This window comes from Lepidothrix coronata, unplaced genomic scaffold (assembly GCF_001604755.1).
Source record: "Lepidothrix coronata isolate B3197 unplaced genomic scaffold, Lepidothrix_coronata-1.0 Scaffold76, whole genome shotgun sequence".
NCBI lineage: Eukaryota > Metazoa > Chordata > Aves > Passeriformes > Pipridae > Lepidothrix > Lepidothrix coronata.
The window spans coordinates 1,430,591-1,572,179 of record NW_016690256.1 but is presented as its reverse complement, the minus strand read 5'-3'; the positions used below and the strand labels follow the sequence as shown (position 1 = coordinate 1,572,179).

The 141,589-nt window shown below is 38.6% G+C and overlaps 2 protein-coding genes across 3 annotated transcripts in view; one reads left to right on the top strand and one right to left on the bottom strand.

The window, feature by feature from the left end:
- Positions 1–2,403, top strand: part of TYR (tyrosinase) — a 55,713-nt gene extending 53,310 nt beyond the window's left edge. Inside the window, exon 5 of the mRNA XM_017819610.1 lies at positions 1,920–2,403. Coding sequence (XP_017675099.1) covers positions 1,920–2,143 — 224 coding nt within the window. The 3' untranslated portion in view covers positions 2,144–2,403. The remainder of the gene's footprint in view (positions 1–1,919) is intronic.
- A 17,834-nt stretch (positions 2,404–20,237) lies between these two features.
- On the bottom strand, positions 20,238–126,636 carry NOX4 (NADPH oxidase 4). 2 transcript variants are annotated; one of them, XM_017819660.1, is made up of 18 exons: positions 126,540–126,636; positions 125,716–125,811; positions 114,898–115,008; positions 113,815–113,899; positions 113,083–113,180; positions 111,047–111,074; positions 107,782–107,854; positions 103,142–103,222; positions 98,216–98,444; positions 96,040–96,204; positions 95,849–95,911; positions 81,659–81,719; positions 58,429–58,510; positions 35,206–35,325; positions 31,190–31,298; positions 30,566–30,634; positions 28,416–28,516; positions 20,238–23,380 (listed from the first exon to the last, which is right to left on the bottom strand). In XM_017819660.1, the coding sequence occupies exons 1-18, from the start codon at positions 126,594–126,596 to the stop codon at positions 23,260–23,262; spliced, it is 1,749 nt and encodes a 582-aa protein (XP_017675149.1). In that variant the 5' UTR covers positions 126,597–126,636; the 3' UTR covers positions 20,238–23,259. The 2 variants fall into 2 exon arrangements, with proteins under 2 accessions (XP_017675149.1, XP_017675150.1); XM_017819661.1 differs by having other exon boundaries at positions 114,898–115,004.
- Positions 126,637–141,589: the final 14,953 nt, after the last annotated feature.

Below are 141,589 nucleotides of genomic sequence, written 5' to 3'. Positions count from 1 at the left end.
TAGAGCTATCCATTGTAGCACTCCAGTCATGACAGTCATCCCACCATGTTTCCATGCTGGTGACTACATCATGACTTTCCTGCTGAACAATAGCTTCCAGCTCCTCCTGCTTGCTGCCCACACTGCGTGCATTGGTATAGATGCACTTCAGCTGGGCTAGTAGTTTTGTCCCTGTCACAGCCATGCCACACCTAAGCTCATCTCTAGTGATCCTGGTCTTATCCCTTTCCCCCTCTGAGCCTCGTTTAAAGACCTCTCAATCAGCCCTGCTAATTGCTGGGCCGTGATCCTTTACCCCCTCTGAGTTAGGTGCACCCCATCTGACGTGAGCAGGCCTGGTGCCATGTAAGCCACCTTGTGGTCAAAAAAACCCAAATTCCACCTATGGCACCATGTATTGATCGGCTGAATTTTCCTATTCCTTTTAGCAATTCCCCTTAGCACTGAAGGAATTGAGAAGATTGCTATCTGCTCACCTGCTCCTTCAACTAAATGCCCCAGTGTCCTGAAGTCCCATTTTGAACCCTGGGACTTCTTCCTTCAACCTCATCCCTATCCACCTGGAGTACTAATAGAGGATAGTAGTCAGAGGGCTGCGCCAAAACAGGCAGCTTCCTGGTTACATCCCTTACCCAAGCCCCAGGGAGGCACCACCTTTTCAGAACACAGAGCATATAACAGCCTACACTCGGAAGTACCCTACACTCGGAAGTACCATGATCAGAGCAGATATATGGGACTGCTTCTCTGGGCACCAGTGAAAATGCAAGATGACAGGAAGACATTTACAGCTTTTACGGGGGTATACCATACTAAATATGGTCAAGTACATCTAAATCAGTCCAGATGCATAAAGAGCATTCAAAAATAAACCACCATAGTGTTTCCCAGAGAAGGTGCCCATAGAGGTGCTCTTTTTTTTTCTTTTGTTCTCTACTAGCTAGTAATTACAGCTAATAATAGCAATTAGAGATCGCAACTGGGAGATGTAGATTCAAAATCCTCCTTGGTCCAAGGGGACAGCATTCCCAGTTTTCAAATTCAAGCCAGGTTTTTGGGTGTGTTTTGAACCCGTCCCTTTCCAATCTCTATTGAGAAAGGAAAGCCCTCTATGGCAGGATTTTCATGACTCCTTAAGCCTTAGCAAGAAAAACAGAGAGACAGATGCACACATTCATACCACAAAGCAAAAGGGCAGCTGATTATCTAACAGTGAGAATCTGCCCTGGATTCACCAGAGAAAGAGGATTTCTTGTGCAGAGAGTAACCAGAGAATAATTGTCTACTACCACTTCCCACACAAGAACTATCAAATTAAATGAGCAGGGGGCAGGTTCAAAACTAGTGAAAGGAAGCTTTTTCCCCCATTCAATATATAGTTAAGGCAGGGATCTTATTGCTGCAAAAAGTTGTGATAAAAGTTCAAAGAGCATCTTTAAAAGATGATGGAAGGAAAAAAAGTCCTCCAATGACTATTACATACAACAATATCACGTTTGGTTCAGGAAATCCCTGAGCTGTAATTTGTTTGAGGCTGGGTAAGTATTTTGTGAAAGGATTGTAATAGGCTTGACCTTTCCTTAAACTCTCCCTAGTATTGTGCTTCAGTAATTGTTGCCTGCTGAGCTAGCAGGACTTGTGGCCATAGAGTATCAAACTTCTTGTGTCTTATGTTTTGATAAAACCATAAGGAGCACTGGGGACCGTGAATTCTATTCCTGCCTTTAATGTGAAGATTGAGAAATAGACTATAAGGTCTGAAGAGATTTGTTTAAAACAATTTATTACCCTCAAATAATTTCTACCACTGTTCTTCTTTATACTCAGCCTTCCAGTATTATTTATTATACGACTTCCATAAAGTGACTGTACATGGTATCATGTAAAGGGGCCTTTCTTTTTCTATTTGTTTTTTCTAGCCCTTCAGTCTTTCCTAGACTTTTTGACACCTTACCTTCAGCAAGCCCGTCAGATCTGGACTTGGCTGGTTGGAGCAGCTGTGGTTGGAGGCATTGTTACTGCTGTGCTCACAGGTCTCCTTAAGACCTGTCGAAAGAAAAAAAGAGGAACCTCTTCAGAGATACAACCCTTGCTCATAGAAAGTGAAGATTACAACAACATAACTTATCAGTCCAATTTCTAGATGCCTCTGGTAACTCAGTCGTGTTACTAAGGTGCTAATCAAGCATGGAGTGTTTGATGGATGTTTACAAATACCTTGTTGAGATGTGCTGCATGAGCAGGATGGGCAGCCTTGCTCCTCAAGCCTCTTGTAACCTCCAGTGTTGTAATATCTTATCAAATCCACTCCTAAAAAAATCTCTCAGATCCAACATAAGCTACCGCACTACCCAAAGAACACCATGTATTTCCTATGGTTGATTAAATAATGCTCCTATGAAACCAGATCAGCTTGTGTGTTGGTGGCTTTAATGTATAATAATTCCCTTTTATTTGTTCTTTCACCATTGTAGGCTCCAATACCGCAGGCCAATCCATGTGTTTGGCACACGGATCTAGTAAGAGGTGTCTGACTGCACAATCTGTGCTACATTCACTCCGTGTTTGAATGTAAGATCAGAAAGAGCCCTTTAGTTCAGTGAGCAAAATATATGGTGACTCTGAGCAGAGTGAATGTCCCATAGACACATTTTTCTTCTGGGATAGAAGCATTTTCCCTCCAGTTCCCATGTCCTGTTTGCCCTCGATTAAATGTTATCAGCAGAAGAAAGAAGGATCTCAGAAACCACTTCTCACTTGCCTCAAATACTCCAGCTAGTCGCTGTCCTCTATACTATCTTGCCTTTGTTTGGGTAGCTGGGAGATTTTTAAGAGATGAAACCTAGTCTCACCATGCCCACCTCTGTTCCATTTGACTTTACGATTGCTCATATTACGGTCGACTTTTGGGTGCTCAGTATGCATATATTCCATGAGGCAAAAAAAGGGTATGGTGGATGGACTCTGATTGGACAGCAGGTGCCCATCAAAGTTACTCTGTCACTTCGTTCCTCAACCGGGAAGGGGAGAGGAAATATAACAAAAGGCTCATGGGTTGAGGTAAAGAGGTGGAGAGATTACTTACCTAATACTGTCATGGGCAAAACCAACTTGACTTGGGGAAATTAGTTTAATTTCTTGCCAATCAAAAGTCAGAATAGGATAATGAGAAATAAATAATAATTAAAAAAAAAATAATATACTTTCTCCAACCCCTCCCTTCTTCCCAGGCTCAAATCCATATTTCTCTAAATCCTCCATACCAGCAGCACAGGGGGACAGAAAATGGGGGCTGTGTCACCTCATCATATGTTGTCCCTGTGAGGACTCCTTACACTCTTCCCTTGCTCCAGCATGGGGTTCCTTCCACAGGAGATAATCCTCCATGAACTTCTCCAGTGTAAGTCCTTCCCATGGGCTGCAGTTCTTCGTGAACTGCTTCAGCGTGGGTCCCTTCCATGAAGAACGCTAAATGTTGGCCTCCCCATGGGATCACGAGTCCTGTCCGCAAACCTGCTCCAGTGTGGGCTCCTCTCTCCATGGGGCCACAAGGTCTTACCAGGAGCCTGCTCCAGAATGGGCTTCCCACAGGGTCACAGCCTCCTTTGGGCATCCCTCTGCTCTGACATGAGATTCTCCAAGGGCTGCAGGTGGATCTCTGTTCCCTCATGGACCTCCATGAACTTCAGGGACACATCCTGACTCACCATGGTCTGCACCATGGGCAGAGGAATCTCTGCTCCAGAATCTGCTCCTCCTCCTTCTGCACTGACCTTGGTGTCTGCAGGGCTGTTTCTCTTAGATATTCTCACTCCTCTTTCCCAGCTGCAAATGCTTGCACACTGCAAGGAGCCTCAAGCATGTTCAGGAGGACCGTGAGACGGCTGAGGGAGGGAAGGTAAGTAGGAAGGAATGGAGAAAAACCTCATAATTTTCAAATGGGGGAAACATGAACTTTGACAACTGGTCTGAACGCTCTCCTCTAGCCAATAAATGCCATGGAAACTCTCAAATGAGCTATTTTCTCTCACAAATGCCTCTAGTGGACATCCACACGGACTATTATCTTGACTGTTTTCAACTGTCCAACTACATAGACTCACTTCCTTTTCAGGGCAATTGCACTGGAATTGTCCTCTGAACTATAGAAACTTGACAGAGCAGAAGAAGATACATCCAGTAGCAAGGGACTTGTATATCTGTTGAGAAGGGTCCACCTACAGTGGATGCTTCTTTAGGAAGTGTCTTGTGATTTTTCACATAAAAGTGTTAGTATTCCTCTCCTGCTCTGGAAATCCTGCTTTCAAGAAGCATACAAGGACTTTTGCAATCTCTCAACTATCCTTGACTGAACAGTAATGGTCACAAAACCAGGCAAAAATGGAAGGTGGGAATAAAACTACCAGTGTATTATGCAGCAATAGAAGGAATGGTCTACACCCTGACCAATACCTGCTGATCTACTCCACTGCCCTGATTAAGGAAGACACTGGCTAAAATCTCCTCTGACTCAGCAAAGTGCAGGCCTTTTGCTAAATGAAGCTGTTCTACTTGAAAAACTCTGGTCTTAAATCCAAGAGCTGTCTCTTTTTGTATGGCTTCTGATGCTTGATCTGAGTTACTACTAGACAAGTGCTCTCCAGTATCTCAGTTAAATATTAAAAACAAGCACAAACAAATGTTTCTTGGAACTGAGGCATAAGCAGGAGAAAAGGAATTATACTATGATTATATCTCAAGGGGTCAGTTCAATCTTTTAATGTGTATTTTACATAAGCCAAGATATTCTATTGGTAAAAATAAATGATAGCAAGAGAGGGAAAACACTCATATTTAAATTTTGATAATTTTAAATTTTAATAAATGTTGATTGTTTTCAAAGTCAGATAAACACAAATATTTTTATTCAGTCTATTTGAGGACTTCACTCAGATTCCACAACTATTAACTATTTGTTTAGTTCCTCTGGACCACTTCAACTAACAAAATGGGAAAAAAACCCCTCTGATAGGTACACAGTGAAAAGTATACTTTGGCCCTCAGTGATTTTTCTAAAACCTCACTTGTGTTTGATAACAATGGGTTGGCTAAAATATTTAAAATTATTATGTAATTCTTATTCTGAAAAATTCTTTTGCACAAATATGAAAAAAGTTAACAGAAGAGATTTGAAAAGGAAATATTTGGGGACAGAGAAAAAAAATAAAAAGTGCTTTTTATTCAATAACTGTTCACAGAAGCCTAAGTGGCATGATTGCCTGGGAATTCCAGACTCCCTGCTCTCACTCAGCTGCACTGGGCAGATGGAGATCTTTGGATATAAAAATGGCGTCGACTGCAGTGAATTTGAGATATAAAGACCCATTCAATCTATGGAGGGAGAATGAAAATCCCATATGCTCCCAGGGGCTTCCCAGGCAGTCTGCTGTGGGAGCTGGTACACTTCTGGGGTCCCCAGTCCTGAAGTTAGAACATGACAGGAATATGTTGGAATTGTGTACCTTAAAAGTCCCAAATGTCCAGCTTTGAGACAGTCTGAATGGCTGTGGCAGTCTGCGACAGACTGCAGCAGAGCTGTGATCCCTGGTTGGGTGGTTGCCCTGGCAGAAAGGTAACTCCTGTGTTTTATTAGGCATTTGTTGAAAAAAATGCCATTGTGCAAAATATTTCAGTGTTAGTAATGCAATATCATACTTTGAAAAGTTGTTCTGATAGAAAAATCCTAACTGCATTAAGCAAGTTTATTTCAATCTCTGCAGTATTCCAGGGTGACAACATTTCATTTTCACATTGGTCAAGGTAATTTTTACCAGATGTCATCCCCTTGCAAAGGACATGGCCAACAAATAATTTCTGATTCAAATCCTCAGCTGTTGGTGTCATCTTCACAGATTACCAGTGTTCCCTGGGTCTCCCTCTTCTGGCTATGGTAACTCAGCCTGTGTGGAAGGATAAAAGTGGAGACCTCATTAGGTCTCCTAAATCCTACTTTTTGCCAGCTCTTGATCATCTCTTCTTCGTAAAAAGCATGGAATGCATAATTCATACTTGTGACCTTACTTGTGACCTATTAGTGAAAGTCTGTTTATGCTCTACTCAGATCATTTACCAATTCCCAGGCAGGCTTCTTCCTTTCCCTTTTCTTCAGCTGAGGATCTAACAGCCCATTTTCTTTCCCCAAAAGCTTAATCACAGGGAACTCATATAAGCTCTAACTGATGAAAGGGAATTTTTATCACCTTCATACTTGTAGGCACATCCCCAAGCATTTTTCCCATTTACCATATGACCTGGTGACCATGTCTGCTCTGGGAGGGAACAAAGAACATAGCCCTGTTTCCAACAGTCAGCATGGTCTGTGGCCAGGAATAGATAGTACAGTGTATATTAATCTTAGTAACTAGGACAAAATTTATACAAGCAACATGTGCTGGTTCTCTCCAGCATTGTGGTGCTTCTGCTTAGGCCGGAGTTAAACCTCTTCAGAAGTGTATCTGACTGAGCACATGAAACCCCAACTGCTCCTCTTTTCTGAGCAAAGTTGTTTAGATTCCTTCAGCACTGGAAGCAAACGCCACTGCCAGGTGTAGACTGACTGCACCAATCTTAGAGCAACTATTTTGTGACAGGAGAAACTGTCCTGCAGAGATGCCTCCCCATTGGCTTTCTGGGGAAAATAGGTAGCTTAACGACCAGCTACCTAAGTTTTGGATGGGCCAGAAGGAGGGAAAGGACTCTTTCAGCACTATGTCACTGAATGTTTTCTGGGCCACCAGCACTGCCAGGAGATGTTGTGCTTTCTGTCTGCAGGCTATGAATGCAATGGCACATTCTTTTTCTTCTCAGCGTCATGTTCAAGGTTGTGCTTACTTCTGTGTTCAAACAAATGTAAGTGTTGAAGGACCTCTTTTCTTGATAGATGTTTCCCTGAAATGGAAGGTGTAGCTCCTGTATTTTTTTTTTCATTAGGAATAAGGTAATACCTTGAGGCTGTGCTTGCCATGTAATCTCATTGAATCAGAATGGTCAGAGCTTAAACACAACCCTGCCTTAATATTTTCCTCTGTCTGGCCAAGGTATCTTGAAACAATAAACTTCCCATTGCCATTAGGCAGTTGGTTCAGCCTTGGGGAGTGTATTCTGATGAATCAATGACAAAAATGGGAGTTGAAAACCTAGATCTTGTGTATCTAAATCACATAAACCTTGACCCCACGGGTATTGAGATTAGTCTTGTCCGAAAGTACTTGTTAGACAAGGATCCCACCAGTTTAAATTTGCAGGACAGTTTCTGCAGTATCAGCACCATGTTGTTTCACACAATGAAAAAATTTCTCCAATCTAGAAAATACCTGACATCTTCATAACAAAATACTCAGCATTGTATATCCTTGGCCTTTGCAAGAGGCTGTTACCTCTGTCAAGTTTTTAATTTTCTAGCCTGGTCTTTTACTTCCTTGGACTGTTAAGAGTTACAGTTATTCAAGGCAAGACAATGAGCAGCTGTCTGTCTTTTTCATTCTGTTCTCCCTCCCACATTTTACCCAAACGCGTATTTTTAGCACCTGGCCCCTACATTGAGTTAAATCTGTAATTCACCATCTGTGTGCACACACATGTGTAGGGATGCAAGTCATTTTGAATCAGTCTCCATAGTGAGCTGAAAATTGGCAGCAATGAGACCTTGTCACTAAAACCAGCCTTTTACTGTAATTTTTGTAATAAACTCTGAATTAGATATGAAGTAGCTATCATAACTATAGAAAACCAACTTATTTCTGCATATCCATTAGGCTTTCTGATGTCTCATTTTACATATGGACATTTCCCCAGGAGTCTCACCTCCTCTTCAGGGCATCAGTTATGTAGAATTCATAAGATGCCAAAAAAGTTCTAGAAATCTGATTAATAAAATATGTAGAAAAACTAGTATTTTCCCCACATAAAAAAAAAAAAATCCTCTTTGAAATAAGGATTTGGCAATAAACATAAATGCCGGACTCTCACCGTGGCTTGGCACTTCAGATTATCTCCATGCAACTTGATTCCCTCTGCTATCATCCCAGACTGCACTATTTTATCCATCCAGAAAAGGGACCCCCAAGGGGTCAGTGGTGGGATTGTCCCACAGTTTTGAGGCTGGTATAGAGGTGGTAATGACTGGCGTGATACATACACGACTGCTGTCTGAGTGCATCACACAGGTTTTAAAGGAACTTGGATGTATAAAAACACGATCCTGCTTTTCTTCATTCCTTTCTACTAAAGAAAAAATATTCTCAGGCAATAATAAGCAAATCAGGCATTTTCAGGTGGATTACATATTGTTGACAAATTTTCACACATTTTCCTTTAATTGTAACAGTGTTAAAATGCTTCTATTTTGAATCACTCACATTCAATACAATTGCATGTCAGGAAGATCTGCTATTAACAACTTGAAGGCCTGGACTGTCTTCTCATAAATTTATGGGGGGATTGGCAGATGGTCCATTAATGGTGCTCTGCTTAATTTACTGCAGACTGATTTCATTGTCAGACAGCCTGGCTGTATAGAATGAAATATATACATGGCTAGATAGCTGGAAAAATACCAAATTATCAAGCTGACGGTATTTGGATACAGAAATATTTAATAGTGGAATTAGGAGAAAATGTGACTTTTTTTTTTTTAAATTGAAGCACCACATTGCAGAGTAACACAGCTACAACCATTAGCTGATAGAAAAATACATATATTCATGGCAAAAATATAAATAAATAACTGTATACTTACAATAGTAGTAAAAGTTGTACAACATATGTGCATGTGTTTGGACAAACCCTATAAAGATTCTTTTCCCAGCTCCCCTTTCATCTGGATGACATTATAGTAATTTATATCAAGAACAAGTGAACACAAGATTTCTCAAGTCAGAACAGCAGCAATTTGTTTTAACTTTGATCCTGTCACTTAATGCCACAGTGACCATGGAAGATACAGACCACCAGAGAATCCAGACTCCATGTCCTCTTTTACACCATAATGCACTTCAGATGCTACTTTAAAATAAATTTTAGTCTTTTAATTCTATAGTCTGTGGTCCCAGTTATTTAATCCAGAGGGCTGACTTTCAAAGCAACAACCTCCTATTAATATTCAGAGAGAATCAGACTCTTAACAACTCTCATTTAAGAGCCTAAATGAAAATGAGGCTTTTCTGTCTTCCTTACAGCTACAAGAAAAGGTGCTTGTTACTTCAGAAAATTGGATCACTTCTAGTCAGAAATTCTTTCCCCTTTCAGTGGAACAAATACGCTTAAATCCAAAAGTCTAGACACCAAGTCTTAAAAATGACAGCCTTTTGTCTCATCCTAGGAGCCATGGCACTCTACAGCACCAAACAAGGATATCTTCAGGGAGGCTGTCATGTTAGAAATTGGTGTTTAGTGGTCTGGGTACAGATGACAGATTGGGAAATTTCTGCAGTCATCCCAATTAAGGTGACATTCTCCTACAAGCAGACACACTACTGTAAAAGGTTACAGGAAGGCTTGTTTGGAAAATTAATCTGTAGAGAGAAAAGAAACTTTGGAGTAACAAAGTTAATTTTCACAAAAACCAGAAGAATGGTTTTGGGGAGGAAAATAGGACAAGTTGTCCTATCAGACCATCAGTCATCAGTTCACAATGTGCAATTTCAGATTAGAAAGCACAGTTATTAAGCTCAATTTAAAGCTTATGCATATGCTAAACAAGAAACCAGAAAGAGAAATAATAAATCATGGAGCCATTAAATTCGTAAGTATTAAATTTGAGAGGAGTTACAATAAGGGAAATGGACGAGAAATGTAGATGATTTTAAGTCATTTTGCTTACAAAAATGACGATGGGTTTTCAGGAGAAACAATCCAAGTTGCACTGATTACAAATTATTCCAATATGCCACTCTTCAGTCCTCCTGCAATATCCACATGCCTGTAATACTTTTCAGGGCATATTTAAGGCTAAGAATCAGATTGCCTGCAGTGAACAAGGCTCTGACTGGATTGCACAGCTTTCAGGAGGCTAGTGGGACCAGCAATGTGGTACCTGCAATGTGGTACCTATCCTTTTACTCCAGTATTCAGAATCAGGAACAGGTAAAGGATAACCTGTGTGTGCTTCTCAGATGGTCTTAATTTTGTAACTGTTTTTTTGAATGGTTCTTCAGCTGAGATATTGTAGGAGGCAGGGGAGGCCAGGTCATATCTAACTAGCACCCGCATTTACAGCCCATAACATGTTGTGTTCTCCAAATAAATACGTACATTCCCTGTAACACCAATGGAGTGAAAAAGGAGCTTTTAAAACAGTTTATATGCTGAAATGCAAAAATCCAGGTCAGGTGAATCAGATCCCCTTAGAGGTCTTCAAAAGTTTTCACGTGCCCCATTGATGATGTGAGAAAGGTGTTCATTTACTTTAGGAGATTTGGTTCATTACATAACTGAAATTCATGCGAGATTGGTGCATAGGTCAGGGAGACAGCTGCTGCTCAGACCACAGCTGCCAGTTTTCTCTCTAGAAAAGCTCATGTATTAGCATGAGCAGCCTTTGCACACCATTGCCCATCCTTCTGCTCACCTCGTTATCAGGAATTTATCATGATTAATTATGTCCATATAGTGGTGGATTGGGGAGGAGGAAGCAGTTTTTCTCTTAAGAAAACAGCAGACTGCAATACTTTGTTTGCTGCCCACTCTAAAGAGAGTTTCTTATTTGCTTCAGCATTTTCAGCCAGGTTTTGTAAAAAAATACATCCCTCCAATTTTTTATGTTCTCCTTTCCCTAATCTTCTTGCTAAAATGCATTTGTGAAATACATTGTTTCCCATAAAAATCTCAAAAATATCAGACAGAAAATCAAAGCTCAAGAGCCAAAACACATTTTGCCAAACCCCATTACTTGGCCAGGGGAAGGTGAGTGGGAAAGGATATTCCTCTTAATGAAAAAGTCCATCATAATTTTTGAAGTTATAATTTTTTCCTCAGATAGCTCTGCCCAGCCTGCCACTGACCCTGCATTAAGTATAAATAAAAACCTTTTGCAGTTACACAGAACAAGACCTTCTCTGAAGTGGAGATGTTAGCTTTCTCTCTGAGTTTTTAACCTATGAGAAGGTTTAATGTATGAGAAGGAATATACAGGGATTTGTTTTTTTTTTATCTTGTTGCAGTTAAAGCTCCTCATTCTGGAGATGGTACCTTTTGCCATCATTATATCAACACCACTCTGGAATGAGAAAGCAAAAAATACAACCAAATGAAGTTTAATTTTGTATCCTTAGTTATCAAAACTAAATTACCCATAACTTTTGACAACAATTCTGAAAAAGCTCAGACAAGATCGCATACTCGTAATAATCCATGCTTCACATGTAATTTTCCTATAAAACCCCACAGCCCTGCCAAATTCAGAAATGATTCAGTGGACAGCCACCAGAATATTCAACATCGAGTGGGTGCTTTAGTCTCCAGTGTACCAGACAGACCCCTAACCACATTACTGCAAAGTAAACCATTACTGGATCATAAGTTTTAAACCAGTTGTTACAGATTTGGTGTAGAATCAAAAGTGTCTTGAAGATCATAATAAGATACCAGCTCTCCATCAAGATCAATACTTCACCAGACCAAGCCGACTAAAGCAAAAGACCAGATCACATTTCACTGTCAGGCACTCAAATATCAGGCTCATCATAGGTGGGAAGGATTTCTACACACTTCTGGTATGGGAAGGAACTTTGTTCATGACTGATTTTGATGGGTTAGTGTCAGGCATGTGCTGCTTTCTGCTTCCACTGTGCTCTAAACAAAGACATTCAGAGTGCAGAGGAGTGATATTCTTCTAAATTCCAGTGGTGTGATGATGAGAATGAGATAATATATTCTACCTCCAAGATGGTCTCAGTCACAGATATCTATGGAGTAAACATGTTCCTAATGTTGTTCTAAGCCAGAAAACAACTCCAGGTGGTTAACAAGGGTACCCAGGTCAATTTTGGCACTTTGGGTATCCTACCCAACTTCCTGCTGTCATGTCAGAGGATCCTGGGTCTCCTGAAGCATATCTGTCAACCCTGTATGGATGTTTCAGCTAGTTTAGGGCATCACAAAGAGTATTAGAGCCTCTGCTTTAAGGAGCGAAATCCCAGCCTCCCCTAGCAGCACTTACTACATCCATGTACACAATGCTTCCACAATTAAAGTAGTATGTCATTAATCAAAACCAAGTCACAAACAGCAACTCAAACATGTTTTGCTCAGTCTTGGAATGGTTGTTTATTGCAAAGTCATGAAGCTTCCTGTAAAGTAAATACCTTGAGAGTACAGTGCCATAATTACATGATGTATAAATGTATGGTGCTTTGTCAAATACAATGAGACATTAAATCACATTAAAATGTTCTGCTAATATAACAGAATGCAAAAATCACATCTGAACAGCAACAGAACTCAGCAGCCAAATACTTTAGTTATCAGCCTTGCCATTAAGATAAAATGGCTAATTCAGTTGAGTATTTTGGGAACTAGGATCCTTTCCACACTGCAACCAGGATTTGCATTTTAACTAAGCAAACTTGAAGGACTATTTGCCAGGCAAATTTGTAAAACTCTTTTCAGGTGTGACTGTCCCCATTTTACAAGTAGGAAAAAAGAAGATTGGATTTTGGAAAGAAACTTAATGCAGTTGGGCATCAAAACCTCAATAAACCTGAATTCTTTATATTACTCTGCAAATCCTAAGCTGAGTCACTGGTTTTTAGGGGAACTCTCTAAGAATATGGGATAAAGTTTGGAGTTTTACCCTGACTGAGCCCTTTTTTAGTCAAAGTATTGCACATACTCTCACAACACCATATAATTAAGGAAGGGACACTGTGGGAAAAGACTTCTGCACATGACTCATGAAAAAGAGAGGAAGAACACAGAAAAATAGAAAAATGAAAACTCAAATCTTTTTTATGATCAGTTTTCTAGCTCTGCCTTATTATACGCATAACTGGAAAAATCTTTGCCTCATTTTATCGGAACTAACAGAGTCAAAAATCTTATTGCTTACTCTTTGAAGGTTTATGAGGCATGCAGGTACAACAGTGAACTATTTTAAGTCCTTCCAGTCAGTGAAACACAGTTCCTCTGTTCTGCTGGGGGGCAGCAAGCTGAAGCTACAAAATGGGCTGTTTCATAAGACAAGAATATGACTTGTTATAGACACGAACCCACTAAGCACTATTCTTTTTCTTAAAGTCAAGCCTAGATGAAAAAATTAAAAGCGAAAGTTCAGTACCAAATCTTGCTTTCTGTTCCACTTGGAAACTAAGCAGACATTTCTCTTCAAAGAATTGTACCACATCCTGATCTATAAAAACGTAAGAACGGATTGAAACTACATTAATATAAACAGGCATCTCTGAAAAGAACATTGAGTACTCAAAATTGTGGACATTTATGCTAATACTTTCCAAAATGGTTATCTTGCATATTGTACAGAGATATAAAAAGTAAATACCACCTTCATTTTTAATAAATTATTTTTATTTCAGGTCTAGTGGAAAAAAAATAGATAATTACAGAGTTGGAAATTCAGAAAAAAAATTCTGATCTCTTTCTTTTGGGACAGGGAAGAATGCAGTCAAAAGTGAAAAAGTCAAGACCTGCATCTACAGAAAAGAGAGGACATTAATTTTTTCTATTACATTATACATGTTAACTGGAAATAACTACTTCCAAGGCTCATTTCTTAAAAAAAAAAAAAAATGGAGAGTTGACCTTAGTTTGTTGCTTTCTTTAAATTTTAGGGATGGCAAGAGTTTAATCTTCCTTCCTGAGACTGGATTTTGATTACTTTGACTAGCGGGATAACAGGCTAAGGTCTTTTCGCTCATAGCACTGGCTCCAGTTCTCGGTCATTTACCACATCAAACTCTCACATGGCTGTTGAGTGACAAATAATTACTGAAAGTGAGAGGAAAATGGATCATGTCTTCTTTCTGGCAGCAACTCAAGGCTAGACCTGCCCCAGACATTGCCTTGAAGGTTCAGATGACAGTGTAGACATCATCTGAACCCAGGCGTGATCCTAGAGAAATGCCTTGCTTTAAAAGGAAGATATTGAATTTTTGTAGCTCAGACTGTGGCACTATTGCTTAATTTGAACTGTATTTTTTCTCTTATGAAGGTTGGAAGGAAAAAAACCACAAACCCAAAAAATGCCTTGTTGTTAGAAAGTTTTATCCAGATGGTTTCCGCCCTTTTTCTAAGCATCTTGGAAGAATTCTTTTAAAACAGACATGTTTTGGACATGCTAACATTTCCCAAGTAAATCAGGGGACACTGAGCATTCTGGTTTTTTTTTTTGTTTTGTTTAGGTTTTTTGTTTGTTTGTTTTTGTTTGTTTGTTTGGGGTTTTCTGTGGGGTTTTTTTGTTGTTGTTGGTTGGTTGGTTTGTTTTGTTTGGTTCTGAAATGAAATTAGTTTTACATAAGCGATGTAAAATCACAGAACATAAAAAAACAAACCCTTATACACATCATGGAACTAATACAGCTGAGCTACTCAAAATACTTTTTTTGGACATCAGTTTGAGGGAAGATGTCACAATTATGACTTTTCTACTCAACTATCACAGACCAACAGAACTATTTCTTACCAACTGTGCTTCATCAAATTTGTTCTTGTAAATTATTAGAAGGAACACAGGCAGAGAAAAACTCAGTGGGATTAAGGGTTTCACAACCTGGTACATATGGGCTAAGGCTACTTGTTTCAGAAAAACCTAGTTAATAAGCCCAGAGCTTCATTAACGTATGAATCCTGGAAGAGGGTCTCAGTCACATCTGAATCTCAGTGAAAACTCTGTCCTTCTGCACTCTCAGCAGCCTCAGTGTCTCCTTCTCGAAGATGCAGAGCTGAATATATGTGTTGGGAGTTGCCTGCTTAGTAGCACAATACTTCTTTCCCTTTATAAACAATGAGCTCTCAAGTTCCCTGAAGCAAAGAAACCAGGCAAGGAAATATTTAATCAATGAAAGGAGGAATTTATATGCAGTTTATAAACTAAAGGCTGTATGGAAATATCAAATGTAATTGAAAAAAATAAACCCTTTCTATCACTGCCCAATGTCCTGAAATGCCTAAGTGTGAAAGCAGAAACATGACTCAATTTCAGTGGTAGCCACAAATTATCTGACTTTCAAAAAACCAAATCCCTGATTCTCATTCAGAAGATGAAAACACCTTTGCTGTTATGAGTTTTCCCCATTTTCTACATAACACTGCTGCCCTCATAACACTGACTTTCTTCTCATTCTAAAACGCATCTCCATCATTGGGACGCTGCACCCATCAAAGCGAATACAAGAGCCCCATTGGCTTGTGGATTGCACTTTTAAATGCTTCTACACTAGGAGAATTATAAAGGCTGGTGTATTTTGATTAAAATTGAGGACCTCTGCATTTCCCAAAGTGGTATTTTCCTGAGTTAAGGGAAAAGCAGAGAGTGGAAGAGGCCTCTTGATACAATATGTACTATGGAGGGGAGGAAGAGCACAAAAGGAGGACTATGTGACACGTGGACGACAATGCATCCAGTGATACAAAGGTTAGAGCACACCTCTAGGTGAAGGCTGAGGTGATACGCAGAGAGGAAGAGATGGATCTAAAAGCTCAGCTCCCTCTAATCCTCCTATGAAGACAGAAGGAGACCAAGATGCATCCAGCTCCAACAGATGATATTTCACTATCAGGTGGAGACCTCTTGCCAAGTTGCACCTCAGCCACGTTTTTAAGCTTTGGGACATTATGTTTTTGTCAAAAAGTGTGTATCAAACAGTTACTAGAGCTTAAGCAGTCAAAAAAGAATAATGTCATGGGTGAATCTTCACATTGATAGCAAATATTTATTAACAGTTAATTATGTTGTTCTAACACAATAAAAGAAAAACATAGAACTTGTGTCTTCCTGCAAAGGTTTTGCCATTTATTCCTCATGAACACTAGTGCAAACATGGGCAGTTGTTGGTGGAAGCTGGCATTTAACATCCTGATCTGTTTTAGACAGTATATGCTTTCAAGCATCTAACACTCAATGAGGCACAATAACATACTCCACTTCCCTGTCCCTGAACAAAGTGCTTCTACAAAGCTGGAGAAATACAGAGGGTATGCCCATGCCCTCAGCTAACCATACAACTCTGACTGTACTCGTAGGTCAGACCAGCTCATTGTCTACACAATTTACCCTCAGGTATGACAGCTCTGAGCTCCAAGCTGGAAAGTGCACACGGGAGGCTTGCTTAGCTGCGTTTAAACTGCCTTTCCTCTCACAGTGCAGACCCAATCCAAGAGCCCCTCATTTTCCCTGATGCCAAGGGGTACCTAGGGCTGGGTCTGACTCAGCACCATTCAAAGATGTGACAGACGATGTGACACGGCCTGCTTCTGACTATAGATCATGTATCACTACTGTGTTCTCCTTAAAAAAGTTGTTTACCTCTTTGCCTTGAACCTCACCTCTTCCCAGCAGCTTGCAGAGCTTCTGTGCAGCATCCCTAACCAGGCTGCGCCGAGTGTAGCTCGGGACACAGTCCACTATATATGCTCTCTGGCATTTTGCATTTCTCTCAGACTATTAAAGGGAGCAGAAAAAGCTCAGAGGTGTTATTTATTCAGTTCAAAAGCAACCCATTATCACTGTGTTACACTTCTAACATGCGAACACCATGACACAGCACCAGCAGCGAATCCGTTATCCCTGAAAAAATAAATGGCATGTTCTTTTGCAATCAAAATATATGCCCTGCTGTCAATGAATATATTCTTGGTTACAGCACCAGGAGGAAATTTTCGCTTTTCCTCCTCCACCTCTCATCCAAATTTCTTCCTCAGGGTTCCAGAGTATGAGATGAGCAACGTGACCTTGCAGTGACAGAATTTTAATGTGTGACTGGTGCACCAAAAGCAATGCAGCAGCGTCTCCCTGCTTAGTGTTGCTATGTATGCTAGACATTTATGTAACACTGCTTCTCATCCTCAAGGCTGCCCTTTCCTGGGGTCAGCAGCAACAAACACAAAATTTATTTATCGAACTGTCAACATTACTTACAGCTGACACAGAGAACTCTGCACTCAAGTATTTTGGTGAAAAGGAGTTAACGTGTAAAGCTATTCCCAATTCCAAAGCTGCAGAAAAGAAGTAGATTTTTTTTTTAAATGGGTTAATTTGAAAGAGTAAAGGGTTTGTTTCAAACAAATTGCTTATTTCCAAGTTGTTTGCTAAAGTATACTAGTTTTCTTCTGGGCTTTAGCACTGAGTTGTGCATGGAAATGCAAGGCTTTTGCATATATTAGCTCTCAACCCCCAGGAAGAGACTGCATGTACATCTAGAAAATGGGGTTTGCTTTTAATTTCTAAAATTGAGAAGCCAAGAAGAATGTCTCCTCCTTCCCCTTGGCTCTCAGGTTCAAAATATTTTATCTTGTTCATTGTTGCCCTCCTTGATTTGCTCTTTAGTTGACAGCAGTTTACCTGAAGCATCAGGACCAGGCTTCCCTCTTATCCAAGCGCTCTGTCAAGAAGCAATCTGCAATTGGGATGAGTGGCTTTTTCCAGCTTTCTCTCTGTGCCCATGAAATAATGGGACAGATACACTGCTCTTAGTACAGATCCAGCATCTGTTTCTTACAAATAGGATCCTTTTAGAGAATATAACACTTCAGGCACAGCAAACCTTGAGATCTACTGCAAGATTGGAGATATTCATACATCAGAGGAAGTGCACAGCATTTCTTGATATCAAAATGGATCCCATCCTTCTTACAACATGGGTGATATAACTAGTAGGACAGTAAACTTTCACAAATACTCATCCAGCCCTTTAAGGAGAAGCATTTGTTGCTCAAAACCGGTGTGTAAGAGCATTTATTATACATGTCAGTCCAGCAGAGGATTCAGGATTTAACCTTAAAAGATGATGTCTAATTAATCTATTGTACCTACAAAGGAAATTCCAGAGTTTCTAGGATTTACTAAGCTTAGTACAGGCACTAAAATATCAGACTCTTTATGGGAACGAAGAGTCTCATCTCAGCTCCATGCACCTCCCCAGTGCATCACCATAGTGGCCTTAATGAAATACACCAGCAGCAGAGATGATGCAAATCCCAAATCACCATTCACAGTTGAGTCATCAGCTATATTATATATATCCCTGAAAAATGTACATTCATAGCAGAAAATCTCAGTTCTGCACAGGCACCAGCGGCATTTATATTAAACCTTGTTGTTAAATCCTCTTTGCTAAAACAATAAAAACTGGTTTAAACTGTGAGGTGGAAAATCTGCAGACAAATCAGATGTATAATCCAGAGAAGAATAGATCCAGTTTCTCTTATATCGCACTGGCAAGTTTATGAAATGATTGCCAGGCTGAAGTGAAAATTAATCTCCCTAGAAGTCCTTTTTTTAAAAAAAAAGGTAAACATTGCATTTTAATAACTATGTCTGACTTATGAGCCTTGAACTACTATAGGCAATGACTAGTTAGACACGTGCCTGCTTCTCCTAAATCACATCTTGCAGTTTGAAACTAAAATCTGGTGTGTTAATGTTGAGCAGAAGTTTTTCTCTTAGGCTGCTGTTCTACAAGTCTTACCAAACCATTACTTCTCTGCTCTGTTAGGCTGTTACAGCTGAATTACTGTCTCCAATGTGGCTCATCTGCTACTCATATTATCTGCCCCTTCTCAGCCAACTCCAAATCTCCTTCTCACCTATGTGCTAGCAGGATTAGGAGCAAATAGACAGCTTCTGCATTTGCTTGCGCTGGTTGTAAAAAGTGCTCACAGGTTGCTCCATGCTTAGATCAGACTATGCATGGATGCAAATATACGTAGTACTTCCCTTACCTGCAAGACACATCTGCTAACAAGGTGGGTGAATATATGCAACCAAATAAAACAATGGGGATTTAGAGCTGAGAGTGTAAGCCCATGATGAGGATGCAGTGGAAACTGAAATCATAGAATCATAGAATGGACTGGGTTAGAAGAGATCTTCAAGACCATCTAGTTCCAACCCGCCTACCATGGGCAGGTTGACCCCTCAGGTTACTCAAAGCCCCATCCAGTCTGGCCTTGAACATTTGTAGGGATGGGGCAATGACAACTTTTCTGGGCAACCTATGCCAGTGTCTCATCACCCTCACAGAAGAGAATTCCTTCTTAATATCAAATCTAAACCTGCTCTCTTTCAGTTTAAAGCCATTACCCCTTATTCTATCATTACATACCCTTGTAATAACAATGTGCACAGTGCTTTCACACACATCTTCACATCAGGTTTGTGCAGATAGGAGTCTTCAGAGAGAGGATTTATCTGTTTTCCCTTTAAAGCAACTGTTCTTTAGTCTGTTGTGCCAAAACAATCAGCATTTTGCAGAAAAATGGATTTGGCTTAAATTTTCTACCGTAAGCAGTGAAGTCATCAGCTAGGTGTCTGTGGTATGCAGTGGTGTCCTCTCCCAGCCCAGGTTCAAAGTTGTTTGTTGTGATCTCTCATACTGCTTTCACTCCTGTCTTCTAGAAGAGCAGATAAAAGACCCTGGAAGAACTCACATGCTAGTAGTAGTACCACATACTGAAATAGGGAAGTGTTGCTTCAAATACAGGGCTGGAATAATCATTGTGGAGGGACAGGTTGTCTTGCAGACTTCAGAGGTGAAAGTCAGTCTTCATCAGGCCTTCCCACACAACATTAAGGTTCGTCTCTGCACTCCTTTGTTGTGGCAGTGGACATTTACTCACACAAGTAATATCAGTGCTATGGGAATAGGATGTCTTGGGTAAATCTGATTAATCCAGCTGTTAGCTGTGTAAAGCCCTGAGTCCCACACTGCTGCATGAGGGCTGGATTCCCAATGCAAGGAAAGGGCTTGGTTTCCATCATGGCATGGAAACATTCTTGCTTTAAAAAAACAGCCCTGAAACATTTCTGATGAATAAAACACAATGATCCTGCTGAGCAAACACTGATGGGCCTGCAGCTTTGTGACTGAGTCAGAATTAGCAGAATTCATGGTGGGATCCTTCCCTTGCCAGCGGGACACTTATGATGAACTCACAGAACACAGTATAAAGTGCAAAGTGACGCTCAGTTACGTAAATTCAGTCGATCTGCAAATGTGGAATTAAGTGCTGTCAGCCTTCACTTACTTGTCTGGCACTGAGTTATATTTTCACATACACTTGGCTTACAGATAAAAAAGTAACAGAGTTTAAAAGAGGGCCTGACTTTGTTTTGCAAGATGGAGACACACTCAGAAACAGCAATGACAACACAGCCTGTAGAAAGATTGTGTATCATAATATCTGCCACTCCTGAAGCCAAGTCACAGCCACTAACAACTCTGAAGCCTTTTGCCCCTCTAACAGAGCTATAGCTCAAGAAAAAAAAAGCAGTTGAGGCTTTTAGACTTTCTCCAAAGTCAGCCTCATCTTGTCTAGAGATTACTCATATGATCAATAGAAAGGTTTACCCAAAATAAACACAAGTACATTTGCATAACAATTAGACAGATCTTTTTACTGCTTGTGCACTGAAGTGATCCCAAAACATTAATTAAGCCTCACAACACTCTAGAAAGGCAGACAGTCCAGAGCTTGTCTTACAAGTGGATCAAACAAACATCTGAGGCGGACACGGCATGAAGACAGAAAGGGAAGAGCCTGGATCTGCTTAGATCTTGCTATGACAGCACAGCCTAATGTAACAACAGGTGTTTAATATGCCTACACGCAGCCATGACTCCTGTTACAATGTAGAACAAGACCACAGTACTAGCACTACTATTTTAATTATAAAGTGTTACCTATAAAGAAGCTGAGCCAGAAAATATAATCTGCTTTAGCACAGAGCTAACTGCAAAACTAGCTGCTCATTATATGGTAATGGAACCAATATCTATCAGAGAGGAGATGTGAAACCACAAACAACTTTGTGATTAAAAGACTCTAAACTGTAATTCAAAAGCATGAGATACTAGATCCTGAAGCAAGAGGAAAAAATCACTGTCTGGTTGGGGTTAATAGATGTAGGCATGATTTCAACCATGCTCTATGCAGGTAGTATTAGAAACAAATCTTACTGTTTAAAAAGTGTCTAATCCTTTGCTGCATACCTCTAGTTTTACAGTAATGGGTGAATGAGATCCAATAGGAAAATAATGATCCTCCCAACCTCAAAAAGAAAAAAATTAAAATCAGTAGCTGTAATGTAGGTTCCCATCTCACACTGCATTTCTATTTTGACTTCTCTCATCTGGGCTACTTCGAGAATTCTCATCAGTAGGAATTCATCCATCTCTGTTCTTTCCTTCCTCCGTGAATTTCAAATTGGACAGAGCCAGAGGTAAAAACTCCAGTTGCAAGTCCAGACACTGAGGAACACATTCCAATGTGGCTTTACTGATGAAACTCTACCCTGATGCTCACTGAATGCAACTCCTTCGCAGAAGCTGCCAAGGTAAAGACCCAACTCATTCTCACTAGTTACACATACAACATGCCTACACACCACCTACTAGAAAAATGCTTCCCTCTGAACATTGATACTGATACTTGCAAACTCCTGAACAGTGTGCGCATTGTGAGTGAAATTTTAATGTCTTTTCCACTAAAATAAAAAAGGTTGTCAATGGAAAGACGTAAATGAAATCAAATGCACTGTGTTAAATACAGGTGAACCACAGGCACAAGACTTCTTGAGCCATCTGCCACCTGTGTATGCTGGAAACACTACATGGTCCTGCTCCCAAACTTCTGCTGGAGATTAAGGGGAAGGTTTTCAGCATGTTAGTGATGCTGCTCTATTAGGAGGCACTAGAGTGGTGACTATTTACACCAGCTAAGTGTCTAACTCCTGTTTAAATGCCCTCTTCTTGGCAAAATAAGGAAAAGGGAGAAAAGAAGAAATAAAGTTGGATAGGCTATTGGATGGAGGAAAAAAAACATGCTCCTCAGAACCAAAAGGCTATAAAGTGCCTGTTTCAACCTTTAGCCCTTCCATGGCAATTATGAGCAGAAAACAGCTGTGGAAAGGAGAAGGGAAGGATAGTTTAAATTTGGATGTTTCAGATTTTCCCCTTTGGAACATACTGAAAGCATACTGCAGCTCCTGCAAGGTTTCTGTCTGCACACACCATTCAAGGAGCCACAGTGATGAGGACTTCATTCTTACTCTGCTGTATATCTCATCTCATCTCATCTTGCTTTTAGTGACATCAGGGCAAACGAAGGTGGCTCCAGGGAAAGTAATCAAAAGATCATAGTCAAACAAACATACTAGGACCTCTAAAACTGGATTTCAACCTGTTGCCTTGCAAAATAATCAGTAAGAGCATCTTTAGGTATTTGACATTCAGGGCATGTGAATGCAGAGTGAGTGCAACTTCCACATTGTGTGGTATAATAAAAACTTGAGTGCCTATCTGCTCGTGTTCATCACTTTCTTGCTCCATAAATCATACTTACTCTGCAAACCCACTGAATGCTGAATTGATGCAAGATAGAGAGTTCTCCATGTATAGCTGCTGCTTGCCAAAAGGCTGCGACTGACATCACGGTGAAGGCTGCCCACTGGTGCTACACAGTTATGCTCACATTTCCTTAGGTTAACTTCATTATAGAAGTAGACTAGTGAGAGTAACACTCTATATTTTAAATATAGAATCCCAGTTCTGCAATGTATAATAAAATCTTTAATATGGAGTGTTTTCACCCCAAAGCCATGAGATTTTAATACCAACAAAAGCAAGAGTCTTTATAATACACTATGTTTTGTCATTTGGATAAACCTGGGATTTGGTTTACTGATCCAGCTTCAGAGGACTGAAGTGGAAGAAGTTTGAAGTGGAAGAAGTTTAAACGTTCCACAGATTCTTCCTCCCGTCAGCTTTCAAAACAATTATGTCTCTCCCCAGCTTCTGTACTTTTTAATTAACAGAAGCAACTCCAAAGATCACTCCTGCCACAAATATTGCGTGAGCGCATTTGAGTATAAGCACTGATTATTTGTTGGTATACTGCTGCATTCACAGTCTTAAATAATCATAAATAAAAACATCTGTGCTACACTTTGGTACATTTCTATCTGTTTAAACCACAGATGAACTTCTAAGTTGTACAAAATAAAAAATTGCACTTTTATCTTCCGGAGAGTCTTGCTAGTCCAACAGACTTTCAGCTGAAGGATTCTTTATTGTACTCAAACCTTGTCCCATAAGAGTTGCTGCTGTTGCTCAGTTTATGAAGTATCTTAGAGATTTTGTTTGGTCCACAACAGAAAACTCCAATGGTCTTCCTGTTATCAAAAAAAAAAAAAAGAAAAAGAAAAAAGTTATGACATTGTGAATAAACAGTAACATCTAATGATAGATAGAACTGGATTCTGGCCTCACTCATACATAAGTCAGCTACATATAGGTTTTACGGTGAGAACAGCTTATTAGGTCATGCAGTTAGTATTACTGAAGCCACCATATCTCTCTCAAGTATCCCCACAATAAACCCTATTACTTATCTGACTATGACGACTCTTAGGAAGAAGTGCCTCATCTAAATTTCAAGAAAAATTATTATTTTCCACTCTATTTTTATTTTCATAATTAATCACCTTTTTGTGAAAAATGTGTCTCACTGTAATGACTTCATTAGTGTAACTCGTGATTTACACCATCAGGAGATCAAGTCACTAACAGTGATTTGTTACACTCATGAAAACAGAGCACTACTAACCCATGATTGTTTCTGGCAGCAGCAGAATAATTTTACTGCTTTACTTTCACATTAGCATGCAGTTTTTCCTTCAACATCTTCAACATCCTTCATTCCCATCTATATTGGGAAATCTTAGGAAAAGTCAAACACAGAGTATGATCCTTGTTCTTCACCTATAGGTCTCAGTCCAGGTTCATTAGTTAACTTGACTTTTTCATACCACTCTACTGACAGCAGCTCTTTGCTCTCTGGTCACCTTAAAGATGGCCTGTAAATCAGATTGATAGTCATACAATATCTAAGGGCTCAGAACTGTAGTCAGCAACAGAACAGGGCACATCCACCACAGAAGGACTGAGCCATTCACAATACTCATCACCTCCCTTTTTTTGAAAGATGAGAAGGGAAAGGAAGGAGCAGGGAAAGACAATGCAGTGCTGCCTCTTCCACATCATGAAAAAAAAAAATCATTATCTTCCTGCTGAAATTGTGCCACTACAGAAAAAGAACTTAAAGATTTAGTGAAATGAAGAAAAAGCATACAAGAGTGAACGTGGTTCTAACTATAGTGATCTACAGCACTCACCAAGAGGCTGGAGACTTGAATTCTGGACCCTGCCTCCAGGATTGCTTCAGTATTTTATCCAATAACTATTTAATATAAAATATTTTAGCACATGCAGGATAATCAAACACAGTTTAAAGCTCACTGTGTATGTGTTTGCTGAGAGAAGGGAGTTAACACACACAAGAAGAAATCTTTGATGCATACTGTCAAGTATACATGCCTGATGTTAGGCAGCTGCTCGAATAGCATGGAAGTGCACACTGTACCACTGCACAGCAACACTGGCATTGTACAACTGCGGACTCAAACATTAAAAAGCATCACAAAGTTAGGTAGGTAACTGTAGAGGTGTCCTTGTGCAAGCACCTTACAATGCTGATTTTAATTGCCTTCAATTACATCATCTCTCATATTAATCCATGGCAAATATTTATAACCCATTCTTTTCTCACCCTTATATATACCTATTAAGCTTTCCTGTCCTAGCAGTACTCCTTTTAATGGCAAGGGATGTTGTGCTGGTGGCTGAATTTTCAGCAATAATGAGAGTACTATTGCTCATTGCTCTCAAATAAGATTTCTCAGCACCTGTAGACTCTGAACTCCCTCTAATCTGTGCACACTGGAGAAAAAGGATTCATGAGCTGCCAGCAAGAATCTGTTTTCTACTGTGTATTTAATTGAGAGAATTAATGTTGTTGTTGGTTTTTTGTTTTTTTTTTTTCATTAGTCTAATTAGTACAACCAACTGATAAATCCCAAAGAGTTTGTCTGCCCCTCTCCCTTTCATTACATATAAATTGCCACTAAAGTAAAGACATGTCTTAGCAGCACATACTGCTAATATATTCCCATCCCAGCAACATCCTTCCAAGGTACACAGAATTTTTGACTAGTAATCAGAACCACAGAAAGGTTAAATGATTTGCCTAAGTCACAAAAGAGACCTGTGGCTAATAACGTCTCCAAAACCCTGGTGAACCACTGCTCGTGCAGTGAGCCAGAGGCTCTCAGACTTCCTTCACAGGATACCCAACACCAGCATCTATTCTGGACATCTCCCCACATACCACTTACCTCCCACAGTTCATGTCCCACTTTCTCCCTCACCTCTGTCACTGACTTCCCTGCTTGCAGATACCTTCCTCTCTGCCAGCAGCTTGGCTCCTGCCAGGTTGCTGTGACACAAGCAGGTAGGTGGCTGAGAGATGCTACTACATGGAGCAGCACTTTACTACCCTGAGCTGAGGGACTTTAATTGTGTATCAGTTGTCTGGGACAAAGGCTTACTTTGTTGCTAGAAGAAAACAGGTAGCTGTGTAGTGCTATGTCTGAAAATCTTTATAAATACCACTAACATGTTTACAATTAAGGAATCTATATTCTAGGCCATTCTTTGCAATAATTATAAACATCAGTGCAGGATTTTACTCATTCAGAGCATTAAGCAAGTAAGGCTTCAGTGTTCCTATGGGATGAGTAGGTCAGCACATATTCGTACATCCGTTTTATGAACAGCTGGAGGTGAGGGAGAGATGAAATGCTTTGCTACATTGAGAAGATACAGTCAGGACTTAAAAAGATCCTGTTTTAAATCCCACATTCATTTCTAGAGAGATGTTTCTCCTTTACATCACATGAGAAATGTATCATGGTGCTCCATGCCTTTTTCTCCTACAGATATTCATGTCTTTTTCTAGGTCAGTCTCCACCTGGAGGACACACCCATTTGACCTAAGCAAAACTGAGCACAGTGTAAGCTTTTCATACAGAACCCAACTGAACAGGAACAAGACTGCTGCTCCATCCCCCTCAAAAAAGCAGGGAAAAAAAGACCAGTAATTTGTTATATTAACAGTCCCAATGTACATTGCTGGGACTGCAGATGTCATATGAAATATCGACAGTAGATGGCATGCGTCTGCTCCTCTTTTCCAGAAAAAAGGATCAGGAACCTGATGCTGGGTTGCCCTATGTCACGCTTTGAAGGTCTGGCAAAGCGCAGACACTTACAAGTGCACTTTGCTTATTTGGGACTCAAACAGCAACAACAGCAACAATGCACAAAGCACACAGCAATCAAACGGCTACACTGTGAGAGCTTTGCCAGCTGCCTGTTATTTATATGCAGCTTTTCCTAAAATCACAAATAAAAACTGGAAAATATCTCAGCTGCACATAAACAAGCCCAAGGGGATGATTGCAAATCTGAAAGCCTGAACATTGGCACCAGATGTTGGAAACAACTCGATTGACCTGTTTTGTTTTGTTTGGGGTTTTTTTCATCTCTGTGTTGCAGCAGGGACACCTACATGGAAAGTTACTGAGAAATAGGAACTGAAATAAAGCTAATAGCAGACCTAGAAATTGGACTATAGAGAAAAACTGAAGTTCCTGTCTCATCCAAGGAAATATGGAGAATAATCACCTACAAGAGGTAAATTTCTGTGGGACAGCTGAAGTTGTTACAGGTTTCAGTACCATGCATCATGTTTCATGTAACTATGTCTACAGATATAGACCTGTATAAACCCTGATAAAAAGGTGACCAAGGCTGACAAAGAGTACATCTTAGTAAGCTGCAGGTAATCAAAGGAGTCGGAACGTTATTTAGGTACTAAAAGACACCTTGTTTGAAAATCATGGCACAATTTAAAGGTCTCATGTGAAAACGCAGAGAAAATGGTACTTGAAATCTAATTAGGAGTAATGCAATGGAAAGCAAAAAACAAAAAGCAAGTATGACTACTACTAATAGTTTAATCTATATTATGTGCACTTACAGCCTTGCAAGGAAGTGGCAGAAATCATAATTTTCATCTTTTAAAACTGCACTCACACAGTTAAACAAACAAAAAAAAGACATTAGCATGGAGCATAAAAGATCAACAGTCTTCTACGCAGAGGTCTCTGAGTCCAGAGAGTCAGCTTGCTTCCATGACATATTTCCCTTTCTTTCCCATATTTCTTTACTCTAAAACCCTTCTCCAAGTGTGAGAATTCTACCATGGATGTCCCTCTGTAGCAGCCTTTGGAATGTCCTGACAAGGGACCCTGTCCACAACATCCTCTATGATCTGAATCCAAGAAAAATATTGTCAGCAGCTCACACTGCCAACGTGATACATTTGGTACTCAGTATTTCTCAAGAACCAGGGCTCAGTGTCCTCAGTCATATCTGGCCTGAGAAGAGTCAATAAGCCATGGGCAGATTTCACTTTGCAAGTGCAAGAGAAGACAAGAAGTTCTTGAGGAAAAATTTTGCAGATGAACATGCAAGCACTTCTCAACCTGATGCACCCAGATTACTATCAACAGCTACTGTGGTTTGCTTCCACACCACTGACATTGCCAAAAGTAGATTAGGGAAGATTCACACAATCCCTTCTACCAGAATAGCTTTTGAAGCAAAAAACTATCAGTGGGGGGTAAAATACTCAACCAACAAAGCTGGATCTGGACAAAGACATTCCATAGTCTAACTGCATGTCTTCTCTGGTTTACAACCCTCTTGTTTCAGACCATAATATGTTTTCCTAGCACAGTAAAAAGGCATTGCCAGGTCTTAACAAAGAATAAAAAACTGCCCGAAATCTTCAAAGACAATATATCCTCCGAATAAAAACAATACAAGTCAGTCAAGGTCTTCCTTGTGATTTTTTTTTGTAAACTAGCACTACAAATCATGAAAATTATAGGAGAAGTCAAGAATTTAAAAAAGTGCAACCTCATATATAAAACCAGCATATGTTGAAAGCAAGACATTGCCATGGACAAGAACATAGGGAAGCTCTGTGCAGTGAGATGAAAATCTGCTACTTTTGTTTCCTGGGACACTGAACATAGCTGTCTAAAAAGCTGAACTGCTCTGTGTGTGTAAAAAAAAAAAAAGTGTTTCTGTTTGTACAGGCTACCTCTCACAGCAAAATATTAGTGAATTTCAACATTACATTATATGATAAAACTCAGAAATATTTTCATACCAACATAGCTAGACACAGATATCCCCAGCCATCAAACTGTGGCATCCTTCAAGCAGTCTATAACTTACCGTCTGTTACACTTTGCTATGTCATCAAACAGGAGTTTCCACTGGGGTCGTCCAATCAAAAGCCTGGAGTTTAAAGCTTGATATTTTTCACCAATTATTTTCTGCAAGAAACAAAAAAACTCCACTGTGCCTGATTTGCAAATTGCCTCATATCACCCAGGGCTCCCATTTCTGACATTGGCTGACTTGCCATATTTCTGAGATATAAAACCTGAGCACAAGTACCAAAGAGTTGTGATTAAAACTGCAGCTATTTTATGCTCCAGTACCTCTGCTCAGTACCTTTTCAATGGTTCTCCTCGGTGTTCATTATACATTGTTCCTCTGCAGCTGCTCATTAATTTCCACATTTCTTTTAAACCAATTTATTTAAGCCATAAAACAATAACCATACTTCTATTACTCATTCCCTCACTGCCTTTTAATGCTAAGCTGGAAGAAACACTGCTGATGCAAAAATCATATTTCTGTCTGAAGTAAGCCTTTTTTTAACTTTGTACAAGTAACTATTAAGATTACTAGGTCTGAAAAAGTAACAAGGGAAATCTTACTTTTCTCCCTGAGAGTAGTTTGCCAGCTGTTTTGAACTGCTTTGAGAGCAGAAAGCAACTAAAACTGCTCCTCAGATGGAACCAAATCCATTTCAGCAATGCTAACTCACAGCATTTTGATAAGGTGGAATGCCCTCCCATTGCAGGGCATGACCCTTCCTTGCTTTGCTTTCCTAATGGGACAGAAAGGCAGAGAGAGGTTACATCTTATCTAGGCTCCCACATTCCCTCCTCTGCTGAACAACCTGAGACATTGCTCATACCAATGCAAACGCAGAGCTTTGGCCAAGTCATCCTCTGTTGGGCTTTTATAGACAGGAGGTATTTGCTGCAGGGTGGGCTTGGCTCCCTCTTACCACACAGGCACAGGGCTTCTCTGCAAAGGGAGCATGAAATGAAACTGCCCTATTTTTGGTAGCAGTCAGCACTTTGGAGTAACAGCAGTGAACACATCAGCTATATGGCAGTGGAGAGTTGAGTTTAATTCCCCCTTGAGAAATTATGAACAGCATTATGATTTATGTCAGCATTGTTCAACAGCCATAAAAAAAGTGTCTTTAAAGAAAGACTTCAACCAAAAAGCTGATTTAAATAAATTCAGCAGCTGCTTGATCCATAATATCAGAACACTTTCTTTGAATTGACTATTATTTCAATTTTGCTGCATCATTGCATTGAAGTCCTGCTTCTGCTTTTAATTTTAAGCTAACAATTACATACCAGCTTCATAAATTAGGTATTTTCAAGTACCCCATTTCAATCGACATATGTTGTCCAGACAGTACATTTGTCATAGTCATAACTACTGTAGCTATCACATCATTTAGACTAGTCTTCCTACCAAAGCTGTGAATGTTATGCTATCTCCATACTAAGCAGATCAAAATCCTTTGGGTATGGTTTGTCACTGCATTTCTTGTTTAAAAAGTAATTGTTAGGCTTGGTTCTGGGCCCCCTGCAGTCACTTGAAAGCTTCCTGACATAGCAGGGTAAAGACTTGTATCTAGGCTTATGTGCTAAATAATGTAAAATGAAGATTGCTAGCGTAAATAGTTACAGGAGATGCCAAGATTTGGGGAATTAGCCCAGCCTAGGGTTTGGTAATACATGACAATTGACAGTTCAGTATAATTTTCAGGCTCATACATCAAGAAACTTCTACTTTCTGTCTATATTTGAGGCAATGAAATAAAAAGCTTTTTAAAATAGCTAGTTTCTCTCAAAATATATATGAGAAGATTGAGCTTGCAAGTTCCTAGAACTATTCTGTTTTGATTCCTAGCCCAGAAACGATGCAGATTTCCCATCAAACATTTCCAACTGCCTGGTCTGTGGCCTGGCAGGACCTCTTTCCTAGAAAAGGAAAATATGGATTTCTACCCACACCTAAGCAAGTTAAGGGCACCAAACTAGATTGTCTTAATGCTGTAGGGATGGACTGGCTCTCTTTCTCTAGTAATGAATCAGTCATCTGAGTTTATGGCCTCATCTCCTGTTTTTAACATCTGCAGTAATCCCCTTTCTACCTTTGACTGATAGTTTGCATTGCCTATTACTCCAAGGTCTAGTTCAGTTTACAAACAACACTTGGCCACATACCTGTATTCCATCTGTTTGACTGAGGTACAGCTGGATATTAATATAGTCTGGCCGATTCTCCTGCCAAAGCTGGAAGGATGATAAAAAGAGCTAGTGAAATAACATTCTTTCTCTTAATCTAAGTGTGAAGTCACTTGTGCCTTCTATGCTGAGGGATATAGGTTTCAGCATCAGTGAAGTAAGCTTTTTAATGGAGAAGATATGATTGCATAGCACCCCTTTGTGAATGTTGCACATCATGCTGTGTACAAAATATTGGTTTTGGAAGCTACACGGCTCTTACAATCCACCTGAAATTGCAAATCTCCCTCCTTTCTCGATCTGGCTACTGTCCAATGCCTAAAGGCCACTCAGACTTCCCAGCCTGCATGTGCTTCTTCCATCTTGCAAAGCAGGATGGACACAGATAAGTGCAACAGTGTGCAATAAAATATTGGTCATAGATACTCAAACTGTTTCATGCAGCTCCAAGAATAAATGGAGCCTAGGTCAGGCAGCCCAAGCAGAACTACCACTGGAGCTCATTTGTTTTGAGCAAGGTTACCATTCTCTATAGCATGCCAGTTTTGTGGTGTGGACATACCTTGCACTTAAGTTGTCAGTATCCCTCCAAACACCCATTACCTTGTTATGCAACATACAGAGCAGATCTGCAAACCAGCGAAAAGATTCAATGTCCCTGCACACCCAAATAAAGTAGAGTCTTCTGAGCTTGTAGCATTTCCAGCCGTCCCTTGAAAATAAAATGTGTGGGTAATTAAAAATTATCATTTTAAAAGAAACATTAATTAATATGCTTTATATTCATTAACAGAAACATGAATTTCCATTAAAGGCTAACTGCTAAGTTGTTCTTCAAGCTATGATACATTAGACACTGAATTGATCAATGCAGCCTATTCGAATGATTCTGAGAATATTAAATCTCTAATGTAGAGCTAACAGCCATCATAGATACTGTTTCTACACTAGAAGTTGTCAGCAATACAGATGATTTGGGCAGCAAATATGGATTCATGCATCATCATCAAACTTTTATTTTAAAGAAAAGGAGACATTCTAAGTTCAAGTGTATTATGTCAATTCATTACTAGGTTTATAAAGCGACCCATAAGTGGAAAGTGTTGACAAATGCAATAATGTCAAGACTTAATTCTGCCCTTATATGTGAAAGGCTCTGGTTGATTACAACTAATAATAGTAGCAAAATCACAAAGACCAAATCAAATCAGGGCTTCATTGTGTTAGGAGACTGTGTGATATATTACAGACCTTAGGAAATGCTGGTGGGTAAAGTGCAGCCACAGGCAGATTCTGGCATTGCATTTACAAAAACAGGACTCTTGTGTCAGATTTCTAATTCAATTAAACCACAAATAAGCACAAAGGAAGGATTTGAATGAGTTGGTAAATAAAATAGAAATGAAAAATGACCTGATGATTAAGGAGTTCAAATAAAGCACAAATATTCATGTTGGAGTACAAAAATGAGAATTGGAAAGAAAGCATCAAACTCAATAGTCCCCCTGCAGAAGAAAGCATCATCTAAGCAGATATGAACTTTTGCGGATTATGGAAGAATATGTGTTTTGGGTTTTATGTTATGTTTCCTATTTTATTGTATAATTTCCCTTATATTGTACCCCAGGTTTCTGGTAAATTCCCTTATTCCTTGTGGCCCTGAACCCTGTTCTCTCACTGGTTGTTTTTTGCTGCGTTGCAGTGTTTTTCCATATATGGTTGTGCCCTCCTCTTAATTTGCATGCTCTGCCCTTGCTCGTCCCTAGTTACACCCTTTTTCTAGAATGTTCTCTCCCTACCCTATATAAGGTGAGCACCATTTTAATAAAGAAGTCATTTCACCTTGGACCCTTGAAGTGTGCTTCTCCCTTGAAGTGTGACTCTTCTCCCCTTGCGAGCTGTCATATTCAGGAAGTATTTTCTTAGTTGGCCAACACTGTTTTCTGTTGTTCTAATCACTGAAATGGTCAGTGAATAGATTGTTTCCTCCTTTTTCTCTGAAATAATTTTCAGATAGAGAAGACCATAGCCCGCTCACTTCAAATGCTAATCCTAGGAGCCAAACCCAATCAAAAAACTTTCATGATACACCTCACCATACCCATTGTGCATTATTCCAAACTCTAAAGTTGGAATATGTATAATTAGAAGAGTATTAATAGATCTATTTAAGTGATGGTTCCAATCACCTCCAATTGCCTCCTCATACTGCTCCCTGCCCTGAGGAGCAAGGATAGAGACATCAGAGGCACTTCAGCAGCATAGAGAAGCTGAGAACTCACCTTTCATGTAAACTTCCCACAGAGAGTAAAAAAAAAAAAAAAAAAAGACGGGAGTACAGTTTCTTTCAAGTCCTGATTTCAACTTTTTTATTTATAAACTGCTGACCTGTCAAACAAGATTTCCTCCATCTCTTTCTGACTGCCTAGACTAAGACAAGCCCTTAGGAAGGGTCATAATCTGGTCAGATGTAATGAGAACTATAAGCAATAGCAAGCAAAATAAGTGCCTTTCACCATAAAAAGGACAAAAGAAGAAAAAAATGCAAGGCATTTTGTATTGAGATGCTGCAGTTCAGTAACAAAACACCATTCATGGTGATGAAACATTGCAGCTGGACAAAGAGGCTGGACTGCAAGACTTCATGAAACAAGTCAAGCATAGATTTAAAACAGCATCTCAGACACATATGCCTGGTCTACCTCCAGCAAGATATATTATGCAGTAAAGGTGCAATCTCCCATTACAACCCAATCCACATGTATATAATACTTCTTGCATGTTTCTGTGTTACTTCCACTCAAAATAAAAGCCATTATTTACAGACCCTACTGCATGAAAGCCACTAGCTTTCCTTAAAGTACGTTGTATTTTCTTAAAATAGGGCATAGGGTTCAACAGTTAAGTGGAGGGAAGGGCAGGAACAGGAATCAAATTATGTACATACAACAGGAACATAATGGAGCAGGAAACAAAAGACCACCTCAACAGGCTTCTGATCTTCCTCAGACTCGCATGTCCTTGACACAATAGGACTGGCCTCGCTGTTTTGCAGCGCTGGCATTGTAAGGTAGTTAGCATGTTCATACCAATTTCTGCTTCCAAGTCAGGGCAAAGACACAGGTAGACCATCCACTGAAACAGTGCTTTGTTGATGTTTAAATACAGAGGAGGGAAGTAGACTAAGATTGTTACTTTTTCCCAGAATGGTTCCCCTCTATATTGTATGGTGCACAACGGGAAGAGTGGCTACAAGGGTAGGTTATGGAATTGGCTCCTTAGAAGCCAATTTATGGTTTTATGCAGATAAATGGACATTGCCAAATCCTTTGGACACTACAATTCTCTGGCAATGTCTGTGCAAGTTCCTACATCCTCTGATAACTGGTAGAGGCAAACATCTCATTACCTGTTGATGGCCTATCATTGTATGTGACATTTTTGCTAAACACTATCAAGGATAATCTATCACGAGGAAAACAGTAATTTTATTTGCCTGAACTCTAGGCTTTCAGCAAAAATGTACCCTAGTTTTGAGAGGATGATTCAGACACTCTAAAGAAAAGAAAATGAGGAAGCACAAGATGCTCTTTGAGGTCTTTTGCACTATGAGACAGGTGAGGCTAATAACTTGCAGTAGCACTTAGCACTGTCAGGTCCAGCCCGGATTAAGGACATAAGAAGGTTTGCAGCATCTAAATTTACTTCAGCTTCACTTTGGAGTTAGAGCTGATCATTGGCATGTTCATCTTGGAACAAATGCTTTAGTTGTGCATTTTAAAGCCCTTGCAAAGCCAGCTAGCCTCTCAGCACCTCAGGGAAGGTTTGCTCCTTTGGTTGGCTGTTTATACTGGGCCTTTGAAACAGGGATGCTTAACCTGTGACTGGAGCTCTTAGCCAATACTCTAACAAATAAAAAGAAATCAATAGCAAACACAAAAGCAAGCCTATTTCACACAGCAAAAGATGTCATGTTGTCAATGCAACAGAAGAACAAGAGGCAAAAGGTTTGATCTGCATAGAATGTCAAAGGCTTTAAATTAAAATAAAATTTTAAAAAGGAGAGAGAGAGAAACAAGAAACAAAAATAAGAAAAATGGCATACCTAAAATTTAAACTTTTCAAATGTAGTTAAACATCGGAATACTATCTGAATTCAGGTTGATCCCTTTCTTTTAAAACCTTAAACTTACATATTGACAAAAGTCAAATAAGGAGAGCTGGCCCTGCATTTCCAGCACAAAGACTGTCACAACTGCCTGACTTTAAAAAACTCACAATTATAGTCTGCAGCCTCATCTGAGTTGGGACTAGGGGAACAAGCCTAGCTGAAGGACTATGACTACATTAATCACAAGCTAGGCTGGTGGAAGTAAACAAAGGCTAGTGACACTGTCCCAGTCGAGGTGCATTATTGGCAAAACTCTGCCACAACTCTTTGGGTTACACAGTCAGTATGAGATAATTTATGCCCTTCAGGGATATCGCAGTCCTCTAGATCTCTCCAAGAAGTCATTTGCTTATGCCAGTGGAAATTTTTTAAGACTCTCAAAGTTTTTCTGACATGCACTGCTACTGTAAATTGGGGGGAAATGGCTTTGAAAAGCCAGCTCACTTACAGCAGTGTGTTGAGTACTGATGCAAATGGTGTAACTCCAATACCTCCAGCCACGCAGAGACTGACCTCGTAGTTCAGGGCTTCCTCAAAGGGACTTCCAAAAGGTCCATCCACATACAGTCTGCATAAAGAGCAAGAAGAACACTTTTAGAGAAAGCTGCTAAAATCAGAGAGAGGAAAAGAAAAGTGAGCTGGAATTAAAACCCTGGAAAGCTTTATGTGGACAGAAATGAATGTACGGGTGGTATGAAAAACTGCTATATAAAATCTCTTGGTCCATTCCATCATTAGACAAGCTATTTTTTAATCAAACAAGTGGAGGTGACTAAGTTATGGTTGCCTTTTGTGTCTGGCATTAGATGGCAAAGAAAGTGCTGCACTGGAAACAACAACTTGGTGGGTCTACGCAGGATTGAAAAGATTTTGGCTAGGCCTGCCTGTGAGGTTCACCTTATACAGGTTTTCTGAAGAGGGAAAAAAATTACCAAATTGTTCCTCTTTGACTCATGCTTCTCATTATTATAACCATTTTGTTCACTTGTTTTCAAAGATCATTTAGGAGACTGTGCATACTCTACATAATGAAAGGGCATAAGCTTCTCCTTTATAACATCAGACAGAGAAATAAAGGCAGAAGAGACTTCTCTTTTCCCAGACAAAGTCTTCCAACCCTCATCTGATTATTTCCTTTTGCGGGCTGGATTTTAGCCATAATTTTAAGTACTCAGTCTGATCTCGTTTCTTTTAATTTTGTGGTTTGATCCTTGGCATCATCTTACCAGTCAAAACAACATCTTGTTTGGGTGTCTTTGGCCAATATGATCCTTTTTAGGAAATTTTTTCCAGATCTCTGCTATTGCTGACATCTGGATGCCTAATATGTTAGGCTCCTTCTTCAACAATGTCTTAACTGAACACAGATAAGTACCTACTTTCTGAGGGATCTGGAGGGTGATCCTTAACTATGCCCTGTCTTATAAACTCCCTTCTTGGTGTCCTGCCTGAAGAGAAAGGAAGAAGACACTGGCACAGCCACAGACATTATCAGAAGGCATTGGAAATGCTGACAGTAAATTTTTATAAGTAACAAAACTTTATAACTAGGCAATCTGCAACATAAATATGCTTATTCTCATTTCTGTCTTTATTCTCTACAGAATTCTACAAACCTTCTCTTGGAGAATCTCAAAAGTTTTCACAGTCAGGTATGTTAGTTCCAGCATGATGGGAATACTGGAAAAACAAATCCACTCCTTACTTAATACAGATAAATTCTTTTGCAAAATTGGGCCAAGACAAACTTAATTGGCCATGTGTATACAATATAAACAGAACTTTAAGTATCTGCTCATTAAATGTTTCCTGTTACATAATGCTTTATACCACATTTGCTTAACAAGGGTTTATTTTCCACTAATGAATGATACCACTGCTGGTGCAGAGTGCAGCAGCAGCTGCTTCAAGAGATCTAAATGTTGCACTGTCATTTGACTGAGCAGGTGAAGGAGCATCTATTAGTTAAATAAGCAACAGAGGAAATGTTCAGAAGCAGGTCATTACAGTGAAATAAATCTGGTCCACAGGACATTCTGAAAGAAGTCCACAAATGTTACGGGTCTCAGATGTATACGTAACAGACTTAACCGAGATCAAATTTTGGGATATCAGAGTATGTCAAAAAGAAAAAAATCAAAACAACTGGATACCAAAGACAGGCAACTGAGGTCCCATGTCATTCCTGGCATACCTCTTATACATGTTATCCTAAGCAGACCGTGCCTAGCTGGTGAAATCTAGAGAACTGCTTCTAAAGGTATGAAGGGCAAAAACACAGGCCTGAGGGAAATTCCTTGCATTTTGGACAAGAAGCACTAACTTTTCTTTGGATACAGAAAGCCAAGATTTTGAGTGAAAAACACAAGCAAAAAAATATAAAAACAAACTAGCAAAACATATTTTTCGAGAAATTACCACAGTGGATGTGACAATAGTCATATACTGTAGGGGTGCCACTTGGCATAACTGCACTATTTGAGGACTACCTGAAATATGTATGTTTGATCTCAGAAAGGATTAAGCAATTCCTGGGAAGTCTGAGTGCCACTGAATATCACTGACACGATCAGGAGCTGAAATATGCAAAAACTAGATCCGGTCACCAGAAACTAGTCAAGCACAGTGCATGCCAGAAATTTAAGAAATAACCTGCAATTAAATATGTATTTTGGTCGGATTGCTCCAGTTTGTGGTCCATTAGCCCCATCTGGCCTGCAAAATATTTCTATTTGCCCACTGTGTCTTCCTCTGAGGGAGTGAGGAGCAGTTGCTTGGATAGCAAATGCAATCAGAAAGCCAAGAACCTCCTGCTGTGTCTGCATGTGGTCCAGCACAGAACAGCCAGAAGTCACTGCTTCCAAGTGTGAGAAAGAGAAATGGGGAAAAAGGTGGAGAAATATTGCTACTGAGTTAACCCACTCCACAAGACTGCTTGAAAAGACTGATTCCAAGGATAACATTATCTCCCTGAAAGATTTTGTTGGATGTCATAAACATGCACCATTTAATACGGAGATAATTAAAACTAAGATAAATGTGGCCCTGATGCCTTAATGGCAGTGGTCATTTAGGAATTGAACCTTCTTTTATTCAAGTCAGTGAAAGCAAGAAACCTTCTGATGCCATATCAAAAGGCATAGGGTTGAACAGAGTAGTGATTCAGTCATAGACTTCTGCAGAGATTATGCAATTTTTGTTTCTTGTCAACATGTTCCTCTTTTCATTTGGTAGGACTGAAAAGTTTTGCATAAAAGTAGTTCATTATTGCAAATGAAATCTCACAGCACTCAATAAAAAGACAAGTCAAGCCAAGGGGGGTAAGATGACTTTGTTTCCTGAGTTGTGCCCCAGATATATCACACTACTATGCTATGCTCTCCTATTCCCCCAGCTTTAATTTAATTAACATGAAGGCAGGGAATGGAATTTTACTAAAAGTTAAGAAATTGACCCTTCAGGCAAACTTATTCAAATAATGAGTTGTTCTTTCCACATGTATTCATTTCCAGACTTAGGAGTGCTCTCACTTATTCTGGCACAACTTCTTAGCTCAGAAACAGAATGAAAAGCTCTTCAAAACAGATTACATCACAAAAAAATAGCAGAGCACATTATTAAAAAGCATCTTACAGATAGATGGTCAAAATATTTTCTATTTAAAGTACATTTCTGTAGTACAGTGGTACCAAAACGGCCCAGCAAGCACTAAACCAGCTCGTTCCAGTGCTGGGCAATGCAACTGCAGTAACATGGGGCTGTCCCTAAACTGGGCGACATTGTCTCAGAGACAAAGGCAGCTGTACTGGTTTTGAGACCCAAGTTATTATCTTCCATAAGGAATTGCCCAGTGATGTGTGGAGATACCTACTCACTCCTCTTGGACTTGGATCTCCATGCTGTGCTTTACTTCAGGGTGTAGGTGCCCTTAGAAAAGTTTAATGCTTACATTGTACTTCACTACCCACCAGTAAATGATGATAACACCATTTTTTTCCAGGCTCTCTGGGACTTACAGTAAGATATTATCTGGGATATTAGTGGAATAACAGATGGATAGGGGAGTTATTTCAAGAAATTGTAGGAAATTTTAATTAAAGAAGTATCATCGTTTGCAAGCTGAACAAAATGCTTGGATACAAAGTACTGTATAGAGGACAAAAAGTGAAGTCCCAGTCTGGTTGAAACTTGTGGCAAAGCTCTTACCATTGTCAAAAGAGTAAGAATTTCACCCAGTAGCATGAGATTTTATATCTTTGGTATTCAGTTCTTACTAAGACCCACATGTAGGTATCTTTGTGTGAGCATACTAATTTCTTGATACAGTCACAAGACATACTCAATACAGCTAATGGAGCTGAATCCCTCCCAATTCCTTATAAAACTCCTACACCATTGAGTTCAATAGTTAAACAACCCTCCTACCATGCTTGTTCTTCTCTTTTACTTGTCCTACCAAAACAACAGCTAAGTACTGGTGGATACAGCCGGAGAACTCCAAGGAACCGAGCAATGGCTGAAGCAGTTTCCTTATGTTCTTCTGCTGCTGTAACTCTGATGCACTAGAGAGATGCAATCCCCCCTCTCTGATAACCCACAATACCAGCCTCCACCCCCACATGACAAATATTCAAAAAAGTGCCTCCATGTTCCACCCACATTTCCCTTCATGCCTGGGAGGGACTCTCTGTAGACATCTGAAGAGCTATTTCATTATCTCTCTTCAAATTCCTTCTTAAGACTCCTCTTTCCTCTGATAGCTGAAAAAACAGACTACTGATGTGCTCACTGTAGCTCAGTGATATTCTGGCTTGGTACTGTCTCACTGTTTCCTGAATTTTGCCGTCTGACTGTATCCCTCTGTTGTCTCCTGTTTCTCCAGTTTAAGTTGGTTTATCTCTCTGCTGTGTGACTTTGTCTATCACGATGGCTTCCTGATGCATGATTGTTTCTTCAGGGCACTAAGATAATTGACATTAGTGAAGAATTACTGGAAACCACCCAAATCTAAACCTTGTAGCAGAGACAGTCTTTGATCTGGTAGGCCTGCAGACAGCAAAACTAACTACTGCAGTGTCCTAGAACATTTTGGAGTCCAAGGCTCAATTCACAGTTCTCAGTTAAAAACCTAGCTACAACAAATGACGGGATTTTATTTTTCAAAGAAGCTGCAATTATTACCATCAGAGATTTTCAAATATTTTCTGAAACAAAAATCAAGACAGTTACTTCATTTTTTAAGTCAATATATAATACTTCATGTCATTATTTAAGCCTCAATATATGAGTGTAAACTCTGATGCTATTTTTCCAGAGGGGTTGTGATTACTGACAGCATTTCAGTACCAAAAGCCTTTTACAGAAGAAGAACCACCACTAAACAAAGCACACCATCCTTGGTTCATATGGATTTCCAAAACTACAATGGCTTTCAAGGTTTAAAAGTGTCACAAAATGTGACATTTGGCATCTTAGATCAGAGATTCCCATGTGTTCTCCCGAAATTGTGAAGGATGATGTTTCCATTAAAGAAATCCGCAGCCCCTTAGACAAGTAAGACTGCAAAACCCAGTGGGTCCAATTCACTTTACATACTATTTTGTGCAAGATTGAAAAGGGTTGTGATTCTAATTCAGGTTTCATTAGGCATTTTCTTCTGATTTTATTAAGTGCCCGAGTTTAATTTCTGATTAATCATTCACATTTTTTCCCTTCAATTTCAAACATATTCCTACAATATGTACCAGAAATTGTAAAAGTTTCCTTTTCCCTTCTACAGAAGATGATTTCTTGATCAGTTAGTGAAGCATCCAATTATAACAACATAGATGGCTCCAAACTCTACAGAATCAATTAGCATCAGATTTTCTTCCCATAGAAACATGCCAAACTATGATTTTTAAAATCGTGTAAGAGCCATTGGTTTTAGTAATCCTTAATTCTATTTATTTCTCCTTGACTGGGCAAAACAAAACAAAATCACCTGTTCTTTAGCTTATTATACTCTCGAGGGCCCAGAGATGACCAAATAAGAAATTCCAGTTTTACAGCATCTTTAGCAGGAGGAAATAAAGTTGAAGGCATGATGACAAGGGCAAGAAAGTGAAACAGTGGATCAGGTACCTGCATTTTTATGGATAAGGCTCCTCCTGTAAACCCCTAATTGAGCTACATGGTTTTCTGTGAGACACAGTACAGGTTCATAAACAAGATACCATAGGAGTAGGCTAGAACATTACAGCAGCAAAAGTTGTACAACAACCTATTGGGAACCGGACTTGTAACAGAGGAGTGAGGAGGATGGTAGAGAACAAGAAAAGAACCTCCTAACTATGAATAAGACATTCAAAAAAGCATGGAGATTGAACTACCACTGATGGTAACAGAAAACAGACTTGCACAGCTGACATACAATCTTGTAAATGAGGCTCTTCCTTGCTCATGACTCCTAGAGAAATCTGAAGGCAACTTCTCAGACCAAGTTAATTTTCCTCAGAATTGAATAAAATTATCTAAACATTGCCTAGAATATTTATTGAGAACAATATTTCTGATTACTCATTGCTGACTATCACAGGATAAAAGCAACATTTTAGACTATTCATTTACTCCATTGAAAAGGTCTATAAAACCACTGTGAGAACTACAATCAAGTATAATTATGTATTGAGGCAACTTTGTTCTCTTAAAGTACATGTACTTTCTGTTCCATATTCTGGGGTCAATATTCTTAATTAATGTAGTATTAATTCTTCTCCATGGCAGCCTTTTTATGGTCATTTTTTATAAAATGTTTCCAAAATGTATTCACTTGATTAAAGATCACATAATTTAATTTTATTATAACAAGAAATCCAATTTTAGACTTTTTTCCTTACCAATTACAGTTTTTATTTTGTGAAGTGCCTTGTCTCTCTGTAAACTTGTGTCCTACCAATTCTGCTTCAGCTAATAAAGAAAAATAAAGAGTATTTGTGATGACTATTGCAACTAGTGACCTGTTTCAACTTGCCTTTTGAAAATGTAGGTTGTTACATGATTAAGTGATAAAATGCTTTAGACCAGCAACCACAATCAGGTTGAATAAATTGGCTTTATTTCTCCACAACTCATTCACTGACACAGTAGTTATGTGTCTGTCTCACTGCAAGTAGAATTTCTGCTTTAGAGTAATGCACTTCTGTATTTGATCTTTGGCCTCTTTCAACACTTACAGGAAGCTTTTTGTTGCCTATACCATTCCCTTTGGTGATCATCTCAGAGTTGCCATCTAATACATGGCATGGAAGTATTGCCAATATTAGCCCTCTTCCTCACTTGGTAAAGTATACTGACCGGGACAGGATATCCCATGTCTCCACATCAGTGTAAGTACCTGCAGCATCAGTATCTGTAGAAGCCTAGAAGACAAGGGGGCTATTGTGTATGTTTCAAACACCACTAGCTGGATAAATAGCTGTGGAGCCAAACAAGGACTGTTGGCAACTACAGCCAAGTATTGTTGATAATAACACACTGTGAGAAAGAACAGAATGTGGCTGGAGAAGGGACCAGACACAGGTAGGGCAGCACTTTTCCGGGACAAACGTCCCTGTTCTGGTTCCCGGAGAAACACACGACACAATCAACCTCCACTACACCTTTGAGCTGGGAAAACAAAAGTTGGCTTCTGCTGACAAATCTGAAGGATGACAAATGCAGGATTTAAAATCCTAGCTAGGTATCTGCAGAAAAAATAGGGGAGAAGAGAAGCAGCTGACTGGACTGCTGGAAGATAGAGCTGGCAGCAAGCAGATCAATCTGAAGACAAGGCCAGGCACATCATGGTTCCCTCCAAAGTCAGCCTGCTCAGGTTCTTTGGACTAGATCAAGTAGAGATGAAGAATTCAAAATGAAGAGAATATGAAGAAAAAACAAAGAAGGACAAATCTCACAATAAATTCTGCTGGTGGAATGAAGTAGTTAATCCTGCAATAAAATTAGATTGTTAATATATAGTAAACCGAAGCACAAAAATTACTTGAAATGTAATAAAGTCCCAAGAAGAATTTGTCATGTCTCACTGCTGACTCATTTCTGTCTTAGGGCTTACATTGGGTAAGTAAAGTGACTTTGTCCAGTTACAAGCCCATCTTTTTTCTGAAAAACTCTTTTTAGGAAAATGTCTGTCATAGCTACACTTTCTTTATGGAAAGATGTTCTCCATAAGCGTCACATCCTATACAGGCCAGTGAATGTGCCTATAGGAGTAAGTTTCCTTCAGGGCAGTTTCATGAAGCAGGTAATTACTGCTTTGGGTCTATAAAGAATCTATGCTTGAATTTAGATGCTAGAAAGCATAGAAAAGACATTCTCTAAATATTCCTCTGACAAGAGATTTGCAAGATAGTGATAATTCAACTTCAGATGGTTTCCAGATGTTCACTGGTGGTCAGACAAGCTCATTTCCTTAGGCAGACAGTCTCGTATCTGGAAAGGGATACAGAAAACTGGCAAGGCCAAAATGGAAAGAAAGAAAACCTGTTGAACAGTAGAGCAAACCATACACAGTTGTAGTAAAATGACAGAATAAGAGTGAGATCACCCAACTTGGAGAAGGAATTTCTGAAGTCAACAGAAGCCTAGAGATGAGTCTGCATATAGATTCACTGGCAGAAGCTTATCAAGCAACCAGAGAATATACTGCATTACATCACAGAGGAGTTCAATGCAGTTCTGACTATCCTGACCTCTTTGTTTTTCTCTGAACATGCTCCAACTTCTTATTTCAAGTTCTGTTTTTCAGAGTGAATGGCCTATTACTGTCTGCAGTGTTCCAGTTTCAGTCCTGCCAAGGACCTGTATAATGACATTATTATTCATAGGTGGCAGTGTCATTGTTCCTACCATACAAAGATGCCTCTGTGGAGCTCTCTTGGGTTATTGAAAATAAAGAAATTTTTATCCCTTGAATTTTTAAATTCCTTCAAGCTCTTACCTTTCTGTGTGCTGTAAGAGTACTAATAGAAACAGATTTTTAGCATTTCTATGACTTATATACAAGAAGCTTAGAGAGGACAGGTGACCCCAAACAAAACAGATGAGTGACTTGCTGAGAGACAGAGAGGGGACTACTGTTTAAGTACTTTAAATACACAGTTCTTCTCCTAACCTTTCCCACCTCTGCTTTTCATGAATATCCTGAGGGCTACAACCCACTGGGTGAGAAACACTGCTGCAGGGCAAGGTGACTGTAAGGAACTGAAGAGAGCAGAGGCTGGGCATCACAGCATCTGGCATAGAGTCAGGATCTAAGCCAAAGAAAGTTTTCCTGTAGGTTCAATACCCGTTCCTGTTGACCAGGACCCCGAAATTGCTCTGCATATATACACTGTGTATGACTGGTCTTGCCACTCTATAAAGACACAACAAATCATGACACATGAGATTTCTTGCACAAAATCAAGTGTCCTGCAGCTCCACACCAGTAAAGCTGATCCCCATCATGTTTGTTGTCATTGTGAAATGCAGATTACAGGACTGTGCCTCAGGTCTAACCTAAAATGCCAGTTTTGATCAGTCAGAGAGGATGATAAATCCAGACTTTTAATCCCATCTCCCTTATGCTGATCTACTGCCATTTCCAGAATGTCATTTACATCCTCAGATTTACTCTTTGTTTTGGTGAAATCAGGTAACAACACGTTCTCAGAACTCCCCTCCACAAGATAAGGGATACTTAGTTTAAGTTTAATTAGCTTAATGCTTAAATTTACTCAAAGCCACACCTCAAATACTGTGTCCAGTTCTGAGCCCCTCACTTCAAAAAAGACATTGAGGTGCTGGAGCGTGTCCAGAGAAGGGCAACAGAGCTGGGGAAGGGTCTAGAGAGTAAGTCATATGAGGATTGGCTGAGGGAGCTGGGGTTGTTTAGCCTGGAGAAAAGGAGGCACAGGGGGGACCTTATCACTCGCTACAACTACCTGAAAGGAGATTGTAGCTAGTCTATTCTCACAGGCAACTGGTGACAGGATGGGAGGACATGGTTTCAAGCTGTGCCAGGGGAGGTTCATGTTGGCCATCAAGAAGAGTTTCTTCATTGAAAGGGTGGTTAAGTATTGGAACGGACTACTCAGGGAGGCAGTAGAGTCACCATCCCTGGAAGTGTTAAAAAAATGACTGCATGTGGCACTTATTGCTAAGGTTTAGTTTACATAGTGATAATGGATCAAAGGCTGGACTCAATGATCTTTGAGGTCTTTTCCAACATTAATGATTCTATGATTCTAATAGGTTTCATAGTCTGATACACATAGAGAAAAGGCTGTTATAAAGTATGATCCCCACAATTCCCCCACCCCATGTCACTGTTTCTTCTTCAAGGATGACAATTTCTCTTTTGGTGAACAGTCTGACATTTCTGACTATTTCAACTCATAGTCCTTTTCTTCCATCCATCTCCTAAAATTTGCCAGATCATTCAGAAATTTCATTACATTTGCTCTGAACTATATTATCCTCCCTAGTAATTAAATCCAATGATTTAATTAATTTGGTGTTTACATCTCCCTCCTTATAATTCATTATTTGATATATATTGAAAGAACACATCTCAAGATGAATTGCTGCCTATTTGATATTTCACTCCTTTTAAAAGTCTCTGCTTAAGAACTATTTGCTGCTTGCCACCTGTCAGCACTGGTTTTTTCTTTTTTTTTTTTTTTTTATATTTTAAAAAACTGTGCTGTATTCTTATTTAGACAATACTTTGCTGAATTCCCTATGGAAAAAAAATCTGATTCCAGAACAAAAAAAGGGGCAAAAAATGCCACTGAATTACATGATATCAGTATTTAGACCTGTGGGACTAAAAGGTGTATACACTATACAAGTGTATACATATACTGAGTCTGCTTTTTACTATTTATCCTGCTGTGGTACCTGTATTTGCAAGCAAATACACCACGAAATGGACAGTACACAGTGGATGAAATCCCAGTGCTCTAGGTTCAAACAGAGAAGAGAATTTCAACAATGACTCCATTAAAAGTTTGTGAGGCCCATAAATACTCCTGTAATGGTGGTCACAAACCCCATCGATAAATGGATCACAATCCTTAATGAGCAAGTAAAAGGAAAGGAGTACAACATTACACAAAGGAGTATTCCTAGAGATTCCTTGTTTTACAGTTTCCATCTGCCCAACTGATGGCTCTTATCTGACAGTTTTAAACCTGATAGTTTAAAAAAGGGTAAACAATAGCTTCATATCTCATTGGAGAAGCCTTGCCAAGACAAATAAAATAAAGAAAGGGTAAAGTTGACTGTGGACAAAGCCATCATCCTTATTATTTCCTTGTTAATTGTATTTCATCAGTTTTGTTAACCTTAGATGACAATGTTCAAATACTTAAGTGCACAGGGGTTTTTTATAACACCAGTGACCCAATGATAATAAAACCATAAATGTAAAAAGAAGTACTTTTGATATATATTTTTCTGAGAAGAAGTTTTAATGGTATAATGTCCCTTGAACTTTCATCCTCCAAGGGACCTTCAGTACAGAGATAAACAGACCCCAGACTCAGTAGAATCAAGACACTCTTTTTGTTTTTTTAATAGATGCTGAATATTTCAGTCATGAGTCTTCTCCTTGGACATCACAAGAAGAATAGAACAAGGGAATGAGCCAAATTTAATTGGCTCATAATTGCCAAAACATTTCTACATGGTGCAGATGCTATTCACTGGTGCCAGAATGTGAGTGCAGGGCCAAATAAATAACAAAAAAGTTAATTCAGTGAGGGGGGCACATCTGACTACAAACAGCTGGCATAGCCAATACAGAGATAAATGGATTTCTTAAGCTTCAGTGGTACTTTTTAGAGCTGTTTGCAGCCAACCTGTTTTATTTTGCTATCAAATGACTTGAGAGGGACAGGTCAAATTTTGCTAACCACTGTTTGCATTGATTCTATAAAGTGGATTCCTTAATTGTAGTGCAAATATGCACCAAGAAAAAAAAGTTAACCATCAACCACTACACAGCCAGTTACTGTCATCTAACAATATGAAGGCAAAATGTGTATACACATGTGATAACCATGTATACAATGTAGTGACATGTATATATGTCACTACATATACATGTATACATGCACACAATGTGATACACAGCCAAAAATGCTTTCAGACAGCAAAAAACTGCTACAGATGGAGCAGTGAAAGCTAGAAAAGTTCATCATCTCAGCTTGGGCTGACTGTGGAAGGAGGGAAACAGGGGCTGAGCTTCAGGGGACAACCCTTCTGCTGCACTTAGAGCTTTGAATTAGATGTTCAAGTGCTAATGGAACCATGGGTGAAAGAAGATTTGGAGACACTGAACTCAGCCTGTTTTCTCCTGAGGACACAGCAATTCACAAATAAATTCACAAGACATTCCTTAAACTCTTCTCCCCAACACAACGGAAGGAGCACAGGTTGTCCATCAATGCCAACATCACTGGCATGTCACAGAAGAGCAGTGCCCAGAGCCTCTCATTACAGCCAGAGCCCTATGTCACTGAACAAGCTCATTAGATTTTGCTCTGCTGATGCCATAAAGTAAACCTGTTCTTTTGAATTAAGGTATCGTTCTCCATGTAATGTGTGGACTGTGCATAAACCAGAAAGTTACATCTGCCCTCCCTCCCTTCCTTCATTCCTTTCCTTCCTTCCTTCCTCCCTCCCTCCCTCCATTCAGACCACATAATATTCAGCATCACTGCTCCCTTCCAAGTAATTTAGAAAACAAACATTTTAGATTTTTTTTCTTTTTACTTCAGTTCAGCAGCACATTTTACACATGTGAGTTGAAGCAAAATTCCATGTTGTTTCCTTGAAACAAAACAAGGCTAACGGAGAGGCTGGCATGTAACAACTGTCCTTCACAGAAATTCTGTTTTTTCTGGATGGAAAGTGGCACAGCATTTCACTTGGGCATAACTGAAATATGTAACCAATGACTTTTACAATCTTCAGATCAGCTATGATCCTTCAGACCAGAAGTCCCTGCCCTTCTCACTCAGAAAAACTGGCACACACACTACATTGCCCACTGCAGCACCCTAAAAAATGGATTTTGGTACTTTTTAGTTTTTCTTGCAACTTATACTAAAAAATTACAGAAAGCTTGAGTTTAGTTCACAACTCCAGATTTTACCTTACACCAGCTGGAATGAAGTGCCAGTTTCCTAGATTTGAGGAAACTGAGAGGTATTTCTCCACCTTTAAATTCTCACTGATAGACTGATGAGCTGAAATCCTAGAGATACTTCTCTTGAAAACTGCAGGAGACGCTCTTGATGTATTACTAAGATCAGAAAGTTTCATTTTCACAGTGCCCAAATGGCCAGAACAACAGATTTATATCCCTTCACAAGACAACATTACATCTTCATGATTTGCCTTATCCAAGTTGAAGTACAAGAAAATGCATGACACAGTTCTACCACCATTTCTTTGGCCTTGGTTTGGTAAAATAACACCAGGTGATGGAGAAATTGTAAACAACTACTGTCATTGCTGTATTTTCCCCAGCAAGGTAAGAAGTATGGAACAAAAAATAAAGTACAAATAGCTTTCAAAGTCTTTTGAGAAGGGATGCAATACTCTCATTTTGGAGAAAAGACTGGAAATAAATGCTCACATTTCAAATATAGTTTAGGAAACTTCAGTTATCCATGCAAAAAAAAAAAAAATCAATCTACTGTAAGACCTTCAGAATTGGTTCAATATAATAAAGATGTTTAATCTGTTATGGTGATTTGTCTAAAAAAGAAGAAGTAATTAAACCTTAAGAATATTAGAAATCACCAACAGTAATGTACCTAAAAATTCTACTTTAATCTTAAAGACATAGTATAAAGTAAAGGGAAATACAAAGCTATAATATCCTTATGTAACATCATGATGGACCATGCAGAGGCAAACAAGACCCCAGTACCTGGAAATTTGGCTTTCACTAGACATTTTTGAGTACTTTTGAAAGCAGAGAGGATACACAGAATACTTGCACTGATAACTGCATAGGTTGTAGTATAGGTTATAATTGCCATACTGGTCAAGTGGATTTGGGATCCCGCTCCCATGCGGTTTTTTGGAGTATGCAGCAATTTTGTCTTATACAAGCTTCCTGAGGAATGCAGAAGTTTTAAATGTTTGGTTTTAAATGAGAATTTGATTCTAAATGACTTTCAATCATACACAAATTTAATTTAGCCTTGTATTATAAAGATACCTTGACAGCAATGGATAATGAAGTCATAAAGCAAACCGTTACATGAAAGTTATTAGGCTGTAAAGCAAATGATTTTCATATCTTTTCTTTCTGGTTAGTACCTGTAAGACATCTTCTTTCATTGCTTTAAAGGAAGAAAAAATGTCACTACATTCATGATTCCAAAGAAACCCATCACTAATCAGCTCACTCGACACATGCGATACCTCACTCTAGGTGCGGAGGCCTAGACTGGTAATTTTCTGACAAATCTGTAGCTCACAAAATTCTTCCCTTAAAAAACAATAACCAGGAACTCTGAATATCATCCAATTTATCTTCACTATCAAACAAATCAGTGTATATCTTTTATTCAAACAGCTTTTGTGTTCAGATTTATCTACTTTTGTCTCCAATTCTGCTCATGAGCAGCCTTAGCCAGCTAATTAGGCAACACTCAGAAAGGATTTGGCAGCTAATATCATGGGCTGTTGCAGTTCTGCAGCTGCTAACAATGTTTTCCAGCTGCTAGCTGTCTGGTCATTCAAAAGCACTTGTGATTCTTGCAAACCACTTGACAAGGTCATAGAAGTAGTTTCCTTGGGGCTAGGCTTGGCCCAGTGGGCACTATCTCCCAGCAGCCAACTCCCATCCTCATGATTGAGGCTAATTAACATTTACAGTAACGTACTATAGGATGAGATGGCTTTTCTACCACTGCCAATTCTTAAGACTTGCTAGTTCTGAGCTACGCTCTAGCCCAGCTGCTGGGACAACTTCCTCCGTGAAATGGGGCGGATATAAGTGTTTATTTGGGGATGCTCAATTCAGAGTGGTCCAGTTGGCATCCCACAGCCCAGATCCCCCATCCATTTCTCTGAAGAGACAGGGAATGGCTGCTAGATCAACATGGGCCTGTTGCTTTCCCTGATTATCACTAAGAGTATAAAGGCCGTGAAAAAGAAATGTGAAGTGTCTCCCTTACATATATATTAAAGAGCCTGGCTCTCAGAATTGAACCACTCCACCAGTACCACACACCAAGAGGTTGCTAAAACTGAAATCTAGGCTCATGTCCTTAAGAGAACAAATGATCCTTGCCCATTTTATGTAAAACTAGAACACCCTGACAGTCTCCTTTGTCTTGAAGGTTTGTGCTCCCCTCTACTCTGTGGTATTAAACAGTAGGAAGACAGACTTGAGGCATAGATGAGATGCTTATCTAACAGTTTACCTGCTTCTTCAAATCCTGTTTGGGGAAGGGCCAGAACAGCAATGAGTGTTGACAAATTTTCACCATCGTTAAAGATCAGGAAATACATTTATGGCTTACATCGTACATGAAACATAAAGGATGACATGGCAGGTACCTTTTTTTCCCTCCCAGTTTCTTTCATATGTTTAGGTCCATTTCACCCTTTGTTATAACCAGAATCTTTCTCTTCTCCCTTTTTCATCAAGACTTACTAACAAAGAACCAATCAAAGATGCTGCCTCCTTTAACAGCTTCTATGAAAGGAAACAGCCTCCAGAGTCCCTCACTGAAAGGACGGGGCCAAAAATAAAATTGCTAATGTGCACGTAGGCATATAGGAGTGAATGAATGATGCTGTTCCCTTTTATCCATAGAGTTCATATGGAACCACAGAATCACAGAATGATTGGAGCTGGAAGGGACCTCTGGAGGTCATCTACTGCAACCGCCCTTGCTCAAGCAGGTTCACCTAAAGTAGCCTGGATTGTGCCCAGGAGGAAATCACTCCTGTTAACAACCAAAACTCTTTAGCACTTGTTTTTCTTTTTTTCCAGAGCCTGGTGCTTGGATTTCTGTAATATGGTAATCATGAAACTACTTTTTTTTTTTTTTAACTAATATAAGCCATTATTTTTAAAACTAGATAAAACTGGATGTAAGGGCAGAAGGGATCATTATAACTTTCTCTTACATAATGAATCAAAGAACTTCACTAATAATTTCTGCCTCAATATACTATAAATTCTGTTTGAGATATTTAAAAAAAAATCCTCAAGACATCTGGTGGCAGATAATTCCCCACAGTCTCACACTGCTGCTCAGTAATAGGCAGGTATATATCAATTAAATCAACAGGCTTTATCAAGAACCCTGCATATACTCCCAAATAGCCAAATGAAAACCAGCTCTAGTGTTTTGTCTTATCCCATTCACTTTGAACAAAGCAATGATTTCATCTCCAAAATATCTTGAAAGGTTTAGGCATCTTTTATTCTCATTCAGCCCTTTCCCATTCTCAGCTGGGATTATTGCAATGTTTTTCAGAAAACAGTTCATGACTGCTAATGAGCCACAACTATGCTATGATAAACAGATAAATTAAAGCAGCATTCTAAAATGCTTGGTACTTAAAAGACAATATCTATGCACACAGAGCTTCAATTTTGCATGTATGTTGCGGCACAAATCTCTTAGAGGTTCTTTTTTCTACATCTTTCTACGTAGAAAGATTTGTACTTGTGCCTTGGATTTCAGGTCTAAGCCCTCTTGAAGGTAGCAGAGAAATTCCCCTAGACTTTAAGGTGGTTGGTTCACTCTGTGCTGTTGTTACATGAACTTGAGGCTTTTAGAAACAGAACAAAAGTGTCTTTATTTTACAAGTAACTGGAGCATTGTACTGGTACTCTAAACAAATATAGCCTCTGTCTTGAGGAATTTATGACCCACATTTTAGTTTAACATGTAGTCCTAAATATTTTAATGGTCCTGTTTGATATTATCTGGATGTGTCCACATGACTCTTTGTAGGATCTGAGCTCAAAGACATAATGCACAGTATGAATTACTGCCCTCTTTCTTCCCATTTTCATTATGGCTTCAAAAAAATTTAGATCCAATACTTGATTTTCACTCCTATAACATGACTGCTGTTTTTAATGAACAGCTACCAGTTTTTACCCCATTGCTAGTATTGTTCTTCCCATTTGGTAAAATCCCCAAGGGACAGGAAAATGACCTTAACTTAAGAGTGAGTGTTTCATTGTCATGGACGTCAACTTTGCACTGGTCTGCAAATTCTAAAGGATAATCTGATACCACTGCAAGTCACATTAAAAAAAAAATAAAGAAAAAAGAACAAAGAATAAGAGACAAAATCCTAAACCACTAAAACCCCTAATAAATATTCTTCTCCCTAAACAGCTTGAGTTTCTTTTAAAGGTCGTTACAGATTCCTTAAGCAGGTATGTCTTTTTTAATCAAGTCATCAAAATTTTCTGAGACTCAGGTTTCTGAGGAGTTAGGCTCATGATAGTTTGCCTCTAACCTGCATTTTGAAATAAAACTTGGAGCAATTCAAAAATGCTAATTTTCATACTTAACATACAATGCTACACAAAGCATTTAAAGTGTTTGTGTGGGCATTTCTGAAAAACTCCTTCACTTGGAACTTCCCCATCTGACTTCAGCAATATGGTCAGGCCACGTGTTTTTGCAGTGGAAAACAGGATAAATGTTATTTTATATAAGAGACCTAACTGCACACAACCAAAAGGACTGTGGAAGATCTGATTTCTATTTCTAGTCTCATCCCCAGGAGAATTGCTCCTGGGTGATGCTGGTAACTCACATCAGAGTCCCATACCTCAGTTTCTCCTCCATAAGCAGAGAACATCTTTTGTAAAGCACTTCACAGAAAGCCTTTTATAGAAAATCACTCTGTAAAAGTTTTCCACCTCTTTTTCAAATTAAAAATCTCTTTGCCTTTACAGTGAAAACTGAGCTATGAACACATAGGTCATGATTTTCCCCCTTGTTGAACACCAAGGAAAATGTTGCCTTTGTTTCTGATACAAACTGAATTGGGTTTCTAGGCCATGATCCTGTTAGCTGCTCTCGTGCATGCTTCAATCTGTGATTCAAAAGAATCTCAATGGATGCACTGACTGAGAATCATCAGTTCTAGAAGCCACAACTCACTACTTTCTTTAGTTAGATACAAATTTTCCTCTAAAAAAGAAAAATATTCTCAAGACAGTTACAAATAAGATACAAGTTTCATTCCTGGGGTATTATTTATGAAATATTATCAGTTTCTTGGCTCAAATTTCAAGTTGTAGGAAATTGGCACAGATCCATCACAGATCCATTATCATTAAAATGAGCAGCAATTGGGAACCAGAAGGAACAATGGTTTTGGGCACTAACTTTCTGCCGCCTATTTGTCTAGACTACTCCATGATGAGAATTGAATAATGCCATTTGGCTTTGTTTGAGCTGAAATTTTCAGCAGCTTTTTAAAGATGACCTTCAAAACTATGTATTTGAAGAGAAATATATCCATATAAAAATCAAGATCCTCCATTGTCTGGGATTTTTTGTGACATTTTTGTGCATATACAAGACTACCTTAAAATACCATGAATATACACCAAAGAATGGTTTGAAATTTTAGGACTAATAGAAAGCAAATGTATTTCGAATATCTTTTCATTATACCTGCTAGGTTTTAAGTTCATTTTTTTTCTCCTAAGTTAAAGACTTTGGCATCTATTTATTTTTTATAAAGTTAAATATATTAATTTAGATTGTCTCCCTATTTGACTACAAAGAAGTGCTATTATTTCTCTATGTACAAATTATGGAAACAGATATCAAAATACTTTCTTCTTTCCTACTCAGTTTTTTGCTTGTCTGTTTGATTGGCTTTGAGTGAGTTTTTTTGCCTTTTGTTGTTGTTGTTGTTGTTTGTTTGTTTGTTTTATTTGTTTTAGGGGTTTTGGTTTTTTGTTTTTTGGTTTTTTTTTTTAAGTAAAAGGGAAAAGTTTGGGAAGGTTTCAGAAGTTTTAGAGACCTTTTTAGTAAGTCTTACCCTGGAAGAAATTTTTTTTTTTTTTTTCAAGACAAGGGCAAGTTTTTAAGTGATCTCCAACTTTTTATATGGAGGTGTCATTTCAGATGGTACAGGACTTTCTTGTTCATCAGAAGATGGTGCAGTAAGATAGCAGGGACTGGAAACTGAAGTTAAAGAAATTAATGTTATACATAAGTGAAATAATTGACAACTGAAACAAGCTGATCTAAAGGCTTGTGAATTTTCCATTTTTTAACATCTCAATTTAAAGTCTGGATGTCTCAATTTAAAGTCTGGATGTCTTTCTAAATTCCTTCAGAATTTAAGGTTGAACAAGAAACAATGCAGGGATTACTGGGTAACGCTCTGTGGCTTATGTTAAGAAGAGACTCAAATTAGCTGGAACATAACAGCTTTTTCTCTTCTTAAAATTTGCGAATCATCCAAAAATTTTTCTGCCAAATGAAGAGAAGAGAAGAATGAAGACTGCAAATATTTCTGAAGAGGGGAAAAAAAGAAGCAAATAATCCCTCTAGAAAAACCCACATATGTATGTGAGGACTTCAGCAATAACTTGAGACTATAAAGTACTGCTGAACTGTCAAATCACTCATAGACAGAGAAAACTGCTAAATACTTCTAACATCAGTAGCATTTCTGGCACATTCCTCTCCAGTGCTGTTCTGTGCAGTGTAAGACTCTCTCCTGCCTTTTTCATCCACCAACCTAATTTCTCACTGTTGCGCTTCTTTTATCAATTCCTATATCATACTGTTCTCTTGGGTGTGTTTGGTTTTTTTTCTTTTGACATTATCAGGCCCAGCTACAAGAGAAAGGTTCTCCCTGGTGCTTCAGGGCAATTTTGCATCCTTCCCTTGCGCACACAGCACAGGCAGTCAGGAGCAGAGTGGAGTCAGCAGGAAGAGATAAAAGATCCTGATGGGATAGAGCAACCTAAGCCCCCGCTACTAGCACCAACCACCGTTTCATGTGCTGAACCCCATAGACAAATTAATGAGTATAATGTCTTCTTCAAGAAGAATGCTGTGTAGCCTTTACTGCATCTCAGCTGTTCTCGCATTTTACGAGTAAAACCGTGTAAAAAAAATTTTGGAATGTCATCAGTAAAGTGGGCAATCAAGAAAAGCATGAGCTTGATACCATAATGAGAAAAACTCCTGCAGAAATGTGCTAAATGTGAAATTCTGAAAAGTTTTTTATGAGATACAGAAGCCATAATGCTCACAGTCAAAATAAGGAGTTGGGATAAGATTCACTACAATAAGTTTAGTTTGCTGACAGGCCTGACTGCTGGTGTAACTCACCTCAATGACTTCAGCACACTTGTGGAGTGAGGGAGAGAAGGAACAAGATGCAAGTATGTCTGCAATTTGGTTCCCGTGCAGAGGGTCCTCCCAGGCAGTTATGCTTAGAAGCAGCTATGCACCCCAACCCACTTAGTTGCCCACAGCTGCAGATTTATTCTTAGTTTCAGGAATGTGAATCCTCACAGACATGGTAATGGCTTCATGTCAGCTAGGAGACAGGTTTTCTCCTCAAGATATTTCTCTCTGTGGGTGGATGAGGGGGGTTTAGTGACATCTGATTTCTGAACCACATCAGTCACTTGAGGTATCAAAAAGACTTTCCTGGATTACACTGGTCTTGCTAGTTCTGTAACCTCTACCTACATGCAGCTCAGTGTGTTTCATTAAGAAATCCTACTGTAGGCATATGACTGAAGCATAAGACACGGCCAAGCTCCATCTGCTCTGCAGCCTTGAGAAGAAAAATGAGAGATGCATACTGCAGGTTGGGCTGACAGGATGGGTGCTGTACCCCTGTGCTGGCATAGAACTGCATCTCAGCCCACAGGCCACAGTGAGAAATGGTGCTCATGATGCCATGTTACTTCTAGAAACACAGTAGTAGGTCAAGGAAATCAAGGTGATGTGCCATGAGACCTCACAAGCCTCTTTGTAAGTGCAGGCCTCTCTATAGTCTCCTCTACTTGCAATAATAGATATTTGCTCCTTGGCTAAGCCAAGACCAGCAGAATAAACTCAGGCAAGCACAAGGACTGCAAAAGGATCCTGCATTTCTCCATCAACCAGGAGGGAAAAGCAGGTTTCTTTGACACATTTACCCAAGAAAATCCAGAACAATGTCCATGCATATTCTAGAAAACTTCTTCCAGAAATTCCAATGCACAGACATCCTCTCTGAGAACAAACATGAACTCAGAATTATCCTGCTGTTCCCTGGGAAAGAGTTCAGGCCTTAATATAATAAATGTACAAGAACATAATTCAGGCAAGAACATCAAGGTTTCTATTTCTTTCAAAAGTTGATGGATTATAGTTTGCTTATTTAGCCTTTAATATTTATTGCAGTGATTCTGAATATCCTGAGTGGTGCTGAACATTATCCTATCCAATCTCGTTCTTTTGAGCACATCTTAAATACACGAAAAGTTTTGTCCTCTCTATGTACTAAGCCCTGCTTTGTCAAGCCATTCAGCTAAGTCATTACTAAAAATAATCTTCCGTTCTTAACCTTCTATATTCTCAAGATTTCCCTAATCATTACAAACTCCAGCCTGTGCCCCTTGACAATGTCTCATTATAACAACCTTACTGCTCAGATTCTTATGCAGTACAACCAGCCACTGCTCAGCTGAAGTCAATGAAGGGACACTGATTTATGAGATCTGTCTCTTCCCTATCTTCATTTCTGTTAAGTGACCTTTCAATGAATACGAGCGTATAGAAGGGTAAAATCTGACATGGGAATAAGACAAAATATATTATGAAGATAAGCAGGTTTTCTACCTTGGTGAACACAAGCACTTCACTTGAAAGACAATCCCTGGGGAAATTTGGACATGTCAATAGTCTTCAACCTGTTTCTAAATGAACTATAATATATGATAAATTTTTACAACAAGCAAGCAAATTTGCACCAATTAATGATATTATAAACAAAAATCTATTGCTTTTAAGAACAAACATAAACTTTTCTTTCAGTTAGGTGCCAAAATTTGGCTGACTTTGTACATTAGAGGAATCAGGCAATTCTGCCACATTTATCCTTTTGTGATGCAAAGCTACATAGAGCTCTGTACAAGCTATTTGCTGTATGTCTTCAAAGAGCTGAAGCATCCATTCAGCAAAAGACAACAGGTACTCATTCGCACATGAATCTGACAGTGTGTAATACTGTTAGTAGACTGTACTTGCTAAGAATGCTAGCAATAAATTTAATGTAATGAAATGGAAAGTCAGACATGTTAGAAGTTATTTATGTAGAAATAAGTCTGTTCTTTGAGGAAGGACAATGAACTGGGTTCTCAGACCAGTCTGACAGTGTCCATATAAAAAATGAAATCATCTAAGCCAAGCAAAGCATTCTACTGCTAGGGTTCCAAAGGATGAGAAGAAAAGTAATAAGTCATGGAAGTCCTAGTGAAACAGGTAGACCAGGCCATCCACACTGTTTCATATATTGTACCTCCACAGTATTCCAGTAAAATAGTGTCAACAGGTAACATTAACAACAAATTTAGGGGATAAAATCCTGTCTCCATTGAAATCAAAGCAAAATTTCACCATTTTCAGAATCAGGATTTCATCTTTGAGTACTTTTATTTTCAAGTATTCACAGCGAAGAGATGTCTGGAGAGGTGTCCGTCTTTCAGCGCTCAGCCCCTCTAATTGTTTCCTGCTCTTAAAAAAATTTGTATTATTAGATTTTGAGAGACATATTAACACTTAGCTCCACTGGCTTCTTATCTATTTCAGGAACATCCAAACAATAATAACTAAAATAAATAACTTTGCTTGTTTCCATCATCATCGGGGGACTGGCATCATACATTTTTTCTTCCTTCTCCTCCCTCTATCCATCCTGCACTAGCCTTCTTTTATTGCTCGCTCCGGTCATGGTTAATATGAGAACTATTTCTTCTTTCACCTTCACTGCCTCTTTTCAAGGCTTAGCTGAAAGTGACTGCTTCTTCTAGCCAACATAATAACAAGGAGCTTTTATTTTTTCATTCAGGTATGTCATTTGGAAGAAGGAGAGGTATTTTCCAGGATACTCAATACATTCAAGACCTCCTAAACATACAACACGACTCTTTTGATTTGTCTCTATCCATAAAAGGATATAGGCAAACATATATCCCTAAAAAGGGGCCGAAAGAATGTTTTCTAGTGTTTACAGCCTTTCAGAGGAAAGCCTGTTAAAATACAAGGGAATCTGTCACTATAAATGATGGAATCCCACAAGACAAGAGTGAGGATTAGCCTAACAAAACATCTGCCTATGTCAACAGTGAAACAAAGCTCCATCAGACACTGATCCAGGCAACTTAACATCTTCCTCCACCACCACCACCTCCCCACTGACAGCTGGCCATGCATACAAAGCATGTCTGCCTCTCCCTGACACCACTCCAAAGACTGCAAAGATAGCGCAAGTGTGGCTTCCTGACAGTTCTGTCTAAGGACTTCACACCAAAAGCATGTACAATGCTATAAATGTTTCACTCTCCCTCACAGCAAAGAGGTAAAGGTTTTATTTCTCCCAAGAAGACAATCTTACTTACTTGGGATAGCGTCTCTGCTGAAAGATGGGCAGAATCTCTGTATCTTGATTTGAATGTAGAAGCAGTAAATCCCGAAATCTTTCTGTCAGGACAAAGAAAAAAAAAAGGAAAAGAAAAGGAAAAAAAAAAAAAAAAAAAACAAACCCAGACTGTGACTCTGCACTGTAAGTTCAGGCCATAAGTAAGCAAGCAGTAATATCAGTGAATTCTCTTCTCCAGAAATATTTAGCAGAGGACAAGACTAAGTGTACAGGGACTAAAGATCACCTGTAAAACATTTTAATGTTTTAAAATGTAATTTTTTTCATTCAATATTGAATTCTAGTAGTCCTTATAAGTTTCTGAGGTCTGCATAGAGGTCTTTGGGGTATCATACTCAGACAGCCATAAACAGTCCCTCCCTTGAAGAGCTTAGTCTAAACAGAAAGGAGAAGGCACTAAGAATTCACCAGCCACTGAAGGATCACAGTAGTTTAAACAAACATAGATTAATTAATTAATCTAAATTAAACTGCAGTACAAATCCTTCAGTAACCAATTCACAGGTATTTGCAAGGATTGTTGGAAGACTGGATTGCTTTTTCACCACTATTACGTATTTTAAAAACTGCAGGATAGGATCATCTGAAGGAGGTAAACTTTTGTAACTTATCTTCACTGAGCACCAAATGAAGGGGTGGTTGTGGTTTGCATAGCTGCCTTTGATGCTTTTCTTTCTCTAGAGGTGGTTAGACACAATATGTCAAATGGGATCTGTAGGAGCTTCTAGTGGTACTGATTTCTCAGTTCCTTGAAGATGGAAACCTCCTCAAAATTCACTTGATACCCAGATTCAGGGATAGAATTTCCCCCACAGATCAAATCCCTCTGGCACACCTGTAGCTCTCCATAGCATGGGACATGCTCTGTTTGCTTCTTTCCTTCCGTCACCTGCAAATTTTAATCAGTCCTACAGTGGCACAGAACCTAGGACATAGGTGATACCCTTCCTATCTCCTACTCTTCCTGCAATACCTAATAACTGTGGATTTAAGTCTTCAGCAACAGGTGTTACCCTTCATTTCCTAAACCATAGTTTGCAACCTGTGTTGTGTATAGCAGCTGTACCATGGATTTCTCTAACCTATTCTTCCACAGCAGTTCTTCATTCTGGGAACTGAACCTGAGGGTAAATGTAGTCCTCCTCCTTTTAGATCCCTATGTATCTCAAAATATCCTCTAACGTCAAATATATAGATAAGGAAATCAAGGGACAGAAAAGCATTTAGTTTTATATAATGCTACATCATCATAACTAAACTCCATTAATTTGGATATAATTCTGCCATGTAGCCTCTAAAATGGAAAAAATCCCCACCCAAACCCATACTTCATAAAGTTGCAATACCTTGAAGAAAGCACAATAAATTCAGAAAGAAAACTCTCTTGTTAAGGGCTTAGTTTTAAAGGTCAATTGTCTCACATCTCTCTAGTCTTTCACCGGATGGCTAAGACATATTACAAACATCTTGGACAAGATACCAGGATCTGCCAGTGAAGAAACAAGAGCTTATCTTTGTTCCTTTATTTCTATACCTCTTCAGATTCAATTTTGAAGAAAATAAGCACTCCTACCTCCAAAAATCTTACCATATCCTCAAAATGTAGCTTAGCTTTCCTGCACCTAACTAGAGCAGGGACTGGACGTGGCCAACAAAAATAAATGCAATGCTGTAAAGATGAAAGTGAAAGCCAATGAGTGCCTGTCATGGAACAGCCTGCTCACTGTCTTGACAAAAAGCTTACCATTAAAGCTACCTGCCTAAACATGATACACTATGATCTTGAAAGGCACTGGACAAGAACTGAAAGGCTTAAGAAAGCTTTCACTGATGCAAAATGTCCCACTGCGTATCTTCAGAGCTAGAACATTAGCTTCTACCTCTACCTCAGGAATCTTCCAATGTAATTCAAGCTACTGGTGCATTTCCAGGAATCCAGGAAAGTCTTCATACGAACAACAGCCTTTATGTGCGCATAGTGAATGTGTGTGCCTGAATGAGGAAGTTTATAACGGTAAACACCAAATGACAGCACTTCTTTCCATAACTTGAAGATTTTGACCTCCAGAATCAGGTCAGTGATTCAGTGAGACACTATGGTTAAGGATCTGCCTTTGTGGTGGCATGACTGATTTATTTTTGAGGGCCTGTACCGAGGTTTGACAGAAATGCAAAACATGGACAGACATGCTCTTATTCAGTTCAATGCTGCACAACACCACATTACAGGTAGGTGAGCAAAGCTGTTTTGTCAGACCTTGCAAAAGGCCTGTGACTCTGGGAGAGACAAAACATCTTGGTGAGTGAGCAGATATGTCCTGCTCCATTGTTCTCTCTCAGATGGATATCACCTAGGCGGAGAGTCGTATTCCATCTCTATCCCCTACCCTGTGACTTTTTCTTGTACTGCTGCCCTTTCCCATTGATCAAGGCTATCTGGCTGCACTCCAGGACTCAATTCAACAAGCTGAGATCTTGAAAATATTTTGAATAGTAATGTGACAGGGCAGGCCAGTACTGGAGCAAAACCAGCCAAGTTATGGCATCTGAAATTGGCCTAAACAGTTTTCCTACTGGATCTTGTTTTAGTTAAAATCAGCTTTTATTTTTTTCCCCATGTTATGGCAAATTTCCCAGGCAGATTTATTTTCTTTTCACCATATGACTTTACTCATTTTTCCATGTGGCGTGGCTTAAGCTCAGCCAGCGACTAAGCCCCACACAGCTGCTCACTCACTCCCCTCACAGTGGGATGAGGGAGAGAATCAGAGGAGTAAAAGTAAGAAAACACATGGGTTGAGATAAAGACTGTTTATTAGGACAGAAAAGTAAAGAAATAATAATCATAGTGGTAATAATAATAATAATAATAGGAGTAAAATAATTAGAAGATACAAAACAAGTGATGCACAATACAATTGCTCACACTTGCCAACTAACACCCAGCCAGTTCCTGGGCAGTGGCCCCTGGCCAACCTTCCTCAACGTTTATATACTGAACATGATGCCATATGGTATAGAATATCCCTATGGCCAGTTGGGGTCGGCTGTCCTGGCTGTGTTCCCTTCCAGCATCTTGTGTCTCCCCAGCCTTCTCACTGGCAGGGCATGTAAAGCTGAAAAGTCCTCGTCTTAGTATAGACACTACTTGGCAACAGCTAAAGATATCAATGCTATCCATGTTATTCTCATTCAAAACACAGCACTGTACCAGCTATTAGTAAGAAAATTGACTCGATTCCAGCTCAAACCAGCACACCAGAGAAACACACTCTGTGGTAGCGTTCCATCCCATCTCAAGTCCATACTACAACTTCCTCTGGCACGTGTAACCTTCATGTCCTGTAAATCCTCTTAACAGAAATGGCACACAGAACAGAAGCCTTTAGGACTAATTTGTCCCATGGGATCATTATCTACAATGTGTTACTCTTCAGGTCTATGCTATGTTTGTGCAGTATAAAAATCACTCTACTACTGCCTTTAAGGACTATCCAGCGAGGTGATGAGGGAGATGATGAGGGTTTTGGTAGCTATGGACAAAACATAGGTAATTTTGGTGCTCTTACAGAACTAAATATGAGAAGACTAATGCTTGACAAGAGAAGGCCTTTCAATTTGCAAGAAAAAAATATCACAATGATACCTTCCCAAAGAGGGTGGGAATCTTTTCAAAAACCTAAGACTTTCTTCTAATTCTTGCTACAACAACAAATGAAAGATTTGGGAACTACTTAAGCTAATAATAAGAGTATTTTTATATTATTTTGATTTGCAATCTCTAGTTGATCAATAGACCTAATGTCATAGACAATCTTTTTATTGCTTGGATAATTTTAGAGAGACATCTTCCAAAATTGCGTTCCTACTATAGTTTAGTATCTAAAATGTGATGCTTTTGTCTAGGTGTTTCTCTGTTTAAAAAAAAAAAAAAAATACTTAACCAAGGCTGCTTTCTTACTAAAGCTGGCAATTATCTTCTGTGTTCCTCATTCTATCCATGCAATTTACATTAGTTTAAGTCTGTACTAGCTAGTCTCCTAATGATTTTTCACATTGTTCTGAGATCAACAACACCAGTGATTGTTTTGTCGCTCTGTTGATTGTGACACTGCAGCCTGTCTCACTGATGCTCCCATGAGTCTACCCACAGGACATAGTTCTCACAGACATCAAGAACAGTCATGACTTATGCTCAAACTTATCTTTCCAATATGCTGTGTTGCAACTTCTTCCTGGCTTTCATTTTGAGTGTACAGTTCCTTTCAAATCCTTTATTACGAGCCAGTGAGAAGTCCTCAGTTAAATTTAGACAGTCTCATTGAGACCATATATGTTTAGCTAAACATGTAACATAGTTACCTGTGATGACTAGAGGCTGGATGTAATAACACAGTGTTATCCCCTGTCCTCCCAAATCAGGAAGGTTGTAGACTATAAAGAAGAGAAAGTTTGCCATTGCAAGCTTTACAGATTTAACCTGTCCTATACATATACGTTTCTTCCCCGTCTCTCATCTAATTCTTCTTCTCTCTATTCTACCTTTTGTTCCTCCACCCCTCCAAGCATAACATATTCACAAGTCAGCTGCTGGAATCTCAGTATTAAATGCTTTTAACATCTTTATAATACCTGTTATAGCAGTTAACAATTTACAAGGACAGAAGGATGCATTTCAAGGGAAATTTTCCCTTTGAAATATTTAAATGGATTTCATATTTGTTCTCAAGCAGAATGCAGTTGTGCTCAGCATGGTTACACTAATGCCAGAAAAATGTAAGCAAGAATGGGCATATAGTCTGAAGCTCATTCAAACTGGTTACACAGGCAAGCTTCCTTCTTCCAGGATACACTATTAGAAAAGTGGAAAGAGAGACAAAGGGATTTTTTGCAATATTTTAATATATGAGGCTTGCAAAGCAAAGAAAATCAACTTATATAGAAGGTCCTTGTGAGTTAAAACACATTATTATTCACATTCTGTAGACATCTGTAGGCAGAGACACACTGTGGTGCACAAAGAGCACTGGCCTTGTTTTTCAAAGCTGTCACATCCCTGAACCTCTTACTGCTTTTGCACTTCAAAAATGATGCCAAAGGTCACACACTGCAGTTGAAGAAGATTTGACTTTAAAAGTCAGATCTTGTGGTTGTCTTTTCTTGCTCCTTCTTATCACAAAATACCTTACAGAAAATAACAGCAAAGTCCCTCTGCTTCCACTCTGCTGTGATTTTGCTCCTCTGAATTCTGAGGGTCTTGAAAAAACAAATCCCTGCTGTTTCAGAGTTTGATGGGTCAAACTGAGGTCACAGCAGTATATAACTCAGGTTTGCAACATTACTTATTTGTTTATCCCAATCACCTTTTACCCAGCAGCCTCCCATTCTGAATCTCTAACAAAAAATGGTTGAATTGCATGCAGTCAACTCAATTAAGAACACTGTAAAACTGATGGCAACTTCTTTTTACAGGATAAGGATTTTTTTAATATCAGTTTTATGGATTAGTTTTTAAATCAAAGTTCATAAGAATAAATAGAAGTGTGATTAGAAAGCAACCAGAGAATGGGAGAACAGAATAGCCTTATCAATTTTAAAGTACAGAAATTGTGATCCAGCAGCCAGCATAGCTGTCTACCAAAAGGTATATCCATAGTGACACTCATGTACATTTGGATATTTTGTAGTCATGTTTCTGAATTCAGCTGTTCTGCATTCACTGAGAAATAAATATCAGTTCCACCTTTTGCTCATGGACACTTGCAAGTCCTGTAGTTTCAAACTAAAAAGTCTGCCTAGTTTTATGCAAAATATAGAGTGGTCTGGAACACCTTTCACATAGCTACTTTCACAATAGCTACTCAGAAACTTGTGATAATTAAAACGATGAATTTAAAAATGTCAGATTTCTTAAAATAGCTGACAGCATTTAAAAGGATTTGAGATCCACTAATCTGATTTGTTTTTAAGCTCTGTAAATTTGGAAATGTTGTCATAAGTAGTTCCTCAGTGCCTTGTAAAAATAAAAGGCATTTAGGAAGAAGTCTTTGACAGTTAAGGGCTTTAAAACTATGATGAGCAACAAGATCACATAAAACTGAAATGTCCAATATTTTAATTTGACCTGTGGTTTATTAATGGTCAAAGTCTTGAAGTTAAGGAACTGTCATTTCTTTCCTCTTGAAGAATCAGTGATACAAATATTCTTCATCAAATTAAAAGGAGACGAAAGAAAAAGATGATGAATTTATGTTGATGAGCAAAAAGTTTCAAAATGATTACATCATCAGCCTTGGAAATTCCCTGAAACATATATATTTTGCTGATAGACAGGCTTTTTGACCAGCTTGAATTTTCATGTTTCTCAGTCCATTAAGCCTTACAGAGTTTAATTCTCTTGTTTTTTCACCACTATTTCCTTCCCTCTTGATCAGTCCTCTGAAAGACTAATTAGAGCCCATCATTTACAGAGCTACTTAAAACACCTGAAAACTAGTGAAAGCCTAGAAAGTTGAAAACTATATAAAAACCCCTTGCTGTTTCCATTTCTTTACAGAAATGCAACTGGACTCTTCATTTTCTAAGCTAGGTGAATAAACAATGATCATCCTTCTGTTCAACATTTTCTTTTGCAGGACTTTATTTAAGCAGAGGGAAAAAAAAAAGGAATTCATCTTCTCATTACACAGGTCAGCAGTGAACCTCCAGTCACTCTAGACCTGCATTATAGTCCTCCTTTCTTTGAAGAAAGCTTTTGTAAGCCTTGCTTTCCCTCCTAACCTATCTTTGCTTCCTAAAGAGTAGGAAGCTCCTTCTCTTTCCCTAGCTGTATGTTTACTAGTTGGAAGTCATTCCCTCTCCCTGATTCTGGCATTAGCAAATCCTTTCCCTACTGGAATTCTAGGTGCCTTCTTGTGTCTTTAAATTCTCCAAACTATTATGTCAAAATTAGCTTGGATGGATTTATTTCTAACTAGACCTCCCTTATTTACACTATAAACACACATTGCATGATTTAAGTATGTATACCCATATATCAGCAAATGAAGAAACTCAGTAAAAGGTAGTTCTTGTCCCAGGAGACTTTAAAAGATTGGAAGATGAATGACAAGAAGGAAAAAGCATCACATGTTTTGTTTCAAAACCATGAGGAGAGTTGCTGAGGACCATATTTAGACTGCATTTTGTATGACTAACCTCACAAGACACCACCAAGTGACCCAGACTGCCCTTTAGCTATGCTGCCAGTACTGTGCTCCTCAGACAGCCAGTGAAGAGAAGTGGACACAACACCAAAGTCAAGCAGTCTTGATGCTCAATACTGAGTTAGAAATCCTTCTGTACGTTACACAGCAACTCCCTAGAGGAGTTGGGAATTAGCTGACTGCTGGAGTTCAAAACCAATGTCATAGTCAGGAAACTTTTTTCCTTAAAGGTACTCATTATACTTGAAGACTATTTCTGTCACGACAGTAAAGCTCAACCCACAACTCAGCCCCTACAACGTGCAACAGAAAAACAATGTTTCTAAATAACACAAGACTTCAACTTTAAAAAATATCTTTATAAATGCACGCCCTGAAGGAAATGTTATTTATGCAGATTTTTTTTTAGCACACATTCAACAATTGCTGCCTTTGGCCAAGAAGAGCTGTACTTTGCTGTTTGAAATTCCCCATGAGTGAATGCAGAGAGGCTCAACTACCATTTCCCTCACTAGTGGTGTACTTTCCTCTTTCTGAACATGCCAGAATAAATGATGAGGGATCAGTATATCCCTTTTGGCTTTAAGGTAATGTTGTGACATTTGATCTAAAAATCCTTGTATTCACAGAAAAAAAGAAAAAGAAAGATTCAAACTACGTAAGGTGGGGGGGATTCAACTGGTTCTCTCTTTGTAACTTGGAATCTGATACAGAAACTGGAGAAAGCCCAACCTTTCAAAAGCTACACTGAAACGGAGCTCCTATCCAGCTGTGCAATTACTGGAATACTACCCAGCACTGCACAGCTCCAGAGGGTTTGCCTCTAAAAGGCTGAGCAAAGGCACAATTTGTCAGGATGTACTGACAAATATTTGGCTTCACTTGCAGACACACCTATGGAAAAATGATCACAGGGTAAGACCCTCCCGCTGTCACCTCCCCAGCCTCCAACCATTTCTATGTCAGTGGATCTCATGAATCTAAGACAGTTTGTCTATTAAGAAGTGAGTTTACTTCTCTAAAGTACTTGTCCAATCCCCAGGTAAACATCCTAATCCATCCCACATTCTTTGACAAAGAGTTCCATGTGTTTCTCATCTACTACATGATCCATCACCTCATGTTTGCTGTGAAATAGTGTCTTACTGACTGTATTTGATGGCCAAAAGTTCTGATACTAGCAGAAATTGTGAGTAGTCAGGCCCTACCCAACTAGTCTTCCAGTGTTATGCACAATTTTTTAGACCATGGCTATATTCCCCTAAATTATATATTTTCAAGGCTAAAGAGTCCCTGAATAGTCAGTAACCCATGTTTGGAAGCCTTTCCATGCTTTTGATCATCTTTCTCATTCCTTCCTAAACCCTGTCCAGTGTTGTAGTCCAAAATTTGGATATCAGCAGAAAAGGAACTGCTGTGTTTAAACAGCAAGCCTTGGGCCACAGGGGCTGGGGAAAAACCCACCATCTAAAAGACCAGACAAGATCCATTGACATTCATTCCTGTGGACTGTCCTGTCTCCCCCAGCAGGATATGGAGAGACTTTGCATGATGCTACCATCCCTTTGTTTTCTCCCCTCCCTGTGTAATTTTTGCTTCAGGAAAAGCTGACCATCCTCCCCCAGTGTAATACTTCTTACTGGAAATATCCATCCTTTTTCCCCCAAATGTAAATAGGATCCAAGAAATGTAAATCCTTTTTGCCCCTTATGTCATCCCTGCTACTGGAAATGCTAATGGGTTGTGGATTCCCCTACTTGGCATAAACTGGCCTCCTTATTAGCATGTTAAGCCCCCAAGACCCTTAAATAGCATTTGCGTGTTCAATAAGCCATTCCAGTTTCTACCTCCATATCTGGGATCGTTTTAGTTTCTGGGCCTTTACAGTCCAGTATCATGTCTGAGTGATGAGGATCAGACCTGCACACAGGATCCAAGTCCTGGTAGCACCACAGAAACACTGACCAGCTGCAGTCATCTCCTTGGCTTTATTCTCTGCTCTGCTCCTAATAATTTTTCTCTTTATTGCTGCTGAGCACTAAGCTGATGTCCTCATGGAAATAGTTATCATGACTCCAAAATGTTATTCTTGGGCTGTCATGGTCTCATCATTGCCAGCCATGTGTATTAGCTTGTCACCAAATATGTTAAACACCAATAAATACCCACGTGTATAAATGCACCGGTATTTTTAGTCAGGTCTATAAATAGGTTTGCAAGTGTAATATATTTTATACATTTGAACAAGCTACAAGAATTTTTCATTGAACATATCTATGCGGCAGTCACAAAATAATGGAATTAATCCTATCCAAGGCTAAAATTTTGCACTATAACAAAACCACCAACAACCACTGTGAACTTGTTCTTGTGCTTTTGTCTATTCATATTCAGTCTCAGTTTAAGCTGTAAGCATGGGATCATTTCACCCTCTTACTAATAAAGACACAGATTCATTATTATTCTCAAATATACAAATAAATTACTGTATAATAACTTCACAGAATCATAGAACAGTTGAGGGCAGAAGAAATCTCTGGAGATTATCTAGTCCAATTCCCCTGCTATAAAAAGGGTCAGAGAGAGCAGGTTGCTCATTGACATGTTCACTTGGGTTTTATGTATCTCCAAGGATGTAAACTGCACAAGCTCTCTAAGCAATCTGCTCCTATGCCTGATCACTCTCACAATGGAAACATATTTTTTTTGCATTTAAAAAGAATGTTCTGTATTTGAATTTGTGCCCATTAGCTCTTGTTCTGTCACTGGGCACCACTGAGAAGGGCCTAGTTTACTTCCCTACAGGTTAAAGTAGGTAGGACAAAAGGTCTTGGAGGAAACAATTACATGCCATGAGACTTGAATTCAAGACCTAATGAATCTTTTCTTGTGCAACATAAGGGTTCAATTAAGGCTGAAAAGATTATATTTTGCCTTTGGCCACTGTTGCTGAGGTGGGTTTGCACAACGTGTTTCGCATACCCAAAACACACAACAGACCAGTCTCTCACAAAGCATTTCTACTCCATTACAATAGAACAGGTGGGACATACCAGCAGATTTTGGCCTAGCAAAGGATGCCACTACAGACACATTACTGCTAAGTACATCTCAGTTCTTTGTGCCAACTACTTTCTGAAACATCACCCTAAATTTCAGTAATTCAAGTATTCAAGGCCAGGTTGGATGGGGCTTTGAGCAACCTGGTCTAGTGAAAGGTTACCTGCCCGTGGTAGGGGGGCTTGGAACTAGATGATCTTTAAGGTCCCTTCCAACCAAAGCCATTCCATGATTCTATGATATAATTAGCAAGTCTGTTTATGAAAAAAAAATATAAATAGCAATATTTTGGGCTGTTTCCATTGATTGCCACCTTTGGATAAAAGTGAAAACGCAGGTCTGTTTGAGGAGAAGGGCACAGTTGGCTTAGGAGACAACTGTCCCCAGAGCATGCAGTCAAGACACTCCTGTAGAATAAGCTTCAGACATGTTGGGAAAGTTAGATGCTGGCTTCCCTTAGTTGGGGCGAGGATGGAAAGAGAAAGGGAAACGCTAAGGAAATAGGAATTTGCAAAAAAAGATGGGAGCTTCCTTGTTAATGGACCCTCACCCAAAGCCTTGGACTATATTGTAAGAGATTGCCCAGTCCTCACCAGTCCAACTGTAACCATGAACGATGCTGCTTATCACTGAGGCTTTACCAAGGTTAGTAAGCATAACTTGGACTTGCTCACAGCCGAGTTGTGTGAATACCTACATGGTAGGAGCTAAACTGTTCTCAGGGTCTGTGCTAATGGCCAGAGGGAAACCTGAAATACGCTGAATACTGTGCTTGGAGTGAACAGTGCTGATAGACACCCTGTGCGGGAAATGCCTGTCCAGCCAATGACTTAGCTGAAATAAAATGCTAGGAATAACAGTAAGGCTTCAAATAAGAAACAAAAGAAGAAACAGGGTACTAAAGGACTCAACTGATATCTAAAAACAATTTCCCCTGTGTTTTCAGCTGCCTGTCTCTTTCAGAGAACACACACAAATTCTTTAAAAGCACTCCTAGTGCTAGTTACACTAAACCATAACACAGGATAATGTGATCAGAGCTCAGCTGGATCCTATTTTCCATATAAATTTTGCTAGTCAGCTGGGGATGATCCATCGGGAAGAAATGTACATTTTTTCCAAGGATCTAATCACATCTGAGGTTCCATTTCTCATAACATCTCTCAAAGGGCAATATCAAAACCTTAGCAGGAAATAATTTGAATAACTGACAAATTAAATGAGCCATTAGATACTGGTTGCTTAGTTGTTGTTTTTTTTGGTTTTGTGGGGTTTTTTTGTTTTATTTTGGGGGGGGTTTTTTTTTTTTTTTTTTTTGGGTGTTTTTTGGGGTTTTTTTGTTTCTTTGTAGGCGATAAAGTGTACTGCACACGAGTTATCAGGAAATGTATCTAAAGTTTGGTTTAATTTCACCTGATTGAGTAATTCTGTTATTTCTTCTTACATCTGAATTAGACAAGTCATTTTTGAGAACTTAAGTCAGACAACTTCATGAATATAAACTGCTACATATAACCTAGTCTGGGTAGTTTTCATTTATTCTTAATTAATAATTTCTTAAAAATATCTGTATTTGTTCACTTAGCACTAGCTTTTGTGTAGATTTCCATCTTTCAACTCATCATCATGGCTAGGCTTCGCGAACAAAGATTTGGGGAGGGCTCTATAACGCTATAAACATAACGAAATACTAAATGGACATTTTTACATGACAGAAAGTCTCTTACTACTCAAGTCAATAGAAAAGGTATTTCCAGCCTTGAATGGGAGAGAAAAGCTGAAAAATATTACTGTGCAATACTACATTGATAATTATTTTCTAGAACAAAGAACCAGTGGTTTAACATGATTTAGATCAAACTGTAAGGAAATGGTTTGGCATATACTTTTCTGAAAAAGTGATTTTGCCAACTGTGTAACTATACACTGTCATTAGATATCTATCTTTTGATTCTTTAGTTACCAGTCATGACCTAGCATATAACAATACATCAATGCACCATCACAAATTCATCAATACATAACGGCACAGAAATGATAAAATTGTCTGCATAGAGAAATGGTACATTCTGGTACATATATGCTGAGAAGCATGGGAGATTTTTAAAGAAAAATTAATTCTTAACAAATTTTTGGATTAATGAATTGCTGCTTTATTTGGAAACTACAAAAATGATATTTTCCATGCTTGTTAATAATCGGGCACAATTAGCATAATCTCCTCAACTAATTAAAAAAAATGAAAACATGAAATAACAGAAATTATAAAAATGTCTTCCTTTAATTATAAATTTCAAACCAGTCACAGCTAAGCTTGAGAGACACTCAACTAACACAGTGTAAGTGAAATCCCTGAGGGAAAGCCCTGTGCCGTCAGGCTGGCACCAGTCACTTGGTAAAGCACTGCAAAGCACCACAGCTTCAACTTTGAAAATGTGCATGGGTGTCTGTGGCATTTTCCCTGAGGAAATGGCACTTACAGTGTGCTTAATGAATAAGGGAATATGCTAAATTTATGACAAAAGATAGTCCTTAAAACTGCTTGTCAGAGTGAAGAGCACAAACTGCCCACTGATTTATTTTAATTTCATATATTATGAGGAGGCTTCTCAGAAGCTGTAGGTGTGCTAATTACCATTGACAGTACAGTAAAATCATCACAGCAGCCACTTCAGCAACACTCAAAATAGCCAATAATCTCTGAAACTCCTCCTCTCTCCAAAATTCCCCTTCCACACTAAAAAATGTGTCAACAGCACTCAGTAAATACCACCTCCATTAAGTCCGTCTTTGTTCAATACATATAAAAAACCTAATGTGCCTATCTGGATCCAAAGACTTTCCAGGGTCTTTCCCCAGCAGGAAAGTATTTTCTCATTCATGATCATGGTATTTACTAGAGTATTTTTAGTTTTACTAACATTTTAAGTGATCTTAAAATTTTCTGATTCCAGGTAAGTCACAAATCTAAGCAGTCATCCACTGGTTATCAGCTTCTATGTGCAGAACAGGGTCCTGTCAAATTACTAAAAACACAGTGGTGCTTTCTGTAAAGCATTATCCAAATTTTACTCTCTGTAGATGGTCAAACATTTTCAATCAAACCATTGTTTATCTAGGATAGTGAGATTTTAAGAAAAAAAAGTTATTAAAATGTAAAAAACACATCCAAATGCTGAAAGTATAGGGATATATGTGGGCACGTATATATAAATAAAATGCAGCACTTCTTGAAAGTCATAGTGAAGTTTTCTCACAAGCCCATCTCTTTTCCCAGCCAGAAACTGCATTCTGTCTGCCAAAGATGCAAGTGTTTCTCTCTCCAGGAGTGAGACCATGGCATATTACAGTAAATATATCCTAAACTGGGAACCCAGCCAAGAGAAGATAAAGAAAGCTGGAGACATACAAATCCTAGGAGGCAGCAAGGAGAGCATTTACAAGTGATATTTTTGGCTTTCAGACACCATTTTTGACTATATGAATTTTTTGAGAAAAAAGTAATATTTCCCTATGAAAAACTTAAATTAACTTTTTTTAAAAAGTGGAGGTATCTTCCATTCATTTACTAGGCAATTTTATTGCTCATACTTGTCATGGAAAAACTTGCTTTCAAAAAGTAGCTGAGACTGTTATTTCATTCCCTGTTAATTGCTTTGACTTCACTGCCTCTTCGTCAAACCTGCTGAAGGCATTGGATGCCTGAAAGACAACCTGTTTTTTCCAGCTGCTTCACCTGATCTAATCAAAGATATTACTTTTCCCTGCAAAACTTGCCTCTCATGGAATATTATGTCATTATAAGGTACTTTGGTTTAATCTGCTACAAATGTCACAAGCTACATAAATAAGAAGTGTCATATTATCCTTTTTGAAACAAGCTCTGGCACTTCATCCCCATTTTGAGCAAGAAGAGCTTAAAATTAAAAAAAAGGAGGAAGAACAGAAGCATACCAGAGCTGCAGATATGTTTCACTGTCAGTGAAACAAAACACATACTGCACACTGCCCATCAGCTGCTGCACTTCATACCAAACGGCCATTTATTGCTGTCACAGCACAGTCTACTCCATGTACCACAACGGGCATATTTGCATTTTGAGAAGTAATTTCCAGACTAGGAATTCCCTCTAACAGTTTCTCCTCACAGCACTTTAGTTAATACTGAAATAAGTGAATCCTTTGTCTCACTAAGAAATGCCACATGCAGCACATACTTCAAGTTTCCCTCAAAATTGGGATGCACTAGCAATTAATTTACCTTGCAGCATCTTAAACCTTATAGAGTTTCTGCCTTGCTGCCTTTTGAAATTTCAAGACCTGATAAAAAGAAAAAATTTGGGGAGTAATTATAAATTAATTTAGTAGACTGACACTCATAAAAGGATGCCTTTATTTTAAAACATGGATTGCACTGGCAGTCTGGCTCCATTCCCATTAGGAACTTGCCTCCATGTTTGTGTTCTGCCTTCGAATATCCACATTTTGATGCATTACAGTCTAGCACAGAGCTGTGATTAGTGCATAGTTTCGTATGTAGTTTAAGTTTGTATAAAACACATAGCCACAAATACTTTAAGATAAACTCTTTTGTTCTGAGCAGATATCAAGATATCTATTTGGAAAAGTTGTGGAAACTTGCTGTTGCTCCTTTATCTTGACATGGAACTTTCAGTGCAAGTTCTAAGGTTTGGTTTGATTTGTTCTTTAAAGGAAGAGTTTAACCATTTTGCAGCTACCACATACACTGGAATCCTATTTTTGCAGTTGATAACTATACAGGTGGTTGGTGATAGATTTTTATTAATAATATTTATGACTTAATGGGATCAATCTCCAGGGAAGGACTGGGGCAGAAAAGAGCTATGGCTGCAATTTGCCCCTTAAAAATTCTTGGATCACAGACTGGCTCTATTTCCTCATAGTGAAACCCAAATTCTCCAGCTAGTACTTGATGCATCTGAGAAACAATGCATTTACAAAAGTCAAAGGACAGGATGGAGCAACAGGAAGGGGTGTGTGTGGCACATGAATGCAAAGCTGGGTTGCAAGGGACTGTAGGGAACTGATTCTGAAATTTGTGGTGTTGGATTTGTTTCCCATGAACAAGGCCAGCACTGATTTTAATGCACCTTGGAATGGAAAGCCATTTTGTAACTAACAATTGCTGTTTCAAGGATGACTGAAGCTTAGGGTGAGGACATGCAGCTGGCAAAAAGTGGAGTAAATATACTTATAGAAAGACGGAGAAAAAATAATGCAACAAAGGAGATGGGATATCCTAACTAGAACTTCAATGCTAATATCATGTCAACAAGGAGCTATATAAGGTTTATTGTGAAAATAGGGTGAAAACCTAATTTGACCATGTTATTTGATCATGATGACATTTGCAATGTTGTGAGAGTTTTAATTAACTCCCACAGAATTAACTGCTGTGCACAGAACAAATTCTGAGCAAGTGATGGCCCCTCTCCCTTCTGATCCAAGCTTAGTCAGAGAACCTGTAGAAATAAGCAGACAGGTAGGAGAGACCAAGGAATAAGGAGCAGTGCAAGGTAACATGGCAAGTCAACAACCATGATTACTGGTGGTCTTCATGGCAAGAGAGAGTTACACTTTAATTTGAACCACAGCCCAAATCAACAGTGAGACAGCTACTGAAAGGCAAGCCCACTTCTGCATTTCAAAGGAATGTTAGAAGAGGAGAGCGTGCAGAAAGCAGAGCCAAACAAATACAAGGTCTCAAAAGCTGAATTTAGTACAACAGATAACCAAATGGAAAGTTCAGAAGTGCCATGCTCATTTTCTGTATTTGCACACAAAGAGGCAACCACTAAAATGTACACACATTTCTGAGAGGGGGTTCTTGCCCTGAAACAAGGAAAGGAGGAAAAATAAAAAAGAGGAAAAAAAACCCCAAACCAAAAAAACCCGCAAACAACCAAAAAAAAAACCAAAACCCAATAAACCCCCCAAACCACCACCAACAAAAAACAAACAAACAAACAAAAAACCACAACAGAAGAAAACCAGTAAATTTTGTGATCATCATAAAGCTGAGCTTCATTTTCACGAATAGCACAAAAAGAGCCCATGAACATCCCAAGGTTGAAGCTGAAAAATCTGCAGACTATTTCAACCCCAAATTCTGGGTTTCATTTATGTTAACTTCAGTACAGAAATTATTCTAAGAAGTTATCAAGCATCATGCAGGAGCTGGGATCATATAATGATAACTGTCCCTTCTGATCATAAAGATCATAAATATCAACAGTTCCTACAGAAGTTTTTCCTATTTTATGTTATAAATCTGAAATAAATTTTTCCTCATTAACTACATCAGGTTTTACAATCTGTTAGAAAAGGATCTCAAATATTTCAAATCTACTTTTAAGATATTTTAATCAGCAATTTTTATTTAAACTGTGATAAGTGATAATTCCAAGTCTGAAGTGCCTTTGCATTTTTCTTCTGTCCTGAAGGGAGAAATCTCAATAAACTTGGAACAAAACTAGACATTTGGTAAGGATTCTTCAGCAAAATTTGGATGGCATCTAAGGGAATCTATTGTCCCCTGAGAAATGCCAGCTCTTCATGCATGTGAGCCCTCCTATTTCTCTAGAAACCATTACACACTGGAGCTCACACAAAGGAACCTGAAAATCTAGTCAGACTTGTATATTTAGTGCTTGAAGCAGCTGTGTACCTCTGCACAGAAACTATATAAGAATGGGACTTCCCTAAGCAAAGATTAACAGAAAAAGGGTGAAACACAGGCAACTCCAGAAGACCAACTTTGCCTTCTTAAATAAGCAAACACATAAATAGTGATTGCAAAACCAGAAATCTTCCTGGCAGTCCACTAAAATACGTTTCCTAAAGATCTTCTATCTTGTAATTCAAAGTGGAAAGCAGTTTTTTGCTTTTTTTCACTACATTCGTTCTGATCCTATCAGATGTTACATGTTAATGTGCTCTACAGCTTTCACTCATGCAGTTCATGAAAGTAATGAAAACATCTGAAGCTTGACAAGAAATCCTGCAACTGTGTGTTCTTGTATCAGTTCTTAACTACAGCAACATCCACACATCCTTTGCATATTATATCAAAGGATAAAAATAAATTTACTTCACTGAGCCATGTCATTTTCTATAATCATTACATGATTAAAAAGAACCTGAGATATGCAAAAAGGTGGACGTTTACAAATAATAGGATACATGAAGAAAGGACTTCCATGTAGGAGAAAATTTCCTTCAAGGTAACTTTCTCACCAAAAAATCTTTTTCCCCTCTAAGGATAAAATTCATTAACTGTTCAAATTGGATTTGACTCAAGTTACACTGTTTTTGGTACTAAGTCAGCTGGAGTTCAACTAATGTAAAACAATCCAGGTCTGTAGCCAAAAATTCAGATGTGTTCACCTTTAGCATTAGTTCTTTAATCAGAGGAAACATTGAGTCAGTAAACTAAATCTGTTCTTCTTTTTCTCCAGTCTCTTAGTCTTGTTTTTTATGGAGCTTTTTTCAGGGTTTTTTTATTCTTGGTAATGAAGAATAAAATTAGTATTCTTTACAGCACACTATGGCTAATGATATTTTTAAGCCATATTAACTTCCCAGAAATGTAACTATTATTTTATTACTAATGTCAAATTATATTAAAAAGAAACACAATTAAACCTTTTTAGCACTCAATTCTGATATCTTCCTCAGAAGTGTAAGTAGGATTCCCTGGCAATATAAGAATTGTTAGTCATAAAATCTAACAGGAGAAAATAACATCTATCTCATCTTTGTCCTCTTCCAAAGCCACGCACTGATTTTGCTGGACCACTGGACAGCATCACATCATTAACACCTTTACACCCTGCCAGGAACCTCATGGGAAAACTAAACACAACTAAATACATGTTACTATGGAATGAAAAAGGCCCAAATCAGAGCCTTGAGATAATAGCAAGAGTTGACCAACTGTTCATCACCAGTGAGCGGATATTTTTAAAGAAACTCAGTAGCAGTTACAGTGAACCTGGGACAACCTTGTCACATCCTGCAGGCCGACTTTGTCATCTTACCATTCCTTCTTGTCATCTTCTACTCCACACATTCCTCCAATCTGAATCAAGATCTACTAACAATACAGTAGATACTGAGTGATCCACTACTTCAGTACATCTCAAACTGTCCTCAGGGTTACTGGAAATGAAATATCACCTCTTTGCTAGATCCTATACTTGCTGATAAATTCCAGGTAAGTGCAGCAATGCACAACAAGCCTTGGGATGATTCAGGCATCCTCCAAATCAGGAGCTGCAAGGGCTTAACAAGGTCATGCAGATACTCCCAACAAGGCCTCCCAGACTAGAAAGTTTAAATCATTCTTCCTTCAGAGCCACTTAAAAAGTATGTTTATTTTCTTCTAGTGAACATGAAAAAAAAATCCTTAGCCTCCAAAATTGCAAACAACCGCCTTCTTTTTTTTTCTGTTTAAAAATAAGAAAATTGGGGTGTGTACTGTTTGCTGTCTCAGGTCTTAATCCATAGGGAGTTAAACAAGGTCCATACTTTCATACATTTGCCATGTTCTGGAAAATTGTTGTTTTTAACTGAAAAATGGTTTGTTTGTTTTTTCTCCCTGAAACTTCCAGGTCTAAATATAGACCTTCCAGAAAAAAGAACTGTGACAATATCTGACAAAAATTTCCATCATACCACGTCAGGATTCAAAATAAGGTAGTCTGTACCTAAATGACCTAGTGACCATGCATATCCTCATTTGTAGCACAAAGAATTAAGCAAAGATACATCTTTTCTGATGAGACCTGGAGTTTATTAGGGTGATGCAGATCGGTGCCCCATAATCTGTCTGTTCTCCCTGTAGCTGGACAGTTTCAGCACACATCACCACCTCTCACTGCCATGACATTTAGTAACCTATAGGACACAACTATCAGATTCAATGGGTGCTATTAAAGTGCTCATACGGCATTCCCACAATAAACATCATGCTGCTCAGGACAGGCCTTGTGAACGTCTCCAGGATCATGCACAGCTACATAGCAGGATGATGTCACTACTACAAGATAAAATTACTGTAGAGCATAGAACAGCATCAGTGCTCTAAACACGGTCTCACATCAATTTGTACCAGCAACACACTGCAACATAACAGCAATGTTTTACTGCCCTGAGGCATGCAGCTCACCTCAACACCTCTGAGTGCTCTGTATTTGTTTTCCATAAAAACATGCTGCATGGCTTCTGAAGCCTGTTACTTCTGCATCATCAATATCACTTTATGTCTCACACCCTGAAGCTTATCTAGTGAACGAGATACATTGTCTTGATACACTGCTGTGTTTTTTTTCATTGCTGTCAAGTTGTTGAATGCAAGGCATGGCCCCTGGCCTCCCTTTTTCCCTCCAGAGATGCCAGATGAAACGTCAGCTTTAAAACTAAGCAAGCAGTAGTACTTGAGGCAGCAGCAAGGACAGAGGAGGCATAAGGCTGATTAGATGACAGCTCTGAGGACAAACTAAACAGTGAGACAAAAGAAACCTAAAAAAATCCTTTTGTAAATACCAAACCAAGAATTGTCTCAAAGCTGAAGGAAAAATAGGTGATCACAGAGATACAAGAGAAGCAAAACAAAACAATTATTTAGAGGAGAGGCCAGGAACAAGATCAGCTTATTAGCTCAGCCATGAATCTCACAGCTCTGACCTGTGTATGAGTCATTGTAGGGCCCTCAATTTAACTGTAGGATTTGAAGCTCCCATCCACCAGCTCAGCTGGGACAACTGCCAAGCAGTCACAGAGGAAGACAGGCTGACTTAGCTCTGAGCCATGGGGCTAACCCAACCTGCAAGTGTGCAAACACCACAGGTCAGATGATGTAAACACACTGTAACTCAGGTGTCTAAGTACTGACAGAAAATTAAGCTGTGTTCTACAGCCATGGGTTTCACAGTGCCACAGAATATTTTGCTAATACAATAGGTTCTGACTTAAGCAGTCACATGTCAGTACAAGGACAGTAATTATATGATCAAAAAATTATATGATCCTCTCTTTAGGGAGATCTATAATAGCTGTTCCAATAGTCACAATACCCATGGCATATGGCAAAAGACAGAAGGAAAAATCAAGTTAGGAACCTTTACATGGGAAAAATCACAACCAGTTGTCAGTTAATTAAACTAACTACCTCTGAGGCAGTGATGTATATACCTAGACTCTTAACAATGATTGAAGAGAAAAAGGCATGCTTGAGGCCTGGCTTGTCTCATCCAAAACTAGACACATAAACAGGTCAGAGGTCTAGAAAGGGAGCTATGGGAAGTATTTCAGGTGAAACTGTCTGCTACGGGCATCTGAGGGCACGTTACAGCAATACCAGTGCTTGTGTGTCTGTTTTCTGTGATGAACATGAAAGTTAAGCACTATACAGTTACCAATACCACCACAAAACAGGTGAGAAATAGATCTCAGATTTGTATTGAAAAAGGAATGGGAGGAAAATTTTTGCCTTTATCCAAATATGCTTCTGAAAAGGGCAGATTCTGAGCTCTTCTAAGCTCAGATAGCACCATTTCATTTGAGTGGTGAACGAAAAAGGGGATCTGAGTTACCATTTTGTTTGCAAAGGTCTCAGAACTATCGCTTCTGAGGTTTCTTCCTCTTTACCCTACTTTTTCTGTCCTACATTTTTCATTATTCAAATAATTTATTTTAAAAAGCAAATAACACTATTGCCTGAAAATCTGCTAAATGTGTGCTCCTATGCAAAGCGTTATTTCTAGAGTGACTAACGTTTCCAAAAGTCACTTCTTTCAGCTTATTCAATTGGAAATTAAAATGATATGTACTGGGATTTGGGCAATAAATGACTTCCCATCAACAGCACCTTCTCATCAGTAGCTGAAAATACTATTACACCCCTTATCTTTTCTCTTGACATACAGTTGCTTTCCCAACCTACAAAACAAAGACATTAAGGCTACAAGATATTCTAATTAATTTTCAAAACATAAGACTTTGTGTTAAGAGACTTGACCTGAAACAACTTGCAGAATTGGTTTGCCAGCAATCTGTATCCCCACTCCTATCCTTACAGCTCATGGCAGGAAATTGCTACTTCACCACATCTCCCAGGTGCAGACAGCAGAAGCTAAAGCCATCCAGAGGAGAAACTAAACAGTTCTTCTCTGCATTTCAGGACAGGTCTGTGCTCCTCTTGCATCCTTTTAATTTAGGCTTGTAATTGAGTTCTCTGAAATAAATCGCTAAGTGGTTTTGGTGTCAGGTATAAACTGTCAGGAATGTGAAAATGTGATACAAAGGAGAATTTTAATAAATAGGATAAAGGCTGAGAGAATAGGTCAGGAGAAGAGCTCAAATGACAGTACGTCTCATAAAAACTCCTCCAATCTAATATCCTGTCTGCAGAAGCGGCCTTTAGAGCACGCTTAAGAAGGATAATAAGGAATGTGGAAAAATATAATAATCCTTCCTCAAACAGTCAGCAGATTAGAGATCACTAATTGTCACAGGGTTTAAGGGAGCGAGTGACAACACGGCTCCATGGTACCAATGCAGCATAAAGAGTTGGGTAAACCATTTGCTTCTCAACAGCACATTTCACTGTGGGAGAGATCTCTCTCTTTAGCAACTACTACAATAAATGGTCTCTGTAATGTGACAGTGTCCTGAATCTCATACAGTCCAACATAGGCAGACCTTTCTCTCAGTGGAGACCATAAATACTGAGTTGGTTGAATAATATTTAAATGCTAATAGAGAGCAGTTCATACCGCAGAGGTAATCAGAAAACTTTAAAGATGCCACTTATTTTGGAGAGCTCATTTAGCCATTACTTCTCCATTACACTCTCCCAAATAGCCTACTGCCCTCTCCCATCTAGAAATGCTGCTTAACAACAAGAGCCATCATTCTGAGGCAAAACAGAGGCTAATTGCGCCCATAATCTGCCCCTGTCTAGCCAACATCCTATACTTCAAGCAAGAACAGAAAATCAGGGTGATTATGAAACATATGCACATATGGCATTGCCCTCACAACTTTTGCCTACTGAAGTCTTCCACAAGCAAGTACGTAGCCAGACCAGAAAGTTCAACAAATATTCACGGACTTATTATCCCTGCATTGGTCTAATCCTTTTTAGGGCTACAAGCTCATTTGACTCAATTCCACAAACACACAAGCTGATACAAATTAACACAGAAAATATTTCTTCATAAGAAATGAAGCAGACAGTGCTGTGTATTTGTCTTCCTTACAAGGAAATGCTATGCTAAGCAGGAAGAAAGTCAGTCCCAAGGAATAATGACAACTATCACTTGAGCATACAACTGTTACAGGGAGCACCAAATTACCATTCTCCTCTGTGGGGAATCCTGGCTTACACCCCTGATCTGGAAGACATTCAAAGAGCAGTAGAAGAGCATGGAAGAACATGAAAGCAAACCTGTAATCTCAGTGTACCATAGGCATTAATTAACCTGGCTGCCATCCAAACTGCTGGCATCAAAATCTGCTTATCTGGAAGCTGCACATTTCAGCATTTCTGCAGACGCTACTACACACAGAGGCACTGCACTGCACAGGGGCAGTGGGCTACCCAAAAATAAGAAAAAAAGGCAGAAATGGAGGAACACTGAAAATTATTACAGTGCAATCAGAAGATCTGTTAGTAGTTGGAAAAACGTTATATGAAGAAATGGCACATCTGAATAAAGCAGAGGTTGCATCAAGAATGTAATAAAAACAACTTTGGAAAAACAAGCATGAACAATCTCTAGAGAGAATACACCACAGTCAAGGAGCAATTGTGCTGGAGCCAGAAAGGGAGAACAGTTCAAGTATTTGTCTCTGAAAAGGAATTGTTTTTCTACATACCTGTCCAGTCTCCTACTATTTTTACGTGGACCCCAAACGTTGCTTTGGTATCTGTAGGGCACTAAAAATATTAAATATATTAAGGACCACTTCTGGTTAATAAAAAAACAAAAAATTGCATTCAAAGTACAGTTGTTAAGACAGAATGTGGTGTAAATAGGTCATTCCTGAGCAGCCACACCAGCAGCCATACCATTTAAAAAGCAAGTCTATCATCAGTACAGTTAGGGATGTCAAGCACGTCTAGTCTCCAATCAGACTTAACCCTTTCTTCTGGTCACAGAGGAGTTTTGACGTTTGCTTGGGGGTGTGATTTGGAACAGTCCCTTCACTAAGCGTTACTCAGAAATTATACGAACTGTAGGTACAAAAGCATGGAAATACTCACTCTACTATCAACACTTATCACTCATAATCAGGAACCACCCCATCACTCCTATTTCAAGGCTTTTAAGAGATTTCTGGTTCTTGAACGTCAGAGTCCATGTTTTCAAACTGATCATTCTCACACAACTGATGCTTTCCTCTAAATGGAAACTGAGATTTTGCTGCACTCCACAAGAGCTTACAGTTTGCAAAGGAAAAGCACCATATTGTGCGGCACACCATAAAAATCACTGTCTAGCCACCATTCTCTCACTCTGCACGTACACCCTCACCTCAGGGTTATTTGCTTGCGACTATTAACACAGGAATGCTATTATTTATAGTCTCATCCACATCATGGTATCTAAAAACCTCCAGACAAAGGTCTAAGGTGCCCCCCAAGTTTTGTTTCTTGTTAGCTACAGGGGCATTTCAAATGCACTGCCTGGACAGCTTTTGCGGGTATACTAAATAATTGCACACATAAACAGGGCAAGTAACTATTACTCAAGAAAAGATTCAGTGCTTTTCTTCTACAAACCAACACCTTTGATTTTTTTTTTTTGATAACAGATAGTACTACTGAATTTTGATGCCTTTCTTAGAACCTGTTAATGATTGATTCAAGCTCCATCATGAAACCAGTACTTAACAGGTGATGCTCCTGGCTCTCTTTTTTTTTTTTCCTACTGCTAAAGACAAATTATGAGTTCTGAGGAAAGGGCTTAAATTCAAGAAACACATCTATATTATAAATAAAAGAGGTCCAGGTAGCAAATCCAACCACCAAATACTCAATCAAGCACTATGCTTATGAAGACACTTGGCTCCGATGGTGTTCCCAAGATAATCTGTTGTGGAGTGCAAAACAACTGGCCTCAGGACTGAGCGTCGGTTCCTTATTTAACAGCAAACAGATAAAAGGTTAGTACTATCTACACCTTGGCAAACCTAAACAGGGAATACAAAGTCCCAGCTAGTCACTCCATTTTCCTGAAGGGGAAGAGCACTCTTGTTAAGATTGCTGATTACTAAACATACTCACATTTAACTTCTTGTCATCTTCCAAGTTTTCCTATAAAAATGGGGTAAAGAAGCCTAGAGTCCCAATTATTTCAGCAAGTTTCAGACTTCAAAAGCAAAACGGCATTAAAGGAGGGATGCTGGCAAACTTCACAAAATGAGGCCATGATTTGATATGCCTAGTTGCAACGTCTTCCTACAAAAATATCAAAGACCAATTCTCCATATAAAAGCAGGTAAGCAGCCTCTCAGGTAGAAAGTTGTGTACTGGCAGTAAAAAAGGTCTGTTCTCCTGGAGGTTTCTGTAAGAGCCTTCAGCAGGCTTTATTTTTCACTCTGGGCTATTGCACAGCTCTCTGTTTCACAGGAGGTTGACTGATTGTCTTCTTTTAACTATCCACAGTTCCAGTTCAGTACATCTTCTATAAAATTGTCTGTCATTTCCTCCTTCCATGAAGTTAATGGCAGAATACCCCTTGTCTCCAGCAAGAATAGGTTCAAACCTTTTATACTTTACATTACCCTTGTGACTAACTCCTTTCTGCACTACTCTAAAAAATTATCCAATAAAAGTGAGATTTATTTCTCTTTAAACTGTAGGAAATCTATTTTGATACTTATAACTGGATAGGAGAGATCCTTGGGGAGTTCTGAAAAAATCTTGTTGTACTGCTAAGTCTTACCAGAAGAAACATGCCCATATGGGCTACATAGAGTGAAATGCTCCCACTTCAAGAGACAGAAAGCATATAGATGGTCCAGTGAAGGGCCACCAAAACAATGAGAGGATTGGACAACCTGACACACAAAGAGAGGTCAAAAAGGGAACGTGCTTGTGCAACCCACACAGGAAAAGTCTTGAGGAGATCACTGTCTTCAAAGAAATCAAAAATAGCTATAGAGAAAAGGAAAGTGCTCTCCTGTCTTCAGCACCATGCATGGAAACAGGACAACAGACCAGGAACACAAGTTGTTTCAGGGGAAATTTCAGAAAAATATTCTTCCTTGTGGAATAGGCAGAGAAATAGTACAATTTCTCCTGCTAATTCAGCTTCACATGACTCTGAATAACCTAATCTAAAGCCCTTGCACCAGAAGGTCAAGCCAAATGATCTCAGAAGCCTCTTCCAACTTTAAACTTTCCTATATACTTGCAATTATAACTTTGAAATTTGTATTTACATTTTTTCCTGAATGGATCACTTTACCTCCCTCATCTCCATGAAGACAATTAAGTTTCCAAACTGTGGCTTTCTCAAGACTGTTAGAGAATATATTGCAGCAGCTTAAGAAATATTCAAAGACAGTTTTTTAAAAGTTGATTCATGGAAGTGGATAAACTTTCCCATGTTATTAACAGACCACTTGGCATGCGTAATGAAGTGCAGTGAAAATATTGTCTTATATATTTAACCTTCTTCATGAAATCACGGAATCATATCACAGCTGAGACTAGAAAGCATCTCTAGTGACCGGCTACTTCAATCCTCCTTCAAGAGCAGGGTCTTCAAGAACAGGTGGCCCAGGACAGTGTCCAACTGTGCTTTGAATATCTCCAAGGATGGCGACTCTATAGCCTCTCTGGGCAATCTGTGCTACTCTCACAGAAAAAGTGGCGTTTTTCTTAGGTCTTGATGAAACTTCCTGTATATTAGTTTGTGTTGTCCTGTCACTGGGTGAGCATCTAGCTCTGTTTTCTTCACTCATCCCTGAGTTCCCACTCTCTCAGCCTCTCTTCATATTTAGAGATGTTCCATTTCCTTAGTCATCTTCATGGCTCTTTGTGCTCTAATACGTCCATGTCTCTCTTATACCAGCGAGCCCAGAACTGGACACAGAGATTCAGATATATCTCACCAGTGTTGATCAGAGAAGGGTCACCTCCCTAGACCTGCTGGCAACAGCCAGCCTAGTACAGCCAAGGAAGCTGTTGGCTTTTTTTGCTGGTTCATGGTCAACTTAGTGTCCACCAGGACCCCCTGGTCATTCTCTGCTGATCTGCTTTCCAGCCAGGCAGGTCAGAGTTATTGCCTTGGTCAAATAAAGGTGTATCAGTGGCCTCAGCAATGCATCATGCCCTCTCTGCAGCTGTGAACAAAACCACCTAATTGTTTTTAAAATGTCTTTTGGCAAATAACATTTGGACTTCCTCATGTTGCTTTTAATGTGGAAGCCCTAAGAAACAATTCACTGTATTGTGTTGAGAGCTACATGCAGCCCCTTACTTTTTCTTTATTGCCCAGTAGGAAACTGTAAAGATTAGTCATTCTTAAAATAAAAAAATAATTTCTCTTAGTTCCTTTTCCTTAAATAAACCATGTTTTCCAGACAGGTAAATCACTAACTTGAATAGTCTGTAATGAGAAGGGACAGTAGACATCATTAAACTAAGGGTTACAAGTGCTTTTCAGTAGTCCTTTCCAGATTCTGAAGAGTTAAATGAACCTTGTTTGCTGCATTCATTTGATTAAAATGCTATGATTTGCAAATTAACAGTTGCAGATAGTGTAACTACTTCAAGTTATGTTAATTTTATTCTAACTTTAAGCAATATATACCTTTTAAAAGTGAAAGATTTTACAGGTATGAACGTCTACACTAATCAGGTTACCTGTCAACATTTGGCCCTCCTCCAAAAGTAATTGAAAGCCAAAGGAATTCTGTTAAATTTACACTCCAAGAGAAACTGTGCAGAGTTGTGCAGATTTACACCCCAAGAGAAACTAAACTATGTTCTTAGCATCAGTAAACTGGTAGATTTCCCCAGAGTTGGTAATCCCATGTGAGCAAGTTTAAAATGCCTAATTTTATTTTATTTTTGTATATATTTTCATATTCAACAGAATTAGAGTATCTTCATCATCATCATGGCTAGGCTTCGTGAACGAAGATTTGGGAAGGGCTCTACCCATGTTTGTAGAGTATCTTACATGTAGATAAAACCTATGGAATATAGTTTATTCTATATCTTCATAAAACACCCACTTTTCCATATATTTTTTCCTTTTTTTTTCAAGTTAACTTAGAATACAAATGCAAGTTATCACATAAGAATTTTGCAACAATACCTGGAGAACTTTATGCTTATAAACCACCAAATTAATTACACTTGCCAGTAACTACAGCTCTACTATCTATTTCTATGCTGAGATAAAATTTAGATGATAATTTCAATAAACTTAATTGCAATAAACTTAATATAACGCACAAGATTAATACATACTTGAAATGTATTTTTTTAATCAGTTTTACATTGTAATCATGGTTCTAAGTTGCCCACTGCCTTGCTTTTATATGAATATAAAATGAGCAAACTAATTACTGTTAGATCATAGTGATAATACCTTATACCCACTATAGTGGCCTCGCATTGCACCAGCGGGGGTTTAGACTGGATATTAGGAAAAATTTCTTCACCAAAACAGTGGTCCAGCAGTGGAACAGGCTGCCTAAGGAAGCGGTGGAGCCACCATACCTGGAAGTGTTCAAAAGACATGTAGATGGGGACATGGTGTAGCAGTGGACTTAGTGCTGGATTAATGGTTGTACTTAATCTTAGAGGTCTTTTCCAATCTAAGTGATTCCACGATTCTATATGGGTACAAAAATCTGCTCTAGGTGATGAGCAATGGAGAAATCTGCATATGAGAGCACAACATAAAGCAAATGAAAACTATGTTATAAGCATCTGTGCCTCCAGCTTAGAATACCCCAAATATTTAACATCACTGGTATCTACTCCCAGTCAAAAATCAAGTCCAGAACAAGAAACAGGACAAACCTTACTAAAATTATTTTAATGGTATTAAATAATATTCAGTATTTTAAAACACTCTCTTTAGGCCTTGGAGTGCATGGAGTGTGGTGAGACAACAGAAAACAGAAACTTAATTCCTGAATGTATCCAGTTCTTCTGTACTACTCTTCCATGAGAATTGTGAAGCCTCTTTGGAGAGATGTTAGGTTTTGATTACAGGCTGTCATGGAAATGCTAATGCATGCACCAAGATAGCACTGCAGAATATCTGTTATCAGAAGAAAGGAGATGAAAGAGATGCCCAAGTTACATATCCCCATGTGGCTCTGCAAATAAACCTCCTTACAAGTTCCTGTGGAGATACTGCTCTCAAGTATACTGCACCACAGTAAACACCATCTTCTGAATTTGGTGCTGTAGTAGGTGGTCTGAATAGTGCCCAAAGCTACAAAGAAGATCTGTGGCACAGCTGGAAGAACAAAGTGTCTGATTTGGGAAATTAAAAAGCTCATTGTGGGGTTTGTTTAAATAAAAAGAAACTCTTTCAAAGAAGGCTTTCACTTTGAGGAAAAAGCCATGATATGATCCTATTATGGTTCTGCAGATATCCTGGCCAGGACTGGAAACACTACAGAGACCCCGTTTCCATGCTACTGCCTGCCAGGGTGGACCAGTTGCACTGCAAACCCCAGTTCATTGGCCCATCTTTACTCCAGACTCAGATGAACTTTTACCCAGAACAAGAAAACACATTAAAGACTTGGCATGTTCGGAAAAGAGGCAGAAATGAGGGGGGGGGGGAAAGAGGAACAAGACACAACCAATGTATTTTCCCTCCTGTAAAGGGGGAAAAAAAAAAAAGTAAAAGAAATAAAAGGCTTTCAACTTCGTCAACTGACAAGAAAATGTGAACCTCAGAAGCTCACTAAGCTGTAGCTTGTCTGGTTTCATACAGAACTGATATAAATATTCCTAAAATGATTCACTCTGGCATCAGAAAATTAACAGGAGTGATGACAAACACAGGCATACTATATAAAGGTAGCCAAAAAATAGTAGCTAGGCTTCAGTCTGACTCATAGGAGGTGACCTCTGCTACACTGACTATCCTTGTTTTAACTAATTAATCCCATAAGAAGCAAATTTCAGAGGAAATTTCAGAGGAAAAACAGTTACTATGTGGAGTTATTCTTTTAAACACATTTCCCCCTCAAAGGCTTGGAGATTTACTAAAACATCTCTGTTTATTTTTCTGTTTCATGTTATTTTACAGATTGGATTTTGCTTAAAAGTTTTCCCTGTTAGAGACTTGGCCTTAAAGCTATCCTAATTTAACTGGCAGACATCAGCAGACATTATAACATCTCTGAATGTGGGGAAATCCTAACCAGGGAACATGATTTAAGTATCAAGGGTGTTTGGAAGATCAAGGCAAGACCACCATGTCTTCCGTACTCATTGCTTAAGCCAGAGCCCTCCCAGCTCTACAGCCAACTCCTTGCAAGCAGCCCAGCTGCAGAAACATATCCCAAACACTTTTCCTTTTCACTTTCCATTCCCATATACTCCTTGTTGTACAACCTCAAACACCTCCAGTCTAGCTAGTGGAAAAAACACACCACAACACTGCAGATGCATCACTGGGCAGCTGCAGTTCCAAGAAGGATCATTCTGGTCATCTGGGGTCTAACTTGCTCTGTAACACAAGCCACAAACCCACACCCACTAATTCCCATGAGTCTGTAGTTCAGCATTTGCTACTTCAGTCCCTGAAGTCTCAGTTGTTAAATTTCTCTCAGTGTTCAAAATTATCTTTGTTTTCCTTAGGTCTGAATCTATGACCATTTGTTCCTTGATTTCACTCTTGCACCACAGGAAAACAGATATCTTTAATGTAACAAATACCTTAGAATTGTAAATAGAACAATACTTGTAAAATACATATAATGTTGCATAAAACACAAAAATCGTTGAATATATAACATGAAATTTCTTTTTTTGTTTTCTAGTACATCTGTAGTAGCCCAACTGCTATTCTATTGCTGTTATGGATGCACTAGAAAAATACAATTTGACAGACTAATCAGTATTTCTTTGCCTCTGCAGCTCAACCAAAGCAAAAAACTTGCTGCTGCCCTTTCACCCCAGCAGACACATTACACTTCACAGAATCACAGAACGCATGAGTTGGAAGAAACCCATAGGGATCGTTGAGTCCAGCTCCCTATAACATAGTAAAATGTTTCAATCCTAGCAATATTCAGCCTATATAAATTATGGATTTCAAGCTGCTAGCTCAGGAAAGAAACCTTTCGAGATGCTCAGGATGCAAGCCTTCATCCCTGAACAATGCTCCTGCCCAAGGTGCCTCTCCACGTCCTCCAAAGGTATGTGGACATATCGCCAAGAAACACTGTGCTGAGCTGACAACAGATGAACAAGGAAACTGAACGGCACAAGAGATTCATTCTCTATTATCCCTGAGTAAAACTATGGGTCAACCCCAGACTCATGCTAACTGGTTCCCAGTGGTGTGAGGCACTAATGGAAAAACCATCAAAGGATCAATAGGTTTTCCAGTCAGATCACCAACACCCTAAGGAATCCTCTGTCCCTCCAAACTCCCCTGCCAGCACATACAGTATTTTTCCAGGCTTAAGCAGACATCTCTACCCATCAGATGGTCTTAATTTTAGGACAGCAAGAGGCAAGGGACTTCATTTCTTCTGATATTTTGTCCACATATTAATAGTATTCATGTTAAAGGTTGTTTGGGGTTTTTTTTCATTTTGTTATTTTCCTGCAGTTCCTAGACCTTTCTCTAACCTGACCTAGCAGCTAAACTAAAAGCACCACCTCTCGATGGGAGAAAACATATTTCTTTGTTAAACTCAGTAGATGCTTACTATATACTGTAAATTTAGTTTCATAGTATTAAAAAAAAACAACAAAACAAACAAATAAAACAACAACAAAAAAACCTGCTTATAAGAGGAATCTGCCACCTTCTGTTTAAAGTGTCTGCTGAAGGAGAACTTGGGATTTAGTGAACTTGAATGTAACAATTTCTGTGTTCCCGTCATCCAGGATTTTAAAGTTTAAATAAAAGTCAGGGTTTACATAGTGTTTTTATACAGACCCCAAAACTATTAATCCCCAAACCAAACAAAAAAGTCTAAGGAAGTACTAAAGACATCTGTGATATTAATCTATTCTATTTTTGTTTTACTTAAATTCTTCATCAAACAGCTGCTAGATAGCCTACTTCTACGAAGAGCAGACAAACTCTAGGGATTTCTTTAGTTTGCCAGCAAGATACTTCATAATTTCCCTAAATGCTCTGCAAATCATCTCACAAAGACAAGTTTTATAACTATTTGCACAAGATATTTAACAAATCTTATTAGAATGTCATCATGTTAGATTTTGTTTTTATTGTATTTATCTGACAGTATGAACTTAGCTCTTGATGTCCTTACATACTTTTTACTCAGGCAAACTTCCAACAACTTTTCCATTTTTTTATGAAGTATTTCAGAATTTGGCCCCTAGGCTTTTCCTGTTTTGGATAGTTTATTTCTTAAGTTTACAGTGCAGGACACATGTTTCTCCATCATTTCCTTGTGCAATACAAAATTTCTTACTTAAAGAAGCTTAGCGCTAAAACTTCACTTCTAGACTGTTAATATCTTCACTGATTTCAAATGAACCCTGGATTATACATTAATAAAGACAACTCTGGTCTACAAAACACTGTTTTTTTCTTCCAAAAGCAAATGTATTACTTGCAACGTTGTTTATACTCATATATTATTTGCTAAGATTTTCTGACAAGGAATCAAGCCCAAAAAACATAAATGTACAGATCAGGGCCACCACCTTGTAATCCCATAGTGCCCAAATCCAGATACCAAATGAACTTAAACAGAGGTGCAGAGGTAACAAGGAAAACTCAATCTACCAAAAACAAAAAAAAATCAAATCAAACCAAGAACTTTAAAGGTAGAAAATCTATGAATAAGTAATAGTTCTCAGTCACTTACATACAGTATATAACTTGTAATGTACATTCAGAAATCTCTTCCAGGTAATTCTTCTACTTATTCTGAGATGATTAATGGATTTAAGAGTTTTTCTGCCCGAGATTCAGTAATAATTATTTTATGAAATTTTAACTTGGATACTAATCAGGCAAAGTATTCTTCCTCAATAATATATACCTGGATTTGAGTGGATCTGAATATCTGCATATGCAAACTTATCCTCTCCTAAAAACTCAGCTTTGACATGTTAAAAAATGCACATATACCATCCCCCTAACTTGGTACATGCCATAAGTGACATAGCAAGGATTTTATCATACATTTCTATGACAATAGAATTCAAGATCCTCTGGAGTTTTTCTTCTCTTCCTCATACAGAACTGTATGTGGAAGGAAAGGAAGAAAGATGTGGTACTACAAATCCTCCTGATGTGATCTGCTTCAAATTAACCATCTGCACAAAAAGATGGAGAACCAGAAAAATGACATAACTTCTTGGATTTTTTTTTTTTACCAGACTCTTCCAGGTTCTACTTCAGTGGGATTTAAAAGCAGATTTGTTATGCAGTACTGAAGCAGGGGAGGTCGGAGTACATTGTAACACAGGATAAAATTTCTACTTTCAAAAAATATTTCAAACCTCTTGTTGCAGGTTGATCATTGCTTACCTGTTGCCAGAACTGGGATCTAGACACTGAATGAAGATCCAACACTCTTTGGAGGATCCGAAGACACAGTCACTGGAGTCTCAAGACTGAGATCTTTGCTGTGGCTTCTTTATTTTGATTTTTTGCTTTATATGTGCAACTTCCAAGTCATCTGCCTGTTATAACTCTATCTCATGAAGCTACTAATCAGCTGGCATGCAGAGTATGTCTTATACAGACACAAAGCTCAAGTGTCTAAGTGTTTATGCAAGTTACCTGTGTCTAAGTATCAATAGGAGTAACTTGAGATATGTGTCAATTAAAAAAAAAAGTCTTTAAAGGAAACTTCAGAATATTCAGATTTCAGGTCCAAGGGGAAACAAGGGCATGACAGCAGCTAGCAACACCTAAAACCATCAAAACTTTGGAATAACAGATTATTGATCCAGCATTTATAGATTGCTGGCGCAAAGCAAAAGTTTCACCAAACCTCAGATCTTAGCCAACTCCAAATTTAGAAGAATTCACCTCTTAGTTTTGTCCTTATTTCAACGTCTGTTACAGTCTAAGTCCTACATGAGGTGATGTAATTATTTCCTACCTTCCTTTGCCACAAAAAAATCAACACTACTGAAATAACAAGGTCACCAAGCTTTATGAGCTGCTGGGAGTAGACAGCAGTCTACTCTAAACTGCAGCTTGTGAGAGTTTGTGCATTGACTCTGTAGTAGATTCAGCAGAGGCTGCACAAGAGAACCCAGGACATCTTCTGAAGCACTTAATATCTGCAAAACACTAGGCTATTTCCACGAGGCTTCCAATCACTGCATGCTAATGCAAGAAATTCCAAAAACACAGCAGAAAAAGTGACTCCTGTTGTAAGACACTAATATATATTCTAAATAGAAATCTACTTCTGAAGCTACTCATTGGCAAAAAAAAAAAAAAAAATAAGAGAGGGAACTCAATACCGGGGGAAAATGTAAGATGGAGAAAAACTCAATGCTACTGTAAACTGCAAGCCTTAGTCTCTTCTTGTTCATACAGGTTAAAATGAAGAGCAACCAGAATGGAGTCAAACACTTTATAAAATGAAAAAAAAAAAAAAAAAGGGAAGAATAAACTAACTTTTTTCTTAGTTTTGGTAAGAAGGACCATCCTAACTACTGGAAATTCTTACTATTGATAATGTTTGTTTTCTTTTTCAAGGTCTTTAAAGATTGTCTTAAAAAAATTACATCTGAACTGTGTTCCACAGCAGATGAGTTCCACATTTTCTTCCAGAAAAGTGTAAAGAAATGTCAATCTCGGGAAACAGAGCACTAGAGAGATTTCTGATGTTTCTTTGGATGGTCTGATCTCCAGACTATATCTTTTGGTTGCTTTGAAAGACATCTCCTCAAAAGTGTTCATCAAGTGGAAACACACAAAAATAATTTGTCCATTTACAAACACTCAACTATTTATATACAGAAAGTATTTCTCTCAACTATAGAAGAAAACACTTTCAAGTTGCCTGTGTTCTGCTCAGATTCAACTGTAAGATGCAATAGTGTCCTATCTAAAACAAGTAAACTGGACATGAGGGCATACAGGACTGTAAATGTTACTCACACTGTCTTACACAGCACAGTAACAGCTGTGTACAGTGTACAGCTGTGCATAGAAATCGGTAAAAAAAGCATCATAAAACATGATAAAAAGAAAACTTTTTGTTAAAGTGAAATCAAAGACAGTGGAGCAATGAAGACACTATCAAGTGAGTAACCCACTATGCACTACCTAGAACTGTCCAGCAGGTCACCTACAGGAATCTCAGATGCTAGACCATCTCTTCATTAGCTTTCTCACGCTTTCCAACAGGTGACAAAGACCAGCAGTCATACTGGTAAGTACAAAGTCACTAGTGAGTAAAGACCAGCAGAAGCACACTTCAAAACTGAAGTTAAAAAAAAGCCAGCTTCCACACTGATCGTGAGAGAAAACTGAGATCTCCAAGTGTCTGAACTTCAGAATGTACAAGGGACACTACCAAAGGGTTGAGGGAGGTTATTCTTCTTTAGTCAGCACTGGTGAAACCACGCTTTGAGACCCATGTCCGGTGCTGGTTTCCTCACTACAACAGATATGAACATAGTGGATAGCATCCAATCAAGAAGACGATGAAGGGACTGGAACATGTCTCCTATGAGGATAGACTTAGAGAGCTGAGACTGTTCAGACTGGAGAACAGAAGGCTCAAGGAGATCTTATCAAAGTATATAAATACCTGAAGGAAGGGTGCAAAGAGAATAAAGTCTCCTAATGTGCCCTTGGTCACAATTAAGAGCTCCCTCTGGCTCAAAGTGAAACATGTGGGAGCTTTGCCAGACTGCAACTGGAGTGGGTTCAGGGCCTTTACACAGCCTCCCTGTGTGTTCCTCCACCCTGGTGTTATGTAAGAAACTGAGCTAAATTGTAAATATTACACAACCTTGAAAAGGGAAGGGACTAGTAAAATATCTGCATGACTCTTTCACAGTGACTCACCCCTTCATTTCTACTTTTGCTTATCATTCTCACTTAAAAGTATAAAGATATGCCTGAACTGGTCTTTTCTGCTTGAACTTTTTGTCTTTCAAGCATGCTCCAGGCACAGTGAGATATTTCATCAGCATAAACAGGACATCACATAGTGCCTAGGGACAGACATTTTAGCATGGACTGTTGCAATAGGACATGGGGTAATGGTTTTAAACTAAAAGAGATTTAGACCAGAGATAAGGAAGAAATGTTGCCCAGAGAAGTGGTAGTGGTAGATGTCCCATCCCTGGAAACATTCAAAGGCCGAGTTGGATGGGGCTCTGAGCAACTTGATCTAGTTGAAGATGTCCCTGCTTATTGCAGAGGGGATTGAACTAGACGGCCTTTGAAGGTCCTTTCCAACCCAAAGTACTCTATGATTCTAAGCAGGACAACAGTGCCAGGAAGAACACCACAGTCTTCCCCCAACTGTGCTACAGTAATTCCTGCACTGCACTTCCAGTACCCAAAGCCTCACACACCCCTCATGCTGTTCTTGCTGTGGATCAAAGTCCCATATTCCTAAACCAAGGTAGAAAAATTACCCAGGGGTTATCATTATCCAACAAAAGAAGCAGCAGTAGTGTTCCAGCTTGATTGGTAACTACAGGTAGGTCAGATGGGAGTAGAAAAACAACTGAGTTAAGCTTTTGCCTACACATTCTATAAGCATTAAAGCCTTTGAAAAACTCAGGCTATGCAAGTGCCATTAATGATTCACCAAGCTATACAGAGGCAGCTTCCCTTAAGTGAGATTAATTCCCAGATTTACAGCACAAAATTTACCCTGGGTGAAATTTTGTGGGGGTTCTCCTGTGATTCCTGGCTCAGCATATAGATAAATAAGTTAACAAAACAAAATAAAACACCCTACAAACCCAAAGAACTGGACCTGGTTGTGCCCTCTGAATTTTGGGTAGCAGTAAAACCTCCCGGTTTTTCCACAGCACTAGGTATAACTCAGTGGGGACAAAGTATCAGTTATCAGTCCAAAGAAAAGAATCAAACATGAATGTTTATCTCAATGATCTTATTGAAGAAGAACATCCAATTCAGGCAATCTGAAAGCCTTTATTCCCCTTGGAAGGAAAAGGCTGTCAGTAATATTCTGTTCTAAAAACTCTGCTTTTGAACAACACAGTCAGTCAGTTCAGTAGCACATCCCAGGTCTCTGTACTGTGTACTCTTGAAGAACTTCAGGTACATTTATATAAAATTTAATTTTATTTCTGTCTATCCCCAGAGGCCTCAGTTCCCATTCTAGACCAACTGAGCAGAGTAGGTAATAATCTAAATGCTGTATGACTTTATTGGTGTACCACAATACAAAAATACAGTAGGAAATAATTTTAGAAACTTCTTTTTTAAACTTGATGTTTACCTAATTTTGGAAAAGGCAGTCATAGAAAGAGCTTCTCATTGAAGAGGAAAGATGACAAAGTTCATTACAATTTGTGCTCATTCTTCATTAAGGTCTACAAATACACCTAAAACTTCTTTTATGAAACAATTATCGACATCACATGGATTTTATTCATTTATTTATTATTGGTATTCACTTATAGAAGACTTCAAAAAAAGTTCCTATTATCACTTTCTCAACAGTGGAGAAAATTAAATATGTATCAGGTACTGTCATACATAATAATCATGCCATTTCACATTCATTAGTACCCTCATAAATGAAACATAAGCTCTTCTAGAGAGAATTTTCACCTTGAAAGAAATAAAGACCATTTGCTTACCAAATACAAATAAAAGGGAAAGTACAGAAAAGAACAGTATTTCTTACCATTGTAAGGGTGAATGGATGGCTTTCCAGGGCAGACACTCTTGGACAGTGTAGAATGACATACTGAAATAAAATAACAGAAAAGATACTTTCAGAACATCCAATGATGGGCTAGTGTTTATAAATCAATAGTCATCCCCATAGACAACGCTACAGGAAAACAGTGCTTTTTTAGGGGCACATTAACTCACCTGACCAGGCCTTGCTTCAAAGTCGTCTTTCATCATCCTCACTTCAAGGACATTGGAGGGATGGTTTATTACCGAAGTTATTGTGACTGGTTTATTGCTGCGGATGTAGCGGTACAGCCTTTCCACACAGTACAAGCACAGGGGTCCAGAAATCCAAAACCAGGTCTATGGGAGAACAAAAATAGGTCACCTCAAGGACTTTTAACTACATGAGTACTTGCAGGACCTCATTTCACATCTAGCCTTCAAATCTCTCTACATGCAAAAATTCAAGTATGTTCTGAAGCCTTAATCAGTCTAACCAGCAGCATCATCCACAAGCACAAGGAATTTCAATCATAAAACTAATCAAGAATAAAATGTTAATGACCTCAATTGCTACCATGTTATTTTGGTTTTATGTAGTTAGATTGCAACTGGTTTCAGCAGCCAAAGACACAATACATACATGGTTTCAAAATGTAACAGACCAGAGTACTGTATAATCGTTTAACCTTTAAGGAAAAACACTGTTTGTCTTGTAATATTACTTGACTATTATCTTACAATAATCTCAGGTTCAAGTAAAAACCAAAGAAAGATTCATTCTTGTTCCATAGAATTTATGTTTATATTAAACTAGCATAAAATCATAGATAACAGAGAGGAATGGGCACTTCTGAATCACAAGTCATTTGCCCTCATGGAATATATGTATGCTAGACAAAAGATGTCCTGGAAATGCCCATTTCTCTGCAGTGATTATTCAGGGAGCCCAGGGAGCCCTGGGTGACTACTCCAGATGGAAACATTTGCAGCTGCTCAGCTAAATCTCATCCTAAGAGTCAATTACCAATAGCTTATGGCAGACTTAACTACTAATTCTACATCTGCTCAGTCACTCAAGCTATGGCATTGAAGTGCCCTTGATCCTCACCCATCTTTCTTTCCCAATTTTTGAAGTTACGTATCAGCCTCTCTTGCAACTAGTGGAGATTGATTAATTTCCACAAAAAAGCCTTAAAAGTTTCAGTAGCTCACAGAACCTTTTTTTTTTTTTTAATCTTGATATCACAATACTTCCAAACCCAAAAAAGCCCTAAATAGTGTTACAAAGCTGCCAGGAGAACACTGAGTGGCCATCTCTTTCCATGACTCTTCTCCCATAATTGGCTCTAAAGCAGGCATCTTAAGTCCCTAAGACTCTTTACTGTCCTCTGGGTCATATGGAGCCAGCTATACACTGATGCTTGTAATTCAGGAGTATCACCACAACAAAATACCAATCCAAAGAACTTTGTTGGAGGAATTCAATGTAGAATTAACTGTTTCTTATTATGACTTCATGCTCCATAGAAAAATGGGTTCCCACTACAGCTCGTAAGGGATATACATGTTCAAGAGAAAACAAGGATAATAACAAAGAGAAACTCCTGTGAGGTCTGTTATGGGACCATCTTGAATGGTGGGCCTTGGACTTGTGAACTCCATATTCGCAAGCTTCCTCAGGCTACTTACCAATACAGCCCAACTCATCTTTTCTCAAAAGAAAAGAGAAAATTTGGATGAAGAAAAAGCTGCTTCCACAAAACATAAAGAAACAAAAGGAAAATAGAAAACAGAAAAGGCTTTTCTATCCCTGCTGTCATCATACTCATTTACCCATGCTACACATAAAACAAGCCTTTCTGCAAACAACAGGCCATAAAAGCCAAACCACAACCAACTGCAAACCAGAAATGAGTATTAGGACTTGCATCTGCATGGTAAAAAAAGAGAACAAATGGAGCTTGATTATTTCAACTAACTACTGTCACACAGTGCTTACAAAGGGACCTTATGAAATGTTATATAAATGTTTGCTCTGAAGTGCTACGCTGTAATTTAAAGTCACATTTATAGCAGGACCAATACTTCTCTTTTGTCTTATCTCTTAACATCTTATGTTGTACAAAAAATATTACAGCTGACCTCTTGACATTTTTCCACTCTCCCTATTCTATGCATCACATTGTAATGCAGCTCAGGGTTTAATATAGATTGATTTTTCCACACCAAATCTTTGAATGCCTCTAAAGGTTTTAATAATATTTTCCATTATTAAAACATCTGGTCTGGAAAAGCAATAATTAGTGGTTATGGCTGACTGAAAGACTTGGCAAGGCTTATAATACCTGAAATGTCGGATCATACAGACCTCTGGGAAGTGTGACTGGAACTTGGGTTCCTCGGAACAAATTCTCATAAAGTGATTTTGTACAAAGGGTTCTGGTACTGGGAAGTCCTCTGGGAAAGGCTCAGTAGCATAATCAGGAAACAGCTCTTCAAAAGCCTTTGGCACAGTCAGATTCTGTCGGAGCGTTTTGTTAGGATTAAAGCAACCAGGAGGGTGTTCCTCTAAGTTCGTCTGGTACTTGAGCACTCCCCTACATGAAAGTAAGAATAGTAAAGACACTGAAGTAAGAAACAAACAACTTATCTTAATTCAGAGAGGGCTTTAGAGAGTAGTCACAAGCCTCATCTTCTGTTAGAATTTTTATTCCATTTGTTTGCAGGACTTTCAATGAGATTGAAGATTTGCAACAATAGAGCCTCCTGTCACTAGAGGCAAGGTTTAACTTTTCCAGCTCGCTTGGCACTCCCACACTGAACAGCCTCAAGCTTATTGCTGCTTGAAAGAGGGAAAACATTGTGGGAACTTTGCAAAAAAAGTAAGTAATCACATTTCCAATTCAATCTCACACTGTCAGGCTGTTTTCACTCATCCTCCCTACAGTCACCAAGCCCTGTTTTTAAGGGAGTCTTGTAGCAGAAGGGGCCTAAGTTGCCAAATCATAAATGGCAGGAATGTTCCTACTACTTGGTGTTTATCAGGTTTGCACACAATTCTATAGTTTCCTCCTTTGGATATAATCTTGTCAGATAAAAGGAAAAAAGAAAGTCCTGCATGATAGCCAAGGAATCTTCCAACCTTCCTTGCAAATTGTTTTGTGGTTTTGATGGTTTTGTTTTTTTTTTTTTAAAGCTAAGCTAAATTTGTAGTAAAATGAAGTAAGAACTTTGCAGCTAGAGCTAGAAATTGAAGAAAGAACTGGAAACCTGAGACACTCTGGGATATCTCAGCACATGAATGAATCATTGGAAACAGGGAAGAAAAGATAACAGTAGTAGTAAAATTTCTCAGAAGCACTACTTGTCTCTGAATCTGTATTTGATGACAGTAAATCCACAAGCAGGAATATTTAAAAAAACCCAAAAAAAACCCAACAAAAACCAACAACAACAACAAAAAAAAAGAAAAAATAAAAGAAAAACCAACCACTAACCAAATGAAAGGCTGAATGACACCTCTATAGGATGGTGCTGGGTGGGAAATGAGGCATATTGAGGCAACGTCTGGTGAGACATGCCTGCTGAGTACTAGACCATGTTGTGAAGGCTCATCTTAAGTATACAATCAAACATAAGGACATAGACTCCCTCCTCCTCTCCTTAACACACAGCAGCGGTAGAAATAGAATTTAGTTCACAAGAAGAGAGAGAACTAGGACATCTGCAATACTCCCAACTTAAGTGGGCTCTGACAAGCTACTGGCAATCTTCCCTACAAAAATGCAATCCTGACAGTCAGTAACAAGCTTCCCACGTGGTCCAGTGAACAATGTCAGCTTGGACGTTAAACCTCCTCACTCTAAATGCCACATCTGACCCTGGGAGAATCATTTGGAAAGTGTCCTTGCACCTGCCTGCATTTACTGCTTGATCATGCCTATCGCTTGCATCTGGCATCACTGCTGATCATCACATATTTGCAAAGTGGCAGATACCACTGGCATTACGTTAGTTCCCTGCTTCATAAATATTATAGTGCCTCATGGATTCAGCTGGAAGTCAAAGCCCATGCAATATTTTTCCAGTCAACCTTGTGTGCAAGCCTGTCAGCAGCTCCCACAGCTTCTCTGTTCTCAGAACATCCAAAAGAGTATTTCCTTGACACATGAATAGCTGTAAACATGAGAATACCTTCCAATGATCTCTAGTTTGGTCAAACTATTACAAACATGCTGAGTGGCAAACAGTGATGACAAAGCTGTCTGTTAACAGCAGCTGCAACTACTCCCATTTCTGAAGTTGTCAAGGAAAGGCAGGTCTTACACACCCAAGATCACTTCCCAGAAAGATTGAGTTCTGCACAATTCTTAAGAAATCCAAGATATATCCTCATGTATTTATTAGACACAACACTCGAATATATAAAAACTCAGTATGGATGTCAAGAAGTAGGAGATAGACACCTTTAGCAAACAAAAATGGGTGAGACAAAATGAGAAAGTAATGTAAAAGTGTGGTAGAGGCTGACCAGCACAGTATGGAGAATCTGCAAGACTCTCAAGCTCTGCTCCAATTTTCCATGCCCAAAATAGAGACAAAATTCACTTCTGGCTAGAGCTGGAAAATAGAAATATCACTATTTCTTAAGATTTTAAAGCTTATAAACTAGACATCAATGATTCCAAATGTTTTTATAGGGAATTGCACTGCTCCTATCTCCTCATCCATCTTCTGCTGCTTAGCTCAAGGTAAGTTGCTTGAGGGGTCTGCTAAAGGTCAGTGTGTGGGTGGACTCATAAGAATTTTCACCCTTTGGAAGAAAAATCTTTGAATAACTCTAGTGAGAGCACAAAGGCCTTATTCTCAGCCTCTGTAGACCACAGTAATACCACAGTAACACCAAATTTGGATCAGCTGGGAATCTGGCTCCAAAGATTTTGTATGTTTTATAGCTCCTTACACTGGTACTAGAAACATCAAGCATCTGTTTTACATAAACTAATTTTTGTTGCTGCTACTACTGACCTAAAATATAGATAAATGATTGTAGATATGCACCAAGTCTTAAGCCACTAAAACCTTTAAAAGTCATATTGCAAGAAGTATCCACAACAGTTTAAACAAGACAAGAATCCAGCAATATCATGGAAATACAGGCAAAAGCTCACTCAAACTGTCTGCACAGTTCAGCCACAGAAGATGCCTTGTTCTGTAGAGTAACTGGCCATGAGTTCACAACTCTCCAAGACATGCCACACAGGAGTAATTTGAGTGCAGATATCTAAGTTTCCTTCATTCTTAGAAGAGATGATCAAATTATTTAGGTTGGAAAAGACCTTTAAGATCATTGAGTCCAACCATTAACCCAGCACTGCTGTGTTCACCACTAAACCATGTCCCTAAGCACCACATCTACAAGTCTTTTAAATACCTCCAGGAGAGGTGACTCCACTACTTCCCTGAGCAGCCTGTTTTAAAGCATCTTCTCTTGGTGAAGAAAGTTTTCCTAATATCCAATCTAAATCAGCCCTCATAAAACCTGTGGCCACTTTCTCTTGATCTTACTGCTATCACTAATAGAGCCTATAAATCAATCCAGGTCACTTGAATCTTTGTAACAGCAAGTTAGTTGAAGTATCCTTCGGGCTTCATTGACTGTATTTATCAGAACTCATTAAACCATAATGGGAGAAAGACACTTAGAAAACATAGGGAGACCTACATTTAGGCATCTTAAACTTGAACTGACTCCCACTCTCCATGACTCATTCCCCTCCCATTTTTAACTGACACTCAGCTCTTTTAGATTTGCACTGAATGCCTCTGTAATTCAGTACTAAGGAGGCTGTGTACCAGAAGATGTCTGTTCAATGTTTGGTGTATTACTACAGCCTTGGTTTGCAAACTTGGTAAATGGAACATGGTTAGGAATACAGTGGGCAAAGGATAATGCAGTGAAGGAGATTAATTAAATGGGACATGAAAAATATCCCAAAGGCAATAACTGGAACAGATTACCTAGGGAGATTAGAGGATCTCAGTCACCAGATGTTCTAAAGAAGTTAGAAAAACACCTGTCAATAATAATTTAGAAAAAGTCCATCCTGCCCCAGGATGAGGAGAACACATTATATCCGTCTTCCCCCAGCTATGAAAAGAGCTATGCCCCAGAAAAAAGAAACAGAAAAGCCCCCAAACAAACAGAAACAAACAAAACACACACACACACACACACACACAAAAACAAAAACAAACAAAAAAAACCAACCCACAAACAAAAAAAAAAAACCACAAAAAAACCCAAAAAAAAAAAAAAAAAAAAAAAAAAAAAACAAAAAAACCCTCACAGAGTACAGGAATTGTGTCCAGGAGTTTCAATTGTTTTGAACTCATTATTTCAATTCACCAGATCTCAAGCTGCATGTTTCTGTTCAACAACATATTCCTCCCATGATCTTGCTAGGCCTTTCCACATTTACTTTAAGCAGCAGTGCTCAGTGTCACACAGTAAAGCACTCTGTGTTTCAGTAGATATTTGATGACATGGAGAAATACACCTCATTCAAATACACCTTCCCCTCTTTATACCAATCTCTGCATCTACATCCACAGAGGAAATATCACGGACATTAATGGCCCAGATTTTCATAGAATCATAGAATAGTTAGGGTTGGAAAGGACCTCTAAGGGTCATCTAGTTCAATCCCCAACCCATGCAGACATATGTCGTAACTTGTGGAAGCTGCTTTACCTCGCAATAGAGATGGGTTTGTTTGTGCCTGATACAGTCCTGATTTTCAGCACATTAACACTGGTCTGATGTTTGTGAAAACAAGAAGAAAAACTTGCAAATGTTGTATCACACCAGTGAGAAAGAGGTAATTAGGGAGAAGTCATTCCTTCCCTCTCCTTAGGAGTCAAAATGAAAGGTAGAGAGGAAAATGCAAGAGATGAGCAACTTTACTTCACATTCTTCTCTCACTAAACAGGTAGGAGGGGGTAGAGAAAGAAACTATGTTCTCTTGATTTCTCACTAGACACTGGTAAAATGGACAAGGACTAATATTGAAAGTGAAAAAATTTGCTCTAGTTGGCTGTAGCACATACAATACTTCAAGCTACAATCTGATATTTATTTAAACAAACATCTGTTGAAAAACCATATAGGACAGCAAAGTTGGCCCAAAGTTGGCCTGCTGTGCACAAGTAAGCTCAGGAAACGGAGCAATCAAGAAAACTTCTCTTTCTGGTTGTGCTTCAGGAAAAGGGACAGTGTTTTCCATTTACTTACCCAGAAACGTGCAGCATCAGCAGCATATAGAAGACAAAGAAAAGGTTGTGTGTATACCAGAAGATGTCATAGTTTGAAACCCTGAAAAGAACAAACCACGGGTCAATGCTGTTTCAACTTAGATGGAATCACTGCAAATTAAAAACAGACCTGTGCACACAGGACATCATTATATGCTACATAGTCATGTAGAAGAGTCAAAGCCCAGCATGTTTTCCTACAGGCACACCGTACTTGCACGCAATTAAGTGTTGAGAAGAACAAGTGACTGGCACAGAAGTAACAAGCTGACAAAGAGAGATACGGATGTAGAACTACAGAGACAGCTGAAGAACTCTTCTGAAATTAGGAGACTTCACTGCTTTCATAGGTCCTAGTTAGTATCTATGAGACTCTCATAGCTAGAGTAGTTCCTCCATCTGCAGTTTCAAAACTCAACCCCTTTACAGTGAGCATCACCTTGCATTCTGCCTGCCCCAATACAATCTAATGTTTCACTAAGGTTACAACACATAAACAGGTAGCATGGACAGCAGCAGAAGGGCTAGTGGAAAGGGTAAAAAACTTGTGAGGGTATAGAGTGTAAGGAGATACAGGAGGAACAGGAACTAGAGCAAGAATGCAACAAGAGCACAGGTAGGAGAATTTTCAGGACAGGAAGCCACATACAGTATGGCTCTAGGACTGATGGTCTTGGGAGGGACAAGAAGAACATTACACTGTGAGAGCAGGAGAGGTGAAGGGAAAAGAACACTTCCTTTCATTAGTAATTTGTTAGGCGAAATGAAAAGAACCAAGACCAAAGAAAATATCCACCCAGAACTGTTTTCTGTTAAGCTTGTTTGATTTTTGCTCAAGTAAATTAGTTACCAACAAACAACAACAACCAAATGGTTAAGAAAATACACTACCTCACAGCACACAAACACACCTTTCACACTACACAGCATGGTAGGAGAATCCCTTCCAAAACCAAAACCTACTCCCATTCATAAGCCAAACCAATTATTAAATAAAAAAACAACTTTAACACTGAGAACATGATTTGAGAAGCTATTCCTTTGGCACAGCTAAATTATTTTTTTTTTCAGAATTTTTCCTCTCCTATGGTCTTCTACATAACTAGCTAACTGCCCTTGCTTCAATACAATTGACACATATATTGCATCTGTGCCTGTCAATACAGGACTTATTTGTTTTCTTTTTCAAGAAAAAAAATAATTTTGATAATCTGAGGGCTACCAAAATAAAACCCAAGCAAGTGAAGGAACAAGGAAGGAAGCAAAGGAGGAACAAAGGAAGCAAAGTAAGGTACCTAGCAACAGCAAGGGGCTCTGAAACCTCCCTTCCACCCTGACATCCTTCCCCTAGTCAGCACTATGTTAACACTTTTTCCTCCTTGAAGCTGCTCAAACCATTTCTAACTCCTCATACCCTGGCAGGCATTTCCATGTAGTCACTCATCATATCTCTTAAGACGTTATGGGAGTCAACATCAGTAAGATGAAAATAAATGATGGTATAGGGAGTGGAAACACAACTGGAAGGCACAAAGAGCAAAATTTACCCTCACTCCTGAAACAGGTCATAGAATCCTAGAATGGCTTGGGTTAGAAGGCACCTTAAAGATCACCTAGTTCCTTGCCCCATGCTATGGGCAGGGACGACGATAGATCTTGAAGCTCTGGTTTAAATTCATATTTTGCTATAATACCAAAAGCTGCACACTGAAAGAATTTTTATTGCATCTTGAGTACCTTTTTCAGAATGCACCAATTTTTCAAAAAGTCAATTCCTGGACTGCTTCTGACGTATTGCTTTCAACAGCTAATTATTGTTACTGATTAAAGTTACCATACACTTCTTGTGCATGTCTTGAATACACCTAAATGTCAGCTTCTAGCCACTTAAGTATTTTATTTTTCTTTCAGCACTCCTACAGATAACTGTACTATAAAATACTGTTCCTCACATGTATAAAATTCCCCTAAATATAAGCAAGCCCTGTGAACTTCACTTCCTTAAATTAAGGGGATGTGAATCCTTGAACCTCCTACCATGAAACATATTTTCCAACATTACGATAATTATATATTTCTTGTATCTTTAAACTGTGTATCCTATGGATATATGCAATATTCTAACATATTCAATAATCTTCCTATTGATACACATATATTTTTATAGTTCTTCAGAACATTTATTATTTTTTTCCTTCTAAGGCTTAAAATAGACATTATTCACAGAACTAATGCATTTCTTAGGACTACAAAGTACTGAAAATTTGAGGTAAGTTGAATATTTAGTTTTACTTTTGGTTAACCTACTTTAGAATTTTGCAGGTGAAGACCTGCAATAGTTAACTCACTGAGAAACGTACGGGGAGTTTGGCATGCTTTAAGGGGACACAGTAAGTAGTACAGTTTTGGAAAAATATTTTTAACCCTGTTACAGATAGTTTTGAGAAGGAAGATTTATGTGCTACTTTAGAAGATTAAATTGAAGATTGGAATATTTGGTTACAAAAATAGATGGCATTTGAGTACCTTATTTTTTAATGTTCTTTTAAATACATGACTTCCAAATCGTGAACAACATTAATTTGAAAGTTAGCAGAATTGTCAAAATTTATGACAGAATTTATTGTGTTTTCTGATAACTTCATAACCCTTCTGATAAACAACTACTGAACCAAAAATATTGGCCTAATTCTCATGTGTGACAAGGCAAAAATTTAGAAAATTTTTCAATCAGTACGCACTTTCCCCTTTTAAAACATTAGCAGCTAATTCAATCCCAATACTTATTCACGCACTTTACTAAACAAGTAAAGGCAGGAAAATAGAGGGATAATCATCCATATAAAAATTTCAGGAGGAATATACAAAGGAAGAAATTATTAAGCAGGTCAGTGTGCAAGAGCAGATTAGGGCTGGAATCCAAGAGAATAATAGTCTCTGAAATACTTTTTGAAAAGCCCAGCTTCTGAGAGGCAGTGAATATTTGCAAATAATTTTCCTAAGACTATACAGTATGCTCACCCATCATAGGGCACATGAGAATATACAGGGAAAGAGATTAAACAGGGACAATGACATGCACTCAGAAGCTTGTTTCCTTAGGAAAACATACTATAAAGACAAGCTTGAGGTCTATGCCTGAGAGAGAAGCCAGGATAACATTTCTAAATAAGAACTATTGCTAAAGTAACTGGAAATGCAGATGATCTTTTCAGGGCTTTGATTCTTCTGGCTAGACAGCAGAGAGCTGGGAATGTATTTGCACTTACAGTAACTGTGGAAGGAAATAAAAAGCATGTAACTTCAAAAGATGTTGCATGAACCCCAAAATTATTTCCAATAATATGTTTACAACCACCTATATTTTTCTAAGTTTCCCAATCATTAATACATTATGTTCTCTCTTTTTTTTTTTCTAATTTATTATGGCCTTGAAGAAAACAGGACTTTGTTCTGGCTCATTGCTGCAGAGTGAAGTAATTGTGTTATTTTTCCATCTTCCCCAAACTGCTTTTCTTTAACAAGTAGAGCCATTTGTATGGACTATGTAGTGTGCAGCCATCCTGACATCTCATGCAGCAGCCTAATCTTGCACTTCTGTAGCCTGCAGTGCCTCACAGAGGTCTCAACCCTGGAAGTAGTCTTGTCTACTGAAAATGCACAAAAATGCTGAACTAATGTCCCAAATCACAGGATAATGTTGCCAGATAACATTTCCACTCAGGAAAGACAGATTAGTTCAACAAAGTTCAAAACCACACGTGTAACTCACATCAATGGAGCACCATTAATGTTTGAAGATACATAATTAATATATCCTACCATGTTGGCTGAAGTGAGATGATGCATTTACATGAGCAGTCTTTGAATTCAACCACTATAAAAATGACGGGGTAATTTTTATATGTTCGCTTGCAGAATCCAAGCCTTAAGAAGACTGCAGCATTGTGCTAAATCCTCCAAGGTACCAGTCACTCACAGTTACTATCATATGTGTTCAATAATGTTGGTACAGAATGTGAACCTACTGGAGGACTAAACCTTCAGAAATCCCATCAGCTGCTCTGAGCCAACACTGCATTGCTGTTTGGAATTGTAATTCACACTAAAGAGAATATATCTAACAACCAGAAGCAGAACTTTAAAAAGCAACATTCTACTTAAGTAGCATAATTTTGTGACAGTTTGTTTCATTGCAGGGGGGTTTTCTTGTTACTGTTTTTCTTACAGTTTGTTGTTACAATTAATTGGTGAAAATAATTAGGATAAGGATATAATCTTATTTTACTTCCAGTGGACTTAATGTATGCATTGGATAAAACTTTCCATATGCTTAGTTTACTGCCTCCCTGTACAAACAGAAAAAAAATAAAAAAAGTACTATTTGATAATTTGAAAGATCTATATTTTTAACTGAGCACATTCATCAAATAGTATTTTTCTCAGAAGGTAATTCAATCAAGTTTTGTAATTGTTTTAATGCGAAATTCACTGTGCTAATTTTACTGCAAGCTAGGGAAAAATAGGGCAAGAAAATTGGTATTTTTAACACTCTAATCAGTAGGAAAATATGATTACTGAAATGGCATTTTTCAGTATAATGATCAGATTATGTCTTACCTGATGGCAAACGTGGAAGCTGTACACATTAGGAATAATACTAACACCATAATGACTCCAGTCAGACCTGGAACTAAAAGGGACATAAGATAACTTACATTTGAACTGTGAAAAGGTATACTTGTCTACTGTGATTTTCTAAGGAAGTGGAATTAGATATACAAATCATGATTTAATCAAACTCTTGCAAATACTTATCTCTTGAGCACAATTCATGTATCAAACTAGATAATAAAGAGTTGTTGTGTAATTTCCCACCTTCTCAGAGAAAACTACCTTCTCCCTTGTATTTCACCATGCATCAATAATTTTGTATTAGTCTTTGCTGCTGCAATCTTTTGCTCATGACATCTGTCTCTAAGTAGGTAACTAAGAACAAACACTGTTTATTTGTAAGACTGACTGTACAAATTTCTTTATCTCTTTCTTATTCCAGAACCTAAACTCTGTTGATCATGACAATTAACAACCTGGTCAGGGACAGAATTTCAAGCAAATCAATTTCTATGCAAGCTGTCACTACAATTGTTTGCCAACCCATTTCATTCTGGAATGAGGAAGAACCCAAAATTAATCTCCATGGCAAAGTATAATGCTTGAAATTGTTGACCACGGAGCAAGGTCTGTGAGAGTGATCTGCAGCCAGTATTTGAGAAGGGAAGGTTAAAAATATTAACAATTGGACTCATTTGTTCAAATGCAGACTCTTATCAGAACTAGTTTATCCTCAGCCCTTTTAAGCCAAAGGAGAGAAACAAGTATTTCTACAGCATGGTATGTTGGACAAAGCTCTCAGGCACATGGTGTGATTCTTGAGGTGTCCTGCACAGGGCCAAGAGTTGGACTCAATGATCCTGATGGGTGCCTTCCAACTCAACATATTCTATGACCCCATCCTAAAGCAGAATCCTGCCCATAAAGTACAGTAAATCATCAACCTAAAGACAGATTAGAAAATAACAGTTAGCACATTTTCTGAGCATCTTATCTTCAAAATTGCCATCCCAGTAATTAAGAATATGAATTAAGAATTAGGATCCTAAAATCTGTGAAAGATTACATCAATACCTTTTAATCCTCAAAGAATGTTAGTATTTATGTGTAATTTCTAGTCACCTTAAAAGCCACATATTTGGGTTTAAACAAAGTCAGTCAGGTCAATCATCAAGCAGAAATCTAAATAAATGCTGACTTACTGTCAAAATACAAATGTCTCAACCAGCTTTTATGGATGTAAATGGCAAAACCACAGACTGTAATGGTACATGATCTTTTACAGGATCACATCCTAATGACAAGAGCAAGCTTATTTTTTAATAATTGATTGCGATTTTAGACTCTTTAGCAATAAAGAGACAATCTCAAATCTTATCTTTTTATAAACTTCTCAATATCCACTCATTAAAAAGTCTTATACCCAAAATCTGATACATTCCAAATCACTCCTCAATTTTACAAACTTTAGGAAAAATCTCATCCCTACAACCAATGGAAGTTTCCTCATGGACTGCATAAAAAACTTAATTTCACTCCTTCATGGAAAGATTATAATTAAAAGCAGTTGTAATAAAAAGAAAAATACATTCTATCCACTGCTGCCTTCTTCATTTCTTCTTTCTTAACCTAATTTGATGTGTAGCATGCAATGAATCTCCCCTCTGACACAAATACTTCCAATGCAATTGCAGTACAGCACTTAATCCAGCTTTCTACGCTGTCACTTAAGCTACAGGTCACCTATTACATTGAGTTTTTAATTCTCTTTCCTTCAAACTGAAATCGCTCACAATCTTGCCCCCCCTTATCAGTGCATTTTTAGTGTTTCCTCTCTGCCCTGTTCCAATCTCTCTTTTCCTTCACTATGTTATTGAATACTTGTTACTCCCACAGTTTACCTCCCACCCTTATACAAGGAGGCTCTTTCCTAAACTGATCTGAAAAGCCATCACAATATAAATCTTCTGTTTCCTTATTCCTTCTGTTTGCTGTTCTGAACTGCCTGGGAAGAAACCAGAGTTTTTTCCATATTTGCACATTTCCAATAGCAGCAAAATCTTGGTCCCTGTCTGGGTATTCCTTCAGCACAAATAATAAGTGATAATTACTAGTTGTTGGGATGTGGAGTGATCTGAGTAATTTTAAACTTAAAGATGATTTAGAATCACTGCTTTTGCAACTATGTGCTCAAATTTTTAAAAATGCACTATTTTCCTGGCTGACCGAGAGTAAAAGGAGTTCCACTTCTCAGCTAGAGAGGTCTCAAAGTATCCCCACAAGCCAGGACAAAATATGATTGGGCCTCTCACTGCTTCTTTATACCAAGTCCTTCTCCCTTATACACGATATTGAATATAATCCTCAGTTGCTTGGTTTGTTTCTCCCCCCTCTCATCTTTAACGCCCTCCTGCCAGTTACCCTCGTTCAAGCCTCCACAACTGATTCACTAACTACACCATTTACCTGACCTGCTTCCAGTTAGCAGTTAACTTTTACCTCAATTTCTATTATTTCACTTTGTCACTCCCTCTGCTCTCAACTGATCTAAACCTTCCTTAGGGTTTTTGGAAAGCACTGTTGTGCAAGTTGCTAATTCTAGTACATCTGTTGGGATTGACAAATCTAGAACCCCATCCATTGCTGTCTATTCAGATTCCTTTGGACCGTGCCCTAAAAGCTACAAAGTTGGGGTTTTATTGTTTGATCTAAATAAGGGTGGAAGTGTGATGGCATCAGGAAGGACGTTTACCTGCTTGTGAAGCACAACAGCTCAGACTTGTGTCTGCCCCTCCATACTCAAACATTGCTCCTTTCTAAATTCCTGCACCAAAAATGTCTTTTTATTCTTTATGAGCGCTGAAGTCTGATTCCCATGTAACAGTTTAGACTGCTCTGAAGCCAAACCAACCCTTAAATAAAACAGCTGAAGCAAGAAGACTGCTCTACTGTTATGTTTTTTTTTCTTGAAATTGGATCATTTAGGAATTTGGTTTTAATATTATGCAGAATCTCTGTTTGAAACTAATGATTATCTGCTGACTCATCTGTACAATAACAGCTTTGAAGATGCTGCTCAAGCTACTATGGGGCTTATGTAACTCCTCCCTCCTGACTATTGGATAAGCAAACCCAGGTTATATTAACACAAATAAATCAAGCTAGCTGAAATACAACAAATGCAGTACGTGAACAGAGGATCAAAAATTTTGTCTGGAAAGTAATAATGAGAAGCAGCAAACTTTCTCATTCAGTTTTGCAACAGACTTACCAGTTGCAAAAAGTAGTTTCCTTGGGTCCTGAAAAACAGACAAGCAGAAAAAAAAAATCAACATATGGGATTTTATACCTATATGAATAACATGGCAATAATAAGTAGTTCATAAAGCTCATGCACATTAAGACACAAGTAATTCCTAAACCTGGATGCAGGAATGAATTTGGTAGTAGTTTACATTGACTGTAATTCAACATAAACTAAATCTTTAGCCTTTGCATTTCCCCAGTGAAGAAAATTCTTATCTGTTATTAAAAACTGGGATTCAGATAATTTTACAGACAATTATTTTTGAAAGCTTTACTCAATTACCTCATCCCTTTGGGGGGACAAAGGGAAGTAGAAGAGGAAGAGAATTTGAATTTAAATGTAAGACAAGAGGCAAGCATTTTACTGCCAGCTACATCACCAAGAGATTTGCAGGGGACTCTAGTGAAGCAAGACTGAACACAAAGGACACAGATGTTCCTGTGTCCTTCACAACATGTGAAAGCAAGAGGGGATATGTCAGCCTCACAGGAAACTGCCTCACTCCCCCTGAGTCCTATATTTCAGAGGTTTTGTCTTCATTGTGGAGAAAACTTTATTATTATTATTATTATTGTTGTTGTTGTTACTGTTATTGTTATTATTATTAAACTAGCGGTAAAATGCAGTGAGGGGAGGTTAGCTATTATTATTATTATCATTATCATTATTACTATTATTATTATTGAACTTGCAGTAAAATGCAGTGAGGGGAGGCTAGCAGTTTTCATACAGGTCAGGAAAAATGAAGTATCCTCTCTCTGACCTCGTCCTTGTCTCTGATCAGATGCGCATACACATGTAGAGAACATGACAGTAGCATCCAGACTGCCCACCACAGTTAAAAAATGGGTTTAAGTGGAATTCAAGTACAAAGGTTCAAAAGCTACTAAAGTACCTAGAATCCAGAAAGTTTGATCCTAGAGTTCCTAAAAACTTGCTATAATCTCCATTTTCTGTTGCGAAATTCCTAAAACGGCTTAGTAGAGGCTGCCATGCACACCCTGGCATGTTCTTGCCCGAGGCAGGCTCCTGATAATGTTCCTGATGAGGCTAAGCCTGTAAGACCACTCCTAACACAAGCAGACATGCAGTTCAACTCAGAAGCTCAGCACAATAGTTGGTGTTGGCATGTCTGTCTGCCATAGAATAGCTCCATGATTAGATCATTCACCCTGGGATTGCAAGACCTTGGTTGTTGGTCCTTATGAGCCTGGGTTGAGTCAAGCTCTCTTTTTCTGGGAAAGGATGCAGCTGGGATAGGGTCATTGAAAATATTTCCTAATGAAGCTGGTAGAAAAGAAATGCAGACTTGAGACTAGAATGGATATAAACAAGAGGAAACTTGATTGTAGCCCAAAGAAGAAAGAGTCCTGGACTCTGGTCTTCCTTCTTAAATCTGCAAATACCTTTCCAGTGCCAAATACAGAAGCAAGCACCTGGACTAGGAATCTGATATGGCTGCAAGAAATCTGCACCAAAGTCAAAGAAAGTAAACAAATCAAGTATTTTGCAACTAGAAATCAGCTTCCATCCCAGTTCATGTAGACAACTAATTCTACTCTTAGCATATATACTCACTGCAGCTCAAATATGCAAAATCCTTTTCAAATCTCACTGCATTCTAAATAGTGGAAATGAGGAATGTATTTTCCCAAAAATACAGTAGAAATGTCTCAATCTGGCTCACTCAAGGAACAGAGAGAAGTAGAAAAGAAGCAGGAGAACAAGGTGCAAGGTGAAAGAACTTGATGACTGCATTCTCCATCTCATAATCAAATAGGAATGAACCCTGCTGCATTAAACAAAAAGTGCTTAATACATGCTTTGTCCAGAGAAAGAAGTAAAATCCACAGCAACCCACATGATGCGAGTTTTCAGTGCACGAAACAGAAGCACTATATAGATCATAGGATGGATCATATAATGGAACTGAATATGAAAATAATCATATATTTAAATTATATGCTTAAAAGAGAAATATGAAAGGACAGCTGGCTCACCTCACCACGATAGTTTGCTGCATTTAGGGCCAGAAATTCTTCATTGTAGTTCTCAGAGAAGTTAAGAGCATTCACCAGATGAGCAGCAACATGTAAGACTAAGAAAAAAAACCTGAGTAAAGGTGAGGTCTGTAAACAAAATATGGATGTTCCCCTGAAGTGGCCACCCAGATGCCAAGCTGTAATCACATCACCTGCATGAGGTACATCAGGGACTAAGGGATTCTTTTTCTAAATCAGTTTATAAATATTCATGACAGAAAGATGTATGTATTTTAAGGGTTTTTTTTTAACTCTGTAGCAATGATTTCCATGGTACAATGCTTCAGCTGAGAGGCAACATTCAAAAGTGTCCAGCCAAGAATATTTCTTCTTCACCAAATTGGGTAGTTGTCTCCACTGTTGCCTTCCCTGCAGTTAAGCCTGTAGTACCCTGTTTCTTCACCCTAATCCCTTAGGCACAAAGGGATAATGGCATATTTTGACCTGATCTCATATACCTATCCTTCTAGAAATTGGAATTTTATGGAAAGGCTCAGCATTAGAATGTATGGCCATGTGTTTAAAGCAAAAATGAACCAAAACCCTCACACATCCAAGAAAGCATTTACAATTTAAGACAGGTAAGCACAGAGCAAGACTATCCCCAAACGTACTGTAGAAGAAAAACCACGAAGTACTGCTTCAATGTGCTTCCCAATCACGCTGCTACTCAGCACAAAAAGATCTCACCTGAAAAGATGCATATTGTAACACCACATGTCACATGGAAAGTTTTACTTTTGTCTAGCAGCCTTCTGGTTTTCTTGCTGGCAACCTAGTAAGAGAAGAATTCAAGCAATCTCTTCTAAAACAAAGCAAAGAAAAAGAATACTAACAGCAACTGCTGTGATATAATAGCAACTTCAGCTTTTACTAGGTTTAACAGTCTTGCAAGCATAGTACCTAAATTTAAAAACTACTGGATTATGACAAAGAGATGATTTTGAGGACTTAATGAAGAAATTACACTCAGATCTGTATTACATAGATATCAAGAGCACATAATCTACCTTCTGGCCTTAAAATTTAGGAATTCCACTAACTGTGTAGCATCACTGACTCTTTTATAAAGAAGATCAAAAGGAATGGCATATTTGCATACACATATGCATCTACAGGCATCAAATTTTATAGGTATTGTCACATGATGCACAGAGGTCACAGGTTCAATTTGCAACCATTCAGAAAACTGTCCCTCAAAAGCATTACTTACATTTTCATAAAAGCAACCTGTGAATCACAAAGAAGCTAAACTACTGTTTACTGAATAATGGTACAGAAAACAAACCCTCTTAGATTTGACAGAAGTTTTTTTCTTTTAATTTCCCATGATAATGAATGTATCAGGTTGGGTATTCTTATTTAAAGTTCTATCATCTCCAGTAGGACACTTATGGTCACGCAGAGATAAAGTTGGTTTTGTTCTGTTGAATTCTACCAGGAAGCAGTAGAGAGGACACGGATGCCTCTAATATAACAATTCAGAAAGACAAAGGATACTTCATCTGGCTACAGTTCGACAGCAGCTCTCCATCCTTCAAAAATGCACTGAAGAAATCATCCTCACAACAGGCCAAATCAAACCAGACACTGTCAGCCATGGCATTGTCTTCAAAGGAGTCATGGATCTAGGTTGAATGTCTGATACTTGCACCATGCAAGCACATACTGTATAATAATCAGGGATATAACAGATTCTTTTTCTATTATTTTTCAACTAAACAGAGACCAGGGCCCTCTTCTCAATTGCAGCATCCTGAGGACATTACTTACCTTCTGAGATCCTCGCAGGAAGGCCAAGATAACGCGGCACATTGGTAGAAGGACCAGGCAGCAGTTGAGATTGAGGACAGATGCTGAAGCTCTGCTAACACACAATCCTAGCTGAACAAATATTGCAAGAGTTAGATTACAGGAAGAAAGGAATAGCACATGTCAGTATTCAATCTCTTTTTCTTTGCAGTGAAACCAAACAGTTCCCATGCTCTCTGACTCATCGGAATAGTGGAGTTTCATTATGTTTTATTGTACTGGAAAAACCACCATACATACAACATGCTATCCTGTTCTCAAAGAAGAGAAAATAGCTCTCATCAAAAAGCTACTAAAAAATAATTTTGTCAACAATAAAGTCATCAAATGACAACTTTCTAATGAAAAAGCCAATATCCCCATCAGTGCTCAAAGTCACAGGTAACAAAAATATCTGAAACAACAATAAGCATCCACTGAGAAATCATCTGAAAGCTTCAACAAACATAATTAAATAAAAAAGATCAATAAATACTATGAAGACACTAGAGAACCACTTAAGTTTAATGATTTTTCTGGTAAACAAGCCACAAAAATATGTAAAAAAATATCACTTTGGTCAAATCAAAATGATCATATTGTTTCAAGGACTGTTACGGAATTGTCACAGAACTCCTCATCCATTCACATTATGCAATGCCATATTTGGACCTAAAGAAAGTGAGTTTTCTTCAGTTAGCTACTCAATAGCTGGTAACTGTAATGAAATCTAATTTCACTAATGCTTTCACTGATATATTTGGAACTTACATAATTAGAACAAAACCGCTTGTCAAATAAATGAACAAAGCACACATTCATGTCATAACCCTGTATTTTTAATCTTATTATATTATCTCATTCATTTATGATTTAAAAAGTTAGTAAAATGCCATTGTTCTAGTTATTAGGTTGAATTACCATTTTACTAGCTTATATAAAAGATGTTTTTAGACTGTCAACAGATTTCTGGAAGGATATTTCTTACAATGTTCTCAAAACCCCAAGTTTTTTAACTGCTGAAGAAATTAATAAATTAAAGTATTATAATATTAAAGATAACTCAAATGCTGCAGTAGTATGTGAATGAATTGAACAGGTATAAATTAGCTAATAAAAATTACTAAAGATTAACTATTTTTTCAAAATGAAACTTTATGTCAAAAAATGAGCATTTGTTATTTTCTTAGTCAAAAAAAATTAATCCATGAAACATCTATTATGTTCAGATCTTTGTTATTGAGAAGAAACAAAATTGGAAAGAAACAAAGAGGTTTTATTTATTTGGAAATACATTTTTTAAAAACATTATTAGAAAAGTCTTGTAATTTCAAAATTTGTAATTATTGTTTTGTTTTTTACAGACTTACATATATGTCACAGAAATGGATCAATATATAAGCTAGTAAAAGTAAACAAGATAACTGCACTTCAGAATACCTTCCACAGAACAAATCAGTCATAAGGGCACCTTCTCTCACAGCTGCCTGTGAGAAGTAGAAGCAATTACCCCACAAAATGTGCTCCACTTTGTTCTCTCCCATGTAAATGTGGGACCCCCAGCAAAAAAATTCAAGGAACATATTCTCTCTAACCTACAGAATGACAGCAAATAAGACTAAAATGAGTCATGTCACTTAAAGTTTTTCCCACTCTCCAGATGTCCTCCACTATTTCTTCTAATGTATTGTTAGTCCTTTTTTTTCCTTACATAAGACTTCCCTTGCTTCTATTTCATCTTTTACTTCACTCTCTGTTCACATGCACAATGAGAAATTATTCTTGCTACATTTCCCTCACAAGCTATGTTCTTCCGATTTTTGATCATCCTCTTCTCCCTGCTCTGGACTTTCCCAAGTGGTCCAGATCCCAAGTGTATTGACTAAAACTGAACACCAGCTACAATGGCCACAACCTCAGTAACTGAGCTGAGGTTTTACCAAGTGCTGATGTCACTTTCCACTTCAAAGTGTGATAAAAAAAAAAAGAATAACCACAAAAAATATATTTGTCTATCCTTGCCCACTAAAGTAGCTTCAAGTGACTTATAAATATTTTTATTTATATATATAAATTATATAAATTGTATATTTTCATATTTTTTTATTTATATATATTTATATTTCTGCGAGATAAAATGGCAGTACCCTTGAAATGACTGGAGTTAATGGCAAGTAAAATGTCTCTATAATGTGTTGTTTGAATATACAAGACTGTCTCTATCTTCATTAAATCCTCTAAAGGGAAGCTAAAAATGAGCTATAGATTTCATGAAAGCAATAACTTTAAAAACATGGTCATTAAAAACTTAAACATTTTTATTAGAGCTTGCCTATTTGCTACAGTATCTCAGTGATTACAAGAGCATGATTTGAAAAACACAAGAATTATGTAGAACTAATGTTGTGCAAATGGAAGCAATAAACGGAATAATTTTTGTAGCTCTTGACTAACACCCAAAAGCTGAAAAAAGGTAAAATAGTTAAAAAATTTTAATAATTTCTCTTGTATGACCTATGTGATACATCATTTGTTTCTCAGGAATTTATGTTGTCTGAGTTTAAACAAACTAGGCATGACATCAGTTATCCAAGATTCCTTTTATCAGGCACCACAATTCTTCTTACAAAACCTCAACAAAACAGTCTAGTTTGGAATAGTCTAGAATCGAGACTGTATAATGTTTAATAAATAATTCCTGTGTGAGTTCAAGAAGCTCTTGGACAACACTCTCAGGCACATGGTCCGATTCTTGGGGTATCTTGTGCAAGGCCAAGAGTTGAACTCGAACTTGATGAGTCCCTTCCAACTCAGTATTCTAGGATTCTATGATTCTAAGTAAAATACCAAACAATTTAACTGGTACAAAAAAATATGAATCAGCAATGATGTGTACAAAAAGCTACCCTATTAACATTTCTTTTTTTTTTTCCCCACTATTTAACAAATAGCAAATATTCATTCACAGTGCAATTACTATGGAAAAATGCCCTCACATTAATCCTAATTCACTGCTATCGGCACCTGTACAAAGGAGAAAAAACAAAAAAGAGCAAGAACAGCAAACGACTTCAAACATGCAGTGCACTTTTAGGAAAGTGTGATTCAATAGTTGTTACCAATGAATAATGTAAGGTTTTATTCTGAACAAATAAAGTTGGGCAATGTTTGCTGCAACAAGCCCATGACCAATTTGAAAACAATAGTAAATACATTTAGCAATGCTTAGAACCAAAATTCACGCAAGACCAAGAAGAAAAACAGAGTACTAAATTTGCTCTTAATATATATATGTAAAAGCTGAAAATATCACCATGAAACTAATGCTTTCCAAATGGTTTCCAAGTGATCACTTTCTTAACTTCCTTTGCATTGCCTGGGTGGCATAGTAACAAATTAACATAGTACATTGTTGGATTTTTAAACAATAGTAGAATAAAGGATGATTTTTGCTCTGAGGCAACTGACTGGCCTAGAAGAGAATATATATCTTAATTAAGTAGTTTAGAAATGAGAGAAATATAATTCTCTTTTCTTCCTAAAGTTTTTATTGGTTAAAGAAAAAGAAGAAAAAAAATTATTTCATGTTACTAGCATATGAAATTTCTGTAAGATCAAAAAGACAAAGAAACACCCCCAAAAATCTGCTGGACACTGTTTTATCCAGCTTTATGGATACTGAATTTAAGCATTTGATCACCTCCTTTTCTACTCTGACTACCCAGTACCACGTACAGTTATCCCATTTCACAGAGGGGCAAGGAGGCATAGAAAAACTGAAAGATTACTCGAATTCACAGAGGCAAGAATAGTAGGGAACTGGACCATCCACAAACTCAAATCCTAAAAGCTAGGCTAGACTTTTCCTCCAGACAACTATAAAGCAATCACCACCTTCTCCAAAGTAGCAGAACAGGGCTACAGCATGTAAGTTCTCCAGCTATCCCTGTCTGACATACAGTCCCATAGAAATCCAGATGCATTCCTGGCTACGTTCGCACAACATACAAAATAGGACGAAGAAGCAGTCAGATCTCTTTGGATTTTCTGTATGCTGCTGCCATCAAAGTAGGGGAAATGAGCTTTTCCTCTTAGTTAGGCAAATTATTTCAGTATTAGGCTGAGGGGTACAGTAACTTACTGTGTACCACAGAATACCCCGAAATTTGTCAGTTACAAACACAGAGTTGAACCTGACCTGCAACTGTTGTGCACAGAAATCTAATGTACAATACATAGTTGCAAAACATACAGGGCAGCAGAACACAGGAAGACTTCAACGAATCTGTCCTATCTCACTTCTCAAGCCAATCTTGTATCAAAAAAATGGTAGAATGGTACTGCAAATCCTTCCACACCTAAAAGTGATGTGATTCTGTTTTTCAAGATTTCACTACCTACAAGCAACAACCCTAAACAGGTCATGGTGCAGTAGAGACACCACACTTGGTGGTCTCTCTGGAAGCCTTTCTTTGAAATGTTTAAATCTTTTATGGTTCAGGGCAACTTGAAAGGTTCTGGGAAGACTCTTAAGCCACATGCTGGTCTCTAGACACAGGTCACAGACCATCTCCCCAGATGGAGCAGCTAAAAATAGTTATTGTCTTCAGTGGGACAAACTGTGCTATACAACGTCCCTCCTTTTGACCCAACTTCCTTTTCTTCATAAAGTACTCCTTGTCTTAAAGTAACAGAGCACTGATAATCTAAGATGAAGGACAGAACTCAATTGCATGCATAGCAATTATTCCCCTTAGGCCTGTCAAATCTGGCTGGAGATCTAGCAACAAAACCACGAAGCAGCTGAAAGGAAGGAAAATGTAAAGGTAGTGAAAACCTACTAGAACATGTGAAAACTTCTACAAAGTTTGACTTCGTTTTGTTCCTGAAGATGGAAGGTTTCAAGGAAGGACTCTAAATCACAATCTCATGTACTGCAACCCTCTAAAAATTATTTTAAGACTAAGTGGTGCAATATTTTTTAATCACATCTGAAAAAAGAATTAAAAAAAAACCCACCTGCAATTCTCTACACAAAGAATTTAACAGCAGCCCAATTCTCTATGCTAATTCAACCTTTCAACTTCAGACTTCTGCTTCCATATAGGAATCAAAAGTCGGATATATTATAGGAAGAGAGAAGTACCAGGAGTGGACAATGGCAATATTTTTAGCTCCTTTTTAAGGCATGGGATATCTTTCCTGCACTACTGAGAATCAATATTCTCACTGCTCACTTGTAACTCACCACACACATTCTTTGAAGGTTTTCCTTCTCCTTCTGTCTACATGTTTAGGTCATGTTCCCATTTTACATGCAGTGCCTTTATGAAGGATGTACTCCTTCTGCTTAAATCAATCATTCAAATTGAAGGAAGCAACTAACTTAATCTTGAATTCAGTAATAGATTCCAACTCCTCTGATAATCTCCAAGCAAAGTATATTCACTTACAGGATTTTAGACCAAATGTTCATCTTTATTAATCTATTAATCAGTTAATTTAATGCTAGAATCCTCACCTCAGGATTGACAATTTAAAAAAATACTCGTCAGTGTTGCTGAGTTACAGGGGTTTTTTTGTGCCAGGCAGAATGAGGCCCAAAGACTGGAAGGGATCTCAAGCTATCTTCGCAATTTGAGTGTTCCAGATCATCTTTCTCCTATAGCAACACCACAAAGCGTGACAGTGTTTTATATATAATTAGTAACAAGAGCTTAGACATTGATCCTGCTAGATTCAGCATTACCTAAACTTCACAAATTTGGCCATGAAACAAGGGATTAAGGGGACCTAAGTACCTCCAAGAGATTCACACACTGCAAGTCACGGCCAGAGCAGAAAGTTGCTTCCTGTCCTATCTGAGTCATAGTCACACCAAAGTAATGCAATGTCTGCTACTAAGGGCTTCCTTTATGTTTAATTATTTTCCCTTATCATAACACAGTAGGTAATACCATCTGTGAAACCAGTCTTCTGGAGTGTAATGCAGGTATTTTATTTCAAGACCTACCATTGTTGGACTAGCATGGAAAATCTGCAGTAATACATAATATAATGAACAATCAAGCAAAGAAACATTTTGACCATAATTCAGCTCTGTTCTACATAGAGTGTGATGCCATGATCATCTTAGAATGAGGAGCAATGATGAAAACAAGACTATTTTTAACATGTCTAGATGATACAGTAGTAAAAATTTCAGTTAATCATTTGAGATATACCTCTACTAATTCAACCTGCAATACTGACAGTTTTCAGAAGAAGTGCTGCAAACGTGAAAGTTTTCTCATAAAACTTAATAATATATGTGACCTTCACTGGGTAATTGTCATTTGAACTTAAAAAAAAATAAAAAAGCAAGCAAACAGAAGAGATATGGTGCAAAACCCAAGTTCATCCCTGGTTACAGCTGAGAACAAATCCCAGCAATGATGCTGAAATGTGGGCTGTGGAGGACGAAGGGTTGAAGGAAAAATGTTTTGGAAAACAAAAAAAATCTACAATGATGCAAAGAGAATACAGGAAGAGATTTACTTGCACGTTCAAGGGGACTATCGAGATAAAGTCTTGTAACACCCTCAGTCTTCACTAGGGAACTCTGTATATGTATATATATCTATATATATAGCTTCCATAGCAACACAAATCTATTATTAGACATTTTTGCTACATGTAACACTCTAAATAGCCTGATTAAAAGACAACTAAATCACAAAAGCACACTGCATTGGGGAAAATAAGCAATCAAGATATACAACTCTCTCCAATGCTTAAATGTGGAGGGTAAGCAGGCTGCAGTGAGGTTGCATAACGATCAATGAAAACAGAATTTGGCCTCAATTAAGAAAATCTCTATTGTCACGATAAACTAGCAAGGAAAGACATGAAACATTACTGAACATCTGGAATATATTCCAAGAAGTGAATAAAGATGACAAATTCTATGTACAATACTGCACAGTAAGAAGGCAGCAACCATACAGAAAAAAAAGTGAGGCACCACTTTTCCTTTTCAATCCCATTTTCAGTTATTCAATCTTTTCTCAAAGAGATCTTTCCGACAATGTATTTTCTTCACTTTGGTCCGAAACCCAGAAGGTTATCTCTTGCATTAACATTTGACAACATTACAGTTATTTGAGCAGGGACAAGAGAGGGAATAGGGAAAGAGAGACCTTTTGTGCCATTACAAAGTGAGCCCAAAGCTCTTCCTGTTCATGGGGAACACAAGCAACAAGGAAAAGTTATTTTATTCAATGCTGTTAAAAGCAAGACTCGAGTTCTATAAGGCCAGTACCAAATTTAGGACTGAAGTTTTTGGTCAGGTGCAAGCCAAGCTAATCTGAAGGGAGAAATCCTCAAGTCTGTAAATAAATTAACCATCTGGACAATCTCTCTGACTGAGCAGACACACAGCCTCCAACAATGAAGATTTTGGAGACATGTCAAGTCATTTACGACTCTCCCTTTCTTGTAACTCCTGCCGACTACATGTTGTAGTATCTGTCATGAACATGAAGATGAGAATATTCCTTTCCTCTTTGCCACACTCTTTTATAAGAAATCTATGTCTGTTGGGTGTTTCTTCAAAGGCTTCTCTTCTTTAAGCAATAGAAGACCACAAGTTAATATTTATCAAATTATAAAAAATTGAGATTCTTTATCTCAATAATGTTCCTGAACCAGTGGCAATGAATGCATTAATACAGTAAGACTATGGCCAGAAGCATTAAAAGCAATTCAGTATCCAAAAGGATAGTTCATCAAAGCAAAAGTATCAGAAAGGGGTTTATATCCACTAGGTTCTGATGAACTTTCACTGCAAGCATTATATAATCATGGAATTATTCTGGCTGTAAGGGACCTTGGGACGTCTCTATTCAAACCTGCTGCTCTAAGTATGTTCAACACTAAACTCAGATTAAGTTTGCTCAGGGTTTTTTTGCTCAATTTGGTTTTAAAAACACCCAGGTATGGAGATTTCACAATGAAGAGTTAATGGTCTCATCAACAGGACTCAAACTGAGCAAAGCAGAGATATCTGACACAACAAATTTACGCACTAAGTTTTGTAGTATATAATAGTCTAAATAACTTCCTTCTAGCACATTAGCGCCTTTGACTTAATTGTTCACTTTGCACTTACAGGACACCATCATCCTTCTAGTGCCTTTTTACAGGTATAGAATTAAGGATCAGAACAATTGTCATTGAAGGACTGAAAGCGAGTTAGGTACCTAAACAATTTTAAAATCCTCTCATTAGTATTTTGTTCAACATCGCAGAGAATGCAATTGGAAAAGAATAAAACTGAGCCTCGTTCTTCTGCAGACAGAAGAAGTAAATCACTCCGGTGACCATTGAATGAAAGACTAACCTCATTCTTTCTCCTTCTTCACATCAGAAAGACATGGCATGAAAACATGTCAGAGTTGAATATATTCAGGATATTCAGTCCAATGTCTCATTTCACATCACAATCTGATTTCCTACAGCAACTCTTCTTGTTCTACATTCTGTTACTTGGTAAACGAAGTTACCTGTGGTAAATCTTTCAGTACTGCAAGTGCAAAAGATCCTAAGGAAATTTTAGGCTATTGTAGCATACAAAGTAAGAGGAAAAAAATTCCTTAGCCGACCTCACTGAAAAACAAGAGCAACTTTTTTTTATTCAAAAATCACCACATCTTTTTGGCATTTTTTGTTTACTGGCTGTAAAAAGGACTCAGTTGTCATGAAAGTATCTAAAAAAGAATTTGTTCTGTTAAGAAAAGAAATATCAGTTGTTGAATTATAAATGAAGACTTTAATCTAAATCTCAAAATTTTCAGACACCAAGAAATGGCACAGAGGCAAAACACTCACACATATACAGAACAGAGAGAAGACTGGTTAAGCAGATGGGCCACAGGCCAGTGGCTACACAAACCAACAGAGAAGAAGAAAAGGGGCAAAAATCACTCTGGAAGGTAATGGAAGCTGTAGTATAGATATGCATATGCCATTTCCTAAGAAATTAAATTGAGTTCAGTTGTCCCAACCCCTGCAAAATAATCTGTATGATTAATACACATATACAAATACACTGAAGAGAAGGGAGAAAGATAACTTCAGGGTCTACTGATGATATTTAGACAAACTGTCAAAAGTGAATTGCAAGAACATTTTACAGTCTTTAATATTTTCAAAATTTTAAAATTAGTTTCAGAATTTTGACCAAAGCTCTTCCCTTTCCATTTCATTTTAGAATGTCTCCAAATTTCTGTGGTTCTTTTTCCCACAGCTGCAGACACAGTTAGACAAACTCAAAAGCATAACCTCCCGGCCCTCATCTCCTGACCAAAACAAGGAATCTGTTGCCTGAATCATCTCAAAGGTTCTGAACACAGATTAAATTACTTTGTATGTGTCTTTCATTTTGAAGTATAAGAAAATAAACAAACAAACAAAAGAGCAGACCATGAGTTGGTACAAGGCAGTCAAGTCATCTGAATTGAGAAAAACTTGCTGATTGATACCAGCTGACAATCTGTCCCAACATGTTACCCAAGAAGATTTGCTTTACAAACAACCCACTTGCTCTGCCAGGAATAAACACAGTTTCAAATGGATACACTGGGCTGGAAAGCCATTAGAGATTAAGGTAAAATTAAACACATTCTCACACTTTTTCTGACAAGAAAGCCATCACTGTGAAGGATTTAAGTATTTTCATTCCCTTCTTTTTTGCACTACTTTTTCTAAGATTCATTTTTGAATGCATCTGAATCAACCATAAGGAAAAAGAAAGAAAAGAGAATTTTATCAAGTCAACTTACTTTCAAGCAAGTTTACAAAACCTTATGGAACTGGATAGCTATGACAACGATATCAACCATGTGAAAATATATAACCTGGGTCTACTAAAAATAAAACCCAGAGACTCTGCAGCAGATTAGAATGCACATTATCTGTGCTTTAATCCCATGTCAACTTTCCATTGAAATCCATTCCTGAGTATGACATAGTGTTACAAAACATTGTGTTATGCAGTCACTTTTTCTTGGACTCTCAAGTTCTGAGAAGCTTTTGAGCATTTTTCAGAAAACTTTTAATCATAAGTCTATCCCTTTGGATAGAAGTGTTTTTCAAACAATTGAAATGGTGTACCTGTGGATAACTTCCCAAGAGAGACCAGTATCCAATTTCTCCAAGTTCTCTTTTTGGGTTTATCTGTTGGCGGTGGATATTGCCCTTGCTAGATCAAACTACTCAAATCCTCATTCAACCATTCAGAATCCAAGAATTTATTATTAGAAAACAAAACTAAAATTCTATAGATTACAGTGATTTACACAGAACAGAGGATCTATGAGAATGACAAAGACTGAAAAGAACTAACACTTATTAAAGAAGTCCTTCAGCAAATATATATAATACAATGGATTAGAAAGAATTTGCCATCATGAGCCCATAGCTTGGCTAATGTTTTGATGACGAAAAGTGAAGCTCCGGTCATCTGTTGGGCATGTTTGTGTTCCTGTGAGCCTGTCTGCAGCTGGGAACACCAGGAAGGAGGAGAAGAGGGGGAAGAATAGCTGTCCCACACTTGACTGGTTCTTTTTCTTCTCAACAGTGTTCACTTTCTACTCCTAAACAACTGTCAGAAGTATCCCAGTAACTTCTTACTTGATCTTTTCCCACTTTGAAGAGTTAACAGACAGTTTGTGTCATCCTTATTAGCAAATGCATTCTGCCCCTTTCCCATCTCCCAGCATCCCAATTTTCAGGGCAAAAAGTAATGTCCGGGTCACTCACCCCTAACATCTGATACAAATAATAATACTGTAGCCCTTGATAATAGAGCAGGAAGGTTTTCCAGAAGAGCCATACATTGAGGGAGAGCCAGAAAAACTGAAAAGAAACAGAAACAAGAGATAGTAAGTGAAAGTTACATATGCGAACTTCCGTGTTAATTTCATTCATAAAACTCATAAGTCTGTAGTTTCATAAATACATGTAAATGGATTGGGAAAACAAGCTTCAAGCACTTAGTATAAAGATACTTTAAAATATTAAAAGGAATAGCCTCTCTGTGTGAAATTCTCACTTTCCTCGAACTTCACAAAACTTTGTGTCTTAAGACAACCGAGAGCTGGCGAGGCCCCCCCAAATCTTCAGCTGGATATTGCAGCTAAAATACTTAAGGAATAAAAACCAGCAACAAAGAGACAAAGGAAGGAAGAACTTGACCTCCAAGAAGCTGCATCCTCTCCCTCAAACTTTCCCAAAGAGAGCCTAACAAAGAGCAAACAAACACAACGTGTGCCGATCCCAGCCGGTCACGGACTCCCGCGCTGTCCCGGGCCGTGGCACCCGCGTGCACCCCTGCCAGCCGCGCACCGGGACAAGCACGGAGCACATCTCACCGCCCGCCCGAGCACCGGCATCCCGCAGGCGCCCTGCCCCAGCCGTGCCTCACGGCGGGCACGGCAGCACCTCCTGCAGCCCCGGACCCGCGGTGCCCGCCGAGCCAGTTGCAACCCGGGCCGGCCCCGCCGCCTGCAGCTCCCCCGCGGCCCCTCCTGAGCCTCCTCCGCGGGGCAGCCCCTCTGAGGGGACCCCCTCGGGGCCGCCCTTACCAGAAAGAGGTGCTTGCTCCCCTCGTTGGCCAGCCAGCTCCTCCAGGACAGCGCCATGGTGCGGGACGCCCGTGGGGCAGCACCGAGGGCTGGGGGGGCGCCGGGCGGGCGGGCGATCCCTCCTTTTCAGCCGGGCCGGGCCGCCCTCCCCTCTCCCCACCCCTCACCCCCCGCCCTGTCTTCCGGCCGCCGGGGCGTTGTGCTCCGGCCCCGCCGCGCCTCCCTCCAGCCCCCCGGCCCCGGCCCGGCCCGGCCGTGCTGCCCCTTTGTCCGCCCCGGGCCCCCCGCGGGCGCGGCGCTGCCCCGGCACCGCAGCGCAGCCGGGCGGGAAGAGGGTGCTCGGAGGGGGCCACCCCCGAAGGGACAGCCTGTCCTGCCAAGGAACGGTGTGGCCGCATCCTCGCATCCCCCCCAACCTTGGAAAGCGGGTTTTCCCCACCGAGAATCCTGTCCGTGGGGATCCCCCTTGCCTCAACCCCCCCCGACATCCCCGCCCCGGCTGAAATGTGATACAGAAAACAGGAGGGAGCGGGGAAGCAGCCGTGCATGCAACTGCTCTGCAGTTCTGGTAAAACAAAGAGATTGTCCAAGAAACTACTGTTCGGTCAGTACATGAGGCCCTCTAAAGCTGGGAAGAGACGAGAGTCTGATCCTGCTCCATCAGGTGTCCCTGGAGCACACTGGAAGTGGCCGGCTCCTGTGTGCAGGCACAACGGGTGTGCAATCGAGCCGCAGCTAGGAAAAAGCAGCTATGGGCACCTCCACACTGACAGTGTCCTGAGTTCAGATTGATACACGTCGCAATCAGTCTGCACTTAGTGGTTGTCTTCATGTTTGGTTTGGGTTTGGGGTGGCTTTTTTTGGTTTTTTTTTTTTTGAGGGAAGTTGAGCCAGATACTGATTTTTATATTAAGAAAAAGCTTTAAAAAAATTGCTTGTTGCTAGCAGCTTTCAAACACAACACCCTGATGAGTCACAGGGGAGCTCCACTTTAAATCAGGCATTGTGGTGCACATGCTGCTCCTTGAGATAGCGGCAGCAGTGACAGCTGGCAGCAGAGCAAGGCTGGTTTTCTGGGAAATGCCGGGTCCAGGCACCAGCAGTGAGAAGCCTCATCCAGTCCAGCTTGAGCTGGCTATCTTTCTCTTATGACTCGGAAAATTGACACTTTTTGTGCTCCTCGTGAGCCACAAGGGTCCAGAGAAAAAACGGAAGAAAACAAAGTATCATCTTTCTCAGGTTCCGTATAAAGCAGAGGGAGTGTCTGACCCATATGTGGCCCTGACAGTAAAGAGTACAAGTAGGGCATGGCTCCTGTGAAACTCAGTTGAGAGTATTTTGGCTGCAGCAGGACCCCTGTCTCAAACGAAGTGGCAGGATTTCTGTAGCTGTATGAAGTGCTAGGTGAAGTTTTGAAGCAGCAGAGTAGAAGATTACAGCTATTTTATGTCATTAAATAACACTAAAAGGAGAACCAGTGAAGGGGTAAATACATATTTTGGATTTAAGATTCAACAGAACCACACTTTGGTGCTAAAGCAGCCCTAACAGCAAAAGCAATAGTACAGTTTATTTATCTTGTTTGCTATTTCCATTCATATCCTTGTTTCAGATGTAGTGCAAAGAAAATGGAAACTCCTTACAGAGAAACAGATGATAAAACTTCTGTAGACAAGCGTGTCAAAGCTGGAATGACAGAAAATAAAACTCATAGGATATGTCAGGTCTAATAACATGAGGTCTCAGCCAAAGCTGAAGCTGCAACAAGCACAAACAAAACAAAAAATAATTTGCCCATAGTATGTTTGGCCATTAGAAATGTCTCTGAAAAATCAGCTTATGCAGGATTTGACTGCCCACTCATATGCAGCTGATGACTCATGAACCAGCACTTCACTGCCCACTTACAAAGTGCTATAAGGCCTGTGGAGTACATGACTCATGCTCCAGTCGACATTGGATCCTACATCATATCTAGGTACAGAGCAAAGAATGTGTTTTGGTAGAAAACATTCTTATTTTCTTTTTCCCTGGAAACAGCCAAGGGCTTTGAATCATGATCCCAAGAAGAGTCTGGCAGAGACCACTGCCATGCTAATACACCTACATTCTTCTCCATAGAAAAGGCTGAGTTTGCAACTGCCTAAATCATGCCTTCCCAGGTATCTCTGGAAGTTCTCTGTCTTCGTTCTCTGTTTTAAACCATCCCAGATGTATATGAGCATGTGTTTCAAACTTATTGGTAAGAGCACTCAGAAATGGCCATACGTGCTAATTATAATCCAAATAATTAAAAAGGTTATAATTTGAGCACCAGCTCATCTCTTCTCTGCTTCGTTAACATCCCTCCTCTGGTTATGTCCTACTGACTGGACAGAGCACTGTGAAGGTAGGCAGCCCCTCAGAAACTGAGCATATAGTTTCTCTGATAATGTTACTTCTGCATCAGCAAAGTCACCCTGACTGCACAGTCACCTTCCAGGTCTACTTGCCATCAACGTCCACTACACTGAAATGTATTCTCACAGAGCTTATTTGGGTACTCTACAGTACTTTGCTGAGTGATGTAGTTAAAGTTATAGACATGGCTTAAAAGTTTTCTAGTGCTGGAATTCTACTGGAGTCAAATCATGTCTCCATCTGTCAGCATATCATGACCATCCTGCAAGTTCTTGCAGTGACTGCAATAGTTGTGAGCACAACACCGTGTCCTTCCAGTCTGGGGATTGGTCCAGGCGCATCATCTTCTGCTCTGTTGCAATCTAGATTTAGGCAGACAGGCCCTTAAATTCTACACACATCCCTAAGGGGGTTGATCCAGTATGCCTTCTCAGAATATTTACCCTCAACACTGAGATCATGGGAGGAGAAGAAGGAAATGTTGACTCTGATTTCATTACGGAGAACAGGAAAAGTGCAGATTCTGCATAATAGCTCAGTGATTAGAGCACTTGACCAGTAGTGGGAGAGCTGGACTTTTCTCAAAGAGCTGAAACCATTGCATTCACATCCCAGGAAAATTTCCTAACCACTGCCTTTCACTGGGCTCAAAGAAGGAAACAATCTCCAAGTAAGCCCCTGTGCAGCCAGGAATGCAAGAGAGAGAGGTCAAAGAAAATCAGAAAGTGATGCTGGCCAAGTGGTAACAGCACACATCTAAGGGAGAGGATCATCTAGGAAAAGATTTGGGATGCTAGTTCATTTTTTGTTTCCATTGGAAGAAAAAATATGGAACGAATTTCAAAATTCAACATTTTTAAGAGAAAGCTGCAATCACAGGAGAAATCAGAAACAGAAAAGTTTCCCCACAAATGAACTTGTATTTCTTGGAAACTTTCTCATTAAACTTAAGCTAAATGCTGTTTACCTTTATCACTTTTTCTATAACTCTACCATGTAGTCACAATATAAGGGTAAAATAACAATCAAAGTATATGTCACTCTGAAGATCTGTGCCATATGAGTAATATCCTGTGTGATGGCATATGGCTTTTATGGCATTACATGTTGTATCATTTCTTTCCCTTTTTGAAATTGGATCTTTACATTTGCTGCATACCAGAAGATCAGCTTGCTTTCTTGTATGCTCCCTGATGGAGTCAGAGGCCTCCCTAGGGTGACATGCTTCCACAGACTTGGGTGGCAGCCAAGTTTATTAATTTTGATGGAGCTGCAGTGATTCATGGTAATGCTTTATTTACTGCTGCTGTGGTATCTAGGAGCACTAGGAATGGCCCAGACCCACAATTTACCTTATCAGAAAGGTAAAATTTATATCCAAAGACTTCAAATGAAGAATCAGACAACAACAGATGGAGTTCTTGTAGACACAGCAAAATGGACAGCAAGGCATGGGGCCACTGGTAACATTAACAGGCTGTCTTCTGCTTCCATTGAACTCTCCTAAATCAAGGCATGTAGCCATTGCTCAGCTCCATATTACAAGTTCAAAAACAATGACAAAAGATCCTACAGTATTTTGTCCTCAAATAGCCTCCTACACATTCCTGATTCAAAGAAAGATAGCATGAAAACTCCAACACACGGCAACATCGTTCATCACAAAAGAATGCAAGCACATAGCACATGGGGAAAATGTNAGCTGGAGTGCATTCCATGACAATTTGAGAGAAATGTCAGTTATATTTATTTTTCCAACTGTTTGCAAGATTTTCTTGAACACTTATTACAGAATCGAACCACAGATCTACAGATCATTAACAGGCAGCATCCTGTACCCTTGAAAAATGTTAAAGTCCAGTCCACTTTTCACTGAATTTATGGGCCTTTCCTTGATTTTACTGTGAGTGGGGGCCAGGTCTGAGAATAGTAGAGGGGTTAAAATATATACTGAATTTATTTTAGAGGTTAAAGGAACTATTATACTCCCCCAAACTGGAATTCCAGAGCTTCTCAACAAATTGTTCCTGTATTTGGCCAATCAACTCTGTTTGAGCAGTTTTTTGAAAGAAAAATTAAAATTACTAGTCTTATTTTAAAACACTTGAAGACAGAAATAACATAAGCTACCGAGCTAAATGATCCCTTAATTCATTGCTCTTTGCTAAAACCATTTTGGAAGCACTGGCATTATCATGTATTTTGCCATTCCACAGAACTGAATCTACCCTCAGAAATACCTATTCCCTTCAGTTTCTTATCACCTATTGTCAAGTCACCTTTTTGCCCTTTTCCTGGTTAACAGAATAGTGCATTTAGTTCTTAATTCTTCCCTCCAAGACAAGGTTTCTAGAGCTGGAGGGATTTTAGAAGATATTTTGTACTCTTTTCCGAAGAGGAGCCCCCTACTTTTATACAACAATTCCAAACCAGTCTCATTAATACTGTAGGTAGGAGTACAAGTATCTTCATACTTTACAGGATACTCCTTTCCTTACATTCATAGAATCACAGAGTCATAGAATAGTCTAATATTAGACTATTCTATTCTACTCTAATAGTCTACTTCCTAATATCTAGTCTAAACCTGCCCTCTTTCAGTTCAAATCCATTGTCCCTTGTCCTATCACTACATGCCCTTGTCAAAAGTTGCCCTCTAGCTTTCTTGTTGGAGGTCTCTTTAGGTGTTGGAAGGTGCTCGTCTCCTTGGAGCCTTTTCTTCTCCAGGCTGAACAACCCCAGCTCTCTCTGCCTGTCTTCATAGGGAGAGGTGCTTCAGCCCTCTGATCATCTTTGTGACCTCCTCTGGACTCCAACAAGTCAATGTCCTTTTTATGTTTGGGACCCCAGACCTTGACACAGTATTTCAGGTGGGGTCTCACAAGAGCAAAGTAGAGGGGCAAAATCACCTCCCTCGACCTGCTGGCCATGCTGCTTTCAATGCAGCCCAGGATAAGGTTGGATTTCTGGGCTGTGAGTGTGCATTGCCAAGTCACCTTGAGCTTCTCATCAACCAACACTCCCAAATCCTTCTCCTCAGGGTTAGTCTCAATCAATTCTCCTCCCAGCCTCTATTTGGCTTGGGATTGACCCAATCTGTGTGCAGGACCTTGCACTTGGCCTTGTTGAACTTCATGAGGTTCACACAGGCCCACCCCTCAAGTCTGTCCGTATCCCTCTGGATGACATCCCTTCCCTCCAGCGTGTCAAATGCACCATACAGATTGGTGCCCTCAATCCTGCTGTCCATGTTGCTGACAAAACGTTAATGTCGGTCCCAATACCAACCCCTGAACAGTGCCACTCATCACTAGTCTCCACTTGGATATCAAGCTGTTAACCACAACATTTTGAATGGGACCATCCAGCCAATTCCTTATCCACAGAGTGGTTCATCCATCAAATCCATGTCTCTCCAGTTTAGAGAGAAGGATATTATGTGGGACAGTGGCAAATGCTCTGCATAAGTCCAGTTAGATGACATCAATTGCTCTTCCCTTATCCACCACTGCTGTAAGCCCATCATAGAAGGTCACCAGATTTTTCAGGCACAATTTGGCCTTAGTGAAGCCATGTTTGCTGTCAGCAATCACTTCCTTGTTTTCCATGTACCATAGTTTCCAGGAGGAGCTGCTCCATGATCTTGCTTGGTGACACTGACTGGCCTGTAGTTCCCAGGGTCTTCCTTATTTCCCTTTTTAAAAGTGGGGTTTATGTATCCTCTTTTCCAGTCAGTAAGAACTTCGCAAGACTGACACAGCTTCTCAAATATGATGGATGGTGGCTTAGCCACTTAATCTTTCAGTTCCCTCTGGACCTGTGGATGCATCTCATCAGATCCTGTGGACTTGTGCACCTTTAGGTTCCTTAGATGGTCTCGAACTTGATCTCCTCCTATAGTGGGTGGTTCTTCATTCTTCCAGTCCCTGCCTTTGCCTTCCATGATTTGGAACACTTGCTGGTGAAGACTGAGGCGAAGTTATTGTATTTTCCAGTTTAACTAGGCTGAAAATTATTAATGCTTCCAGACCATGAATAAAAGCTGTTGAACAGAGCTGGTGTGGAAAAGAAAGTTACTGAACAATCACACTAACTCACTACCACCAAATATCAATCCCTTTTAAGAACTTAATAAAAAGGTGATAACCTTTAAAGAGAGACCAGAGCATTAGTGTAATCATTAATAGTCTTTTAGTCTTTGAACACGAGTCTTTGAACAATCCATGAAATAAGAAAAAAGCTGATCAAGAAAGGCTTCATATCAGCACAGTCACTGCTCAGGTAAAAAGGGAAAGCTGGTTAAGAGTGTGCAGCAATAATTTAAAACAAGAAATAAAACATTCTTTTACATGTCTTGTAGCTTGCATTCCAAGGTGACATAGTGCATACTAACACTGTGCCAGGGTGGAATCATTCAGTGACAAGACACAAAGGTCAGTGGCAAATAATCTGCAGTATCCAAGTTTCCCAAGGGGCTCGTAAAGAAAACATCAATCTCAATTAACTGAAAAAATTTAAACAATTATAGTACAAACTACAGTTCTTAGAGTTTACAGAGCATAGTTTACAGAAACTCTTAAAGACTAAAATACAACATCCAAAAACATGTTTATGCAAACGTCATAAATATCAACATTAAATAAACATTCATAATTCCCCAACTCTTGGAAAAACATTTTTCCTTGGAAGAGTATAAAGCTAAAAGCATCAAGACTTCAGATCTGAGAGGCTGGCATGTTCTTCTGCATTAACTCTGCCAAACTAGTGTTTGCACTTTTACTACAAGGTTAGCAAGGCAGGAAAAAAAAAAGGAAAATCAGGGGCAAAGGTGGGCATAAATCTAACAAAGGACCTCTGAGAAATAGAGTTGACTTCTATCTATGATCACAAAAAAAGTAAAATCAGGAAAGCAGTTTTGATAAAACTTGGATAAAAGCAAGATAAAAAGGCACAAAATTTTAGTCAGATATTACAGATATTACAAATTCACACCTGAGGAAGAGTTCATTCTTTGTCTATGCACATTGTTACATACCATAATCCTCTATAAAAGTTCCACAGCTTGCTTTATTAGTCTTATTTACTTTGGACTTACATATGTCTTTGCAAAACTTCCTTGGATGACTCAGGTAGCCTACTTTTATGGCAGTTCACTGTTGTCTTCAAATTTGAGAAAGAAATTCACATGGGGATGCAGAGAAGAGATATTCAGATATATCTTCCCTAATTACTCTGTGTTTAAAAGTTTACTTTCTGAAAGATGCCTTCAGGTTGCCTTCAACAAGATGTGTTTTGCTGCCCGTAAAGTTTGACTATCTGAAATGAAATACATGCTACTTCCAGAGATACTAATATCACCAGAAGTCCACATGCAGGTAAAAGGTTGTAACAGCACCAGAAAAAAATCAACCAACCAACCAAAACCCCCCCACAAACAAACAAACCAAGAAAAAAACAACAACAACCCTCTCTCCCCCCAAAAAACCAACACAAAAGCACATAAGCAATGACTGGAACATGGTATGACAGTAGTACAACCTTAAGGTAAAAAAGTTGACTGTGCCATAGAGTTACACTTGCTGGGGAGACAAGAAATAATGCAAATCCAGTGAAAGAGCAAGATCTGCTTGGCTTAGAGGCATGGTGTTATGGGATTCAGACAAAGCAACTACAACTGGAAGTTAAACTGTAAACACTAGTGAGGTAAAATACTCTACCAACCTTTAAATCAAGAGGAACGCTGGTACATGAATACATATTTACGCTCTGGTCATGATTAAATTGAGCCCGGAACTTGGACTGGAAGGCCCAGAACAGCTTTCTAGTTAGAGTAGTGAGAAAAAAAAGAACTTATTAAGTGTTAGAACTCTATTGTTTTATGAAAAGGACTGTATAATATCTCTCAGAGTAAGTGAAAGACTGTTAAATGATCCAATTTCACACCTTCCAGCAATCGTCACAGCAACTGGGGACTGCCACCCTCAGGACTCCCATCAGCCAGGTATGGTCCTGACTTCACCTCTCCTTCCAGTTGTTGTAGCAGGTTTTTGGGTCAGAATTGCTAAGTGAGTTCTGATGTTTCATTTTCAATTTAAAATAGAAACAACATTTCTCTCTCTTTCTTTAAATTAAAATCCTCTTGAACTTTCTTGAGAATGTGCTTCTTATTGTCTGCATTATGGGGTCTTACTCCAGAATTCAGCTATTTTTGTAGAAACAATACTTAATGTTCTCACTTAGCAATTAATTGCACTGCAAATTTCACTCATATTTCTTGCTTAGTATGACCTACAGAGGCAATCTGACAATGTCAGAAGATCCCCACCCAATGTTCAGTTTTATGGAGCCCAGTGACATGTGAAACTTTCAGGGGATAATGTTGCATTTAGTGCTAAGACAAGGTAAACAGTATCAGGAAAGACAGTTTAGAGAAGAAAGATTGTGAACATTATGGAAAAGATTATAGGGGATAGACTTGAATCCCCTATTTTATTCAATTAGGCTCTCATCCAGTAAAGGTCTTAGGCACACATTTAACTTTAAAAAAAACAAGCACTGAGATCCAGCCTTACTCTGCTTACAGTTAAGTAAAGGGATTTCTTTGCTCAGTGAGGGTTTTCAGCACATATGTAATTGCTTTGTTGAATCAAAGTCTTGTACAGAAGTAAATGGGAAGCACCATTGCTGAGGTGCATGGAATTATGTCAGTCAGATTGGGAACAAAATGTGGCTTGTATTTCTCCTTGTTCTCCTCTCAGCATTCTGAGTAACAGCCAATTTTATTAGAGAAAGCCATCATGAAAAACCTTGACACAAAATGCTGCTGGCTTAAGAACCTTTATTTTAAATGCGTTTCAAGTTTAATAACACATTTAATCATTATTGAATATCTAGAGGCTTATGATTTGTTTATAACCAATTATGTGTTTGGGGTTTTTTTTTAGACTGTGCCATCTTTTGAGAACTATCTAGGTAGAAAGTCAGGACAAGTCTTACTTGTCTGAAACTTTTTTGAGCTTTTGTACTAGACAGTCTTCTGGGAGAAGCTGAAAGTCTCCTCACTGTAGAATAAGGACTAACGTTAGAGTTAATGTTCTTTATTCCTCTGGAGTCACAGGCGTTATACAAACCATTGCAAATAAATGAACCATGGTTTCTGGTGAGGCTACTTAAACTGAACCAACCAACAGCATCATGAAAAGTGTGTCTGGAGTTTGTGTGAGAAATAAAAACTCTTGCATGGTGGTTGCACCCATCAGCTATGCAGTAAGTGAACTATTTCCACAACCATTTAGTATCCAACCATGCTATATGACAGGATATGTTCTCTTTTTCCCTAATTATGTGGTGCCTCTGAAAACTTTGCTGCAGTCACCTTTCTGTATTGCAGGTCCAAAATGTGTTGGCCAAAGACTTCGCCCTGTGAACACTGCCATTTTGGATTGTGTTACGCCTCACTGAAACCAAGGGCTGTAACCAAGCTCACTTTCATTCTCTCGATTGAGAGAAGCATAAGAAGTCACTGAGATCCATCAGTGAAAAAGGATATTGAAAAGAAATATCCCCAGATATGAGGCACATTATTGCTCCTAAAGGCAAGTTTGCTAAAGTTGAATTTATTATAGGGTGGAGTTTGCTACATATTGATTAAGAAGAGAAAAAATTACATTTGCATGTGAATGTGTTTTAGGCTAAAACCAAAAGAGACAAATGGAAGAAATAGAAAAGCTGGGACACCTCGAATAAGAGTGTCAAGATTTGTAGCTGATGAAAAAAGCGTGGAGTACATATGAAGATATTTTTTTTTCTACTGGATGCCTTGCAAGGAAAACATAAATGCCTGTTCTTTATGAACAAACACTATTTGCAGATACTCCACCAGGAAGTACTTGGTTTCTTTGTGCATATTTTCTTCAAACATTTTTTTTTCTGGAAGTCTAGCTCCACTGATTAAAAAAAACAAGGAATATTCTAGGCAACAATGACAGGGTTTCTTCAATTCACACATATTCAAAACAATTTGTTCAGTAATTACAATTTTCATCTTCAGAAAAATATATGACTTTGGAAAAAAAAGCTCTTGTTCCCCCTCAAAAATTATTCGTCCTTTTTTGTATTTTGAACACTTCATAAACAAGAATAGATGAATAACGTTTATTTTCAGTTATGCTGGGCTTTTGGAATTACAGCAGCAATTATTCCTTACTTGGTCATTTGTTGCATGAAAGCAGTTTCACTCTTTAAATGTTACTAAAAAGCAAATGTTACTAAAAAGCAAAATGTTTTTTTCTCTCACATACAAAATCTGAAATCTGAAGTACATAAGATCATTTAAATCACAAATTATATTCTTGAGTGTTCTTGAGCAGATTTTTTGGATGTTCTTTTATTGCCCTGTACCCCCAGTGGAATTTTATCTATCATCGCCTGCTTAGGAAGCCAAAAATGTGAATTACGCTATCAACTAAACAATTAATATTAATTATTTTTCAAGAATTTAGAGTGGAAAGGTCAATAAACAGAATCATTTTTCATTAATTTAGTACAAAGATAATTCTGCTGTTTGATTAAGAGACACTAGGGGAAGCTGAAATGTGCTGGCCAGGAATAAAATGAATTTACATTTTCCTGCCAGTAAAGGTAATGGACTGACATCAGAGACAAAAAGAAATAAGCAAACAAGATATAGTCAATTCTCTGTGAAAATAAAAACATTTTTCTGTAATTAAATTGCTTCCCAAAGGAAATAATTTTTTCTGTTCTTCAGATAACATTCCCCAGCATCTACAAGGTGAGTACTGGAACACTAAGGTACTGGCATTTTAAAGTATGTAAATCTATAAAATTTAATTTGACAAGAATTAGTGCTCTTAGTAGGAAAAATCTAGTTCAGCAGAAAAGTGTTTTTATGAGCTGGTTGCTGTTCAGTTTGTTTCTCAATGTTTCTCTCCTTTTCTTGTCTTGCTACACATTGGTGAAGGAAATCACAAATATGTTCTCATCAGGTTTCTCTGCAAGATTGTCATGTCATCTAGATTGTAGATGATTGTCTTCTTCTGCCAAGACAGGCTTTTTTGAGGGAGTCTGAGGACTTATCAATCAGCTAAAATTTCCAGAAGTACAGCAACCTGATCAATTTATATAGTGACTGATCTTGGTAAGTTTTAAACTTGGTAGTGGAGCAAGTAAGAAAACAATTGAGTGAATCATAAATAAATGAGGATGACCACTAGATCTAGAACTTATAATTGAATGGCACCTAATATTGAACCTGTGTGTTCTGTCCTCAGCCAAGGAGATTTAGTCCTCTATTTAACTACCATCAATTTCCAGGGTGGGCTGGAGTGTGGATATGCTACTGAAACTGTTATTCAGTGCACTAAATGATGCAAAATCCAGGCACCAAAAAGGGAGAAGAGTACAAGTCATATTTTGACTCTGCCACACAGGAAAAGCACAAATAAAAAGTATGAATTTGCACATTTATCAGGAACTTTTGTCTACCATGCTGTCACCAGTGCCACTTTCTGTTAGGAAAAATTGTTCTTCCTCAGTGTTCAACTTTGGCTTTGATGAGTCAGGCTGGTCTCAGTATTCTCCAGCACCAAAAGCAGCATGACTCCCATTCTCCATCCCCCAGTGATAACTTTTGCAAATAGAGTATTGTTCGAGCTGTTTTACCTCCACGTAGGCAGAGCATCCTGCTACAGTAGAAGATGCTCTACCAAGATAGCTATGTTTCATGTCTACTGCAGAATCCATGACTTCCAGCTGATGTTCTACTTCTGTACCAACTGCTCTTGCTACATCTTCGTCTCCTCACCATCCTCTCTGATATCTGCTCACACTTCCTTATCCTGCAGCTGGAAAGAGATGACAATAGGAGCAAAGTACACAACGCTTCTCTGCTTCATGAGGGGTAACATTCCTTAGAATGGTGCTGCTAGGCATCTAGGATTAGCAATTTCAGGTGAGTGAAGAAGCTAGAGGCTTGGAGAGTGAGGACAGTCTTGTATATTAAAAGACTGGATGAGAAACTGGGAGTCCAGCAACATCCCTTACCCTGAGCTAATGTTCTCAAGGAACACTGGTATTTCAGCAACACTGGGCAGCGAATGAAGAAAGAAGAGGAATGGCATCCACAGCTGGAGTCACTCTAAAACCTATTGAACTGTTTCTAGGAAGTTTAGTGGGATTTGAAATACAAAAATATATGGGTATTTTACAGGAGTTTGAACAGTGTCCTCTGTTGCACTAATAGAAATATCTACTCTTTTAGCTGAGAGCAATTGCACTAGAATGTTGCAATTGTCATCTTCTATGCACCTATCAGACAGGTGTTAGGTAAAATGCACTTCAAGGGCAACATGTCTGGATAGGAGTGCTTAGCACCTGGGTGGTCACCACATTCCCCAGGACACAAAAATAGACATCACTCACTGAGCAGTGCTAGTACAGCAGTGCTAGTACAGCAGTGCTACAACAGTTAAAATCATCTTCTAGGCAAACCTGTGCATCATATGAGTGCTCTTTGTCTAAAGCCACAAACCTAAACTTCAATCTCTTCTAGCAAAAATCCACAGTACATGTGTTTATGTATGTATAAAGACAAATATATATTTTCTGAAAATAAAGTCTCTTTGTTGTAGACACAACCAAAGCAAACATGCTACAAAGGAAAATCCATCTTAAAGATCCTGATAGCATTTTATATTTCTATTCATTTATGTCTCACAGTATTTCAAAGTGTAATTATTTTCAATTTTTAATGCCTAGTAGGAAGACTTTTTACATCCATTTCCTTTTTTATGATTGCTGAAACTATAAAAATTTATACAGTTTATCCTTTTAAATAAAGAATTCCCAGTGGCTTGGCATGAAATTGCTCTCACTGAACAAAGAATCTGAACCTTCCACAGAGAGACTGATGTTTTTGCTGGGGAATATTTTGATTGTTTACCTGTTATTTCATGTAATTTCTAAATTATAGAATTCACATTTGTCTACTGAATGCCAAGACAACCCTTGACTTCAGATTTTCCATTGAGCTTTATTCTTTATCTTTGCTATAAAAGTTAAGAATTGGTATTTATAAACCCTACTGTTCAAAGAAAGTAAATAACCATGTATTTTAAGGAACAGTGGTTGCTCACATAACCTTCCTGCAGCAGGAACAAAGGCAGCAAGAATGACTTACACGAACAGAGTTGCAGACATTAAATAAAACCAAACCAACGTAAGCCAAAACACTTGGAGATTTTCAGCATTGCTCCACATTAGTTTACACAATTCACAGAGCACATCTACTTTCTGAAAGCAAGAACAATTGACAAAGTATTGGCATTATTTTTCTAATCACAGCTATTACCCTTCTATCACTTGCATTATTTTGAGCTGGGACAGGCAGTGATAGCTCAAAGGAGTGTCAGGTATGTACTGAAGTGTGATCAGTGCAATTCTAATTGAGCTAGACTTTTCTCATGCTTTGATTATCAAACCATACAAATTAAAGAAACAAAAGAGAATCATGAACGAATGTGTAACAAGGTCCTTTATCATACCATATGAAAAAAAAGAAAGAAAACCAAAATCATTTTGCCATATAACTTTTAGAGTTATTACATCAAACATTCTCTACTTGTTATTTCAATGAACTAGAATGAAGCAACACTGAAAAGTACAACAGACTTGTTAGAAATGTCAGTTCCTTGGGGAAGCCTAGCCTGTGGGCTGGAAAATTTGCTTTTGCATTGGTTTCATTCCAGAAATAATAAAACTAACCCAATACAAAAAAGGTATGGCAATACTGTATCTAAAATGCATCACTAGTTTACACCAAGGTTCCTGTGCTTTAGCTTAACAAACACACTTAAAAGAAACATTCTCAATCAGTGAATACATGAGGAGAACGGCAGAAGTGGTTTTTATTTATCAAAGTAACTACTCATGTTAAGAAATCACCACCACTGGCTAACACCATCCTTCACTGTGATTTTCCATATTTTCCAAAGGCAGGAGACACAAGAAGATGGACTGAAGTCAGGATAATGAATATCAAGGATATTAATAACTAGAATAGGTGGTACAAACCCACCGGCATGGCCAAGTTTTTTTGTAAGCATGATACTGAAGGACTTGAAGCAGGCCATTGAAGTGGCTTTTGGGAGTTTTACAAGCTCCTTTCAGCAAGAGCAACAAAATGGGGAAAAGCACAGTTTGTGTTTACTGAAGAATTTAGTGAGCAGACCAGGAAAGTCAGCAGTACTGGCTGACTAAGGCTGGTGATTGACATTGTGATAGCAAATGAGAGGTAATAACCACGAAGGTACTTCATAAACAAAGTATTTTATGTTTGATATATCAGTGAAAAGGAGCAATTCACCATGGAGATGGATAAAAATGATATGGAATTTTCCATATGAAAAAGGACAATTCAAAAATCAGTGTCAAAAACTTCAGTACTTGTGGCAGGGTCAAGCCACACTGTCTTCATACCCTGTCTGTAAAAGATCAGCAATGGAGTCCTAATCTTTCAGTATTCATATAATGCAGAGAAGTACTACTGTTTTTACTAAATCTAATGTGATCAGATCCACAAAGCCTAGATAAACAAGCAGTGGTGGTTTGGGTTTTTTTTTCTGGAAGGTTAA

Bases quoted from the DNA above. Each gene is read 5' to 3' on its own strand.
- NOX4 (XM_017819660.1), bottom strand. From the start codon at position 126,596: ATGGCGCTGTCCTGGAGGAGCTGGCTGGCCAACGAGGGGAGCAAGCAC. The intron at 98,445-103,141 runs GTAAGTAAATGG...ACTTTCATGTAG, and splicing joins CTGATGCTGCACGTTTCTGG to GGGAGTGCTCAAGTACCAGA. The intron at 23,381-28,415 runs GTAAGTTATAGA...TTTTGATAACAG, and splicing joins ATAGCAAAGTGTAACAGACG to GAAGACCATTGGAGTTTTCT.